At 28.6% G+C, this 144,179-nt stretch overlaps 2 protein-coding genes and 2 long non-coding RNA genes across 6 annotated transcripts; 2 read left to right on the plus strand and 2 right to left on the minus strand.

The window, feature by feature from the left end:
- Positions 1-3,069: 3,069 nt before the first annotated feature.
- On the minus strand, positions 3,070-71,380 carry LOC142330996 (1-acyl-sn-glycerol-3-phosphate acyltransferase gamma-like). Of its 3 annotated transcripts, XM_075376525.1 has the most exons (9): positions 71,228-71,380; positions 50,216-50,342; positions 32,366-32,620; positions 30,228-30,400; positions 20,696-20,857; positions 15,541-15,731; positions 13,334-13,478; positions 10,318-10,537; positions 3,070-6,230 (listed from the first exon to the last, which is right to left on the minus strand). In XM_075376525.1, the coding sequence occupies exons 3-9, from the start codon at positions 32,547-32,549 to the stop codon at positions 6,097-6,099; spliced, it is 1,209 nt and encodes a 402-aa protein (XP_075232640.1). In that variant the 5' UTR covers positions 32,550-32,620; positions 50,216-50,342; positions 71,228-71,380; the 3' UTR covers positions 3,070-6,096. The 3 variants fall into 3 exon arrangements, with proteins under 3 accessions (XP_075232640.1, XP_075232639.1, XP_075232638.1); XM_075376524.1 differs by lacking the exon at positions 50,216-50,342 and having other exon boundaries at positions 71,228-71,379; XM_075376523.1 differs by lacking the exons at positions 50,216-50,342; positions 71,228-71,380 and adding an exon at positions 36,593-37,384.
- Positions 71,381-87,906: 16,526 nt separating this feature from the next.
- Positions 87,907-89,857, plus strand: LOC142331270 (uncharacterized). The gene is made up of 2 exons (XR_012757949.1): positions 87,907-88,223; positions 89,546-89,857. It is a non-coding gene; the product is annotated as an uncharacterized LOC142331270 (long non-coding RNA).
- A 21,399-nt stretch (positions 89,858-111,256) lies between these two features.
- On the plus strand, positions 111,257-118,336 carry LOC142331187 (uncharacterized). Its single transcript, XR_012757915.1, has 2 exons — positions 111,257-111,620; positions 118,126-118,336. It is a non-coding gene; the product is annotated as an uncharacterized LOC142331187 (long non-coding RNA).
- A 2,786-nt stretch (positions 118,337-121,122) lies between these two features.
- Positions 121,123-137,085, minus strand: LOC142331186 (dynein heavy chain, cytoplasmic-like). The gene is made up of 5 exons (XM_075376915.1): positions 136,917-137,085; positions 135,065-135,256; positions 133,952-134,163; positions 130,291-130,451; positions 121,123-121,266 (listed from the first exon to the last, which is right to left on the minus strand). The coding sequence occupies exons 2-4, from the start codon at positions 135,092-135,094 to the stop codon at positions 130,433-130,435; spliced, it is 261 nt and encodes an 86-aa protein (XP_075233030.1). The 5' UTR covers positions 135,095-135,256; positions 136,917-137,085; the 3' UTR covers positions 121,123-121,266; positions 130,291-130,432.
- Between the last annotated feature and the right edge of the window lie 7,094 nt (positions 137,086-144,179).

A 144,179-nucleotide genomic window follows, 5' to 3' on the forward strand; every position in this document is an offset into this window, starting at 1 on the left:
AATATACAGCGAACCTTTCACCCACTTTAATAATACACTACTACTTTTAAAGAATATCATTTCACTTAACTGAATTATTTATTAAAACAACACAGTTTCATTTTTATCAAGCTCTTTTGAAAAGTTAATCATATCAATAAAAAATCGGGATAAGCGACAAAATAACACTTTAAATAGATTTAAACCCCATATATCACCTACATTGTTTATGTTAATGCTTAAATTAAAATGTCATTAATAGAATTTCTATCCTTGAAGAAGATTCAATACATCCATTATGATATTAGTGGTACAATGTTCTGCCAAGTAACAACATATTGTTACTCATGTTAGAAACCATAATTCAGAATTTTTCAAATAGTTCATCACATTATCTTATCAGAACTTTTTTTAAACCTCTGGGACCACCAGGTATTTCATCAGAGGATGAGACGAATGACAATTTTTGTAGCACGATTAATATAATTCTTTCATAGACATGTGCTGCACTCTATTGGCTTTAAAATGAACTATTTGCACTATCACTAGGTTGCAGCTAACAGTCGGTAATAGAGAGAATAAAATCATGTTACCAGCATTCTAAAACTAGGTTTTATTGAACTCTGTTTGTAAACATGGCCAATTTGTGTCCAGGATTTATTTCTTTTTATTATGTGGACAAATCACGTAAATAATTGAAATTTTGCTGAACAAAGAGTCAGGTGATAAATGTGAAATCGAATGCTCTAGTTAACTTTTGATGATCAAAACATGTCTGTGAATGAGATTTGTTTTAGTGTGTTTAATGGTAATGAAACTACATAGACTTCTAATAATAATAATAAACAACAAACAGAAATTGAATTTGAACCCCAATTACAATTTCAAGTGAAACAAATCCACCAAATATGACAAAAATTAACACATGTGTCTCAAGATAACCTAATAGGCCTAGGCTAGGCATACCTGATAGTATAAATTGGACTAACATTAAATTCAATCCAATAATTCATAACTTTGATAAATTCTAATTTTGGCATAAAAGAAGCAATTTTTAATAATGAATCTGATTTTTTTAGTTATCTTAAAGCTCTAATAACGCCCAAAATTATTGAACATATAGTGAATGAAATAAACACATTTTACCCAAGCCTCAGAACAAACCGATCCTGTTCATACAAATTTATAACAATGGAAACCAACCACACAGATGAACTGTATACATTTTTGACCATGCTTATGCCAAGAAAGAAGGAAAATTTTATAAAAGAATACTGATCAAGAGACAGGCCCCAATATTTTCTGAAATGATGGCTAGAGACAGATATTTGAATATTCTTAGTATGCTTCAATTTTGTCAATAATAAAGATCAACCACCCTGACACATACATCTTTTCTAAATTCAAGAATTATTAGATAAATTGAAAAAAATTTCTCAAATGTGTTTTATCCTTTCCAAAAGATTGTAATTGATGAGTCCTTAGTTTTGTTCAAAGGAAGGCTTAATTTTAAGCAATATATAAAAACTAAATGTCATCGTTTCAGAATAAAACTATTTGTTTTATGCAATTGTGAAACTGGGTAAGTCCTAGAGTTTATTGTTTATACTGGTGGTGATACTCAAATAGATAATATTCCACAATTATGCATATCTGGAAGTATAGTGACTACTCTAATGAAATGACATCCTATATGAATAAACACCACACTCTTTATATTGACAATTGGTATACTAGTCCATCTCTGTCACTCTTACCTCCATAAATTAAAAACAAATTCCTGTGGAACTGTACAATGAAGATTAACATTTATTAACAAAATTTTTACATGATGATTTCTCAGGTGCTATAAAAATGATTACAGGCAATTAACACAAGATGTAATCACTTTTGAAATTAGTGCAAGTCATTTCAGTTGCCTTTTTCATTAACCTGAATATATTAATTTGTATCAGCATGCCAAGTCGCTGAAATTCAGATGATATTCAGCCTTATAAAATACATCTTCAATTTGTTCATAACAATGCCTGGCACTAAAATAATATCATTACTCTTAGAGAAAACAACTGTGGATACTGCTGTCATAAATATTTAATTCTTTAAAAAAATGTTTGAAAAGTTTTCTGTGTTATATTTTTTAACTGAAACCATTATATTTTAGAATATTGTATTATAAACTTAAATTCCAATCTCAATGAATCTATCAAGGATGAAGGGGAAAACAGATATTTTTTCCTGAGAACCAATTTAGATACACAAAAGGAAATTTAATTTGCTTAAAAAAAAAGACCATCATAAAATTTTGTTAAGGCCAGATACACACATGTCTTCACATCTAGAAAAGGCGTTTGATAAGAGTAAACAGAGAAGGGTTTGTGGTGGTCAGCAAATATCAAGAAGGTACATCAAACATGAAGTATGACAGTTCACCTGTCTTGTTCAGTAGCCAACATTAGTCGATTATTAATTTAATCCCCTTATTCCTTAAAGTAGCGTAATAAAGTGATTTTCAAATATTTCAATCTTCTTGAAAACCCTTTCTTAACACGTTAACTACATTCGTTTATTTATGTTTGCTATTAGTGTGTCTTTATAATTTTTTGTTATATTGCTTTATTTCTACCTAGTTTTAAAAATACATTAAGATAAAAATCACAGTAAACCTAAGTCTGATTAACACTTTGATTTAGAGAACATTTTTAAAACAACAAATGTAAAATCACACAAAAAAAACTTTTATAATTTTAATGAACATATTTTAAGTTTTAATTGTGTATAGAATACTTAAAAGGCAAATTCTCATGGTTCATTTGTAAGTAATTTATGAACTATAATAATAAGCCTCAGGACAGCGAGGATAGTCAAAAACCATTAAATCATAAAACACTTCTTTTATTTATGACTAACAGACTAATAAAATTAATGAGAAAACTTATTAACACCATCTTTTTGTACATCAAATCTGGTGAATTTCAAAGAGGTTCCACTGTATATATTTATAAACTAATTTTTCCTAATGTGCTAACTAAAATGGAGTTTTTTTTTATTTTTCATCAATAGATAATGATAAAATAAATAACAACATTAGAATTCACTCATGAAAATATACAATTATATTTATGATTAACATAAACAAGATTTACAAAAAAGTTAAAATATCATAAAAAATTATCACCATATTCCTATATTTCTTAAACACTATATAAAAGTAATTTGTAACAAGTGACAGGAAATAAGATAATGATGTTTATACAAAATGGCTGATATCTAGGAATGCATTTAACTGTACCAAAAGTATTGTACGTACTTTATGTAAAATCACTGCAATTGAGGTAGGTCAGCTAAGGGAAGACACAATATGTTTAACAAATTAATGTATGTTTATTCATAGATTCATATGATCTACAATCAAGTGAACTATTATTACACTAAATGTCAGAGAAGTTAACACCAGAAAATACCAATAGAAAACTTAATACCAAGCAGTCCAAAAATGATACAAAAAGCAGTGATACAAAAAAAATATTTTTCCTTATTGCTTAACATTTATAAGTTTGATATATACCACTGAATGCTTTTAAAATATGCAAATTTTATATTATATAATATTATATTAATAAGCAATATGACAATTTTAAGTAATTACATAATGTAGACACACTTAAGGTGGCTCTCTTCATTCCATAATCATATAAAAATGTGATTAATATTACTTCTACACCATAAAAACAAACATATTTATACAACTTATATATAAATTAATAATAATCAAATTTAACACAAAAATGAAAAATATTTAAATTATTTGAATTTTCAATTCAATTTTTTATTAATTTACATTCATTAATCTAAAAAATGCAAAAGTAATCAAAATTATATCATTTAGTAACTTATTTTAAGGTCAGACTATTGTATTCTATTGTTTCAAAAAATTTATTTGATAGATGAATTTTCTTATTCATGTATTTTAAATAATCAGCATTACATAAATGGATAAAAATAATGAACCTTTTATTACTTCTATTCTAGGGAAGTAAAACCAAAACGGTCCTTTTTTTCATTAATATGAAAAAATTAATAATTCTAAAATTTGTTTACTTAAATATTTTTTTCTTCTTAAAATAACCACAAACTACTTCACCAGTCTCTGGAATGAAAACTGTATGATTAAAAAGTATAGAATTAGGAAAAAATGTTTATAGTATTTAATTAACTTAACAATAATTTGAATAAATGAAAAAAATAATAACAAACAACCTAAATGAAAAAACTTCAATCCAAACTAGCTAAAGCACAAAAATTAACCTGGTACAACTACAGTAAAAAATGTCGATCCATAAATGCAAAAATAAGACACTACAACACAGTTATACGACTGGAAACCACATATGCAGCACTTTTCCACTGAATCAACAATCTAAGACCGACAGATTCCAGAAAATCGAAAGAAGAATTGGAAGAAACTGGATAAACAAAAAGTACCAGAAAGATAGATAGTGGTGGATCGTGCCCAACAAAGTCGTGTACAAAGGGTTTAGAATCTATCACTGATATCACGGGAAGAGGAGACTAGGATTCTTTGGACACATCATGAGGATCCAAGACTCAAGATTTCTGAAACAGCTGGTACAGTACAATCTCTACTTGAAAAACACCAAGACAGAATGCAGATGGATCAGAGAAATAAGATACGATCTGAAGAAATTGGCCTGCCTTACACAAGAATACACCATAGACAAGATAGAATTAAATGAAAAAAATCAAGGACAAAAATACTTGCTTCACACTCACAACACAAACATTTTCAACATCAGAAAGGGCTTGAAGATCGGAATGTACGAAAACGTACTGGGAAGACTAGGCTTAAACAGTCCCTTCGAAGAGACTTTAATAATGAACTGACTAAAGTGATCCTGTGGTAAAAAAAAAAATTTAATAAAAAAATAAAAAAAAATAAAAAAAAATGAAAAAAAAATAAAAAATTCAACTGAAGTGAACAATAGGAGAGATTAATTTTATTTAATTATTTTCAATCATCATTCAATTTTTTACAATGTTTTGTAAAAATTTAACCCTTGAAAGATAAAAATTAAATTTGTTTTTATTTCTATAATTTTTAATTAACTAATTATTACTGGCTTTAACATTTATACTTTTTACAAATTAAAAAACGTTATTTTGTAAATTTTAATATATTTGTATATTTTATTTGCATTATATATTAAACAAAGCAAATGAAATGCTGATTATGGAAAAATATTTTTACCTAATTAGGACCAAGTAATAATAGCACAACGCCACATCAATCTTTATTTTAATCAGCTTATCAATTTTCAACTTATAAAGGGACGAAAACAACAAAATAAACAAATAAAGCATTTAACAAAATTAAAAAGCTTCATGAAAGATTAAGAATGAATTATATTTAATAAAAAGAAATATTTTCCCAGCTACTGTACATTATTATATAAAACAATCTATTTTCAGCCACATCATTAAAATATTACTGACCTACCTAATTAGGAAATTTAAAAATATAGGAAGAAAAATGTTAAAATACATAAACATAACTGGTGTAGGACATAACGGTTTAATTTTTGTTACATCTTGACTATACCTCCACTTAATATCTGGTAGTGATCAGCACACCAGAAGATTCCTAAATATCAGCACTTAAAGTATTCTATGAACTTTGATATACAACACCATATTTATTAATTTATTATTTTTAAATAACAAATAATACTTATAAAAATATCTCATTTGAAATTGAAATAATGTTATGCTGTGGTAGTACAAGTATTATCATACAAGTACTGTGTAGTAGTAATAATAATAAACAATAAAATGTAATAATATGGCACTATAGAGGAGGCCAGAATATAATAGGCACACACAGCTTAAGATTTTTTAATGTTTTTTATTTACTTATTTTAATAATAACTATATCAAAAGATGTTAAATTATAAGCATTAAATAAAGATGATTTTAACATAAAAATAAATATTATCATCATTATTACTAATATATACATCACACATCACTTTACATATAAATAGTTATTCTTTCTTAAATTATTTTTTTTATACATTTAAAAATTTTTTAGTTAAAGATCTGTTAATCTGCCTTCGTTGTCTTACCATCGTATAATATATCATTTGGTTTTGTTGGTGTAGTAGGAGTTGTTTTACCATATGATGATCCTTTACTTATCTTTGTCTGGTCTATTAATTTATACAGTAACAGGAAAACTGAAAGCATAAAACAAATATAATTTAATTATATTTGAATCACCTCCACCACTTGTACATAGTGAATCCTCACCACTTTAAGCAACTGGAAAGAACTCATATCAAGAGAAAGCAAAAAAAACCCAGCAGAATAACTAAGCAATCCTAGTATATTAATAAATATATAAAAATTAAAAACCAGTGTTTGTAATTAACAAGAGGGAACAAACTTAAATAAATTATTTAAATAAATATATATATATATTGTATTTTTTTGTAATCAAAAACAAACTTGGACATCCCAAGTACAAAATTACAAAGTAAATGAAATGTCACCTTATTTTTCTTTTCTTTATTCCAATAGCATTTTTGCACAGGATCCTGCATCATCAGTTGTATATAAATTATATAAAATTACATTCAAAACAATTTTTTTTTCTTAGAAAAAAAATTTAAACATTAATATATTAAAATTAAAATTGCTATCATAAATCGAAAATATGAAGCCAAATAAAATAATTATATATCTTTAAATATGATGCCAATTTTAATTCTTAATTGATGTCATATTTAAATATATGTAATTGTTTTATTTAATTGACTTCATGTTTTCTATATATAATAGTAATTTTAATATATCAATCTTTTAATATTTTTTCTAACAAAAAAAAAATTGTTGTGTTTTGATATGTAATTTATATAAAACTGATGATGCAGGATCCTGAAAAAGTGCTGTTGGAATAAAGAAAAGAAAAATAAGGTAGGTGTCATTTCATTTACTTTGTAATTCTGTACTTGGGTTGTTCAAGCTAGTTTTTGATTATAAAAAAATATAATATACTGGTATAGAGGAATATGGGTCTTTTAAGTATTGACTTTAGAAAAATCAATATTTACATATATATATATATAATTTCTGAATAACCACAATCTATCAGAATGAGAGATGTAAAGGTTAACCTTTACACATGTAAAGGTTAGTCTTCAACCTGTAGGCTAACAAATACCCTGTTTGAATTTTGAAAATTGGATGATTGTTTGCAGAGATAAGAGCATCATCCCATTACTCCCAAAACAGCACCCGATAGGGCCATCCGTTTGTTACCAGTTGATGGTGATGATCAGTCTAACCTCACACAGGGTGCTCGCATACCTCACCACTTTAGCCTCACATGCAGTTCCCACATAGGAAGCCCATTATTGTTAAACAAACTTTTTTAAATTTATATTATATTACTTTATTTAACATAAATGTAATTCTATTGCTTTTTTAATATTATTCATTTGATTGATTCGAATCATTCAGTTCAAACCAAGCTTACACAGTGATAGAGACGCACAGTTCATTAAAGTTTATACTTCAATAGGCAAATCTCCTCTACTACATATGTATATTTTTTTAGAGATGATATATATCTAAAAATATTCTCAGTTATGCCAAGAAACATGGGTAAAAATTTGGTTGTGATTGATGGAATAAGTTTTTTTGTTTATCCCCAACAATCAAAAACCCTCTTCCTCTTTATATAACAGTACAGATAAAACAAGGCATATTCATAAAGGGCTGTCAGCTTATATTTAAATATTAGCGAGTCTGAACAGTTTCATGAATACAAGGCCATTTATAGACTAATTCAAATCTATTGCAGTTGTTTTGATTCAGTAGTCGTTTGCTTGCCAATGAATGCAGGTTGCAATGTCCACAACAATCGTTTCTCTCACCAACTGTTAAATCTATTTTTACGCGATTTTTCAACTGCGATTCGATTTTTATGGGCAAAAGGATCTTCAGCTGCTGAAATTCATCAGGGGAGTTGTACCTAGTGTATGGACAGACCTACAGTAAAGAGTGAAGAAAAGATTAGACAATGGTGTAGAGACTTTAAAAATGGCCGCACAAATGTGGAGTGACAGGCCCAGTATTCAAACCGACAAAATCGTTGAACAAGTGAACTGAAAACTGCAATGTGATCAGGGATTGATAAACAGTGCTCTGGCTGATGAATTTCCGCTTGTTGAACACATCTTTACATGACTGCAGCAGAAAAGCTCAGATATCACAAATTGTGTGCAAGGTGGGTACTGAAAATGATCACCGACCAACACTATGAGCAAAGAATGTGCAGTGGATGAGCATTTTTGGACTGTTATCAATAATATAGAGATGATTTGTTTTCCCACATTGTTGCTGGTGATGAGATGTGAATATTCTACACCAACGCAGAATTGAAAAAGAACAGTCAATTCATTGGCACCATTCAAGTCTCCAAAACTAAAAAGGTTTAAGCCATCTCTATACTTGAGTCGAAAAATGTTGGCTACGGTTTTTTTGGGAAGAAAAGGATGTCATTTTGGTCGATTTCATGGAACATGGATAAAAAAATACAGCTGATGTGTAGTGCAAAGCAATCGCCAAACAGAGATGTGCAACCCAAGATCAACGACGCAGGAAACTGTCGTTCGGCATAATCCTCCTTCACGACGTGCATCCTCACACTGCTGCCTTAACCAAAAAGAAGATTCAAGATTTCATTTGGAAACTTTTTGACCAACCTCCATATAGTCCCAACCTTGCACTAGTGACTACTACTTCTTCTTCTTCTTGCATTTGAAAAAGTGGCTCGGTGAACAATGGTTTGAAAACAAGGAACTCAAGATTGCCGTTGTCAACTGGTTCAATTCCCAGGCGGTGAACTTCTAGGCAGAGGAGTTAATAAAGAACTGGTGCAGCATTACAAAAAATATTTAGAACTGAATGGTGATAGTAAAACCTTTTCTCATGAGTTAATTTTTTTTAATGACCAAATGACCCTTACTTTATGAATATGCCTCGTAAATGTTAAAAACAAAAGTTTACATTCGACTCATAATTATAAAATAGTAATTTTTTCAAATAATCTAAGATTAAGATATTGTAATAATTTCTTAATTCAGTTAATTAATGATAGGAACAAAAAAATATATAAAAATGTACATAACTGATTATTGTACATAATAATAAACTGCAAGTAATTCAAGTAGATAGTGTAATTTTTCATGTGAAAAATCTTCAACCTTGCTTATACGAAAACTTACAGTGGGACCAACAAACAAGCTTCCTTTACAAAATAAAATATTAACCTTGAAAATTGTTCATTTGGGAAGTGACATGAAAAAAAAACAGGTGGAACAGAGAATCTCCTCCTTTTTTTGAAGTCTCCAAGGCATTGCTAAATTAAATAAAAGATTTTTAAATTTAGCAATTTTATACAAATCATAGTGATCATTTTCATTTAAAAGTCACTCCCTTGGACTTCTGTGCTGAAATTTTCATACTTAAGTTTCTATGACGATGTCGACCTTGTATACATCATGCTTTAACTGCTCTTCATTTTTCCAAATTATGGCCGCACATAATCTTATAATATGAAATTAAGGGATATGCTTCTACTAAGCTGAATACTTCCTTCATTATTCCTTCCTTATAAAAAATAAATCTTTCTATACTTATATTAATATCAAAGAAAATATAAACAGCCATGTCATTAATACCTTTATTGCTTTTAAAATCTTACTTTCTTTTTGAAGCAATCACTGGCATAACTGTAAGGGATTGATTGGATGACATTTTCCCTACCACTGAACAGTTAGCATGAATCCAATGATAGAGCTTGTTTGCAGTGTCTACAAGACCATCCGATCTGATCCCATATGATTTTATAAAGGATCTTGAATATGCACCTCCATTAACTATTAATCTACCTGATTTGATGCAAAGGAATGAAACAACTGTCACTTCCCTTACTCCTGACATACCGGTTAGATGAAAGGAGTAAAGTATGGATAAAGTATGAGATAAATGAAAGTATGAGATCAGTTAGATGAAAGGTCCAAGAAGTAGCAAGATAAAAAATGTCCAACAAGCAGCAAGTCGAAAGGTCCACCATCACGTTTAACATTTGTACAGAAAAACTGTAAGAATTACGCTTTCATTTTGTTTGTGATTCATTTGTTAAGTCAAAGTTAAGAGACATTAAATAGCTTTAAAATTTCTAATATTGTTTTTTGTACATATTGTATATAAAAACTGATATAAACATTTTGAGAAAAAAATAATAAAAATACTTACAAACACTAATTATTATAAGTCCTATACAAAAGGATAATGTAGAACCAGATAATAATAACTGCATTAAGTGATATACTAAAGGACACAGTATTACTATTGCCCATCCGACCATATTTAATAATGAATATACACGACGTGGTAATTTAAATGGTTCAACTCTACGTACACCACTTTCTACAAACCAATCACCAGTCTTTAAAAAGCTTTCCATCATACGATCCTGAACAAAGAATTAAAGAATTAAAAAATTACAAAAATTACTCCAAATTTTATTCTAAAATAATAAAAATAAATGTTGCAACTAAATTATAGAATTGCTTTGATGTTAATAACATACTATTAACATGTATTTAACATGAGCACTAAGCCAAATTCTATGTGTCTGAAGCATATGCAAACAATGGCAAACCTAATCGGCTATTAAATAACAGAGAAATTCATCCACATCCACACTATTGTATAAATTGTTGATAAAGGGCTGGTAAAGTTTTCATCAAAAAGCTTGATCCACAGCAAGTATATACAGAAATCCAAAACTGAATTTAGTGTAACATCCCATAAAATAAAATGATGCAAAAATTTTTATTTTAGCTGCTATTAGCTCAGAGCGAACCAATGGTGGTGCACCAAGCAGCTGCACGCAGTGCATGAATGATTTATACTTCTCAAACAATTCATTCACCCATTCCAACAATTTATACTTCTTGTTACAAACGATTTACCTAAAAGTATATTTATGTTTTGGGGATAAAAAAGGGAAGCACTGGGATTACAGGCTCTGTTAAAAAATCACAACTCTAGAAACATCTAAAAATGTCCAGGATTTTGAGGCTTTTTATTGTTGTTAGTATGCTAAATTCATGAACATTATTTAGTTACAATTGGCAAAAACATTTAACAAAATCATGTGTAATGAAATATAAACCATGCAACATTTTCATGACGAGGCGTAGGCCCGCCTTTTTCCTAGTTAGAATAATAATAAAACGCAATAATTAAAATGTTGAAATATTTAAATGTTTCGGTGGATTTCTAGAGACTGTGTAAAAGAAATTCTATGTTTTTTGGGTCTGAGGTCTCCAGTTGTGTTACATTTTGTATTTATTATATGGACATGAATTTTCAAAAGATGCTTTGAGTTTGCATTTCCATTGAGAGGGTCAGATCTCAACATTTTTAATTTATTTCCTAATTCTATGTCATAAAAAATACACCTATCTTTTATCTGCAAAAAGGTTTTTTTGAAGCTGTATTATGCCTTCAAGTTACTGATTCAATTTAACTCTTGATAAATTTTAAGAGGAGATGTACAAAATGGTTCATTATAATTTTTTGGCTTTTTTCATCTGTAAAACCCCTTTCTACTTGCTAAAGTAATATTATATTAAACACACATATTTTCACTAAATGTTTTTAATGTAATGCATACTTGAGTTTTGGTTATTTTTATCCTGTTTTATGTTAAAATACTATGGTGGCCCTGCATACATATTTTTATTGTCATTTGCTAATGTTGAACCTAGATATACGTTAATAATAGAGAATCTGTCTAAATAAATTTTATATTATCACTGTCAGAGTTTATTTCTACAGTGAAGGAATATATTAATACGTGTAATTTTTTTTTATTGCTTATAAAGTTTAAAGTACTGTCTGGGGAGGTTTTTTGACTTCTTTAATTTAAACATTACTTATTTACTAGTATTTAGTTTATCTTACGATTACTTGGAAAAAAAGCCTAGTACTGCTGCTACAGTACTAAGGTCTAATAAAATAGCTATAAGATAATTTTAAGAAAAAAAAGAGACACTAGTAACTGCAGTTCAAATGGCTGTGAATTTCATGATAAATTAAAGAAATAAACTCCCTTGTTATATTTTGTTCTGATGCCACCTTCTTATGCATATAAAATTAGAACTGTAAATAACACAAAGGTCGTACCAATAAAGTTTATCACCAATTTTGTGATTTGAAGGCTTTTTTTATTATATTAAATAAAAACACTGCCCTGTCTTAAAGGCTGTGAACATACCTGCATAGTATTGTCTTTTGTTTTTTACTTAGAGAATAAATGACATGTTATACTTTTTGCCAGATCCTTCTTCAAGTGATAAACTATATTTTTTTTAGAGGATCAGCCTCACAGGATGGGTTGCAGCCTGACTGTGCCAACAGTTTTAAGAATACCTGACAAAAACAACTTCTGGCATTTTTGCCAAAAAGTGTCTTATGATGATTATAATCCTGAGAAAGTCATAAAACTTAAGAATTTTATCTTTGTTTTCAGATGATGAGGGCAAAAAGAATCCTAATCAATTTTGTGCTCCCAAGTATTCCTTCTAAGTTAGAATCTGAGACAGTCAGTGAGAGATTGCATGAGAACTGTGGTTTTATACTATTTAAGATTTAACAGTCTTACACTTCAATTTCCCAAATATGTTAGCAATTAAGTAATTTGCTTACTGAATATTTGGGATTTATTGTTTATTTTATCTTCAAATCTAAATTTATAGATTTCATAGGCAAACTGAAAAATCAGACTTATTGCAATGCGCCTGGCTAATTGGAGAATGAAAAAGCCTGATTGTTTAATTCACCTATGGCATAGAAATATTTTTTGGCTTTAATTAGTATCTAAGCAGTTGCAATTCTTTTTCTTGTCTTTCTACATTAAATATTATTGTTTATACGTACTAAAATTCCCATTTTATTCTTCACAGATATTTATTTTATTATAACAAGGTTTCTATAATGAAACCCACATTAATAATGTGTATGAATTTTTCATACAAAAAAAAGATTCTATAATTTTAAATATACATTACATTTTAATTTTTTATTAAAAGAATTTACTTTATTTAATATTTATAAGTTTTTATAATTAGTGCGCTTTAGATAAATACTAGAATACCATCAACATACAAAATCCAAAAAAAAAACTTTAAACTTTCAATCCTATAAATAAAAATATTTTTTCAAAGGTTTAAGTAAAAGATAAAATATAACAATCAATCACCTTTTTATTATAAAGTTCTCTTAACCACTGTGCAGCTCCTTCTTCATCATCAGGCACCTCTTTTATATCAATACGCTCTATAAACATATGAGCCTCAAACGGAGTACCATGTAACATTGCAGTGACTGTTGGTTCAACTTTCTTTCTAAAAATACAAAAAGATAAATAGATAAAAATAATTCTAAGGCTATAATCAAATATAATAAAGATACAAAATGTCACAAACATATAAAACCTAAAACATTTCAGATGCGGCCGATTACCTAAAATCTGAACATCTATAATAGAGAGCTTCTTGCATTAGTAACTGCAATATTATTCATTTTGCAAGAGGAGAATACAGCAAAACAAAACAAAAAATTAGCCAAATAACTACTATAGTAAATAGCCACCTTAAAATGCTAAAAAAAGAAAAAAATTAAGTTATATTTGTAATTTTATCTCCACTTCTGTGAAACCGGAAACATCTACATTTTTTTAAATTTATTTTTTGATGGAGATTTAGTAAGTTGCATTACGAATTAAAATATTAAAAAAAAACATCTTTAGAAACAATATAGCATTAAGTGAAACAATGAAGCATATAAGGAATATTGGTGCAACAAAGTCTGACATAATGTCCCACTCTAGAAATAAAATTAAAACAAAATTGAGTGAGAAGAAATGGGTTTATTTATAGGTTAATTAAAAGTATTCCACTCTGTTGAAGTTGTATATTTAATTAATTGGTTCTGACAGTAAATTGTGTTAATTTATACTGTCTATTCTACTCTTTCCTGTAATAGTGATCCATGTAAAGCTTCTCAGGTGTAAGCATCAAAGAGTTGCTTTCTCTGAAAGTAATAATACTAATTATTCAGCCAGATCCTGCAGTGAATGGAGGCAAAAATATCATTTGTAGGGGCTGAATATCACCTCCATTTTGGTCAGCTTGGTCTGATATTCAATAATACATACAGTTCAGAAAAGAAGGTAGTGGAAAAAACCACTTCCACTCATCACTTTCCTTTGTAAACCTGGAAAAAATGCATGTTATTCTTGAAAGCAACTTTATTGTTCCTGAGAGTGACTGAACTCAAATCTGGTAATCTGGGATCATTTGGTAATAAAATTTTATATTATATGATATACAAACAACCAAAACATAGCAATCAGATAAGTTAAACATATCTTATTAATTTCCAATAATTGATTTTCATAGGACCCTTCATCTTCAGTCGGTATTGAATTGAATACATAAAAATATATTCAATATATAATTCTTGAATTTGTCAAAATTGTTAAAACAGAAAACATTTTCGACAAACTGACAAAATAAAATTTATATATTTCAATGTAGTGATAGAATTCAATACGAACTCAACAAAACAATCACACTTATCAGAGTTTTTAAATAAGAGTAAGAAATATAGACAATTGGAATTTTAAGCACTCGTAGAAAGCAACATCTAGGTTAAAACATGACACCTCACTTCAGTCTGCCTACTAGACTTAATACATGGCTCTTATATAGGTTTAACTCTGTATTTTTTTATAGTTATACTTCTTATATTACAAAGCAGAATTATAAGTCAAATGGCATGACAAATAAAACTGTATCTGAGTAATCAATACATACTTCTTAAATTTTCTGTTATGGACATAGTAACTCCTAAAAAAACATGCATTATTGCTAATTGTCACTTAACAATGATCTAAAAGAGATGTTAGCAGAAGATAATGATGATTCTTTAGTTAAAGAGAAGACAAAAAACACTCATGTTGTTAAATTACTGAAAATACAAAGATGTCTATGATAAATGATAGATATAGAGGGACTGATTTTATGCTAATTGATATGATGTTTCTACATTAACATATTACTTAATCACAAGGAAATTAGAAATTACCATAAATTACAGCTTAAATGTAGAACCAGATTGATCTGATTACAGTTTTTAAATATAACTTTGGATTCTACTCGTAGTAACTGCATATGACAAAGTTCTTTGAAAGTAGAATTTTATTTTATTAAATATACCACATGGCTTTTCATGATTTTTGGGATACAGACCAGGTCAGGTGGAGGCTCATTGTAGATCCTTTCTTGTAAAAAGTAGTTCTGAATTAGAAAGGTTTTATTTACCTGGTAAGTTACGTTTTTACTTTCTTTCCAAATTACAAGAAAAAAATTATAATGAAAATCAATAATATAGAAAAATATTTACTCTCTAAACGCCAACTGAACATTATATACGCCATGAACATTTTCTCTCAGGTGTGGTATGCTACATGTAAATCCTTTAGTTCGAGGTGTTAAATGTTGACGTAGTTCAGGTAATCCTTTTTCTCTAGCAAACATTAGACTGGCTTCATGTTTTTCTTTTGTAAATCTAGTACCTTCAGCAAACAATAACAACTGTAACAAACAATAGAAATATTTTAATACTAGATTAGATTTTCCTTAGAACAAAGTGAATTCACGTTTTATTAAAAGAAAACATCAAATATGATCTTCACTGGCTGTTTACCTATAGAACCTTCTAAACTTGTATACTATAATTATCAATTTTTTTAAATGAAAACTTAAATGCCCCAAACATAACAGTTATAACACAAAGTCATACAAAGTATGTCATTTTTAATTAAAAAAGAATGGGACCAAACAGAAACTCCACTAACTCATATCTGTGTCCATCTCGATCCATTGTAATGTTCAAGTATATAGCACAGTTTAAGATGGTGTGGAAACATGTCAGATTGTTAACTTGACCAAAATCAGTCTACACCAAGTTTGTCGCAACAGTGAAGTGAAAGAATTTTTATTTACTGTTGCTTATAATTTGCTTATTAAATATAAAATTATTTCTGTCTTCAACTCTTTGAATAATGTGCTTGTAAATTTATGATTTCAACTTTACCTTTATCCACTTTATATTCATTATTTTATGGTTTCTGTTATGTTAATGCAGTAATTTTTTATCAAAAAATTTAATTAACTTTAAACTTTACAGCTGTAAGATATAAATAATGACATGAAATACCAAAGGATGTTATGTCTAGCTTGTCATCTGTATTGATCTAATGATTATAAGTAAATATGGTACTCCAGGTTTCATATGTTATTTAGATAATTGTATATATTTTAATTTTATTACTGCAATATTTCAAAATCTTTCTGACGATTAAATGCAGAAGTAAATTACAAACAATGAATCTAATTTTGATAAAACAGTTGCTGAGAGTGGAATTTATAGGTTATACATGTATTTATTTCTTTGATAGTTTTTTTTTTACAGCTAAGTCTGAGAATGTGCTCTTGGTCACATGATGGTGTTCTACTAATTGGCCTGACTGCTTGTTTTTATATCCATGAATCATACTTAAATATTTATTTACATCGAACATACTATATGGATGATTCTAACGAGTAAATTGGCTAGTATAACCTTCTCTCTTCATTATGTAACAAATAGTACTAGAGATGACATGCCAAATTTTTGGCTAGAAGCATACACACATGTACCTCTGCTTTGGGTCTACCTTGAAAATTTTTAGATAAAAGTAGATAAGGTTACAATGTGTGTTTTGAAAATTAACTTTCCTTTTGGAGTTGACAGAACTTGTTTGAATTTATCATTTTTCTTTTTCATCTAATTTATCATCAAATTAGTTTTCAGAACTAAAAATAATGTTACCAGAGACACATTTAATGATTACTATTAAAAAAAACTTAACTGTTGATAAACTGAAGAATAAAAATTATATGCTAATACTTTTATTTTACGAGGGATGTTCAGTAATTAATAAAGAAAAAAACAATTCACTCAATGACAATAAATCTTTTCAAGGACCAAGTTGGCGACCTTGGGAATTTAATCATTTAATCAGCCATCAGCCAGTCTATCATAATTAATCTAAACTCTTTTGTAAATTTCAGAATGTCAGCTCTATGCCAGAAAAGCAAACGTTTATGCCAGAAGAGCAACATTTAGTGATAAGATTTTTGCTATCAGAAGGTGTAAAAACGGGCAAAAATTTACTCAAGAATGTTGAAGTGTTTAAACTGCAGTAACGTGTATAAGTGGGTGGAACAGTTTAATTCAGAACAAGTGTGACTAATTTCCATCGCTCTGGAAGACTAGTTTCAACAATTGCACTACAATATCACATAAATAATCTCACGTGTGAAGACAGGAGAATCAAAATTTCTCAAATTGCTGGTTTGTGTAATATTAGTGTTGGAATTGCGCATTCAATTATTCATGTCATGCTGAATTATCGAAAAACATATTCAAGATGGGTTCCAAGATAGTTGATTCAAGCCCATAAAGACACCTGGATTCACATTTATTCTGAGCTCAAATAACAGCTTAAAACAGAAGATAATAACTTTCTAGATTGTATAATAACCTGTGATGAAACATGGATATACCACTTCGAGCTTGAATCCAAACTGCAAAGTCTTGAGTGGAAACATACAGATTTGCCCACAAAAAAAAAATTCATAATTCACGCATTGGCTGGTAAAGTGTTGATGACAGTCTTTTGGAACTCGCAAGGCCCAATTTTATTGAATAATTAAAAAAAAAATCTACCGTGAACACAGTGAGTACTATTCTAACATGCTCCAAGAGAAAGTGAGACCCAGGATAAGGTGAAAACATCAGGGTGCTCCCCTTGAGAAATTCTCTTGCATGACAAGACACACCCCCACATCATTCAGAGAATGGAAGAAACACTTGAGAAGTTGGGTTGAGAGGTGTTGCCACATCCTCCTTACAGCCCAGATCTTGCCCCAACCGATTTTCATTTGTTCGGCTTCCTCAAAAACTTTTTACACAGCAAGAAATTTGACGACAATCAAGCGATCAAAAAGGCGGTACACAAATCATTTAAACAGCAAGGTAAAGACTTCTGTGCTCTGGGAATCAGAAAACTCACACAACAGTGGGACAAGTGTCTAAATGTTGTTGAAAAGTAGTGTGTTTCATCATCAGCGAAAAAAAGTTTTTTCTCTTCGTCAATTTGTCTATTAATTATTGAATACATCATGAAGTTTTTACAACTATTAAGACATAATTTTTATGTTTGGTGTGTCTATGAATTGACTTCTGCCATTACAAGCTATAAGCTATAAATTTTTTATAACCTGTTTTGAATTATAAATTAAGAATTCACCATGAGAAAAGTTGGTGGATAACTTTTATGATATTCTTATTGAATAATTAATGTTGCTAATCTAATATGATTAAACACTTCTAATCTTAGCAATAATAAACACAGTCCAATACAGTCAAAGATGAAAAATGAAATTGTAAAGTGCTGAGAACTAATGTGTACTAAACTAAAAAATTCACCTACTGGAGACACATAAGTATAATATGTTGTTTTCTACAAAAAGGAAATATTAATAAGATACATTACACTATCAAGTCTTAAGTCTTTCTTCTGGCAGTGATGCAGTAAAACTGAGAAACAAGTGACTTCACTCAGTAGACTAACATTCATATACTGTTAGTCCCTGTAGTAAATGTATCAGTTACATAGTTGAATATTACACTTACTAGTATGGCAATTCTCTAGTTTCTCTAAAAAAAAAAATTTGGCAAGAAAACTTATAATTCTAAGGTATGGCTAAGCCATTTTTCTAAGTGATTTTTGTCTTGTAGCACAGATTGCAAATAATCAAAATGTATAAGCCCAATATTTATCATAAAATTTCAAATTTATATAAAAATATTCACAAAGCATAGATCAAATCAAAATTCCAAGAATTGCTTTGTGTAAAAACTTATATATAATTAATAATTAAAATATTACCCAGAAACAGAAAAACTTCACTATTTGATTTTCTAGAAATGTACATTAATCTTAGAAAGAAAAATTTATATTGAATCTTGAAACATATTATAAATACTTGTTTAAAAAAATACAGTAACATTTAAATAATTGTTTTATGAATGAAGGAACATACGGGAAAATTGAAAGAATGAATAATCTAAAAAATTGATTGTTGCAGTTTGAGTACTGGGCAATTCTTCTTGCTGATCTATTCCATTTGAAGGAGGAAATAAACTGTAAATTTGTAGAATAATATTTAAAAATTAACAATAAATTATGAAAACATTATAACTCCCTACACATGAATGCTCTATTTTCTACTTTTCTCAAGGTATTTTCTCTACTCTTATTACTTACTTCCTTGTATGAAGTGAAGGAAGTATTGTGGTCGTGAAAAATTTCGGTTTTCAGATTTCAACAGAAATATCCATTTCACCATCCCTGAATCCATTTTGACTAGTTTCAGTGTGACATCTGAATGTACATATGTATCTCGCGCACCTCAAAAATGATTAGCCTTAGGATGTTGAAATTTTCGATTTAAGTCTGTTGTAACATCTAGTTGTGTATCTCCACTTTTGATTACAATCGACTGAACTAAAAATGTCCAAAAAAGCTCAAAATCTCCAAAAATTAGGTTTTGAACTTTTTCTTAACTGCAGTAATAAGCCCTCATTGAAAGCTTTTCAATGTATATCATATGTGGTACTTATTTTCATTGGTTCCACAAATATAGGCAAATAACATTTTAATTAATGAGATATTTGGATCTTACAAGGGGAAAACACATCGATTTGAATCAGACTTCATCTACTTTTTTTAATTTAAATATATTGATTTATTAATAATTATTAACCTCTGATTGTAAAAAAAAATTATGATAGATAATAATTCAATAAAAAAATATCAAAGGTATTAATGAAATAAAAACTTTTATGTACATTTAATTTTAAAAAAATGTGTAATGTAATTTAACAGGTGTACAAGGAAGTCATATGGTTCATGCATTAATGAACCATAATGTATTGGTCATGCATTAATGTTCATAAATTATAATACTACCTAATGCAAAAGAGAAAAAAAATTCCAGCTCTGGTCTTTCTCGTGAGAGTTTTATGAGCAACTAATAATGTTCTAGCTTCTAATTAATTATAATGTACAGTAGGAATAATCTGCATTCAGAATTAAAACAGTTATAATCATCATTGCTGATATTCTACATAAAAAATTTAAGCAGCTAGCAACCTTACAACTGAAATTAATCTGAAGAAGAAGAATGCTACCTTTAGCAATCAAACAAAGCCTAAGTAATAATACTAAGACATCAATTATGAGGCAGTTTTTCCCTTCAGTAGACACATGTACAAGTGTTCAATAAACTTAATAAGTCTTCAGCACACACTAACTGACAATTTCTGAAACAAAGCCAAGGACAAAGTGAAATTCTAAATGTTTTTAAGCAAGAAAACACAAACAAACATAATGCAACATAAATTACAAAAAATAATTTCTAAAACAAGCAATGACTGATATATTTACCCATATTGGATCTGGATATTGTACGAGTTCACGGACTTGAATGCCGATTGCTTCTTTATCTTTATCCCAACTTCGTTCCAGGAAAACACTTTCCGCAAATTTCCATGCATAGCCCATTGTAGGTAAATATTGAATAGATTTTTTTGCATACGCTTTGCAATTCTAAAAAAAAAGTTAAAATACATAAAATTAGCATTTAACAATTAACCACTAAAGAAATAACAATGAGGTTTTCTGAAGCGTTAGAAAATACAACATAAATCTTTTTCTAACAAAAACACTTTTTTTTTAGGAGGTAGCACATAACACAATGAATGTGCGGACAGCATGAATATTAAAAATCAATCTAAATGTTTTCACATGCTACTGTTAATCAATTTCTAACACAATACTTAGTAACATTTTTAAGTTATTAGTTCATACTACATTTAAGTATATTTTTCAAAAATAATTATTTTCAGTATACAAAGAAGAATTCTGCATTATCTGTAAAACAAATCATGAAAATGTTAAGTAAAAAATTCCTAAAACAAACAAAAGTTTTAAACGCATAACTCTCTATGTATTGTTAATTATCAACACACCACAAGTGAATAATTAATTTTAAGATCAATTAAAAGAGTTTAAAGTTCATTCATTAACCTTTTTTTGACAATGATATTTAAAAATAAAATCTTACACGCAAAATAACTTACACTTAACTGTTTTTCATTTTATTCATAAATCTGCAAGAAGCAAATCTTAATGAATTTCAGAATAATTCAAACTACTTCTGAAGATGATTTGTGATTTTCAAAAATTTGTATTTGTGCATATACTAACAAGACTCATCAATATAATATTTTTACTCTATGCAATCTTCATTAAGAGTAATCTATGACCTTCATGAATAAACCTTCATGAATAAACCTTCATGAATATAAATACTAATACATACATAAGGGCCTATATAGTAAGTAGTGCGTTTAAAAATCATCTCCACACTGGAACTATAGTATGTATACAATAGAAAAAAGCTAGACACTGGACATATAAGCAAAAAATACTACAACTTTATACTTATCTGTAGAACTGTTTTCCAGTACTGTCAACTGATAGTACCAACAGTTGTGATTCTAAGTGACTAATATAATAATGCCTCTTTCCTCCATAAATCCTTTCTCAATCATGTTAATTTAAATTATATTACAACATATGTACTGAAATAATGTAATTAAAACACACTATTCATTGTAAAGAAAAATGCAATTTTTTGCAGAGAACTAAACTGCAATTTAAAAAAAAAATGGCCACCACATTGAAGTCAACTTCCATAATTTTTACTTGAAATACTTAAAAGAGCATATAAAACTGTTGTTAAATTTAATTTTTATTAAACACTGTTTTCATTAAATAGTTATATAATCTTCACAAAGTTAAGAATCTTCAATCTGTATTAGTGGGAAGATTAAAAAAAAAAAAAGAGGTCCGTAAAAACAAAATTGAGTAAATTTACCTGTTGAAATAAATTCCTCAAATATGTATAAATAAAAAATCAGATACTGAAATTTATGTTCATAAAAAATTAGGCCTATTTGTTCCAAGGGAATTCTTTTACCTTTCTAATTTTTGTTTGTTTTTATTTTTAACAAACGAAGCAAACACCTGTCAAACCATATCTAGCGCCTGAAATTAGCAATTTTTAAAATCATATACATTTTTAGAGGAAAATGGTCACATTTAAGTGAACTCTACCTAGAATAAAGTGATTAGAGAAAACGTTAATACCTTAACCTTAAAAATAACTGCAGATATTTTTTGAGATATATGGCAAATCCTGATTACCAATCCAGCATTGTAAAAGATGACTAAGATTATCAAATAAAATTATTGAGTCAAAAATAGATTAAATTTCAAACATTTATTATAGTTATAGATAGACCATGTAAAATTCAAAAACCACTTGAACATGATAATGAATATATAAACAAGAAGGAGGTTTTCACAGTAAATGTACAATTTACTTGTAATTTACGAAAAATATTTACAAGCATTGATATAAGCTGGTTGAACACTGAACATGATGAGTGAAGTGAATAAAAATCAGTCAGTACTTATTAAGTAAGATCTGAAACGAAAAAGTAAGTACTGATTTTGATGAGAATAAACGTTTACTATTACTGACAAGTTAACATTTAGTGGATGAAGTGATTACTGGTAATAATCAGTAATTACTTGTTGCAACATAAGTAAACACTGATTGAATGACATCATCTACACACGTATTTGTTATCGAACAAGTTGAATCATGCCTGTTACAATTTTTTTATATTTTAAACAATTGTTAAACATTCATACGGTTACAGATCTTGGTAGCGTTTTGTGTGTAACATCTAGCCATGGAAGCGTGCAGTGATGACATTTTTGAGCATGATGATAATGAAACTCAGTCTGAGGAGACTATTTCTGGTATAAAAAATAAACACAGTAGAAAATGTTTAATTAATCTTCTCAAAAACAGTAGAATTTTAAGGAGATCAATGACGCCGAAAATAATATCAACTAAAGAAAAAGCATAGAATTTAAATTATTGTTAGAATATGAGAAAAAACTGGACAAAAAGCAACTTCAGAGAACTTAAGAAAATCGTTACTAATATAAAAACAGAGCTGAAAAAAGAACTTATAAAACTACTATAGGCAACAGAAAAATCAGTTTGCATGACTGGGAAAATGAATTTATTGAAATTATGAAGTTCCAAAACAACCCACTAACCCTTAAAGTTCCTGGTGAAGTATGTATTGATACATCAAAAGATGTAGATTTTGATGTCTCTGTTGGATCAAATAGCAACGATTCTTCCACTTCTGGACAGGACTCTTCAAGAAATCTGGCATAGTTAACTTCAAATTTATTCAGTCTCAAAGTCTTGAGTTTTTCTCTTTCAAGAAATATCAGAAAGAGAAAAACTCAAGACTTTGAGACTGAATAAATTTGAAGTTAACTATGCCAGAGCAGCAGAGGATGGTGCTACTAAAACAATTTAAGTTGATGAAACTGTAGATGAAAAAAGAAGAGCGTATAATGACATTTTTGAACGAGTAGGAAAAACGCAAGAGCCATCAGTAGAACAGGAACTCCTTCAATATCTTATTCTATAGTTTATCGACCAAATGAAATTTGTAATTTTTCAATAAATAAATAGACTAATAAAACTTTTGTATACCTTCCCTACTCTTTCCTTTTAAAATTATAAGTAAAATAGATAAAAAATAAGAAAGAAAAAATAAACAAAAACATGTTAAAAAAAGAAAAAAAGAATGCGTGTGACCTTCGGGGCTGAGCAATTGTTAGAACCATCAAAAAATTATGTGCTTGCAAACCGTACTAACAGGTAGCGTGCACTTTCAAAGTTGTAAGGTGAGGGGTTCATGTATAGTCCCCCAACAATTGACTTAACCCTCCCGGGTTAGTTCAAGCAAGTGCCAAAATCCTGTTGTAACCACAACTTGATTTTGTGTGTGCATTTGTTCACCACAAAAATTATGAATTGGTATTTTTTTTTTTTTTTTTTTTTTTTTTTTTTAATTGAAATCAATTATTTTATTACTGTCATTTTTTTTCCTTTTTTTAGGGGGTAAAGATTTAAGGAATAGAATAAGGTTTATTAGTTATCTTTACATTTTAATAATCAGCTGCAAGTGCAAGTATGTCAGCAATTTCTTTTCGTTTTTCCTGCCCTCTCCGTCTCAAGAATTACGGAGAGAGAATTTTACGGACTGAGCTTCTTCTCCATATTCTACTGTCATGTGTACTTCCAGGCCATGATGCATTTTTGATGCATTGATGATGCATGATCTACATTTGTGAATCTTTCTGTAGCATCACAGGTTGCCTGTGCATTAATGCTTGCATAACCTTTCCTATTTATATAGGAATCTCCTAATTTCGATGGTTTTGTAATTTGTAAGCGAATGCAATTCAAAACGCCTATATCAGTAGGAATTTTAAAGAGCAATAACCACTTTTCTTGCGCTTCAATTACTTCTCCCATAGTTTCAGGAAAATGAATCCACTCCGAAGCTCGTTTATTAACTTTATTTAGGACGTAATTAAAAGTTTTTCCAACAGTCATCCTGTTAACCTCGAAGTCTTCAGCAATACCTGACTGACAGCCAGGATCATTGAGATATCGCAAGAATATTTCAATCTTCAGATCCGATCTCAAAGCACCACCTCTTGTTTCATTACTTTCGCCTAAAAAAAATCTGCGCTAAAACCACTAGATTGTTTTTCAAAGCAAAGTAACTGTTTGTATTTACTTGGACTAATTTCTCGTCGCTTCTTGTACACATTGCACTCACGCATTTTCATAAAAGCTGCCATATTTGTATAAAAAAGAGTTTTAAGTCAGTACAGAACCAACCTGAAATATGAGGAAGTAAATACTGAAAAATATCGATAAGTATTCCATTTTATTCTCACAATTTCAAGTAACTACTGAATACCACAAGTATCCACTGGTAATTATAAGTGAACACTGGAGTTGCAAGTAAGTACTGGCGTTAGTCAAGTACAATCAACACTAATCAGTAAATACTTACTTTTTATTCTCATTTGCTTCAGTGATTACTTGAAAAACTAAAAATAAAAGGTTTTACTTATTTTTATTCGATGTAAGAATTTTGAGAAATCAAATGTAAATTTGATAAATTTAAAAAAATTAATAACAGGATTGGGGATTTTTCTAGGTAGTTCTTTAAATTAGTGACAAGGAATACTATAATTTCTTTATTTAATGTATTTTCAATTAACCCTTTGAGAACCAGACCTGTTTTGGAGATGATTAATAAGAAATTGCATGTTTATATTTCTGTTGGTAAAAAACTATAGTGCTTTATGGTGATTATTCAACAGCTTATTATAAAATCTTTATTACCAATATTTTTTAGCTTTTTTTTTAAATTATAGGAAAACCAATGCATTATATCTAGAAACGTTTTTTATGGTCATATTTTATTCAAAAAGTTTTTTTTGTGATTAAAGATTAAAAAAAAAAATTAAAAAAACAAAAAAAATGAATTATACAGTAGAAAAAAAAAATTCTCCTAAGAATGAGAAGAAAACAGTTGTATAGAGTAAATCGCGAAGAGAAAAACCCCGTTTGAAAAAAGATTTTATCGGATCTCGTTAATTAGTTATTAACGATTAAAGTTAAAAATTTTTTGACTGTCAACCATATAATTTTTTGATGTATGTATTGGAAATTTTATACAGAATATGAATTTCTGAAAATTATATCAAAAAAAAAGAAAACAAGACGAATATTTATGTCTGAAAAATAAATCGACAAAAGGTGAAATCTGGAAATACAGTCAAACAAGTGTTAACGATAAGCTATAAGGGTAATAAACAGCGGTTTGCCGTAGCATTGTTGTTACCTTTTATTGTAGGGATTACGGTGGCCCAACACGTTTTATGTTAAACCTGAAAATTCCATGATTTTTGGCAAGAAAATGGTAAATTTTAGTCAAATTTGTAAAATTAAGTTTTTTAGAACTGTCAGTACACATATCACTCACTATCAGGTTGAACATTCCTAAGTTCCTGATCAATTTCACTCTGTGTTCGAATTAAAACACATATTTTGTATATTATACAAACTCTAATAAATATTACCAGACAAACGAAAACAAAACACTATGATGAAATAAGTAAAATATTATGATCCGAGCATCACAAACAACTAAAAATAATGATAAAACGCACAATGTTTTTGGTTCATCTATGCACTATGCAACACACCAATAAATACAGTATTATTAAAAAAAACTAAATAAATAAAATAAAGCATTCTTTTTCACTCTGAACAAACTGTGATTTCACGGCCAACTAAAAACAATAACAAACAAACTATATTCATGTAGGGTGTTCAAATAAGAAAGAGACTAAATGGCAAAGTTCGGAATGGCACACAAAATGTTCTCCTTGTCCAAAGAAAGCATGCATAAGCAGATCCAAGGTGAAAACAATGATTTTTTTTTGACAGCTGTGGCATTGTGCACAAAGAATTTGTACCTCCAGGACAAAGAGTTAATATAGTGCCTTTTACAAAGAAGTTTTGAAAAGACTTCGAAAACAAGTCCAGTGAATCTGAACGGACAATGTACATGATTGGGTGCTACCTTTTTTCCTGTTTAGCCTCCAGGAATTACCATCAGGTATTACTTCAGAGGATGAATGAGAATGCATGAGTGTAAGTGAAATGCAGTCTTTACAGTCTCAGGTTGACCATTCGAGAGATGTGTGGTTAATTGAAACCCAACCACCAAGAACACCGGCATCGATTATCTAGTATTCAAATCCATATAAAAATACATGATTGGGTGCTGCACCACAATAACGCGCCAGCTCACACTTTGCTTTCAATTCAAAAATTTCTGGCAGAAAAGACATTCCCCTACTTCCACAGCCTCCCTTCATGTGATTTCTACCTCTTTCCGACGTTGAAATTGAAGTTGAAAGGTTATCATTTCAGGATGACGAAAAACAAAAAAAAAAAAAAAAACTCTTACTGATGAGCTAAACACACTTAAAGAAAATGACTTCTGGTACTACTATGAACAGTGGAATAAACATTGGAACCGCTGTGTAACTTCCCAAGAGTGATACTTCAAAAGAGATAACTTGTAATTTCAGGTAAGTCCAATAGTAATTACATAAAAAATCAGTACACTTACTTTTCGGCCAAAACTCTTATTATAAATACTGTAATTCCAACAACAATTGTGAAAGAAAAAATCTGTAGAGAAAATCCTTTAAACATGTTATACTATTTTTAACAAAAAAAAGTTAATACTTATTCTCCAACCTTCAGCTCAAGATCAATACTTTTTTACATCACTCACATTCACAAAGTTGTGCTTCAGTTTTATTTGTGTGTCCCATATGATGATTTGCACGGACAATTTTCAATGATCCCATTGAACTTTCTTCAAATAAATTGAAATACAAGTTTTGTACAAACTTCCCCTAAACCTAATTTTCTCTTTTTATCTATAAACTTGAATCGTCAAATTATACATTTTACAAACAGATCAACAAATCTTTTTATTTGTATTTGGATTTTCCCATAAAAATATGGATTTTTAAATAAGAATATATGAATACAGATTCTATATATTTATATATAAATACATAGAATAAACTAAAATTTTTAGTGGATTTTAAATTTCATTTTATAATAATTTTAATTTGTCTTACTATAATTATATATGATGATATAAATTATCATATAAATAAAGTTACAATGTTTCTCATTACATAACTAAATGTATAAAACATAGATTTTTCTATTTACTACTTTTTTTTTTAATATCATACGCTTTAAAAAATAATTACTTTCAGTAAAAAAAGAAACTAACATAAATTCAAATGCAACAACACCATTAAATCTGTGTAAATTAAATGCCGAATTATTCAGTGCCTCAGTATTTTACAATACTTATACAAAAACTTTTGTGCCATCATTCTTGAACCAGCTAGCTACAACTACTGAATACTTTTCATTTGACTAACAGTGCTAACATATTGGTCACGAAGAAATGTTTTTAATACCACACTTATTAACTTATTTAAAGATTAATGTTCTTACCGTTCAAGGTCATATCTAATACTCAGATTTTTATCTTGTTCAATTTTTATACCTGCTTTGAGCAAGTGTATTTTACACATTTAAAAAAAAATTACAGTAGATTCCTGGTTATCTGTAACCAACTTAACTGAAACTCTTGTTATCTGAAACTGAATAAATATTTAAAACTTTTCAATATTGAAGAAAATGATTTTAAACCTCCTAATTCTCGTGAAAGGGAAGGAACAAATACAATATTTACCAAATATAGTATCACCGATATAAAAAAAAATAAAATAGTGTATTCAGTATCATAAATACCTAAACTACGTAGGGTATTTTATAATACTCCACTGCAGCTTATGGAAAGTAAGCATGTTTAATTTCTTTTGCCAATAATGGGGGTGTGTATTTCATTATCCATAAGTCTTCCCATTACACTATAAGTAATCATCTTTCTAATCTTAGTAAGTGATAAAATCATATCAACTTTGATATACATTAATTAAGCAATGACATGATATAATAGGAAGACAACGAGCAGAGTAAAAATTCAAAAGAAAGAGAGACTGATAAAAAAAAAAGCAGAATAATGACAATAATTATTTATATATACTAATTAGAATAGGCCTAATTTTAATTATTTTTAAGCCAGTACTGTACTCTTTATAGATTTTTTTCCTGGATAAAAAATATTGTTTCTTAATGAATTAATCTTCTATTAATTAAATTTGGGTTATTTAAGATCAATCTTGCCCATGTTATTTCTGAAGACTGGGACTCTACTAAACTGGTATCTTGTCTTTCATTTAGTTCCACTCTCAATTTTATATTAATAATTAAATAAAAATACATTATATGAAAATAGTAAAAGTTTTCAATTGTTATAATCTGTTGTATTACATAAAAAGAGTTTGCATTATATAGAGTATTATTATTATAAAAAGTTTATTTGTAATGATTCTATTGTTTTAACTGGTTAAATGAGTGCATGTGAATGTACTCTACAAACGTTTTGTTTAATTTAGGAGATTTCATTGAGGCTCTGTTATAAAATAAAAGGAAAATAATAATCAAACGTACAGTATGAATATATAGCCATTTTTTTTTTTTTTTTTTTTTTTTTTTTATTACAATTTGAAACTGTCTTTAATTTGTGTGAGCAATGTTAGATCATTAATTTTTATTTTTTTAATTTTCAATATTTTCACCACGTTAGATATGTCAATTTGTATAAAAAAATTTGATAAAAAAGTTATCCTTCACTATAAAGTATCTCAACTGAACAAAAAAATTAAAAAATTATATTAACTTAGTAATTTTAGCACTTACTTTCTACTTAATGAGCTTCAGACTCCAACACAACACACTGCTTCATCATTTTTATAATGAAAAAATAATGTCATTAATTAAGCCAATTTTAATTAAACAATTTAGACATTTTTTAAAATTAAGTTTTATTTTCTACCTGTCACTATACATTTCACATTTTTATTATAGTTCTACGTTGTAAAACTATTTAATTCCATCACTCATGATTTAAAAAAAGCAAAGGTTTCATAAAAAAATATACTGATGTCAGAAGAAATTTTTTTTCTTTGCTTTATTATACTACTGAAAGATGCAGTTCAGTTATTATATGACATTAATGATAACTTTACTAATATCAAAATTATCATCTGATGATGATGATGCATTAATAACGTGGAATTATTATTATTATTATAAATAATAACCTATTTATTATTTTTTAAATATGTTTACTAGGATATAATTTTTAAATAAAAATTTATTAGTCAGTAAATGTACAAACTAAAATTGTTAGTGTATACTCAATAAAATGTTACTGCTATTACACCAGTAAAAAAGATCTATAATAAAATATAATAAATAATGACACATCAAACATTATATACATACACCAAGAACTTTAATTCTGTCGCAGAATATCCATCCGACAAGCCAATCGACATCATACCTGTGATTCATTACTAAGTAAGCATGTTCTTTACCATAATATTTATCAAAATCATCTTTATCAATATATATATGAACGTCTGTACCAGACCACCACTCTGCCATAAAAACCAATTCTGGAATGACAATAAAAACAAATTATTGCACATAAATATTTTGTTTTTCAATATTTTCAGCTTTGAAAAAAAGATTAAAAAAAAAATCATCATCTGAATACCCCGGACTGAATCAGTATTGTATTCAAATACAGATAATAGCTAATTAATTTATTCATTAATACCACAACCTAACAAGTCAGTGTTATCCTAGAAAATCCTACTTAATCTGCAGTTACTGTAAAAAAGTGATTAATCCAATTTTAAGCTTTGTCTTACCTTTTCTTCAAGTAATGGTTTCTGCTGCCGAATAGGTAAAGTATCGATTACCCAATCTGAAATTGCATTCTAATTAAAGAATTGGAATTTTAATCTGAAATAGTATACTTTGTATCAATGAATTAATTTTAATTCATTGATAAATTAAATAAATTAATTCAAAGATTAATGATAAATTATAATTCACTGCAAGATAGATTGAAACCAAACATAAACATATGAGGTCTGCCCAGAAAATAACTGAATTTTATTTTTTTAATCTTTATTATTAACTTTACAGATTATTTGGCCCTTCAAAGTACTCCCATCCCCTTTTCACACACTTTAAATTGACAGACACAAGTGTGCAGTTGTGGAGAAGGATGAGTTGTCTCGCCACAACTCTGGTCTCTTTTTGCAGATTTTTCCACATAACCCTTGTAAAATGCCTTGATAATACGCAAGGTTAACCGTTTCAACTTGAGGCAAGAATTCAAAATACACAGTTCAATTAAAATTGAAAAAACAACAGAGCATCACTTTGCCACTGGATTAAGAAAGATGTGCTTTCTTGGGGTGTAGAGATCCTTTGCCAATCAATTGTATTGACTGAACTTTTGTCTCAATGTCGTAGCCGTAAACCCAGCTTTCATCTCCTGTTATGATCCTTTGCATGAACATTTAGTTATCATTGGCTTACTCAAGAAATTGCCAACAAATGTACACATGATGTTCTTTCTTTTGTTCGGTCATCAAATGAGGAACAAACTTTGCTGCAACTCTGTGCATGTTCAATTTTTCAGTTAAAATGACATGGTATGATCTGATTGAGATGCTAACCTCTTCTGTAAGTTCTTTGACAGTCAATCAATGAATTGCATGCACCAAACCGTTGATTTTCTAAATGCAGGTGTCGTCAATTAAAGTCAAAGGCTTTCCGGTCGACGATCATCTTCAATTGACTGATGACCCCTTTTAAATTGTGAAAACCATTTGTAATATTGCATACAACCTACAGCATCATCTCTGTAAGCTTGTTTCAAAAGTTGAAATATTTCTGCGAGTTTTCCCAGATTCACGCAAAATTTTATGCTGTATCGTTACTTCCAAAAATCACACATTAAAAAATAACTGCTAACACTTACACATTAAAAAAAAAAATCAATAACACGTTACATTCAAATAACACAAAAACTAAACAAGATATGAACAATCCAAGAACAAGTGGTTTCAGGAGGTTATGCGGAATACAATGCTGCCAACTGCACCTCATTAAATATCTCCATTGACATGTAATTAAAAATGTTCAATTACTTATTGAACAGTCCTCAAACTACTAATTTTTTAAGCAGATTTGTAGAGAGCTTTTACACTTAATTGTAATGTATTTTTTCACCACTGTGTCCTCAAAAACGAGCTTTTGTTCATTATCAAATCACCTTCAAAACCTCATTATTATTGCTATATTCTAAACAGTGATTCATGAAACCAAATTACATCTGTAAGATAGACGAAAAACAATATCCTTCCATTTCAATTGATCTTAAAAATAATCTTCAAAGCAGCTGAATACTACTTTGTTCCAATACAGAACCCTAGGTCCAGGCAAATAACATCCTTGAAATCTCATAAAAATGATAGCTGTGATCTTTCCAACTGAGTAGATACTTTAAACAAAACTTATAAACTACTTATCAACTAATTACAAAAAATAACAATAATACTTACGGGAATATAATGAGTAAGCCAAATAATAGTTTATTTTACGATACAAATATTTACTGAATGGACGTAATCCATAATATAATAAACCTTGTATTATGTTAATAACTACACCGGATATAAAAAATGTAACAGACATAAAAAATGCCAATACAAGAATAACTGGTGACTTTTTAATTATACTCCACATGTTGTTTACAACTTTAATAATTTTGTTTTACAAGCACTTCTCTTTTATTTTACATATAATTTATATGATACCTGCTCAAACAGAAAAAAACATAATTAAAATTAATACAATAACAAACTTAATGAAACAAAATTATATACAAATTAGAGTAATTTCAAATTAATTAAAGAATTCCTTAATAAATTTAATTAGTCCTGTTAGTAATTCAATAAAATGCATAAAAAATTTCTCGTAATTATTGCTAACCTTAGTTACTATTATCAATTAGGTGTAAATTAAAAAACTAGTTATTAAATGGTTGAATGATTTGAAAATTATTAATAATTTAACAGTTTTATTTATATTCATTATTTACACTAGTTATATTTCAATATTAATTATTACTTATAATATCACAAAATGCATGAATCAATCTTATCAAAAATTCTTATCTTCTACTCTGTAGAGCAGTTGCCTCATAGCATAACAACTGTTACGAACATGTAGTAACAATATATAATTGTTAATTTGTTCTGTTGAATTAATTAGATATTTTAGTGTAGTTCCAATTAACAAAAATTATATATATATATATATATATATATATATATATATATAATTTTTTATTTTTATTAAACTTAGTATTTAAAAAGAGAAAAATGAAACTTTACCCCCTCCAGACATCTTCTATTGGATGGCTGCCACTTCCAAAACTATATTATTCTTATATAAAAAATATCCAAATAAGCATTTATTTCAACAAATGTGAGGACAATAGGCTAATCTTCCAACAAATTTTTAAACATATACGCTTGAACCAAAGATAATTATAAACACAATTATATCGTTCTTTTACTGTATTTATTAATTTCAAGAGGCATCATTTGCAATTAATTTAAACTACTAATAATAAATCCAACAGCATGTAATGAAACTGATAATTATTAACTTAAGTGAATTACAAGAATTGGTTAGTGAAAGTTCATATTTTATCCTATATGAATCTTCTTTAATCTCCAGGAAACTACTTTTTTTTACTTTTTTTTTTAACCTTTTTTAAACACCCCCAAGATAACCACCCCATGCTAAAAAGCGTAACACAGTCGCCTCAGGGTGTCGTAGCAGCGCATTCTGCCCTCCCTAGCTTGTTTGAACTTGGACATCCCATCGGGGTCTCCCACGCCTCCTTGAAAAAACACTAATCACCTCTTCTGATGATCAAAATGTTTCTCCACAAGGGAGCTACCCTTCCTATCTCTATCCTACCTGATCCAGACACGCATTTCGCGTGCCCTTCACAGTTACTCGTCCCCCCATGCACACCTCAAGGGTCCCTTATGTCATCATCGGGGAGCTCCGACCCACCCACTCTTGCGCATGAGTAGGCTCAAACACCCTAGGCATAGAGGCTGCCTCCCTGGCCCTACACGGCGACTACGTTTCGTTTTTTTTTCCAGGTTACTACTGATCAGTTATTACAGAACTATAATTTTAATGAAAGCAACTTATTATTTTGTTCAGGATCCTATCTTACCATCAAATTTGGTATTTATGGTTAAAAAAAAGGCTGACAATAAACTTGTTATACTTTCTTGGCATTGATTTACATAGTGGAAAAATGATACATGAAAAAAGTTTTAAAATTCCAAAAATTTATATTTTTTTACTTTGGGGAAGGTAGAGAATTTAGGGGCAAATTTTTTTTTAAATAGTTAAACATGTATGCAAGTACGCATGTACTAAGTTTAATATAAAGTGGAGTTAAGTTTGTCAAATTTTAAGAAAATTAACCCCAAAGAAACTATTTATCCCACCCCACCGGAAATGTTGACCCCAAACTTCATCAACAAATTTCCCCACATACATGAGTCTCTTGCAAAATTTCATAAGCTTTTAATACTCCAACATATGTATGTATGAACATTACCCTCCTCTTATTTGAGGGGAGGGTCCCTGGGTCATGCATGAAACGTCAAGAAATGTAAAAAAAAGCCATACCCCATTTTTTGACTGATTACCATAGCATAGCTCTAGAGCTGTGATAAAAGGAAAGTAATAAAAAATAAGGTGATGATTATACAGAAATATTGTAAAAAATTCAACATTAAAACTTACATGTATTGTTTAAGTGTACATTTGCACAAATAATCATGTACAGGATTGCTAGATATGAATTAATAAAAAAATAAAATGATGTCATATATTTAAAGATTAATTTAATTTTCAGTTTTCAGAATAAATATGAAATAAGCTATTGAAAATAATATAGGTTATAGGTTATAGGTTATAGGTTACTCATGTTATAATTTAGTATTTAAAATTTAAAAAATAGTAATAGACTTAAGCCAAAACAACAAAATCTTTTCTACTGATATTAGTGAAACGTACTCATATAATGCATTCCCACCTTCAACATTTTATTAAAAAGTAGTTTTTAATTAAAAATAAATTAAATAAAAACTTCAAATTTACAAAACTTTATTTGATATCAACTTAAAATTTTTTTTAAATAATAAACCGAAAAGTATTAAGTTTTATTTTTACAATAGTTTTTTTACATTTTTTATTTTTTTACTTAAAACTTAGCTGTATGTAAAAAATATATGCCTTTATTAAAAAAAGGTTGTGAAAAATTCATATGAGAGAAGGTATAATAATAATAATAATAATAATAATAATAATAATAAATGTAAAGAAACTAAATAAAAGACTGCTAATGACTAACTGCTACGGGTCAAAAAATAGAATGCTAAAAAACATATATTATTTTTAGTATAGAACATATTTTCTTGAATTTTTGTGTAAAAATACTTTCAACAACAGAATGAACCCAAATATGTAACAATCAAATATTAAGCAATGATGGTGGAAAATATTTAAAAATTTAGTATATAGATAATATATGTTTCAGTTAAAAAAATGTTCAACTTAAGCAAAAGACTTACAAGGGAATAATCAAAGAAACTACAAAAAAAGAAAAAAGAATCGACAAAATCAATTCAACTGATAAATCATAAGCCTTGTACATAATAATAGAAAAAAAAAGATAATGGGTAAAATTTAAAAAATGGTCCCTTTTTTGAAATTGGTTAATAAATATGTGAAAAACAAAAACACCTTTTATTAGATTTAATTCATACATAAGCTGGAAACTTAACATGCAGAAGAATGCTATGGAAATTTAATAGCAGGTTAAGACTTCCGTGCCTGACTAGGAATTGAAACCAGAAATTATTTTGCTAAATGGAAATACATAAATTTATTTCAAAAGAAAATATTTTGTCCTTAGAGAATGAATTAAATTTTAATTTACTGTTGCAACCAATAGGCACACTTCTTTTTTCTTCTATGAAAGAGCAGGCTTCAACAGGTATGGTCATTAGCCCAATGGAAATTGGTAGGTTATGAAAAGACACCATGCCTGAGCGGGATTCAAACCTGGGACCTTCACACAAAATGCTCAATGCCTGAGCGGGATTCAAACCTGGGACCTTCACACAAAATGCTCAGATGCTACATGATATAAAGGAAAACAATCTGGAAGTAAAAGAACTGAAAAGAAAAACATGTAATTTAATACAATGAAATCAAAAGAACGAAAGAATAATCTAATAAAACTCAGAAAGATTTCATTATAAAGTGAAAATTATTTTATTTTATTCTAAAATTTTACAAACACAATATTATTGTATTAAATGTAAACTTAAAATAAATAAATATCTTACAATGTATGTTTATGAAAATAAATAATTTAATTTTATACTTTCATATTTTATTCTACTACACATTCATTTAATAATAGATGATAAAACAACCAACCACAATTGGCTTTTTAACAAACAAAAAAAACACAAATTAAAACTAAAAACTACCTATAAAAAATAAATCAAATCAAGTAAGGTGTTTTGAAAATGTAAAACACTGAATGAAACATTCACAAATGTACAACACAGTATTATAAATACATAAGAAGAAAAAGTAAAACATGCATACAAACAGAAAACCAGTTACTAACTACTACTATACTTCTTAAACTAAAAAAACAAAATCAAAACCAGTTGTACCTGTATAACTAATGCAGAGTCTACACTTTATTATATCAAGCTATTATTACTTCACTCTTACAGCCCACTAGAATAGAAACTAAAAATTTTATAAAAAGAAAAAAGTAACTGATGAAAAGATCAATTCAGAACAGAGTGATTACATAAAAAAGAAGTTAAAGACATGAATTAGTACATACATGTGCTTGTGCACATGTGCATACAAACATATATATATTTGAAGGTCAGCCAGGAATGAATAATAATAACAAATAAATGAATTAAAATTTAGTTTATTGTTATGGCTGACAAACAATATGATATTAAAAAAAAAAACAATCTGGAAATAAAAAAACAGAAAAGTAAACTGAAAACAATGAAATAAAAAAAAGAAAGAATAATTCAACTAAACTCAGTCGACATTTAATAACGGACCAGTTTTAGAAACTATGTTCAAGAAACCTATCATTCTGATAGGCACATATTTGGCTAAGATTTATAAGTTAATAATAACCAGTATTAAACAATAATGTAACAAAATACAAAATAAGAAAAACTGAACAATAGACTTTTGAGTTATAAAACAAAAAAAAGGAAAAGCAAACAAATGAATCCCAAAAAGATAATGGCAAAGTTAGCTGACCAATTTGAAAACAATTCATACATGCATAACCAAAAGAGTATGGCCAATTAATCAAGCATAGGCCTTGGAAGTAGTGAAAATGTTCAGAAAAAAAATTAATTCAAAGCATCAAATCACTGAATAAGACTCCAAAAAAATAGCACTGTTTTTGTATCAATCTATGCAAGGTCAACACTGATGGTGACATGAACACAACAGTGGATTGGAAGTGTGAACTATTATCATATAATTTGCTGAACATACAATACAAAGAAATTGCAACACTAATAAAACCACGTTATTTTTATATTACTACCATCAACATTTTTGAATAAATGTGGCTATAAATATATTGCATATTTTGCAATTAATATTATTCTTTAATTCATTATAGTTTTTTAAAAGATACTATAATTTGAATTAATTAGTTCTCTAATAATTCTTCTAACAGACTGATTAAACTATAAAAATGTTTATTTAATTCTGTTTTACAATCCTATACATATGCAATCTATTTTTCAAGTGGAAATCAACAAAAGTGTAAATTTCTTTAACAATTCAATGGTGTGTGTGTGTGTATGTATATATATATATATTATATATACAGAGAGAGAGAGAGAGAGAAAGAGAGAAAGACATATACATAAAGAATTCTCCTTCTTTAATTATTAAAATTTATAAGGCATAAAAAATTCTAAAATACTAAAAGTTTTATGACAGATAAATGTTTATACGACTGCATAACTCACAAACAACATATGCAAATCACTAAATAATTTAAGTAATAATCATTTAACATACATGACAGAACATTTTTAATTAATTCATATAACTACTAGGTTTTCATGTTATGTTTACATTTACATGCTTCATATAAATGTATATTTATAATTAGCAGATTGATTGATTATAGAATAGTAATACTATTCCTTTTAGTCTGTATACAACTGAAAAAACTCTGGGTTTCACAGCTTAATAAAACAAAAAAATAAATAAATAGCAATTAAAATATGAACAGAATGGAAATCTCATAAAAAAACTTAAACACAATTACTGTTAATAATAAAAAAAAAGCATTTAAGACAAACATACTTATTATTAGTATTAAATACAAAAGAGGAAAAAAATGGCGACATGGAAAGTGGGAGAATACATAAATTAATATGTAGCATCAATTGAGAAGAAGTAGAAGGGAATAATAAAAATCAAAAGCAAAGATATGAAGTGGAGGAAGGGAAAGAAAAACTATATAGAGGTATTAAAGATTAATGAGTCTCGTATTAAGGATTAATGACACAACTACATAACAAATCTAGAGTAGATATAATAATGGGAGGAAAGAATAATTACACTAACAGTAGAAAAGTAAGAAGAATAATGAGAAAAGCAAAATCCAATAAATTTCAATGAACTGAATATGAGATTATTTAATAATTACGATACATGGAATTATACTCAACCTAATAAATATTAGAAATTCTGATTCAATAAAACACAATCATGCATTGCTTATTAGATATTATTACACTTAGTTCATCTTATGAACTATAATAAATAAGGTGCAATAAATTTCAAAACAAAATAGTGTGTATGTGCACACGTACACGCACGCCCACACATACACACAAAACTATATTTGACATACAAATAAAAGATAAGAAGGGTTTAATCAACACAACATTAGCAATAATTTGGAATAAATTATATATCAGTGTAACTCTGATTAACATGTTATATCCTCTTCAACTTTTAATATTATTAGAGTTGTTTTCTATGAACATCTCTTATTACCTCTTCCTAGTTACACTGAGGGTAAAATACCATCTAAATTAAAAAAAAAAATTACATAAAAACTGTTTAAACATTTTATCTTGCTTAATTCTTGTGTGAAATCTTTTACTAAAATGTCTGTACAGCACAAAATAAAACTGTTATTGCCAGGATAAGTAGGAACTCTACTTGAAATTTCAATCCAGTTCCTGTAAAATTTATAGATGATTCTATTTGTTTTAATTTTCACTGATTTAACAACAAACAAATTATGTTATTCATCCTCAATCTTGTATGAATAATAAAACAAACTAAAAATCAAGATAATGGGCACAAAGCCAATGAAATAAAAGCTGTTTAACTTTTTTTCCTTAATGTAAAGATGATACAAAAATGAAATATATTTTAGCTATAACTTTCTAAAATAAGTTCTGAAATACTAATAAAGTTATTTCTGTAACTAAATTATACATGCAGTAATTAACAATTGCAATTAACATTCAATCCCAAAAATCCATCAGTATAATAAATTTTACAATTAAAAAAAAATTCACTAGCAAATACATCAAATGTTTTAAAACCCACTGATCAAAGGATCAGTATACTGTGTGTGATCTGTAGATTATACAAGTACTCATTTCTCTGAAGTTTTTACTTTCTTTGCTGCACTGATATAAGCTGCTACAACAATTATGGGGAAGAATATAAATCGGTCAAAAAAAAATTCACAAAACTGGTATTTTTTTTGCCTTGAGACATTTTTAAACAAAAAACTAGATTTGGATATATTGTAAATAAATCTGCAAAAAATTTTTTATTTTGTCATTCCCAAATCCAGAAAAATTTATTTACAGTCAGATGTACTATATACATATACGTGTTGACCTGTATTTGGTCTTATAACTCTGGACCCCGTTGACCGATTTCATTCAAACTTGACAGACAGGTACTACCTTTAGAGGGAAAGAATATATTAAATTTTTTGCAAATATTTGTAAACCAGGTGAAAGTGATTTGGCCGAAATAAAATTTCAAATTTTTATTGGTGCACTTTAGAAAAACATTTTTCTTAAAACAGTTGAGTTTTTTTAACAAGATCACAAATAACCAAAACGATTTATTTAATATCCCTCCCCATAAAATGACTTAAATATTTTTCTTTCATTCTGCTATATCTTACTTCAGAAGAGGAGGAAAAAGTTTTTTGCATCTATATTTTTTACTTAAACAGGTTTTTAAACTACTAAAAAAAAATGATTGCTGATTCCACTCCAATGTTCTGTAGTAACAAAAAAACATTTTATTTATTTTAAACTTAAATCCTCTCACAAGTTACTCATTTTATTTAAAATATAAAAATCTTTTCTTATTTGTTTAGCTCTTACTCTTTAGTATTTCTTGAAAAAAAAATTGCTAAAAACATTCACACCCTTCCCAGAAAATTATAACTTGTTTATTTAGAATTATGGATATGCCTTTGTATTTTTTAAACAATTTAAAGAGTTTATTTTAAATTTACTTTTCATTTTAAATCTAACTTAGGAATTATTTTCTTAAAAATTAATTTTACCTGAGTCCTTCCCCTTGAGTATGGGAACCCCCAAAATAAATAATTTTATTTCATGTTTCAAAACACAAAAGATATTTCCATCGTCCAACTTTCATTAAGACCTCCACAAGTATAGAAATAATGCATTTTTAATATTTATTTATTTAACTCCATAATATAAAATTAGAAATAAATATTTTTAAATAAGAATGTGATATATAAATTGCATAATTTTGGATATTATTTTTACTTCCTTATATAAAGTAAAGGAAGTATTGTGATTGTGATATATTTCAGATTTCAACAGAAATATCCATTTTGACTAGTTTCGACATGACATCTGTACGTACATATGTATCTTGCACACCTCAAAAATTATTAGCCATAGGATGTTAAATTTTTAGATTTAGGACTGTTGTAACATTTAGTTGAGCTAAATATTGATATTTATAATATTATAAGTATTTGATTAATAAAAACTAATATTTTAGAAATTGTGTAATTGTCCACTTTATTAAAGAATTGGAGAATCGTATCTCACTTTCAAATGAAATACATTTAGATGAAGTGCAGCAAAAAATGTGTATATGTAATTTTATAGACGTACAAGAAAGTCATGTGGTGGGAGTCCACATCAGATTTTTTAAGAAAAAGAATTATTTTATCATAAACATACAAACAATGTTTAAAAATATTGAAAAATGAATTGCTTGGCTAGACCGGCATAGTCAGGATAGTTATGAAATTCATTACTAGCTTTTTTTTAAATTAATTTTTTTGTAAAGCACAAACAATTTCTTGACACCACACTTCCATTTCACAACTGTTTTTGTATTTGTCATATATTTTACAATACTCACTCTTGAAATAAGGACACCAATTCAATAATATAATATGAATGATATCAAATGAAAAAATAAAATTACATAGTTCACAAATACTAACACACTATTTCACATAATTGTTATTTACAATAGTTTAAAAATGCTGACCATGATAATACACACTCTCTCTCTAAATATATATATATTTGTGTATGTGTGTGCACGCGCATGCATGAGTGCAAAAGCTTGTAAGCAGAATAATCTACTGCATGTGTTGTTGCTATCATAACCTTTAGCCTTCAAGCAGATAAACACTTGTATTTATCAGTACTACAATCAGAATAATTAAAATTGACTTGACTTTACTATTCAGCAAACTTTCTTTAATCTTACAAAATAAAGTTTCACTCATAAAGTAGGATTATATACAATACAAACATATCTTTGAAACTCTTGCAAGAACCTTTGATACTTAATAAGTTTTGAACAATTTTTTTTAGTATGGAAAAAAACTTTATCAACAACCTGCTGTTAATATTTTACTATTCTTTATAAAGATAATTTTCAAATGGAAAATTGGGATGAACTGTTTGATACATATTTTGAGAAATTCTGTGAAAACATTCTAGAGTAATAGTGTATATCATATATATATATGTGATCAAAATTCATTACTATACTTCTATATACAGATCAACATTAAAAAACTTCTTTAATATAGTGCTTTAACTAACCTTGTTTTCTATTAATTAATGCTATCATCCATAAACATCCTATCATCTAATAAAATTATTCTTTCACTACCTTCCCCTGGAACCACTATTGTTCTCAATTCTCCATTGTATATATATTTATAGCAGGGAAACGTTTCTTTTAATTTTTCTTACTATGGAAAACCAGGAGTATTATTACCTACTGCCCAAAAACAACACGACTGTGGTACATATTAAGTAACAAAAAATTTAATAGAAAAATAAAACACAAATTTTATCAACATTTAAAATCGATTTTAAAGCAATGGCAGCAAGAATAACCAAACAGGTTTAGTGCTTGTAAACATAAAAGCGCTAAACATTCTGTCTTTTGTGACAACCCACAAAAAAAGCAAAAAATAAATCAAATAAAAATAGTACTAAACTATATACCACTCGACATGCATGCAATTAAAAAAGACATTTTTCATACCAAATATAAAAAAAACAAAAGTATAAATAAAATTATTTAAAAAATTGAACATATAAAACAAAGTCAAGAGTGCAATGTAAAAAGCATCCTAAAAGTAAACCAAAATTTTTGACAACACTCAAATAACTTTTAAAAATCTGAATAATATCTATAAACACAAGTCAATTCTAGCTGCTACTTTAACTTTCAAAATAATGCACACAACCAATTAGAATATGATGAACTGTAGCATGACAATTTATAAATAGATTAATTGAAGGATCACCAGACATCATAAGAAATTCATATATCTGGTATACCCCAAACACAACAGACATGAGACAACTGTTTCACAGTACAACTCTCCCACACTGGTAACCTCCAAAGCAATAGAGTATATTTAATGTGCTGTAGTTTATTTCCAACAATATTTAATCATTCACTTTGCCATACATCTCTCAATCAATGTTTTACAAGGCATACAAAATTAGAACTGGTCATAAGCTCCATGAAGGTTGTTGAAGTACAAGCTTCCTTTTTGGCAACATCGATTTATTCATTAACTTGAATTTCTATATAGCAAGGAAACCAACAAAAATTGAAATGTGGTCGCCAAGAGGAAATATATATGGGTACGAACAAAATATATGGATAAGAAATAAAAGCTATCGGATATTCCTTGCGATCTACTTTAAGGGTCAGAGCAAATAAGATGACATATCTCTCCATGATCTGAAGGTGAATATGGCAAAACGTCCAGCATAAAAAACTGGTTCCATGAGGAAATTCAAACATCTAACTTCCTGATCAACAATGAATGTGTATCCAACAAAATCTTCCTGATTAGAAATGTACCACGAGACTCATCTGATATGAAAAATTAGAAAACCAAACAATTTTGGGGAGATAAAGACTAAGAACTATTCTTTTAACAGTTGATTTGTAAATGTTTACATATCTTATATTTATCCGTAGTCACTAAGCATGACATACCTCTTTACACCGAACTTTGTTTGCTCTTTCTTTATTTGCTACAAACTATAATGAATTCAAACTGAGTTTTTCACACACTGTTAAATGAGTTAAAAATTTTACTTATACTGATTTTATTTGCCAGAGAAAATTTTACTTAACATTTAGGTAAAATTAAGAACATTTTTCTTTTCTTTTCTGTTTGTCATAATTTAAAATTTGTTTATAGCCAAGAGATTTTACTTGGTATTTTGATAAAACTCTTAAACTAACCAAGTTAATAGCATACATTTTTTATACTTCATCCAATTTTGGAAATTAAGTTATACCCTTTCAATAGCTTTTAAACTGCAGGGGTAATTTATTCTTTGTTATGTCCCAATTTTTTCTGTTGGTTTTAACTCCATAATTCTGGTTAACTAAAACTTCTTAATTGTCTAATAAACAGGTGATTTCATGCACCATTTTTTTATTTGAAACATTTTACTATCAAAAATAATAAATGTAAAATAATTAAAAATAATAGTAAAATGTAAATTAAAAAAATCTAATGTGGACAACCTTGTACGCCTATTAAATTACATTTACACATTTTTTTAAAAAATGAAACTTACATCAAATTTTATTTCATTAAAAACTTCTGATATTTTTTCTTTTTTTTATTGTTAAATTATTATTCATCATAAAAAGTTTTTTACAATGAGAGGTTAATAATTATTAAAAATCAATATATTTAAATTGATATGTTTAAATTAAGAAAGAGAAAAGAGATGAAGTCTAATTTAAACCGATGTGCCTTCTAAGTTCCAAATGTTTCACTGATTAAAATTTTATTTGGCTATAACTCTGGAACCAATGAAAATAATTACCACTTATGATATATTGTTGAAAAGCTCTGAATGAGAGCTTATTATAGCAGTTAAGAAAAAGTCCAAAATACAAATTTTTTGGCTTTTGGGCTTTTTTGGACACTTTTGGTTCAGTCGATTGCAATCAAAAGGGGCAGTGCACAACTAGATGTTACAACAGTCCTAAATCCAAAATTTCAACATCGTACGGCTAATCATTTTGAGTTATGTGAGATACATACATATGTACAGACGTCACACCAAAACTAGTCAAAATGGATTCAGGGATGGTCAAAATGGATAAATGGAAACAGAAACTATTTGTGATCACAATATTTCCTTTACTTCTTACAAGGAAGTAGTAACTAATTTATAATAACTAATTACTAATATAAACAATTAAAATAATGATTTGTTACTTTATGTATCACATTTATCTAAATTAATAAATGTCGATATTATTCAGAGATGTAACAAAAGATGTAACCTAGATTTCAAAATCTAGAAATGTCAAAATGAACAAAGAAATGTATGGCAATTTCTCCTTAGTTTTTTCTCCCATTTTTTTAAAGAGAAGTTTATACCACAAGATCAGATTGAAGAATCATTATAACGTTTTGTATATAAGTTTACACAAACTTTCTTTAATAAAAGATTGTGATGGAAATGTCAAAAGCACAGCCACTACAATCTTTTTATATTTTACACCTTGATAATAGTTATTTAATGTTATTTCCAACATTAATAAAAAATTATTAAACTTAAATTAATAAAGTTAAATTAATTAAGTTTGGCTATTATTGAGAAAATTAATAAATTCATAAATACACTAATTAACAACTGTTAATAAGTAATAAAATAAATTAAAATTAACAACTACTCACTCGTACATTAGTAGTCATATATCTGTAAAAATGTTTTTAAATTATTTTACTCATGTTAGTACAGTATAGCAGTAGTATTAATAACAATAATCTTCTTTGTTTTTTATTCCATCATACTCTTTATATATTTTCTTTTTTTTAATCGATTAGTTAAATTTATTTTAATGGTTATTTTTACTTGTTTTACTTTATAAAAACGTAAGTTTAATCACATATTGAAATGGTACACTGCAATCGAGCTCTAACCATCATTGGCCAAGTAAAAGGTTTTTGTAATTCTGCTTTTAAGGTTAAGAGAAATCAGAAACTTTTCTCCTAGGCCTTATGATCGAGGATACAAGAATGCTGAAGTTACAAGAACTAGTACAGTAACATACTGAGAAAAATCTACAGGATAGAACAAGAAGAATTGAATGGAGTAAATAAGTTGATCAATGCAACTGTTTGGAGAATTCTGTGAAGCCATTAGTTGTTCTGCATCATATACAAAGAGGGCAAGTGATTAATAAAAATGATTTGCTGAGAGAAACATTTCATGAGATTTGTGAATGTGTTATATTGTAATTTTTTATCATAAAAGAAAAGTTGGTTCAAACATGAACACTAAATTTTTAAACTATTCTTCAACTAATCTTGAAATATAGATTTTATTTTAAAAACACAAAATAAACAAAAGGAAAATGAGGGGAAATCACCATTTTTTTATACAATTTTTGTTCATTTTGATACACTGAATCTGAAAATGAATAGCCAGCCAGATACAATATTTTGTTACATCCTGGTGTATTGTAGAAATTACACAAGTTATACAGGTTAAAAAAACCTGTATAACATGTGTACATTTTTATTTTATGTATAAAATAAAAAATAATAATAAAATAAAAATAATTAAAAAATCTTACTTATATATGTATTTTTTCCATATAAAAATATATTTCATAAATTTTTGAATGGGCAATTATAAAGGAAATGGACACAGAGAGTCTCAAAGACATGACAGGAGAAAATTAAGATTTTTTTGTTAAATAAAATTTTTATCAGCTGAACCTAAACTCAATTATTACTTTATTCTATTATATTTCAGGAGAATAGAGCAGCCAAAGCTTTGTTTAGATTTTCTTGTTTTGGTTTTAGAATTTTTCTTGTATGCAACAAATGATGTAATAGTTTTTCTCCTGTTTAATGATAAAATAAACATTTATATTAAACTAAATTTTTGTGGTACTGCTAAATGATCACCTTCACAATTTAAGTGTTTAATCAAATCATACATTTTTTTTCATATTGTACTGCTTTTTTTGTTTATCCTCTTTTTCTCAACTAGACAATCCTGGTAATTCTCTACAATTAAAATCAGTCTTTTGTTAATTATAAAATGAGGAAGAGTTACTATCTTAAATAATTTCCTCAAAACTTTTTCCTTTTTTTTGGTAGTTACACAAAGATTACAGGACCATTTAATTTATTCATGGATGCTGGGTTTGGCACTAATGTTTTGTACATTCAATACTTTGGACTTAAAGATGAACCTTTTCCTGAGCTGCTAACAAATAGGAATGGGCAGTTTAGTTGTGTTGCCAGCTTTCATTACAGTTTTACTGACATTACAATGATATAAATAAGAAGTAATTAGGCTGTAATATAACTTAAAATTTTAAATTGAATCAGAAAATCTCTATTAGTTAAAAAAAAATTAATTTAAGCACATTAAAAATGTTTATTTTGACTATTCAGATTTTCGTTTGAAATCTTACAAAATTTATCAATTACTGTATTAGCAAATAAGTTATTTTAATATCATCACACTTAATTAATATTTTGTTCAAAATATGAAAACAGGTAATTATATTAACTAAGAAATATTCTAAATTAATGCACTATAATAACACTAAATGACAAATGGATAAGCAAATATAATTTTATCTCTTTCTTAATGTGACAGATTTAGTTAATGCGTTTAAAAAATAATGCATTGGATGATTATAAACAATAAGAAAAATCACAGCAATAATAAATATTTGTAATTGTTTCAAATTGTAAATATAATTGTTAGGTTTAATTAATGTTAAAATAAAAAAGCTGAATAAGTTTGTATAATTGCATATAATCACAGTGTATATAATAAAAAGGAAATGCATATGTAAAGAGGAAAGACAAATTGCATTTTTAATATGAAAAATAGCAATTCAATTTAATGCAATTTACTTTAGTTTTAAAAATCAATCTGAGAATTGTTTTCAACAGAGTATGCATGTTTTAAATGCTAATAATTACGACTACAATCTTCTTTATAGCCTTTATACAAAATTTCCACTTGGCCTAGACTATATCAAACATTATGGCAATGAATACGTGTACCAGCTGTCAAAACTACACTGCTGGTGATCAATCAAAGCATTTTATTTTTTTAAAAGGGTGTGAATATAAAACAGACAATTCTACTAAAACAACAACCATATAAATACAAAAAAAAATCTTTTAAGAACATATAACACAAATAAAGAAATAAAACTAGAAAGCAGTAAAGGAATCTCAATAAAACAATGTAAAAAAAAACCATCATAAAATACAAATATGAAGAAAAGGCAATCACAAGACAAAGATAAAATTATAAATACATAAACACATTTATTTGGAATTGGTAAAACAATGGTCTTCTTCATTTCATAAATAATGATTCATTATAACAAATTTTTGATTATTTGGAATAACACTTTGAATAAAACGTAATATATTTAAAAACCTAACATTAATAATAAATAACTGAAAATTATTGTAAACATGAATTTAAAAAACATAGGTCACATTTTTTGGTAAACCATACATCATCAACAATATCAAAATTTACAAATTGGATGTAAAACATAATTTTTCAAACTTTAAAAAAGATTTAGAAAACAAGGATATTTACAATTTGCATTACTGTAACTCTAAAATTTTCATTATTTTTATTAAAAAAATTATCTTTGGCAAAAATGTTAGTGTGGCGAAAAAGTATTAATAAAATTATTTTTACAAATGCCTTCCTATAATGAAAAAGTTGCACATTATCCACATTATCACTCAGAATACATTTTAACAAAGAAAAGTCTCAGATAAAAAAAGCCCAAACCACATTATATTTTCCAAAAAATTCTGAATAAAACTATACTAATTTTGGGTGATTCCATGTGAAATCATCAAGTCATCCTGCTGTCTCGGATTTTGATGAAATTTGGATGTTTGTTGTTATTAATATCCTAAGAATATCATATTAAAATTTTCCCTGTGGCAAAATTTTTTTCAATGAATTTTTTAATTTTCAATTTTTGAGACTGGTTGCTCAAGAATGTTTGTAGAAAATGATGTCACATAACAAAATAATTTATTTCTTAAAAATTTAAACTTACATCTATCTAGTAATGTATACAGATTCCAGGAAAAAACTAACCAAGGAATTAAAAGTCACATAAAAAACAAACTATTTTTTGCTTAGTTGAAATTTGAATTATTGTGAAAAATTATGCTTTTGAAAAAAGAACAATAACTAAAGTACCCAATCTGCTGGGAAGTTAATTTTTCAAATTATTTGTAAAACTTTGGGCATTTTATTGAAATAACCAAAACAGTGCTTTCCAAATTCCATAACTCTTTGAGGAAAATAACAAGTGTTCAACTGTACTTTCTTTACAGTATATTGTCTTTGAATTATCTAAGGTAAAAACATGAAAAGCTCAAGTAAACATGTAGAATTAGGTGCTTTGAACATGATAGAAGCTTGGCAAAAACACGCTGCGGAAATATAGGGAAACATTTATTCAATATACTGTACACTATGTAAAAGCTGAAAATACTTGTATAAAGATGCAATTAAATTGTCAAATTATGGTTTCCAAACATAGTGAGAAAATTAAAAAAAACAATTTTGTATTACTGAAAAATATAAACATTTAAAAAAACGGATATAACTAAAACAGATGTTGCTACACCATTTTTGTTACAAATAAATCAAGGGACTGCATGCTTCCCAATTAAATAGAAAAGAAATTCTTTTGAGGTTTGTAGTGACTAAGAAAAGTTTTTACAATTGCTCTTGAAATAAAATATTGTACACCTATTCACATACTTACATCACACAATGCATAGTGTAATGTTGCTATTTACAATTTTTAAACCTCTTCTAACATTTTAGAAATTTTAATCATTTTATTATGATCAATCCACTTTGACAGAGAAATAAACTAGCTCCTTTTAAATACCAACTTTTAATTATAAAACTGGTTAAATTAACATTTTAAAAATATTTGAAATAATAATTCATATAATAAATAAATAATTATTACATTCCACAAATTGAATTACTGTAAAAGTAGAATAATGTATTTGAAAGTTGTTTTCACAGTTCATATTTTGATAACAATTAAGAACTATTTTTCCACTTTAACCAACTAATATCCGTAGTCTTAATATCAGCAGATTCAAAATGCTCTTCCTGTACTGTTTGTTTGGGGACATTGTACTGTTCAAAGGTTGAGTTTAAAAAATAAATCTATGACACATTTCCAGCTTTATTTAAATGCAATAAAATCATAAATGATCAATGTTTGAATGGCAGGAACCAATTGAGGGAATACATTAAAGTGAACTCAGTGGCTAAAGTTTTCATCTTATTGCAGTTATTTTTAAAAACCTTTCTATTTTTTTAATTTTTTTTTTTTTTTACTTGATTTAACCACATAAGCTTGAAGCTTGACCATGAGACACAGAAATGGAATTTTCTAATGTATGAAAAATACCATGCCTAACTGGGATTCAAATCCGGGACCTCCGAGTGAAAGGCTGAGATGCTACCAATCCTCCATCGAGACTGGCAATATTACTTCTTATCTTCAATTTAGTTTTACAAACAAATTTGAGAATTTTTTCAACACAGTATGTTGAAAATATTCTATTTTTGCAAATATTTTGTTTCAATCTTCTATAGAAACTTTTCCACACATTTTTTAAATGTTCATTTAACCAGATAACTTACATTTGTTGAAAAGCCTTGTACTGTTTACTTCTCCAGCCTATGTATTGAAAAATGTATTGGAAAAAGGTAATTAAAAACTACCTTTTCAATAGGTTTGTTAATCTAATTTTCACTATTTCAGTAAACCCTGCAATCATTAAATAAAAAAAATTAGTTATAGAGAAATTATTTTTCTAAATTTTTTAATAAATATTACGGACAAAATTATGTATTTTTCTAGTTTCTAGGGCTTACTTAACAGATGAACACAATTTCAAATTAAAATCTTGAGTAATTATGAAGAATACATTTTTTAATTAAAAAAACCATTGAGCACTGCCATTTCTGAGCTGTTAAATAAATAATACCAGTATCACAAAAATTTTTATGAAAAAAATTTAATTCATACTACAAATATAATTTACAGGTGGGATTTTGGTCCTTGGATTAATTTTTTGGGCAAAGTTTTATCAAAATCTAAGATGAGTACATGACCAGGATGATATGATATGATATGCAATAACCCACTGTAATGTTACATTTACAGCTTGTATGATATACGATATAAAAAACATTTCCTCTCTGCCGTTTCCCCAACAGTTTTTGCCAAGCTTCTAGGATGTCTAAAGCACCTAATTTTACATGTTTACTTGAATTTTCTCGATTTTATCTTGAATAATTCATGAGGCAATACAGTGCAAAGAAAGGACAGAGAGACAACAACTGACACTCATTACTTTCCTCAAAGATTACAGAAATTGGAAATCCAATCATCTGTTTATTTAAATAAATAAAAAAACCATAATTTTACAAAACGGTTGAAAAAAAAGATTAATTCCCCAGCAGGTCAGGTACTTTAGTTACTGAATGCTTTCCAAAAGCATACATTTTTCACAAAATTTTTAACTACACAAAAAATTGTTTGGTTTTTTATGTGAATTCTAGTTCCTTGTCACATTTTTTTCTGGAATCTGCATGCATTACTGGATATAAAACTAAATTTTAAAAAAAATCTTCATCAGCATTTGAGAAATAAATTATTTTGAAATGTAACAGTATTTTACACAAATATTCTCTAGTAACCGATCTCAAAATCTAAAAATTTTAAATTCATAAAAAAAGGTATGCCACAGGAGAAAAAATTAGAGATATTCTTGGGATATTAATAATAGCAAACACAGAGCTTTATCAAAATTCGAGATGTTGGGTTACATTTTGACCTTTTTTTTTAACGATCTGACATGGAATGACTTGTTTATCAATTAGTAAAACAATTTTAACAAATACATAAAGAATTGTTTAGGCTTATTTATTTAATGCTGAAAGTTAATAAATAAGGAATAATTTTGTACTTAATAATGGACTAGCCTTTCATTAAACAACAGTTTCCTGGATGATTTTTCAATAACCTGAAAACAATGCATAATAATGTGATGCAGAATAAAAATAAATAAAATTAATTAACAAAGTAAAGCTTTGAGAGGAAACACTCACAAAAAAATTGGTGTGATATTAAAACTGCAAAATTAAAGGATAAAATATATATATTAATTTTATAAAAAAGAATACTCAGTCTAAATATATAACACATAAAAACTGTAGAAAGTAAATAAAACATTAGTACAATGTAAACCTAAAATTAATATATTTAGGTAAAAATATTTAACTATGGCTGTGTAAGAATAAATATTCCATGCTCATGTAGTTATGATATCATAAAATAAAATGACTTAACATTTGTGTGAAAACCAGTTTATATTATACCATTAAAAAATTAAATATATTCTAAAAAGTAAATAATAAAAGAGAAAGAATTTAAATATAATTTAAACACATCCGTGAGTACAAACCAAAAATAAATTATGTTAAATAAACAAATAAAAATAATGACTACTCAGATATGTATAAATGTACCCACAATAAAGTGATAAGACATAGCACTACACAATGACACCGTAAAAAAAAAATTATTTTGGTTCCCATTTATTTTTGTTTGTTTGTTAAATATAACATATAAATTATTATATTAATAACGATTAAATAGAAGCGCACAAACACATATTTATAAAACTATAAAACAACTTAAGGAAAAAAAATGCTTTGACAACATGAAAATGTATATTTGTAAGGTAATATAATCATAAAAATAATGCAAAAAATATTTTTTTTTCTTTCACATAAATTTTACCTCTTCTAATTTTATGGGCGACTAAACTTTAATAATGTCCTCTTAAAATTTAAACTGATTGAAAATTGTCTAATATATGTTATTAAACAAAAGTGAATGTTATCACAAACAATCAATTCACATTCTTTAATCTCATAAAACAGAGCATACAGAGAGTAAAATTTAAAGAATAAAGATCTCATAAAACCTTCAATAATATTTAAAAAAGAATAGCTAGCACTCATATACATTGAAAAATCCAAATCACACATAAAAACACCCCACAGCAAAACACAGTTAACATTTAACTACTGCGTAGAAAAAATCTTAACACATAATTAACAGCAACTTAAATATTCTACACATATCCAAAGAGGGGAAATTTAATCAATCAGAATATTTCAAGATAAACAAATAGTTGGGAAACCTACGTGGTAACCTCTTTGTGGAAAGTTTAGCAAACAGGGTAGATTTCTGGGCAAATCAAAAGTATGGTGAATAAATGATGAATGAATGAATCTGTATCGATTACATGGAACTTTTAACATGTTGCTTACTTAGTGCTAACTAGATTACCATAATCAGCTGCTCCAAATGAGTGCCTTCACCCTGATGAATCCAAGCCACTGGAAATATTTTACATCGGGCAGAGTGCTGTCTACATTGTGAAGGAGGTAATTTCGGTACAAAAAAAAAAAGAATAGAAAGAAAAAATAATACGATTTTTTGTCTATTTTTGGCCTGTTTACTTAATAAAAAAACCGTCTTTGTATTTTATGTATTTTATGTAATTTTGTATTTTATGTCGGATATCAAAATCTACTGGAGTTACAGTTTTGGGACCTGTTTTATCCTATTTCCCAGCTCAAATCATATAAGAAACCACCAAATTTACTCCTTAATTTGTATCCCAAAAATTACAGTAGGACTTTTTATTAGAAGAGCTGGAATCCAAGTGAAATCTTTCACTAGCCTAACCCATAATGTGTTTTCAGACCTATGTTTACATGAAATGTTTTCATTATTTTCACTGAACATGTCCTGAAAGTTTCTCTGTTTCTTCATGGGGCACCCTGAATATATTTATGCACATTACTGTAAAACACAATTATTTTTTGCCAATGAAAATAATTAATTTTCTCTTATATTTGTTTACTTTTTCATATCAATTTTATTCCTATTACTTATACTTTCTACTGAAAATTTTAGGGAACCTCTTTTTGACTATTCAAAATAATTGTTTGACTTCATACAGGAGAATACTGCAAATTCACTCAAATACATCTCGTAATAAGTAATTATTCATTTACCCTTTTTTTTGGTACTGTAAATAATGGTATTTGATTATGAACCACCTCTGTCTGAATGCAGTGAGTAGCTGTCATAAGAGTGAATAACCTTTTATTTTCATTTTCTGAGTATAAAAGAAATTTAAAAAAAAATCTTTATGATATGTATTTATTAGTTCAAAAACGCAAAAATGTAATGTGGCCACAGAGAAAGAATTATTCACAAACAACTGCAACTGTTGTGGCATAAAAAAAAGAAATGGGAGGAAAATGTTACTTTTATTTTTATTTTTTCTAAACCAATTTAAACTAGATAGTATGATTTATTTTTTAATAACTATTAATTTTACATTTGGCCACATAGGGTAGACATGATAAAATATTTTGCACTGAATGGGTTAATGAAGAAAAATTTTAGCACTTAAGTGATAATAACCAACGGATGTAAGTAATTTGGTCATTAGTCACCAAACAATAGGGCTTTTTATTTTGGAAGAAAATTTTAAAAGAATTGCTTATTATGAGAATTTATAAATTAGGACACCAGCAGCAATCCAGGAAAACTGCACGATATGCCGTAGATTTTGACAATGTCACTATGCTATAAGAGTACAAGAAATTTTAAATTATCATTTCCAAATCAGTCGATAGGTCATAGAGGAGCCAACAAAATTGCTTATTACAACCACAAAATTTATCAATTACTGTATTAGCAAATTAGATATTTTAATATCAATCACACTTGTTCAATATCACTAACATTTTGTTCAAAATATGAAAACTGAATTTTACGAGAGCATATCAGACTTTCACAAACTCTAATAAGATGAAGTCAGTCAGATGTAGTTATTTAATAAGTATTATAAGTCTTCATTTTTTTTCAAAATAAGTATTACATCATGTAGGAGTAAAAATAATTGTTTAAAACATTACTACTTAATAGGCTTGTGTAATCCTTATATATCAAATTCTGATTTTTTTTTACTGATATATTTATTCACCACAGAAACTTGTACGTGGGAATATGAAAATGGAAATTTGTAGCATATGAAAAATGACATGCCTGAGAGGGATTCAAACCAGAGACCTCTGGATGAAAGTCCTAAAATCTACCATTCCACCATTGATTTTACCATAATAAACTAGAAAATGACTAGTTACTACTTGTAATTTCAGCATTCATAATGATAAATAAATAGCTGATTTAATAATTTTAAATAAATTTTAAAAAAATTACATTTTTAAGATTTTTTTTTTAAAGAAAATTGATTTAAAAGAAGCATATATACCTTTTTATGCACAAATAAAGAATAATGTGAGCTAATATAAAATTTTAGGGCTTATGAGATATGTATAGATGAGACTTTCTGTCAACAGAGTTTACCACAATCGAATCATTCACAAATGACATTGTCAATTAATTACACCACTTTTACCGTATGGTACTGCATCTGAGTACAGTTATTTTCTTTTACACTTAAGGGTGTCCTGACAGATTTTTCCATTCATAATTTCCAATCACATATACTTTTAACAAAATACGAGCCATGATTGAATAATCATTGCTATTATTTCATGAGATCTGGTAACTGAATGAAAACATATTAGAATAATTAACATACAGAAGTAGGTAGTTCATTTTAATTGGCTCTACCAATAAAAATATATAACAATATGTATGTAAACTGGTATTATTCATAATTTTGTATTTCATTTAATAGTTTAATAAATAATACATTTAAAATAGTTATGTTAAGTGAAATATTAAAATAAAAAGGATCTTAAAATCGTAGATGATGTTTACATTTTTTTAAATTATGTCAAGGTAAACAAAATAAACTAAAATAGATCTGTTTAAATATTTTTTTTTGGTATAGATTTTTACATTAACATGCGTAAGCTTTGCAGATGTTTTAGTGTGGCGTTCATTCATTGTTATTATTCCGTTTGTTTAAACGAAATATTGCTTTGTAAATAAATTTTCTTTTAATTTTTGGGCTTAGAACTTTTTTTTTATAGCAACAGCTGCTTACATTATCTTATCTGTGAATTGTTTCATTATAGCGATAGAAATAGGACAATTTAATTTTACAGTTTTGTCATTAGAAAGAAAATTGTATTTTTAAGTAAAATTTCTGCTAATTGTACATGTCAATTTGCTCTAATGGATATCAACTATCATTATTACATACATGTAAACACATTTTGAACCAGACTAATTTTCTGTAGAAATTAAATCTATTTTAAATAAAACAGTCAATATGTAAAAATAGAAAAATAAATTCCTCAAAAAATCAGTGATACAGTAAATTTCAATAATCAATAGACGCCGAAACAGAAAAAGACTGGAAACAAAAATAAAATTGCAAAGATAATTTATAATCCCGAGAAAAACTGTAAACAAACCTAATGGGTTGAATATTCTTTTGCATCATCCACCTATTTCCTTATTTTTGATATGTTCTTCACCAATATCAAAGCTGTGGATGCACATTTAATCCTACTATTAAAAAATTTTATAACATAATTTAATAGGAAAATACATCAAAGAAGGAGTCTTTTTTCTTTTCATGTCAGTAATAACCTTTACTTGTTATATACTATGTTCACAAAGTTGTAATGATATGATAGTACTCGTGAACCACATTAGATATTCTCAAGAGTAATATACATCCTTTTGTAGGTTTACCTACAAAAGTGAATAATGGAATGTTTTCCTGTTGCCTTCAAAGCTGAAGGTATTATTTAATCTATCGTATTACTTGATCTAAATGTTCATTTGTTCAAAATCCTAACTCTCCAAAAGTTCTTCACCAATTGCTTTGAAATTTTGACACAACGTTGCATTCGAATACACGCATGTTTTTATAAACCTACTATTTATATACCTAAGATGTCACACCTGTGACAGGTAAAAACATGCTTCTTTTTTTTTTAAAAGCAGTGCTATCTGTTGGATATAAAAGCAATACATGCTATACTAAATATTTTACGATTCTATTTTAATGTTTTCGATATGTGTATTCACTATAGACTAAAAAACTACTGGACTGATTTATGCATGGGGAAAAAGGGAGAAAGGGAAAAATCGGAAAAGGGAAAATACAAGAGAATATCAGACTGTCATAAAGTCTAATAGATGAACTCAGAGGTATACCTCATATTTATTTAATATTCAGAGGTAATTTTTTTTTTCAAATTAATTTTTTTTTTTGTTTTTTTTAATTTTTGGTTGTAATTACAATATTTATGTTTGTATTCATTAATTGTCACTTATCATTATTGTTATTATTATTATTAATTTGTCTGGTTGTAATTATGATCTTTTTAAAACAAAAAACTGTAATTATATAAAATTCTAAATTATCAACCTCAATATCCTGATCGAGCCGAAACCACACAACAATATCATTCATTTAAAAAAAAAGTAACTTTGATTGATACCCTCTTTTACCCCAGATGCATAATTTGTATACAGCCATAATAAAAACTACAACAGCTACTTAAAGCAACAAATTAATCACTACTTGTTTATTTTATGCAACATATAACAGTGAAAATTGATATTCATCACAACAGAATTACAAGTACAATTTCAGCACACAAGTTTATTTCCAAATACAATTTTAATTCTAACAAAGCTGCAAAATTAAATACAATCTTACTTCACTACAATGAAATAATTCATAGAAAATGATTATGTGCAGGCATTGAAATTCCCATTGCTTTTCAGTCAAAGGTAAATGATTAAATAAGGTAGTAAAGTAATACACTGTTAAAAAATATTACAAACAGCCATATCATTTGTACCCGGCCATTAACTATTGTAACAGCTTATTTACTAATACAAGAACTTTTACAATTAATGAAGAATAATTCAATTCAATTTTATATTATATTATTAACAATATAGCTGAGAGGGAAGGTTGAAAAGTATTACAACAATAATCCCGTAAACTTTATGTTACACACAATAAAATTATTTTGTAAAATTAAGGGTTGCTTAGCTTTTTTATTTTATTCTATTTCAAGTAACTATAGGTTTTTGACTAATAACAGTTACCTTACAATTCTTTTTTTGGATAATAAATTAATCTTGAAACGAAAAAATGACAAGCCTGACCTTAATTCAAACACACAAATTTTCAGATGAAAGACTAACACTTCCCGCCATGGAGGTTGGCAGAATGGTTTTTGGTGTTTTGATAATAAAACATATACACTAAGTGTAAAAATTTGGGAACGGTATAAAAAATAGGATAAAAAAGATACAAGTACCATTAGAATAGGTAGTAATAATAATAGTACTAATAGTAGTGATAGTGGTAGAAGACAGTGAATATTGAACATTATCAAAAACGTTTATTTTAATAATAATGAGGCATCTGGGGTAAAGTTGGTATGTAATATGAATGAAATTGATTCTTTATGACAAAGAGTTTATTAACATATTTTTTTTATTACAATGTTTTCATATGTAATTAAATTCACTATCATAATTAATTTCATTGTTTATAATTTGTACTTTTGTTAATTAATAGTAGTATAATTCAATTCAACATATAAACTTGAATCTTGTGCAGGATTTTTTCTTGCTTATGAAAACTCCCATCCTTGAATATAAGTCCAAGACCTTTAAGGTGAAAGATCATATAAAAGTCACCATTTAAAATATAACAATTTTTCTTTATAATAAAATTTTGTAAAAGCAATGAAGATGAATAGTACTGGATTTTTGTACATAAAGCAGAAATTTCTGAATGTAAACAAAGGAAAAATTAAAGAAGGAATATTTGTTAGTCCTCAAATAAGAGAGTTGGTCAAAGATGATGAATTTAACTCAATGTTAAATAATGTAGAAAGTGCAGTTTGGGCTTTATTTAAAGATGTTTGCAAAATAATTCTCGGCAAACAAAAATCCAATAATTACCACAATATTATCAATCAACTTCTTACTTCATACAGAGCTATGGGATGTAATATATATTTGAAAATATAATTCCTCCACTCACATCTGGATTTTTTCCAGTGCAAATCAGGTTATTTCAAAGTGGAGAGTTCTAAGGTTCAAATCCTAGTAAAGACAGTTACTTTTCTGCGGGATTTGAATACTAGATCATGGATACTGGTGTTCTTTGGTGGTTGGGTTTCAGTTAACCACACATCTCAGGAACGGTCGACGTGAGACAGTACAAGACTACACTTCATTTACATTCATACATATCATCCTCAATCATCTCTGAAGTAAATACCTTACGGTGGTTCCAGAGGCTAAACAGAAAAAGAAACATCGGCTAGAGTACATGTGGTTTCTACAGGACAATGCTGCAGCTCATACAGCCTACAACATTATAACAACTTTCTTGGATGAGTGTTTTCATGGGCAAGTGATTTCAAAGGGGTTGTGGCTCCGTCGATCTCCAGATGTATCCATTCCTGACTTTTTCTTGTGGGGATATCTTAAGGATGCTGCTTACAAAAATCATCTTCAGACCATTCCCAAATTGCAGAGAAAAATTGAACAATGGGTCACTGCAATTCCTCAACAAACTTTACAATTACTCAAACACTAGTATTACTTTACTAAAAAAAAAATAAAGTAATACTAAAAAAGTAAAGTAAAGTAATACTAGTACTCAAGTACTAGTATTACTTTACTCAGTTATGTGAACTGCATAATGGAAGCCACTTTCAACAACTAGTGTAACTTACTCACTTTCTCATAAGGTTGCATTACTTTTGAACACCTGTATTAATTGTTAATAATAAATAATTAAATGAACAAAAAAGATGTGGCAAAAAAAGTTAGTTCAATTCATTTCAAACATTATGTGTTAACACTGCTAAATTTCAACATTTATTTAAGATGCAATTGTCAAAAATTTATCCTAAAATTAAAAGGGTCAAAAAGTCAAAATCTATTGTCAATATTAAATATTTGCAATTTTTTACAGATTTTTTTTATTAAATGCACTGTATAAATTATATTATTTATAAATTAACATTTTTCAATTTGTTCTGTACTTATTCAAAAATTCTGAGTAATATCTCAGAATAATATGCTCTTAGTGTGTGTATGTGTATTATATACATAGAGGGGATGGATGTATCTCAAAGTTCTCCCGGGACTTTCATAACCTATTCTACTTGTGAAAATAATGGAAAAAGTTCATAAACATGAACAATATTAACATAAAAAAGACTGAACAAATAAAAATCAAACTAAAATGGTTCATTTGCGAATTATGGCTAGAGAAAGATTTTGTTCGGATTTCAACTTCATAAAACTTTTTAACAAAATTTGTGGAGAATTTAATTCTGAACAAAATTGTGTAAGATAAGTCAAATAAAACAAAGAAAAGTTAGAAAAAAATTAGAATTTTATATAGAAAAGTACACCAGACCAAAGTGCATTATAGGTACCAGTTTATAATAAATGCTCAAAAATGAGCCCTGCAATTTCAATACATTTCTTGGCACGCTTCTGTATTGCTTTTGTTCACACGTTTAATTCTTCAGGGCTGTCCATTTGCTCAGCCACATTCATTTGTAAACAATTATTCCTCAATTAGTTTGTAAATTAGTTTATAAATGTAATTTGTTTGTAAACAATTATTTCTCATCAGGCAATATTGGTGGCCAGGAATGTGGATCTCCACAACCGATCCTTTTCTCAAGGAAATGATTTAGATGAGTGGAAATGGCACAAGAGAAGTGGGAGGCACGCCATTGTGCTGAAAATATACTTTGTGTCTCGGCGCTAGAGGAATATCTTTAAGTAACTGCGGCAATTCTTGAAGAAACAGCAAGTAGACCTCACCATTTAAGCGGCCAGGTAATATGAACGATCCAAACAGCTGATTATGATGAAGGCCGCACCACACATTGACTCTAAATCAGTGTTGAAAACTGCCTTCCACCATTTCATGGGGATTTACTTCTGTCCATGTATGCTAATTGCATAAGTTGATGATGCCATGTCAAGTGAAATTTGCCTCATCGGCAAACAAAACGTACTTGTAGAGTTGTTGATTTGTATTCCACCAGTTGCAGAACTCCAAGCGAAGTGACCGTCTCCTTGGGTGTAGATGTTGAACCAACTATTAATGATAAGGATAAAACTTGTTTTGTTTAAGTGTCGTGTCAGCCATCGGACCGTTTCCCTGCGTGATGGCGGCTCCAAGGTTTGTAAAACCTTAACTAAAGGATGACCTCAGGGCATTGTTCCAAGTCCCTTTCTTTGGATTATATAATTAGATTCGATGTTGCGTTTACGGTTGCCACGTGGTTGTCGTGTCATCGCTTATGCTGGCGACGCGCTGCTACTGACTGAAGGGGATTCAAGTAACGAGGCAGAATTCCGAGCTGCTCGTGCTTGTGAGACACTCCAACTGTGGAGTCTCCAACATAAGATGATTTTCAGCCCGAGATGATGTTGCTTAAGTGCCGATTGGCTGCTTCCCGACGAATCCGGGTTCGGATGACTAATCTTCCCATTCGGTACGTTACGACTCAAAAATACCTGGGTGTTATCCTTGATGAGAATTTTCAGTTCAAGGAACATCTACAGTATGTAGCAAAAAAGGCCGCTGATACTTTTTATGGAATCCATCAAGTCATTCATCCCGATTGGAGGTTGAATTACCGTACCATGCGTATCCTTTACAAAAGTGTCAGTGAAGCTATTATGTTGTATGCTGCGCCTGTCTGGGCTCACCGCAAGACCTTTCGGTATTGCGCGGAGATTTTGCTGCGGGCCCAGCGATTCCTCTTGCTGGCTGTTATAAGCGGTTACAGAACAGTCTCACGGGACGCAGTCTGTGTTATAGCCAGAGTCAAACCAATAGATATCTTGGCTAATGAGCGTAAGGAACGCTACACTTCCAACGTAAATAACCTATTGACGTCAGAACAAAAGCAGAGGATTGAAGACCGGGCCTTGCGTTTTGACAAGTCAGGTGGGATGAATCCCTCACAGGTCGCTACACGCATGGTACATTTCCTATAGTGTCTAATTTAGGTGCGATTAGATGGGTCTCCCGCAATCTGTATATCACACAGTTTCCAGGCATGGTGCCTTTCGGGTGAGTTTGGCTAGGTTTCGTTTGGTGGATTCGAGTCAATGTCCGCATTGCGGGACTGATGACACAGTGGACCACGTCCTCTACGTCTGTCCCCGATACGAGGTCGAACTGTTAGGGAACTAACAGTTCACCTCGAAGTAGCTGAGGCCTTCACGAGCTGTTAGGGAACTTGAGAGAATACATTCCTTTCTGGATCTCCGTACCAGCTGGATGATCCGGGAGGAATGGTCTATAGTGGCTGTTTTTCTTGCGATGTGTATGTCTGCAGAGGGAATTTAATCGATGTACTCGATCATGGTAGGATTCCGGGTGGCTATTATTCCGGTTTAGGCATTGAATTTGTTGGAGGTAGGCGCACTGGCATCGTGCCACGGTTATATTTTTATTGTTTGTGATTCGCTTTGGGATTTCCGCTGGTGGGGGTGGCCGCGCTGCCGGGGTATGTTAACCCGTGCGACCGGTGGCGTAGCTTCCCTCCGCCGGTGGCGGTCGTGATCGTGACTTTGTAATGCCACCCCAGACATCATAATGGGACCGGGTGGTGGTGCGGGGTTTGTCCCCGGCTCCTGCGTGGACCGTTATGAGGTTGCGTTCCCCTTCTTAGGTGACTTATTTGGGTGTAGGTCTGAATCTTTATGTTGCGTAAAACAAATTTTGATTGGTACGAGTGTAGCACTGATTTAACTTTAAACTCGTTCGTCTTCTGAGAGATTCAGTCACGAATGGTGTCATCAAATTTGTACTAGGCGCAGGTTTCGCGCTTCCGCGGTTTCGGTTAGTTAGTATGAGGTAATCATGTTCGGCTGGATGTGAAGATGTCCGTTTGAGGCCTACGTGAAGGCGAAATTTGATATGTATTTACTGATGCAAATGTCTGCAGAGGCATTTACATCGGTGGTATCCCAACCGAGGCCTGGCTGATGACTGTGAGATATAATCAGTTAAAGGGTCTAAAGACGACCTCCGGTAAAGCCCCTCAGGGCTTAGAACGGAGGGGGTAGTGTGGGGAAACGTCAGAAGGTGGGTGTCTTCCCACTACAGGGTTGGAGTGTCCTCCAAACTATCGAAAGAGAAACTCTGATCCGCTTAGAAAGACGTCGTGTACTGACGCCTGGACTGCGCTGAACTGCATCGGTAATAATTTCATCAATAACAATGTCGAGTAGGACACATCACTCATGTGTTTTCAACACATTTCTTGGCACGCTTCTGTACTGTTTTTATTGCTCTTTTTAGTTCTTCAGGGCTGTCTTAAGTTTAATTTCATCAATAACAGCGTCCTGTTCTGTTGGATAGATCGTTTGTAGATGGTACAAATCTGTACTGACGGCAGTGAATCTGTTTCTCGAAGAATGTGAAAAGTCAAGCTTATTGTTTTGGGATTGGGATCCTTTTTGTTTTTTTTCCAGTTTAGCCGCCGGGAATTACCGTTCAGATATTACTTCAGAAATAATTCTAAGTGTTGAGGCAGTTTATAAGAGGATTCCTTTTTTCTATGCTAGCTCCCTTCCCATAACTCCTAACTCAAAACCCCCTGGGATCTTTGCGTCCTGTATCCTTCCTGAAGCCCCCCCAAATTCGACCCCGGATTTGGGTGGATACATTTTCGTGACTCCCAAAAAAGCCTCCCCACGATTTTGGCGAGTGGCTAAGCGGAATTTGGCGCTGAAGACAGTCCGCTCATTAGTTTTTCGATTAGACGTTTGGTTCAACAATGGAAAGATCACTTCCGCTGGCTGATTCAGCGGAACGTGATAGTTCGCTGAACTATCACGTTCAAAGGCACTCTCAAAGGTGAAGAAAGAGTATGCTAAAGGCAAAAACAGGTGCAGACAGATGTCATCGGAAGAGAAGGAATCTGTTGTGGGGACAATGGATGAACTAATTACTAAGTTAGGACTTCTAGTGTTTAATCTGAAATAAAATTCAGAAGCAGGCCTGTAGAAATATATAACAATATATGAATAGGAGCTTTGTCGAATATACAAAGGGTTTAAAGGACTGATGGAATTTGTCACCATCCCTGACAACGATTACGCAGGCGACACAAACTGAGGGGTCTCACGATCTCAGAATAAAAGAACAGTTGGACACAGACTTATCTGATGAGGACTTGGTAGCGTTATCCGTTAGAAGATGGCTGGCGGAAATAATTTCAAAAGTTTCTCAAGTTGAGGAAATAACCCATGGGGGAGACCATAATTAGATTTTATGACCTACAAGGCCAATCCGGACGAAAATCACCCTGTTCGTGGTGTCGTGCGAGTGATCTCTGGAGTCATTGTCAAAAACGATACAGTTATCATACGACATGAGCAAGCTGAGGGGTCAGCTTATTGTATCTTATGTATGTATCGTATGTGTATCTTATGCCAGTAAATACAATATTTATTATGAAACAGTTAAAGGAGAGGCAAATTCAGTAATGATAATATTAAAAGCCACGAAGAAAATACTAGAAACCATAAGGCAGCGACTTTTATACTATCAGGAGGTAGACTTGGGAACCTCATTAGGAAAGTACTGGTATATTTAACAAAAGGATAGAGAAGACAAAGTGAGAGTTTTGATTCCAAAGTCAGAAGTTGTAAATCAGGAAAGCAAAAGTCGGTGGATCAAGCGTGTTACTCCACCTGTACAAGACAACCGAACTATAATAGTCAAAGCAGGGGGCATAGTCCTCTGCTTTGACTAAGGAGTATGAAACAAAACGTTACCCGGGAACAGGCTGGAGAAGTGTGGTCCCTTAGGAAAGGGAATAATGAAGAATTATGTATACGATTTAACGGGAAAGAGAAGGCTGAGGCACTTACTACTACGTTACGAGCTAAGACGGTAGAATTACAGGTCGATATGAGGCCCAGAGGCGGACGTAGAACAATAGTACATCTAACAGATACTGACACTGAGACCAGTGAGCAAGAAATTAAGGATGCAATAGCTCAGGTAATCGGAGGTGAAGATGAGTTAAGATCTCGTCGATAAGACCTGCTTATGGTGAAACCAAAAATGCAACTGTGATCACGACATATCGCGCAGCGATGAAGTTAACAGAGGCTCGCGTACGGATAGGCTGGATACATTGTCGAGCCTTTATCCGAGTACATGAAGACAGATGTTATCGTTGTTGGGCTTCGGGCCATGTCTCAGCGGATTGCAAAGGAGTAGATAGAAGTCAGTTATGCTTTAACTGTGGGAAAGCGGGCCATAAGAGCGCTCAATGCAAAGGCCCAACGACATGCGCGATATGTAGTTCGGAGGGCCACTAGACCGGAAGGTGTAAGCCCCAGAAATGAAGATACTACAATTAAAATATAAATCGTAGCAGATGGGCACATGACAACTGCTGGACATTGGCTATGCAAAATAGAGTACGCATTATAATTGCTGCGGAGCCTAATGTATCAGTGAATTCTAGGCCTAAATGGATAAGACGAGAATTTGACAGTGGCAATTGGCTTTCCTTCAGTAGGGCCTCCAGTAGGAATATGTAGAGCTGGAGAAGGTTATGTCTGGACAGACTTGAGGGACACTGTGATTTTCGCTGTGTACCATTCCCCAAATGAGGGAGTTGTCAGTTTTGTGGCTCTCCTTGATGAATTAGTGCATGAAATTCTAACGTTCAGAGGCAGAAAAATAATTCTGGCTGGCGACTTTAACGCTAAATCTCCAAAGTTTGCGGGGACTGTGCGAAACTTGTAGGGACAACGTTTGGGGGAAAAAATCAATACTCTAAGGTTGATTTGTATGAACAATGATGAACCCCACTTTTTGTCGCGGGGAAGCCAGCTCGACACTTGACGACTTTCATCTCTGAAGATCATGTAACTACTCTAATTAATTGGAGAATATTAGATGAAGAGAGTCTGTCGGACCATTACATAATAGCGAATGAGGTAACGATACTAAAAATAATTAAGCCTGGTAGAACCATCACCTCTAGGCGCGGGTGTGTTCGTTTTTTGGAGGTGATTGGTGAGAAAGTGGCTGAATTAACAGACCCTGAAAAACTGACAGAAATTGTTACTGTAGAATGTGACAAGACGGGAGTCCTGGTACAAGTGCCCGAAAAAAGACATACGTATTGGTGGGGACCTGAGCTAGAGGTCTTACGTAAAAGAGCTTGGGTAGCTAGAAGGAAACTACAAAGAGTTAATAGACGTGGGTGTCAACTTCGCAAAGATGAGGCCAAAAAAAAATACGAGGAGGCTAGATCCAAATACACAGCAGCCATCAAGAAAGCCAAGAACAAGTGTTGGAAAGACCTTTGCGAAGATATCGACAGAGATCCCTGGGGAAGAGGGTACCAGTTAGTTTTCGGAAGACTAGGTAGACGATTGCCAGTGATACCAGAAGACAAGGTGCTTGAATATGTAGATAGATGTACTCCTTCAGAAACAAGTAGATCCATGTAGAGGAACTAGTGGCCGATGAAATACCGGTGTTCACTAAACAGGAATTAGACTGCAGGCAGGTAAATGAAACTGCATAAGACGTCATTCTGGTAAAAGTCGTCCGGATACTGGTGGAAGAAGCGCGTGTTACACTGTTGGTAATGAACAATATGCTGAAAGGCGATTTTATAGCGACTTCGTGGAAATGATCAAGACTGGTTTTAATAAACAAACCAGGTAGGTCAGGAGCTAGCCACAATTCCTTATAGAACAATTTGTGTTATAAATAATTTTTGTAGATTACTAGAAAAGATGAACGAGGCGAGGTTGGAGGCCTATATTGGAGAGAGGAAGATATTAGCCAGTGGCAATTTGGATTTCGATCAGGGAAATCAGCGACGGATGCAATGAAAGAGGTGATGAAATTGGTTGATAACGCGGCAAAGGGCATGTGGCGCACGCGCCGAATTTCTGTAGTCACATTAGTGGATGTATACAATGCCCTGAGGTGGGAACCAATATGAAGTGATGAAGAACGTCAATATACCGCCATATCTCAGACGAATGATATAGAGATATTTATAAGAAAGATTTTTGGCATACCAAATATGCAATAGTGAGATTAAATTTAACGTGTCAAGTGGGATGCATCAGGGCAGTTTTGGGACCCATTCTATGAAATCTTACGTTCGATGGGATTTTGCAATTAGAATACACAGGAGTGCAAGCAATAGCTTTCGCTGAAGACCTTGCGCTAGTGGTCACTGCAAAGAAGGAGGAGGACGTAGCAAATGGTAAATAGATGGTCGAGAACTAGAGGACTCCGGCTCTCGCACAAAAAAACGGTGGCGATCTCGATGACGGGGGGACGAATTATAAGGCATACTCAGATTGTGACGAATTATAAGGCATACTCCGATTGTGACTGAGGAAGGCCCGGCCCAGTTCGTCAGAAATACAAAATGTCTGGGGATGTGGCTAGACCACAGAAGTTCCTTTACTTTTCATGTACAGGAGGTTTGTTCTAGAGCTAAACAAGTGGTACAAAGTCTAAACTACTGGACCGCGAGCCTCAATTAGGAAACTGTACTCACATGTGAATTCTATACTGTTGAACGGTATGACAGTGTGGCACAGGACTCTGAGAAGTAACAGAAATAGGACGTACGTAGAGAGAGTACAACGAAAAATAGCGTTACGAATAGCATGTGCCGAATATCGTCGGTGAGATGAATGTATCTCACACACACCATTTTGTTCAGCATTAAAGTTTTGTTTAATAGTTTTATGTGTTAATATACATTTAACAAAGTTACGGTACATCAAACATAATTAAGGGTGTTTTACCCAAGTTTATTGGTTTTTACCAGATCTCTCAAAAAATACTGCAGATACGGTTCTGCGACCTATTTAATTTTTTATTTTCGGGTCAAAAACCAAAATAAATCACTAATTCTACCTCTTATTTAATTTCCTAAAAATTTCAGTCCGACCTCATTTCACCGGAATAGCTGAAATCCGAGCGAATCTTTCACTAACCGTAACTCATAAACGAAGCACTTTAGGAACCTTTTCCATCTCAGGGTAGAATAGGTTATGAAAGTCCCGGAAGAAGTTCGTGATACATTTGTATAATATAAATATAATAATATAAAAAAGAGAATTTTAATAACGTTAATTTTTTTTGGATAAGTGTTCATCTGATAACTGATCACCTACATAGTTTTCATCAAGTATAATAAAAGAAATGAAATTAGATATCACTTCTTCACAAAAAAAATCAGATGCCTGAAAAGCGGTAATTGCATTTAAAATGGTCAGTTCGCATATAATATTCAAAATACTAATCTTACTGCACACTGCATAGTAAATAATAATGTAATTAACAGCAGCATCACCGACAACCAAGCTTGGCTGCTATTTTAGTAAATGGCAATTTTTGTTTTTTTTTTTTGTACACTTCAAATGGATAGACCCAAATACAAGTGTTTATGTTCTGATAAATGTAAACAATATCATAATTAAGTAATCTTTTTAAATACAGAAATATATGAATATATATATATATACCAGGTATACCTGAGTTACAACACAGGTTTTAATTTAGAAGTTTAGTACATGTATTTATGGAAATAAATTTTTCATTCAAATAAAAAAGAAAAGGACTATGTACAACTTTATTTATTAAAAGATATATTATAACAATCGCGTAACATGACCGTAATTAGATTACAAAATAGACCAAACTTTTCAATTTTCCAGGCCTCAGACCTCTCAACTTTATTGGTCAATCTCCCAGACATTCGGGGTGCTGCTCTAAATTGCAATCAGTTCTATTTTAGGTATATTTCATAAGAAAGCTACCTATTGTAATGGGTACAATGATTCAACTGACGGAAAATTTTGACATATCTTCGCATTTCACATCTCCCAGACTCCAAAACCACTGTCAGTTCAAAAGTTTATATATATTTCACTTTCTTGTGGACACGATAACTGCCATAATTTTGCGCCAATTACTTTCAAATTGATACATAAAATATAACAATCCAAAATCTTGGTCGAGTTCGTTAATGAGCAAAGTTGGACCATGAGGGTGGAAATGGGGGCCTTTTTTGAAAAAACAAATAATCGCTATAACTTTCTTATTAAGAAAAATATTGAATTCGTTTAAGTTTGTAATATTCTTTAGATAACGGCCTAAAACTTATCTAAGTAAAATTTTTTGATATCAACAACCATTGGCCCAGGCGGTTGAAAAAATGAGGTTTCAAAGATAAAAAAAATACCTCCCTTAATAGGCATGGTATCGAATCTGTTTAAAGTAGTCATTAGTCCTGTAAACATTACCTAAAATTCTTGTCTGAAATAATTTTTGATATGACCAACCCTTACAGTAAGGGATGACCAAAATTTTGTTGAAATTGTAAGAAGATAGGGCTTGTCGTAAACATATGAAACATTTTTCACATTTAACCAATTGTCATATTGAGTAAATTTGAAGTATTTCTTAACTTTAAAGTAGAAATCTTTTTTATCCCCTACTTAGCACTGGTGAAATCTACCTCTGCCTTGCGGCATGCCAAAAGGGATTTTTTTATTAATAAATAAATAAATATTATGATAACACTGTTTTACTACACTGACATCTTTTTTTGTCACATAAAGCTTATTTTACTTTGGTGGGCTTCATCAGCCCAAAATAACCTTACTACAAAGCAATTAGCTGTAAGGCAAGAATTAAAAGAAATGACATTTATAATGATTTTTTTTTTTTGAGTTAAATTTAAATGAGTTGAATTTTTTATTTCCATTTTTTGAGAGTAGATAGTGCAAAACAACCTCACAGTTCAGAGTCAAAATCACAATTATCAGCCACCAAAACCAAACTTGTTTTTAAAGTTACTTTTTAAAACAAGCTGTACAGCAGCTTCTTAATAAGATCTATCATATGATCCCTACATTTAAAAATGTAAGCCAAATAAAAGCAATAATTTTGCTTACTAGAATAACTCATTGCCATATTTTCTTCCTACTACTCGATGGTAAGTTGTGATTGAATGTTTGTATTTTGAGTGTACGTATATCAAATCTGATGCACCTTCTCATCTCATCTGATATTATTACCTTATTAGGGTCTGTGCAAACCAACATTAAAACAAAACATAAAGATATACAAATATACTAGGATCAGAAAACACAACCTGGTAAATTTTTATCATTTGTTTTAAGGCTATGATAATATCTGCTAGGTTAAGAAAGCATGATCCCCCAGGTTGGTCTAGTGGTGAATGCGTCTTCCCAAATCAGCTGATTTGGAAGTCAAGATTTCCAGCGTTCAAGTCCTAGTAAAGGCAGTTACTTTTATACGGATTTGAATTCTAGATTGTGGATACCAGATACCAGTGTTCTTTGGTGGTTGGGTTTCAATTAACCACAGATCTCACGAATGGCCGAACTGAAACTGTACAAGACTACACTTCATTTACACTAATACATATCATCCTCTTAAATAATACCCGAACGGTAATTCCCGGAAGCTAAGCAGGAAAAAGAAAGGTTAAGAAAGCATATATGTTTGCTGTATCAAGCTGCTTTGTGTAAGCTAATTCTTAAACATTAGAAAAAATTTAACAAATAATATCTTAGGAAAATGATTTTTTTATTTATCTAAACTTGTTAAATATTAGAGCCAAACTGTCGACTTTACACTTAGCCAAGGAAAGCATACTTCGAGAGATGACACTACAATAAAAATAGCAATCAGAATGAACAGAAAGACCAAACCTTCACCACATAACTAGTGAAAATAATGTGTTATAATAATGAAAATATTGTCTTACAATACAAAAATATCTTCCAATACATGCACTAAAACTGATTAAATTCTTGACATTTATGCCAAATATAAAATATAATCACGAGCAACAACGTATAAAACTAAGGTAATTCTAAAACAAAAAATCAATCAATCACAGAATTAAACCATAAAGCAGCATTCAAATACGTATATGAATACTAACACAAAATAATGGTAACATTTTTTGATGCAGATATGCATAGTCTTCAATGACATGTATATTCACAAAAAGAATTGCACAAGCTTGATGTTGGAGGCAACATACGAATGCTTCCAATACTGTTCAAATAAATCAGATAACCTAATGGTAAATAAAATGAATTGGGCAATTTCAATACAAAAACCATTTAATTAGATTACTAATTATAATATTTGACGACAAAAAAAACACGTTAAAAATAATAAATGCAACTTAACCTCAAATTTATACAAAAATTTTTAAAAACAAGTTGTTATATATATACAAAACAAATTTAAGAAACGATGTTATTTTGAGAGAGAAATAAAAATTAATGTAACAGTAAATAACAATTTAAGAAAACCGCTTATCCTAAATACGTAGATACATGGTCTAGGTCACAGCAAATGAGACTTCGATTGGTAAAAAATATATTCTAGATTAATTAATTATTTTAGAACAGGATAATAACTACACAGACTATATATCAGCAATATTATCTAAATTGAAATTTTAATCACTAAACGTATATTTCAATTATTTTCATAAAGTAAATCTCACCTCGGAACAAGTACTAGGTTCCCATTACAATACGCAACAAAAACTGAGACCATTGATGTTGCCAATTATTTGCAAATGATTAATAATTCACAAAAGACAATAAGCAGATAAAAAATAACGTGTCTGAATTGAAATGTAAGATTACATTCTAAAAAATGCCGCAATAAATTATAAACTACAATTTCTTCAATAGTATATTAGCACATAACTCTTACAAACGATATTTTTGAGATTGGCATACCTGATAACGAAAATAAAAATTAGTATAGTCAAATTGTTTACATTATAAAATCCAGAATAAAATTAAAATGTAGGTTAACATTTAAAGCAGTAGCATATTTCTTTATCCGTTGTATATTTTGGAATTTAAGTGTAAAAAATTTGCACATTATGCAAAAGAAATGAAAATTTTGTTGTAATGGCACAAAGTGAGGAAGTAAAATTAAATAGTACAAGAAATTTTAGCGATATTAAGGAATCTTCCAAACGAACTTCGTTTTGGTCCTATTTTACGAGTGTAGCAAAATGGTCAGAGATTATAAAACCGCAAAGTAAATCAAGCAAAGAAAATACTAGTGTTAATTATGATAAGAAAAACACTATACGTCCAAAAGATAAAAAATCCGAATCTGAAGAAAGTAAATCTGTGCATTTTGAAATGGATCCAAAACCTGAAAAAGAAATAAACGAATATTCTGTTGGAAAATTCCCTATCAACTTAGGAAATAAAAACTCCGTTCATTTAATTTCCCATAAATTGCAGATGAAGAACTCCCAATTATTAGGAACAGGTAAAAGAAAAACATACAAATCTAGCACTGAAGAAAGTAACCAATGTAATGGGAGCAGTGAAAAACAGAGTTCAGATTCATCAAGAAAAACAAGGAATAATGAAAAACGAAGTTCAAATTCATTAAGAAAAACAAATAGATCTAATCATGGTAAAGTTAATAAATTAAACAAATATGTAGAAGGTGCAAATGATGAAAAATCAAAAATTTCCGCTATCTTATCTCAAAAAATAAAAACATTAGAAACCCAAATATCAGAATTGCAATACATAAACCCAGCAAAACAAGATTCACTTACTGGGTGTGGAACAAATAATAAACTGGGTCAAGTATGCAGTTTTAACAAATTAAAGGTAATGAAACCTGAATTACATAGAGCAACAGTTATGGAAGCAATGGATATTTCACCTGAACTGCATCAAAAAACAGAAAAAGTTAAAAAAAGAAAATCAAAAAGACAAAGTGTAGTTAATGAATTTAGTTTTCAAACAAAAAATAACTTTTTGCAGGCTGAAGACATTTTTAATCACAATAATGAAAATGAGCAAGAGAGCGAAACAGGAAAATGTGTTACTAATTTGAAACAGAGAAAGAGAAAGATACATAATGAATTTAAAAAATCCAAAGCCAGCGAAGATGAATTTCAGTATGATATGCTCAATTCTAACAGTATAACACTCAACATTAATCAGTACTTATCATCTGGGATTAACACTGCAGAGCAAAGAACAGTACTACTCTTATTAAACAGAATTAAATATTTAGAGAAACAATTAGAAATGCAAGCAAAGTTAAAAGGTACAAATAGATTTGAAAAACAAATTGTGACAATGGATGATTATTACCTATACTCTAATAATATTGTGGAAAAGGATAACTGTTCATCACCAATAAATACAGATTTTAATAAAAATAATTATAAACAAGAAAATGAGAACATCTCATGTAACCCAAGGTATCCCATTTCTATAATTGAGGATACGCAAATAAGTATTAGTAATAAAAAACTTAATGATGAGGGCCTTTTAAAGACAGATAACAGTGAAAATGAAAATAGGAATAAATCTAAAAAACAGAAACTTAAAGTTAATTCTAAAATTTCAGACAAAACTGAAAAAATAGAACAATCAACAGATGAGTTCGTTTCAGAAGTTTCAAATACTGAAACTGCTAATAGTGAACTTAATAATGACTACAACATTAAAAAATATGAACCTAAATATATTTCTTATGAATTACCTTCAAGAGATATTAATGAATGCCCCCTATGCGTTAATCAAATGGATTCTAGTTCAGTGGAGGAAAAACCATCTAAGACCCACCAAAGGATTAAATCTGAACCTTCCTTCTCTAATATTGTTTTCACTATAGGTATATAACCTGTTTACTCTATATCTAGTCACTTATTAAGATATCTTAATACATAACTAAATAAGGTAGAATAATGTTGTACTTGACTTTGCTGACATCCTTGACCTGAATATTTATTTAATTATTACTTAAATAGATTAAGACTAAATTAGAAGAAATATTTTTCAGTTCAAACTGAAAATATGTAAAATGTAAGGTAAGGTTTTTTTTATTAAGAAATACTACCTTGGTTTAAGTAATTATTAGCAAAGTAATATTACTGATATTCCTCCTGAAGCAGATAAAAAATATATACAGAATCGTTCTTTATCTGCTTATGTATAAACTTGCATATTATGTAATATACCTAAGATAAAATAATACTAACATCAAAACAAAATAATAAAAAATTAAAAAAAAATATATTCTTTCCCAATTTGTCCATAATGTTTTGTGTTTTAAAGTCAGTGCCAAATTAAACAATTTTAAACTGTTAATTTGGCACAAAGTCCCAGCTATCAAACTTTAGAGAAAAAGGATTATTAGTTTCTTTTTCTTGCAGTGTTTTTATATTATTTTATATAATCTTTTTTCTTTGATTACAAGAAATACAAAGATCACAACAAATCTATAGATTAAATTTGTGGAAGAAACTTGGAGCTTAATTACCAAACTACTCTATAAAACAAAAAATGAATCTTCAGATTGTGTTGATTTGGTTAAGAATAACACTTGAACATAAATTGATTAAACAAAAAAATACAAATTGATTGAATAGATAAGGCTCTTTTTTAAGGTTAGACACAGCTCATATATTTTCAAATAAAAAAACTACATCAGAGATTTTTTTATATTATATTTACTGGACCAAGAAACAACCATGGAAATAGTAATCTGTATAATGCAAGAATATAGAATGAACGATGAAAGAGATAAATAACACCTGTTATAAACAAAAGGTCTAGATATAAGCTGTATAATATTTGTCATAAACCAAAGGTGCTATGTAATAAATGTGTGGTTGATTGTAATACAATAGCAGTAGTATCCATCATCAGCCAAGTGGTCAAGAGTCATTATCAATCATAAGTTGTGGTGAATATTACTGTTATAAAAAAATTCTATATTACCAAATCGATTAAAAAAAAAAACCATTTTTTTATTACCTTGTATGTAGGAATGATCGATCATTTGGGCAGAATTTAAAAAATGTAATAAAACAAGAAATATTGTTTAAAATTTCAAAATTTAGGGAATACAGAATGCATCAGTTTTTTAAAACATTGATTTTTTTTACATGACGTTTTAGTAAAATATCAAGGGATATCTGAGGTATAATTAAAGAAAAAGTTATTGGAAATACAAAAAAACATCCACCAATATTACTGCAGATATTTATTATGTTTTATGCAGTTTTGATTTGTTTAAACATATTTTGAATAATTTAAAACAAAGTGGGGGAACATAAACATTTAAACACAATCTAAAGACATTTACTCTTGCAAGTATTATACATTAAAAGATACAATATAATTCATTTATAACTTGTAGTTAAAGTTAACTTCCCAAATAATTTTCATTTTAAAATTTTAGTTGTTGCAGTGAGCAAACCAATTTAATGACAGGAATAGTAAAATGGATTACAAATGCAACAGTTGTTTTTAAAACTTTAAGAAATGAAAATACCATATTTTGAGGAGTATGCACACAAATGTTTACTTTTATATTTTAATGATTATATAATTTTCTCAGATATTATTATTGTAATTATGAGACACTTTTAATAAGAAAAGAAGACTTATGATGCCAAGTAGAGTTCAGACTTCTTAAGATCACTAAATTAACACCATTGATTTTATATGCCTCCAGAATTCTAAGTTTTGAAAAAGTTAGAATTCTGACTTGAATTGTGATGTAATTACAGCACAGTATTTCAATATTAATTAAACTGAGTTAGAGGAGGGCTTCATCCCTTCAGCATCATTTATTGTGATAAACAATCATCATTATAGGTTCTAAATAAATAAATGTTTATTCTGATCGGTAGATAATAATACATTATATAGATTACATTAAGAATGAATAGATATGCTACTCCATCGATAAAAAATTAAACTGCTCCTGGATATGCTTGGATGAATGAAGGGAAACTATGGTAAAATTTTAGTCTGAGCAAAATCACAAAATTAACAATTAGTTATAAAATAAAAAATCTGATATGGACACCACATGACTTAATTGTATGTCTATTAAATTACATACACACATTTTTTTAAAATGAAACGTTCATAAAATTTTATTTCATTACTAACATCTGATATTTTTTCATAATTTTTTTATTGTTATTATTGAATTATTAATTGTAAGTTTTTTTATCAATCAGAGGTTAATAATTATAAATCAATATATTTAAATTTAAAAAAAAGATGAAGTCTGATTTGAACTGATGTGCCTTCCATTGTAAGATCCAAATATTTCATTAATTAAAATTTCATTTGGCTATAACTTTGGAACCAATGCAAATAAGTACCACTTATGATATATTGTTAAAAAGCTCTCATTGAGGGCTTAATCATGCAGTTAAGAAAAAGTCAAAAATCCAAATTGTTTTTGGATATGAAATGTATAAAATAATCACAATTCAGGTGTTTATAGATTATTTGAACACATACTTAGGTACTCATTGAATGGCAGAGAACTTAAGATTTAAACAACTTTTTAATGGTATTATTTAAAAATTGACAAAGTAATATTGTTACTATAAAAGAAAATCTTTTAATTGTATTTTAAATAAATTGGTAGGAAAAAATCTTTTTAAATGGTTTGATAATTTAAAATCAATTTATCTGAAATGGAAGTATAAGATCTTTCCTTGAAAGAAAAAAAATAGTAATTGGAGTTACATAAAAACAGTTTTGTTATTTGTTTTGATAGAGGTAAATATTGTTATTTTTTATGAATAAGTGGTTATTCATTTCAGTAAAGATTTTACATTCATAAATGTAAACACAAGAACAAGTTAACATGTTTTATTTTCTTAATACTAGCTGGGTATATAAATAAATTAAAAGATAATAATAATATTATTCAGCAAATAAACATTACTTACAAAACACTATAAAATGAATATTTCTGAGTTTATAGAATAGAAGTAAAAAATACAAACAAATATTGTTATTTTGCCTTTCATGATCTAATGCATGACTTACGTTGGAGAAGACAAAAATTCTCAAAAAAAATACAGATATAACGTGAACCTTAAACTAATGAAACAGACCTTTCTTCTCATGGACAAAATTTGAGGGAAGGGAGAAGCATTTAATGTTCTAATAATAGAAAGCTTTCTCAAAAAGATAAAATATAGATTACAATTTGATATTCACGTCCTAACATTGTATAACATGAAGGTTTTGCATTATTATTCACAAAATAATTTTCCCAAATAATTAGTTTTAATAAAAGATATTTTTTTAGTTTCTAATAAACCAATTTTGTGATCAGTTTCTGGAGAATATAAGTTAACCAATTTAAGTTACAATTTGCCAATCTCCATAGCAGAATGGTAGCATCTCTGCCTTTCATCTGGGGGTCTCAGGTAAAATTTAATGAAGAAACCTATATAGATAGTTTTATCAACTTACCAAAAGATAGTTTTTAAAGAATTAGAAGTAAAGAAAAGAAATCAAACATGTTTTGGGGTTATAAAGGAATATCACAGAAAGCAGAAAAAAACATTGTTACTAAAGCATCTGTCACTTCTCATAGAAGTAATTTAAAAAAATGTTTTTCACTCCAACCATTAGTGATATAGTAAAAAGAAAGAGTACAACTAAAATGATAACAAATAAAGTAACCACTCTGCTGATCTCCATGATGGAGAGTGGTCGTCTCGACATTTCATCCAAAAAGTTCACATGTTTCATATGCTACAAATGCCATTTCAATATCCCATGGACAAGCTTTAAGATTATGTAGTGAGAGCAAAAAAAAATAATAAAAAAATAAATAAATAAACATAAACTAAAATCACACAAGCTGATAATGTAATCACTCATCCATAAAAAGTTTCTCAAACTAAAATTCTTTCAGCAAACAAACAGCTTTAAAAAACAAAATCTTAATATTTTATCTATTTCTGTCATGCCATCACTTAGATCATCATAAATGCAGGGTGCTAAAAATAGCATTCACCATAATACGACATTATGATTGGTAATGATCAGAAGCCATGAGAAATCCATCCATAGTAGTGTGCCCAAAGACCCACTTGTAGTTTGGTATTTGTTTGTTGGATCCTATATAAGTTCTACAATGTAAATAAATTAAATAAATGAATATTAGTATATTACTTTAAATATAATTAGAATTTCAAGTAATTAATTTAAATTCTAGTTTAAATGTTAAAGATGTTAATTAAATAAGATGCAATATGAAATAACTTTTAATTATAACATGGAAACATTTAAAACAGGTGCTAATAATTATGTGCATTAATAACATTATGCACAGTTGTACCATAAATACAATGATAAACAATTCTTATCAATGATAATGTTCACACAGAATTAAAATTAATTGTTAGATATTATCACTAATTAGTTAATATTCTGTAAATGTTTAATCTTTTTGTGTTAATTTTTAATACAGATCAATTTTTACTAAATGCTTCAATCTCACCTTTTAAAACTTGTAAGTTTTTTTTAGCACTTGCATATACTACAACATGATGAATTATTTACTTACCATTTAAAAGAGACCTGTTTATGTCAGTGTACTATATCTTCAGTGGAAAATATGCTAAAATAATGAGGAATTAACAATGTTGTCTATAGTAAATTACTGATTAGTCTTAGCTTTTATTTATGTTATGATTAATACTGGATTATTATATAATAGTAATTAATATTGTGAAAGATTTTACTACACTGTTTTCTATTCACATATATATATATTTTTTAATTGAAATAGTCTTGTATTCCAATCTCGTTCTTTTCTAGAAGATCTGCTTCTGAGATTCAGTAAGAAACATAGAGGTGTCATATTTTATATTCCCTTGCCTCTTTCTTCTCCTCACTATTGAAATTCTTTCATATTCAAATTTTATTTTCAAAATACAGAAGTTACATAGGAAGAGCAATTAATTAACTATTAATATTAATTGGAAAATAAGGAACTGCTCATCTAGAGGAAGCCCGGTCAGACCTCATCTAGAGGAAGCCTGGTCAGACCTCATCTAGAGGAAGCCTGGTCAGACTTTGCATTTTTCATAAGCTACAACATATCATTTCCATATCCCATGCAAAGCTTCAAAAGGTGATATCCCACCTTGATGATATCCCACACACACAAAAGTGTGTGTGGTGATATCATCAAGCAAAAAAAAAAAAGTAACACACTTGACAACATGCTCAATATATAACAAAAAATTATATATTACTTTTATACATATATATTATGAATTTCTTACTTATTACTGTACAGAGTGACCCAGGAGGTGTTTGCTAAACAAAAATGTTTAGGTAAACAAATTTCCTATTTCACTTCATTTTCTCTCTGTTGTCCACAATTTTATTTTTTATAGATAAAAATAGTTATTATAAAAATGGATTTAAATAATAATATTTGGTGTACCATCTACCCGCAACATTTTATACAAAATAAATAAGATGAGACTTTTACCTTCAAAAATTCAAAAATATCTTTCAGAATCTCTATTATGTTTTTTTATTATTTTGAATTAAGGGGATCTTGACAAGTTGAAATTTTCAAAAACTCTGATACCCAGAATTTTGGGCAATTGTTATATTTCCTTTTATAAAAATGTTGCGTAGAAGTAATAGAGCTACAGCTGCAAAAATAAAAATTTAAATATATGAAGCTACATTTACCAAGGTTATAATTCATATTAATTTTAATATCAGTGACTGTAAATTTTATAACAGTAAACAAGTTTGTTTACATTTTAATTTTTTAGCACTATTTTTAATTGAATAATTTATTAAAATTTAACAGTACATTTTATTTTAGATACTTTCTCAAACCTATGCAATGCAATCAGATCAGTCATATAAACATGAATGTCATTTAAAGGTTGTACATATTTACATTATTTAATTGTTTACAAATTTTTATTAATATATATTTTGAGATCCTATGTGACCTATAATTAGCATCCTTTTACATTTTTCGTGGATGAGTTTAAAGATTATTAAAAGTTTACAGCAAACCTATCCCGATTTCCATTTGAAAAGTGATGTTCCCATATTTTATATAATTAAATTCTAGCAAGTTCTTTATCAATTTCGCATACAAATTTATTCCTATTTTCCTGTATATTATAATTTTTTAACATAAATTAATGCAAATTTTATATGGCACATTTTAATTATGATAAAAGAATTATGTTTTATAGAGAACAATAATTCTAATCTAGAAGAAATAGAACGACAAAAAGAATATGACGAAGAAGAAAAAATTACAAAAAAACTTGATACTGTTGATTATTTTGTGGAAAACTGCAAAGAGGCAAAAGAAGAAGTTGAAGAGGAATGCAGTGAAGAAAATTGTACTCAACATGAAAAAATTATTAATAATATTTCAGGTTCTACTGAAAACAATAAACGATCAATGTATTCAAGTATACTTGGAGGTAAAGACTATATAACAGCAGAAGAGAGAAGAGCAAGAGATTATATGATTAAAAAAAATATTTTAAGGGATAGTAAAATGAGACATTCTTATTCTTTTAACAGTAATAATATAGGTTATTATAAGTATCCTTATAAAACAAATAACAGTGATATTACTGACAAAAATAGAAACTGGATACCGATGATGACAGTAACACCATCAACTGTAATAGATAACAACATGGCTTATAAAACATCATCATTATTGTATCTAAATGGGACAAATGCACCAAATTATTCAAGTAATGTACAATATAATTATTCAACTTTTCCTTTACCAAATCAATACAGTATCGCCAGTAATCAAAATCGCAACTACAATAATACAAATTCTTCTGTTGATAATATTATTAACAATTTTGATAATAAATTCAACCCTAAAAAAAATAACAATATTAATAGTAATAAATATGATCATACCTATATCACCAGTTGCAGTAAAAGTTATATTTATGGTAACTGTACCAATAATTATGATAACAGCATACTTGACAACAATAACAATTATTATAACAATAGCACTCATAGCAACAATAACAATAATGGAAATAATAACAAGTGTTCTAATAGTGACAGTAAACCAATAGAACAACAAATGATTAATCCAGTTACAACAAAAGAAAAATTACATGATTCTTTAAGAAAATGCTCATCAAATTATTCATCTGTCAAAAAAGAGAAACCAAACCCAATATTAAAATTAAAAATGAAATGCAAATCTTTAACAGATATTAACTCTGTAACTAATAATTTTTTAAAAGAATTAAGAATCGAAATGACAAAAAGTGAAGAAAATAGCAATAATAATAATAATAATAATAATAATAAGAAAAATAATATTGTTATTAATAATAAAGAAGTTACATTAAGAAAACTTTTAAGCAATGGCATTCTTGTAGTTAATGATGATGGTAATCGTATTAATAATTATAGTAACAATGGTGATAATAATAATAGCTGTAATGAAGAAAAAAAATTTGAAAAAGGTGATACTGATGTAAATTTATTAACAAACATAATAAAATTATCTCCGATTAAAACTGCTATTGATAATAAATATAGTATTTACATAGTATTAGTAAATGATGATAGTAAAAAAGGAAATAAAGAAAAAAGACATACTGCTGTTAATAAAGCGATCGATGAAACTCGTGTAAAACAAATGATTATTGATCTTAAAAATAGTATTAATTCTTTTATTTGCAATGAAAAAGAAAAAAATACTGAAAAAAATAAAAATGAGATCTCGAATACTAGTAATAATAATGAAAAAAATAAGAGTAATTATAATGTAAAAATTTCTGAAAAGAATAAAAAACTTGGCGGTAATAAAAGTAAAAGCCATGAAATTAATAATGAAAAGAGAAAAAATATAAGTAATAAAGAGATTTTTAATGAATGTCAAAGTTCTTATTCTATAACAAATTATGGAAACTTAGACAAAGAAAGTATCAAAAAGGTAACAGAACCGGTGTATGAATTAATGAACAAATTAGTAACAGTAACAAACATCGAACTAAAAGAAAAACTCAAACATAACCCAAAATACAATGAAATGTTTGATATCAATGAGAAAATTGAAAATATTGAAAACTTAGAAGTAAATGAGAAAACTGAAAACTTAGAAATAAATGAGAAAACGGAAAACTTAGAAGTAAATGAGAAAACTGAAAACTTAGAAGTAAATGAGAAAACTGAAAACTTAGAAGTAAATGAGAAAACTGAAAACTTAGAAGTAAATGAGAAAATTAAAAATGCTGAAAACACTGAAAACTTAGAAGTAAATAAAATTGAAAATAATGTCCCAATAAATGCTGAAAATTGCCAGTGCACAATAACAGGTACTAATGTCTGTTTTCCACCCATTAATTTAATCGAATACAATATCTCTGATTCCAATTTCACAGATGTAGCTTGCAAAGAAAAACAAACCAAGTTAAAAATTACTAATAAACAGAGTCCTGAAGTGAAGAATTACAGTCAAGTTATTGATAAACTTAAAAAAGATTTAGAAGTCCAGAAAAAAGAAGTTAGAGAATTAAAAACTATCTGGTTAAGATGTTCAAGCCGTTTAGATGATATCTGGCAATCTTCTTCAACACAGACTAATCCTTTGTCAATCTATCCACCTAAAAATTACAATATGTTTTATTCAAGAATAGAAAATGATGACCAACATTGTTATTTAATGAAAAATGATATTAATCTGGATGGAAATATAAGTAAGCCAAACATTATTCAAGCATTTCAAACAATAGCAGAATCAAGTCTCATATTGTCTAATATTTTTTCAGATGTTAAAAGTAACTGCACTTCAAAATCACAACAAAACTATATGTATGAACAAAAACTTGATCCGGTATTGCAAAGTACTTTAAAAAGTGAAACTAATAACAAAATGGAAATAAATATGTTAAATGATAAATATCAATCTGAAGTACCTTCATCAGCTAGCAGTTGTATCGATTATGACTATGATGATGAGTACGAAACAAATTCAGAATTTACAAATGGCAGAAAGTCATTTGCAATAAGTACATGTACAGATTGTACATCCAAAAGCAAGATTTAAAATTACAACATTTAAAAATTATTATTGTAATGATTCTAACAAAGCAACTCCTCCTTTCAAAGGAAAAAATAATTTTCTTCAAATTTTCAAAATGATCAATCAAGGGAAAAACATTAATGTGTTAATTTTGAACTAATCCAAACAAATGGAATTTATATTAATGTTAAAATTAGATTAAAAAATCTTTATTGTATTATATATCTATTTTGTAACATAAAAAATATTATTCTATTATTTTCAATTTGATATACTTTTTATTAAAGTAATATAAGTTTCAATGAATAAAACTTTTAAAATTTATACATTGTACTATAAAAATATACGTTACAATCTATCAAAAATATGTAAATACTCTTAGAAGTCTAATCAATAACAATGCTGATGAAATTTTATTTCCCTTGTAGAAAAAAATCTTTTAGAATGACACAGTAAGTAGAAAATGAAACTGTAAAATTTACTGATTCAGCATTAAATTAGTGTACCATTGCTAATTAATTGTAATGAAATGATAAGTTTTTATCAATGTTTAGGCAAGTTCAAAGTTTTCATTTACTTTTGATACATAGTAATCATTCATTTGATGAAGGGTCATACTTCTTTTGTATTTTATCTAACTTAACAATCCTGGTTATTGTATAATTTAAGTAACGAGATAAATATTTCATTCTGTCAATTAGATAAATGTGTTAAGATTGGGTTAAGTATACTACTTTGTAGATAAAAAAATGAAACTGTTCCAGCATTTGTCTGGGTGGATCAAGGGAAACAAGATAAAATCTTATACGAGTAACATCACAAAGCATACAATTAATTTCAAAATAAAAAAGTAGTTGTGGTTCAAGTCTAGCAATAATAGTTTAAAGCATAAACATACAAAATAATGTTTAATATGTAAAGATAAAACATATATAACATAATACAAAATCACAGTTCAAAAGACATTAATGAAAATTATCTTTTCCTTTTTTTTCTATTTCTGTTTAGCCTCCGGAACCACCAGAAGGTATTACTTCAGAGGATAAATGAGGATGATATGTATGAATATAAATGAAGTGTAGTCTTGTACAGTCTCAGGTCAACCATTCCTGAGGTGTGTAGTTAATTGAAACCCAATGACCAAAAAACAAAAAACACAAATATCCACGATTTAGTATTCAAATCCATATAAAAGTAGCTGCCTTTAATAAGATTTGAACCTTAGAACTTTCAAGGTTGAAATCAGCTGATTTGCAATGACAAGTTCACCACAAGACCAACCTGTTGGGTTTAATGAAAATTATTTGAGCAAAATTTTATGCAGCCATTAAACGAGATACAGAAAATTAATTTACTTTTTGTTTAAAGATTCATCTACAGAGTAATTTTTTCTGCAAAAGTAAATCTTTAATTTTTATTTTAAGTAGAAAAATCTTTTAGATGGGATATTAATTTATCAAAAATGACAAAAACATAATAAAGCCTTTTCTTATAAACTGAAATATTGTCACATCATATGAAAACAATTTTGTTGTCAGTTTTGTTGTAGGTTTTTGTAATTTTTTAACAAAAAAGTGAGTATTGTTTTTAGTAGAGATAGGAAATTCATAAACTGATATATATTATCAATTCTTATTACTTTACTTTTTGTACTCCAGAAATTTCTTCAATCCATACAAATAAATTATGTATAATTTTACCATTAATGTTTAATGAAGAGACTTAATTCAGATTTTTGAATTTTTTTTATTTCAATTTCATTAATTTTTAAGATTCATATAATTGAATGATATAAATATTTCTTATTAATAAATCTATAAAAGATGTTAATTTTTTTTACATCTGCAATTTAAATTAATTGTTTGTTAGATTTGTTTTAATATATAAAAATATTAAGTTATTGTTTCTGTTTGTTACTCTATTTGTGTTAGACGATATTACTTTTAATTAGAAATTAACAGTCATTAAAATGTTTTAAATATTCAGTATTAAAGGTTTTACAATATCATTTTAAATTCCTTATTAACTGATTAGACAGAGCTCTTTTGGACAAATTTCTTATTTACTATTTCATTGACAATGCATATAAATATTTGTGTTTTTTAAATTAAATTAATAGCGGTTTTTATTCATGTATCTCTGTTCTGTAATTTTTTCATTACAGTTTAAGAAAAATATTTATATAGGCATACAAATGTTTAAAAAGTAGTGTTTTCTTTATAATCCTTTGAATAGTTAAACTATTTCAAGTATTTTCAAATATCTGGGTGCTGATTTTAAATATGGTATAGAAATTATACTTTATTTTAATAAATGTATACATACTTTAATAAATAATTTTATAAAATATAGATCTAAACAGTAGAAGGTATTATGTTTTTGGGAGAAGCAGATTATAAATTTGCACTACTAGACATGACAAGATATATATATATATATATATATATATATATATATATGTATGTGTGTGTGTGTATGTGTGTGTGTGTGTATGTGTGTGTATGTGTGTGTATGTGTGTGTATGTGTGTGTGTATGTGTGTGTATGTGTGTGTGTATGTGTGTGTGTATGTGTGTGTGTGTGTGTGTGTGTGTGTGTGTGTGTATGTGTGTGTGTGTGTGTATGTGTATGTGTATGTGTATGTTTAGTAAAGCTTTACTTGTCTTGCTATATATTCATCACAATAAGCATGCTGCTATATTTTAATCATTTCATTCATAAAAAAAAGTGATTGTCAGTTTTTATATTTTCTACAAACTTTATAATAGATTGTGGATGTGAAAATCACACAGAAAATTTTGTTATGCCTGTGGTAAATTCTCGAACTCGAAGAAATCAATTTCTAATTTCATAAATTGATATATAAATTTATTCAGATTGTCCACTTGGGATTCAAGATAAAAACTGATTATCTTAATATATTTATATATTAAAGTAAAGTTCAGCAGAATGGTTGAAGGAGAAACAAAAAGCCATGCCATTCTCAATGGTAGCAATTGTATGGCATTAACATGAGGACTGCTATTTTTGTCTGACAAAATTTGGATATTCATTCCTTAAGCAGATGTATCCTTATCTAAGTCAGTGATGCATACAGAGGGGTTACCTGTATCTGTAGCACTATTTAATCTAGAAGAACAAAAAGCATCAGATAGCAAAACCGATTATACCAGGTGATTCAAAAAGGACTTCACAAATTTAAAAGCATATAAGAATTTATTTAAAACACTTACAAATTCAGTTAGTCTCATTTCATAGCAAAACACATCAAGTTTTGACCCGTGTAATTCATTAGTACCGAACTTGGCCACCAGCATTATTAAAAATGGATACATTTACTTGTGTGGAATTTGCTCACTTGGTGATAGGTTTCACAATTTGCAATCAGTAACTGCTGTTCAATGTAATTTTCATAGAGAGTATGGTAGGGAGGCCCTTCTAGTAGGCATAAAATTTACTCTTGCCTCAACCTTCATTGAGACAGGTGTTTCAGTATGTTTAGCAAAATATACAAAATCACCTGGACACCCACACATCTATGAATCTCCTGTGGAATAATTCAGATAAAACTTTGCACTTCAAAGAAATCAACTCAGTGTGCGTCATGTGAGACTGGCATTCCATAAACAACTGTTTGGTGCTTATTAAACAATTGCTCTTCTAACTGCACAAACTAATCAAGGTTCAACACATTACAGATGACAATAAAGTTGCTCAGCTGCAGTTTTATATAGAAATTATATACAGAATTGCAGACAACAATACATTTTTAGTGATGAGTCAACATTTCAAATCAATAGCAAGGTGAACACCCATTACTGCCAAATATGAGGTAGTGAAAACCCTCATGAAACTTTGCAGCCCATTCGTAATAGCTCTAAGGTCAATGTTTTTTTTATCCTAAGCAAACAAAGACTGTATTCTTCTTCTTCCAGGAAGCAGCTGTAAATGATATTGTTTATCTTGACATGCTTCAAAATTTTCCGATTCCTCAGTTAGATGATGATGACCGAGATGGATGCCATTACTATTAGCAAGATGGAGCTCCATTTCACTACTGCCTAGAAGTCTGAGGTTTTCTTGATACTCTATTCTCAGGTTGGTAGATTGGTTGTGAAGGTCCAATTGCATGGCCACCTTGCTCCCCAGATTTCACCAGGCTAGATTTTTTCTTGTGAGGTTTCATTAAAGATTGGGTTTATGGTTTACCTTTGCCTGCTGATCTTGTTGAGTTAAGTCTTTGAATTATCGCTGCAAAATGAATGTTGGGTGACAAACTTGATGCGTTTTTCTATGAAATGAGTCCTCAACCAAATCTGTAAGTTGTCTAAATAAATCTTTGTATGATTTTAAAGTAGTGTGAAGTCCTTTTTGAATCACCCAAAAGGATATTCAAAAATGTAATCCTTATCTGTCTGATGAGAAATCACCACATGTAATTCAACACAATAAACTTAATGCTTTAGTCTGAAATCTGAAGTTAATTATCAAATCAGCAAGTTTTAATTCTGAGGTATTTGTTGAAATTCCAACAAAGATCTCAGAATCTAAACAATCAGAAACTTGTTTTAACAAGTTTTAACTAAAAATAAACATCACAATCTTTAAAAGTTTTAAAAAAATCAATCTTCTTAATTTTATTTTTATTTTTCCATTACATAAAAAAAACACAATACTCAAAATTTGTCAACTTTCAATATATCTTCCTATACTTTAAAATGTCTAAATCATGGAAAACCTCTAATAAATAAACCATTTATTCTGATCACTAACATAATATATAGATTACATGAAGAATGGGTTGGTATGGAACTCCGTAGAATAAAATTGAACTTTCTGTAGAATTTTACTGGTTGGATGAAGGGAAACTGTAGTAAAATTTTGAATTAGAAAATTAGGCTTTACAAAATAAACAATTATAAAATAAAAAAGTCATGTGATTAAAATCCAGTATTAATTATTTAAAAATACAAACACATGAAACAATATTAAATATAATTACAAAGTAATTATCACAAAGTAATAATCACAATTTTGAAGATATAAATAAAAATAATATGCCACATATTCATGTACACATTAAACAGCTGAAAATTTAAGTTTATTTGTTTTTTTTTAAATTAATCGACAGAGTTTTATTATTTAAAATTTTTTATATGATTATTAATTTATTGTTTAAATCGATTACAAGGTAGAGGTTTTTAAACTTTACATCAGATAGTATAATCTGAAACAATCTGACCACAATTTCCTTAATTTAAATGAGGAATTATTTTTTTTTTTTTTTTTTGTGGTAACTATTGTATATGAAATATTAACTTTAAAATCATATCAAGGTTTAAATCTTTGTAAATTATTTATTTATTTATACTAATCCAGTGAAATTGTAATAGTAATCTCACGCCATTAACTTGCGTTGTATTTTTTATATCAGTAAATGAACAATAAATCAGAAAATATATGAAAACCTGTATTGCACAGTATTTGATAAACTTCGCAGGATGGAGTTTTATACTGTACGTCTAGTAAATATAATTTTATTTGTCTCTTTTTTTTATATAATTCATGTAACCAACAGTCAACATTTAAGAAACAACAAATTTGATCAACTGAATCAAGGTATTTTAATATAATTAATCACTTTATACCTAAAAATATATACATAAGTAACTTGTTAACTAATTTTAAATAAATATTTTATTCTGATTATCACATAGTTATGAATTAATTAAATTATAACACAAATGATAGGTATGCTACAACTCATAGAAAAAAGAAAATTTAATCAAACATTTTGCAGATAATTTGAAAACTCAAATAACTGTGTAAAACAAAACTAAAAGAAAAAAAAATCTGGTGATAGAAAATACATAATGCAAACTTACTTCAACCAGAAATCATAAAAATTACAAACATTTTCAGAAAAAATTTTATTGGATATTCTACAGAATGTATTTGTAATAATATATGTTCTCTCATGAACACAGATAAATTGAAATTGAAGATTTATAGTATATTTGTTATTTTACTTTGAACACAACACTACATCAATATAAACTCTCTCTGTGGTTTAGGGAGTTAAAATTATAATAACAACTGATTAAAGTGCTGTAAAATGAAAACAGTAAATTTCTATCAATAATTTTATTAAAAAAAAATGCTCACAAGTGCAGAAAAAATATGAGCAAAATTAAATTTCCCATGCAACAATAACCATGGTAAAAATTTATTTATTTGTCTTTCTATAATTATTTTTAATAGTGAACTGATTTTAATGTAGTTGTTAATTAATAATTGAACAAATGAAATAAGTTTAATTCTCAGATATTGAACTTCTTTGAATTGAATAAAACTAAAAAAGAATGTCTTTTTAATTTTAAAAAATCACACAATTTCATTGCTGAATAACTTTAACTTACATTTCGCCTAATTCTTATTGTATACATATATATACAAAACAAACAATATATAAAAAATAGCATAACCTGGGTTTTTTACCATACCCAGGTAATGTAAACCACCCGCCAGGTTGGTCTAGTGGTTAACTCATCATCATAAATTAGCTGATTTCAAAGTCAAGAGTTACTATATTCAAATCCTAGTAAAGGCAGTTAATTTTATACAGTTTTGAATACTAGATTGTGGATACCGTTGTTCTTTAGTGGTTGGTTTTCAATTAACCACACACTTCAGGAGTGGTTGACCTGAGACTGTACAAGACTACAATTCACTTACATTCATACACATCTCCTCATATATCCTCTAAAGTAATAATACCTTACTGTGGTTCCAGAGACTAAACAGAAAAAGAGAGGTTATGTAAATCAGATTATCTATTCTATTTTGAATAGAATATGTCTAAAATATATTCACAGTGCCTATAACATTACATGAATTTCCTTATGTCATTTCTAATATGAGTTTCTGTAATTAATTTTCAGATTCCGTAAGTGATCAATTACGTTGCTTAATCCAAGAAAAGCAATATCATACCAGGTATTGTAAAAACGTCATTTCTGGAATTTCTAAAATAACTCTCAAAGACTATTGTATGCAAAGGTGTAGATTGAAAAACTACAAAACTGGAGCCTGGACTGAACATGAAAGAAAATGTATATGTAATGGTCTTAGGGCTGGCAATAAGTACAGAAAATCTAAATATTAATACGAAAAAAACAATAAATTATAAAATATGAGCTTGATACTCTTAAATAATGAAAAAATAAATAAATAAAAAACTCATTAAATTGTTATTTAAACTCTTTTATTCATTCATTTTCAAAAGAAATTTATCCCTTTTTTATCTGACTCTGGTAAAATTAAAAGGTAATCCTTATACTAATAATTTATACAATTTATTGGTTCTAGTAACCAAACCAGTGACTCCCAAATGATGGTAATCCTACTTCTACAGCAGATTAAATAATATTCTTCACATTGATAAATTTTTTATGATTAATATAGTTGTGGTTACTTCAAAATGTATAAATTATATATATATATATAATAAAAATTGAAAAATAGAATAATCAAGTGAAAATAATAGTACACAAACTTTTAAATTCAAATTGAAAAATATACAAGACGTGTCAGAAAATAAGAACCATCTGACTATTAAGAAAGTAAAAAAAAAAAAAACAATATATTGCGTACATAGTTTAATACAACATAATTCCACCATAAAAATTGAGGCATTCATTATATCTTGCACAAATAAAAAGATTATTGTTGTATAAAGCACTCCCTTGTCATCCAACAATTGTGTTCAACCGTATTCATACAATTTCACTGACTATCACTTGATTCATTTCTGGATATTCTCCTTTGTTTTATCATCACTGTCAAGCTTGTGACTGTCTGAAATTTTTTAAGATGGATAACAGTTAGAAATTGTTCATTGATACTAGATCTGTACAATAAGAGAAGACGGTATTGTTCTCAACAAAGTAAGTGAGTGACACCTTGTCTTGCAGTCATGCAGCAACATAATGCTGGGATTCAGTAGTATATCTACAGTCACACACCACTTTCAGTCAGTCTTTTTAGTGGTTATGCGTTAGATACTTCACTCTTTCACATTTGACAACACAGTTGTAGGACTTTCCCATCATGCAGCTATTTATAAATAAAATATAATTAATATATTAATGACATTTTAAGCCTAATGTTTATCTCCAAGACTACTCTTCTATTGTAATACAGCAGTGTGTCTTTCTTAGTAAAATATTAAATCTAATCATAATTGGTTTTAAAAAAAATTATGTTTTATTGTTTTCCCCTTAGGGTACATTATTTATAAACAATTTAAAATGTATAAAATAAATCACAAAAAAATACTTGAGGACTTAGTTGAAATAATACCATTGATACACCAAATATTACTAATGATACTAATAATGACTGGTGTGTCTGGAAACCATGTTTCTAATAATGCTAGTATAGTAATTATTTTAAGATTATTTTTACGTTGACTAAACCTTCCAAAATCACTTAAAATACACAACTATATTCTTTACTTTATAATAATCTTCAATAATTAATTTAATTGTAGAACTCAATTTGTTAACTTCATTATAAAATGAGTGAAATCTAGCATTTACAAGAAGTATTAAGTCATTAAATAATATAATTTCATAATCATCTGGTACAGAAGTTGGTATACAAGCTTTTAAATCAAATCATTGGTTTAATAGCTAACATTTTTTTCCATTAAAAAAAAAACTTTTTCATCTACTACTTCATCTCACCAAATTCTTCCTTGTTAAAATATATTCAAAACCACATCTAAGATTGTTTTATATTGAAATAAAATTAAATTAAAAGTCATATTTTTAATAACCTGAGTATGGAAAAATATCATCTAAAGAAATGTTAAAAGAGGCATTCAACTATAACTTATTGCTCTTTTGTTTGAATAGGATATTAAAATTAGAAATCAGGAGTTGGCAGCCAGAAACATTACTAACCTCTGGTTTCAAACTATACATTTTTTAATACAAAAATAATACTGGCTTGAGGTTAAAACCACAAATTCAAATCTGATATTACTAAAAAAACACTTCTATTTCAACAATGTTAAATATTAAAATTGTTTTCAGTGCCCTTGAAAATGTATAAATTGATACCTCACACGAGCATGTTTGTTACTTTTTGCACGAACCCCAAAGTGGAATCAAAGTTAAATTTTATACAAAATCTTTTTTTTAAAGCAGTCCTGATTACAATAAAAAGGGAAAGAAGACAGTTTTTTAAAAATGCATGACTTTTGGTCAGGTCCAGCTCCTTGGTGGGGTTTGGCAGTCCCAATTTAGTAAAGATTATTTGTATAATTAGACAACAATAGAAGAAACCACAACGAAAAACAACCAACCATCATATCGATCACAACAAAGCATCTAAGTTTAGAGCATTATTTGAGGTGAGGGTGCAATTTCGCAAAAACTTTTTTTCAAGTTTTGTTATTTTTTAATTGTTAACGTATGCGCATACTAAAAATATGGCATTAATTAGGAAAAATATTGAGATACTGAGACCTTGCTCTACAGCCTCACTCCCTTGACCTTTTAAGTTGAAAATTTAATGGCAACATTGCCCCATATATAGAAGTAATGTGACCAAGTTTGGTCAAAATCAGTCCAGTAATTCTGGAGATATAAGGTGATTTAGAGATCAATACCAAACACACACATACATACAAGCATTAACAGCTGGAAAATTTCCATCTGGTTTTTTGGGTTCCTTAGGTGTCAAAACATCAAGATCCAGTGAAAACTGCACATGCCCAAATTGGACCGATTATAATACTTTCCCTTCCAAAAGGAAATATATGAGAAATAAAAAAAGTACAGGGATATTGAATTTTTAAATGTACGTATTTATAAGAACAATTAACAGAACAACATCAATAAACAAATGAGAGCATTTCTAAATTGACAAGTATCATCCAACTTATAAGTTGAACTAAAAAGTTTTTATGAAAACACGTATCCTGATAAATGATGAACCACTGCAGAATTCTGACTCAGATTGGGATAAGACAAGGATAACTGTTAATATCTCTCTCTCTCTCTCTCTCTCTCTCTATATATATATATATATATATATATATATATATATATATGTGTGTGTGTGTGTGTATGTGTGTGTGTATTTGTGCATGTCCATGTATGCATATGTGTGAACAATTTGCACGAGGATTAATTTTGGATATTTTGTAGAGTACTTTGATGTGTAAATTATGATTGGTGGCAACTAAGCAAGTAACATTACCACCTTTTGGTTTCAAAAAATACATTTTTTTATTACCAATATTTCTCAGATTTTTCCTTAGGTTTAAATAGGTTGGGTTTGGGAAGACCTTTACAGTTCGATGTTCTTCATAATGCCAATCTACTTGAAAGAATGAAATTTGGAATTTTGCAGAAAATAACTGATAGTTCAAAGCAATATCATGCTAAATCGAATGTGATCATTATTTTAGTAAATTTAAAATTATGATTTTTCAACAGGTGAAAGAATAGTAAGAAATAAAGTATGAAACATACTCAAGCATAATCAAGGGAGAGAATGTCAGCGACAAAATTTGTTTTAAATAAAGTTTGGGATAATCTTTATAAAGACAACAAAATTCTATACTCAATAAAATAGCAGATATTTAAAATAATTTTATGCCGTTTGATGGTTGTTTATGAGGTTATGAAGGTATGGATTATTTAGGTATTTAGAAGACAAAACACTTTGAAGATTTACAATAAAAACTACACTTGGGTTATCTTCAAATACAGAAAATTATTTTTTGGATGTAGAAACAAATATATTTTTGAATTCTTTTATTTAAGGTTTAATTTTAAGTTTACAATACATGTAAATTTTAAGATTACCTTGACAAACAGCTTGAGCAGAAGTTACCAAAATTAGTAATAACTAAAAAATAAGGTTGTTTAATGCTTGTAAATTACCTTACTAAACATTAATGTTGTTTACAGAATACTTTTATGTGGGAGAATCAAATGATAAGGTCACGCACATACATGGAATTAAAATGAGAAATGATTCAGAAAAAACTGATTGTATAGGTTGGATGAGCAAAATTTAACTCTGCACAAATATTTTGACTAGGAGCTAAGATATAATATATACATGTCAGATGAAACTGATAAATGTTTTAATGTAGGTGTAATTAGGAGTAGAGCCATCCAGCTAAGAAAAACTGGCTAGAGAAAGATATACTTGAACAGAATGAAAAAATATTTTAACTGAATGGACTTCTTAAGTAATAATTTAAAAGGATGCAAAAACATATCAAGATTTTTTGGTAACAAGAATTTAATTTTTGAGAAAGAATATTTATTGTTGAATAGGGTTAATTGTAGTTATTTTCTGTAACTCATCATAAATTAGTATGAATTATTTATTTCATTAAATATTTAGATCTTTTTTCACACCCTACTCTCTCCCTGGCCGGATCCACAACAAAGCAAAGCACAGCCCAGGAGGTTGTCTACTCAAATGGGCCTCCCTGTCTACTGGTCATAAGTCTAGTCCGACAGGTCAGCCCACTGGTTAGATCTTTTCATTGACTGCCTCTAACTCCTAGGGCAGGGTATCCAAGCCCGACTATGTTGTTCCTGGACTCCACCCCAGAAGCTGGGACTTGGCCTTGATGCCAATGCCATTAGTGAGAGCACCCTTTGCAGGGCACTCACATCGGGTCTTGATCTTTTTCTTGAAGGGATGAGAGAGTCCCAGAGCCTCATCACTGCCGCTCATCCGTGCAAGCAAAGATGAACGACAGCTCTGCAGGGAGCTGTCCCTCAACCCCTCGCCGTCCCAACCTCTCTGGCTTTACCAAACATTTAGATTGGTTATTTTTATCATAACATTGTCATTTGCAACAGTAGGAGTAAAAAATATTTATTTACATACAGATGTAAGTGCAAATTAACTTATATTTTTTATGTGACATACCATATTGTAAAATATAGCTAGTAATATTCATGTGAGTGATTTGTACTGAGTGTCATTCAATTTCTAATGAATTCAGTTAAAAAAAAGAAATCATTATGTGTGCTTTATTTGAGTTATTAAATAATTTCTGAACTTTTACCATCACAAATCATTTTATTATATCATTAAACATTGTAATTGTATTATAACTATGATATTTTAATTTTTTGCTATTGGTTTTATTAAGACCAACTACAAACAATCTACATTAACAAATAGACAGCCTTACTTTTTATGTTTGTTTGATTACTATAATTTAAAAAAAAAGGTTAGTTTTAGTTGTACGTGATAGTTTTTCTCATTATTCCTTTACTTATTTTAAAAAAGGTGCTGGTTTCTCTGCTTTTATATTTTTAATAAGTTTTTTTTAAGTACTAATTTAGTTAAAAAATATCAAAAGGTAAAAATATGTAAATTTAAAAAATAACTGAACAGTATTATGTTTTTATAGGTTCTCTAAGGTAGTTTTGTTACACACACATATATATATATATATATATGTGTGTGTGTGTGTGTGTGTGTGTGTGTGTGTGTGTGTGTGTGTATACACACATATACATTTTTAATTTATTTGATTTAATCTTCATATTATTCATCATCCATATACGTACATAATACATGTTTATGTCTATCAATATACTTGTAACATTAGGGAATTATTATCTTGACTACATCACTGTAATAGTATTAAAAGGATGATGTGTCTTATACCCACACACATATTTATATGTAATGATGGTAATAAACTTAATTTTATGAAATCATATTACGTATTTCTTTCATTTTTCCTATCTCAAACAACGATGACGCTTTTCTCTTATCAGTTGTTTTTTTATCCTTAATGAATAAATGAATTAGTAAATATACTATGAATTTATATCATATAAAAATAAATAAATTCACAATCTCATTGTTATTACTGAATGATTCACACTTCCTGTATTAAAGTATATCAATGAATTATTTTTTCATTTTTCTACACTATTTCTTAATTTTTGGGAATTTATTGTAATTAAGCATTAATTATCTAATACTTATCTTTGAGAAAATTTATATTTTTATAAACAACTTACTTAAGTAAATGAAACTTAATTTTTGTAATACATAAGCTCAGAAAAGCATTTACTCTAAATTAAAGAACATTATTCTATTAATATAGTATTCAAGAAATATTATTTATTAACAATCAAAACTAAAGGTAATGATTAATTACAACTGCATTTACTTTTTTTTTTGAAAAAGATAAATTTTACAGGTATGAAAAATTCACAGCAAGACTGGAGTTTGAATAAAGCACCTGATAAAACATTTAGATAAAGTAATCCGTTGGGATTTAGATTTTTTTTAATTTTAGGGTTCTTTTATAATACTATCAAGTATTGTAAGTATATAAAATCCCTAATCTTTGCTTCTTAGCTAGGTTTAATACCTGAAATTCTAGCTCTAACCAAGACATCTTGAGAATCCCTAGTAAGTAATACATGAGTTAGTTGATATGTGAAAAAAACAAAAAAATTTAATTATAGAAGTTAAGATCAATGTTTAATAACATATAACACAAGGTAGAGATAATGAATCATCACTAATGGGGTCCTCTGTGTCTTCACAGAGGAAATGTACAGAGGTAGGTTGAGAAAATAGAAGATGGGTCAAAATGTAGAATGTACATTAATCGCCGGGTACGACACAAATTGGTTTTATGTTATATGGATAGTTTTTATACTGTTGAAAATGAGGGTTTGCGAGGACTACTTCAAGAACCGGGTGATTTGGTTGTCCTTTAAGATGCTAGTAGTTGGTTCTGCCTATCCCAAAGTGATGGCTCACCGCAATTAACAAGTATGCTTGCTACAGGGCTTGATCTAAATGCACCATTGGCAAGACGAATAAAAGAGTGGTGTACACACTGTCTGTATAACAATAAAGTTCTGAAAGGCCTCTCAATCGGAAGGACAACCCAATAGTTTTTCCACCATGTACCAACATAGTTCAGATAAATCAACTGCATCAGTTAGTTTAGAATTACTAATTCCAGGATAGATAATTTAGAAAATAGGTTGAAAATGAAGTCTTATAAATTAAAGTTAGTGCAAAGGTTAAATGACAACGATATTGTAAAGATTTCTGTTTGGACATGCAGAAACATGTTGTCAAAAAAGATAATTTCTTCCATCACCTCATTTTAGGTGACGAATATATTATTCGCATTATTGAAAAAATTATCGTCATAATGTGCGAGAATGGAGAACAGGAAACTCAAAATCAAGGCGATTTTCCTAAAGTCAACCTATTTTGTGCTATTTCCCTCGAAATTGTGTGTGAATTATTCTTTTTTTTACAAACATACAGTACCGAATCTCTTTCTTTTTCTGTTTAGCCTCTGGAACCATCGTAAGGTCTTACTTCAGAGGATGATATATATGAATGTAGTCTTGTACAGTCTCAGGTTGACCATTCCTGAGATATGTGGTTAATTGAAACCCAACCACCAAAGAACACCGGTATCCACGATGTAGTATTGAAATCCGTATAAAAGTAACTGCCTTTACTAGGATTTGAACCTTCGAACTCTGGACTTCTAAATCAGCTGATTTGGAATGACGAGTTAACCACTAGACCAGCCCGGTTGGCTATACAGTATCGAAACTAAAGAATTTATTTCGACATCATAAGTGAATTGCCAATGTCTCAACTTGAGAAAGACATGAGAACTTTATTCACGTATCAGAAGGAGCTCCTCTCACTTACACAGAAGTTTGAAATTATCTGGATGAACACTTTCGAAGACGTTAGATTAGCTGTGTCACTGACAAAAACATGGCATTGATACTTTGGTCACTAAAAAGATACGTTACCACTAAAAAGGCGTAAGAATCTTAACGCCTAAGACTACTCTTAAAGTAGTCTTACGACTACTTTAGTGAGGTTTTTAAAAGATAAAATATTTGTCCTTCTGTCGACCATTTCGAGTTTTTAAAGAAAAATTTATATCACAAGATCCAGTTGTGAAGTCGTTACACATATTTAAAACAATTTCTCTAATAAATAAAAAAATATGGTGTAAATGTGTTTATAAATTTCAAAATGGCGGTTACATCAATTTTTGAAGTGAAAACTTCTTTAGGAGAGTTGTGTCAGAATTTTTTGTACATACAAATTACATAAGAAAGAACCCATAATAAGAAAGGGAGTCCGACAAGGATGTTCCCTATCTCCGTTACTTTTTAATCTTTACATGGAACTAGCAGTTAATGATGTTAAAGAACAATTTAGATTCGGAGTAACAGTACAAGGTGAAAAGATAAAGATGCTACGATTTGCTGATGATATAGTAATTCTAGCCGAGAGTAAAAAGGATTTAGAAGAATCAATGAAGGGCATAGATGAAGTCCTACGCAAGAACTATCGCATGAAAATAAACAAGAACAAAACAAAAGTAATGAAATGTAGTAGAAATAACAAAGATGGACCGCTGAATGTGAAAATAGGAGGAGAAAAGATTATGGAGATAGAAGAATTTTGTTATTTGGGAAGTAGAATTACTAAAGATGGACGAAGCAGGAGCGATATAAAATGCCGAATAGCACAAGCGAAACGAGCCTTCAGTAAGAAATACAATTTGTTTACATCAAAAATTAATTTAAATGTCAGGAAAAGATTTTTGAAAGAGTCGCTTTATATGGAAGTGAAACTTGGACAATCGGAGTATCTGAGAAGAAAAGGTTAGAAGCTTTTGAAATGTGGTGCTATATGAGAATGTTCAAAATCAGATGAGTGGATAAAGACAAATGAAGAGGTGTTGCGGCAAATAGATGAAGATAGAAGCATTTGGAAAAATATAGTTAAAAGAAGAGACAGACTTATAGGCCACATATTAAGGCATCCTGGAATAGTCGCTTTAATATTGGAGGGACAGGTAGAAGGAAAAAATTGTGTAGGCAGCAACGTTTGCAATATGTAAAACAAATTGTTAGGGATGTAGGATGTAGAGGGTATATTGAAATGAAACGACTAGCACTAGATAGGGAATCTTGGAGAGCTGCATCGAACCAATCAAATGACTGAAGACAAAAAAACAAATTACATGGGAACGTGGGAAAAAAAATCGCTGACTCGTAATCAAAATCTGTAACGTAACGCAAGACGCTATAAATGGGTTAGTTCTCACAAAATATAACAGATGGCGCTGATGTGTGACCGCGAACTTTAAAATAGTTTAATACATGTTTTTTTTTAAATTGTGGTTTTAGCTAAGTTAGAGATGAAATAATTTTTAACAATTAAAAATTTATTTGAATTGATAAAATATTTATTTTTAGCAGTAATAATTTATTTTAATTAAATAAATACCTACTTAATCATTTTTAACTTTCTTTCTTTTTCCTGTTTAGCCTCCGGTAACTACCGTTTAGATAATTCTTCAGAGGATGAATGAGGATGATATGTATGAGTGTAAATGAAGCGTTAGTCTTGTACATTCTCAGTTCGACCATTCCTGAGATGTGTGGTTAATTGAAACCCAACCACCAAAGAACACCGGTATCCACGATCTAGTATTCAAATCCATGTAAAAATATCTGGCTTTACTAGGACTTGAACGCTGTAACTCTCGACTTCCAAATCAGCTGATTTGGGAAGACGTGTTAACCACTAGACCAACCCGGTGGGTTTAATCATTTTTAACTGTATTCAAATAATCTCACATCAATCAACGCCATCTTTAGCATTTTAAGAGAACTAACCAAAAAAAAAAAAATGTATATTGTACATTCTAAAATTCAGCAGATTCAAACATTTTATTTTATACTCCGCGTATTTTTAAATTTAACAATTTAATACGAATAAACATTTTCTTTGTATACATTTAATTCATGTATAACTGCGCATGTAAAATATAATAATAGGTTATAGTATATACATTCTGACCGAGCTTTATAATAATTTAAATAAATATTTTATTAGGATGAGATATGGACGAAAATGAAGATAGATATTATAGTTCAATAAACAGCCGCAAAAAAGGTACTGACGATGAAAGCGAAGATGAAAATTTGACTTATAAAATATTCAAAAAAGGAAAATATGAAGAGAATGACAGTAATAATGACGAAAATTATGAAAAAAATAGTGAAGAAGTAATGGTTAAAAATGAAAATTCAAAATAATGAAGAAGATTACGTAACCAGCGGTATAGAGAAAGGCATGACAGTACATTTTCTAAAAAAAATGAACATTCTAATGAATTAGCAAGATTGCGTGTTCAGCGATATACAGAAAGATAAAAGAGCAATTCTTCACAATCAGAAATGTCTGATGAAAAAAAAACACGAAAAAGAATTAACAAAATTACGTGTACGAAAACAGAGAGATAAAAAAATTGAAAATTTCTAACGAAAAACAAAGTAGAAAAGAGTAATAGCAAAAAAAATTTACAGAGATTTAGAGATAAGCACAGGATGGAACAATTGCATATAATTCATACATCACAAATTGCAGGACAATCAACCGTAGATGTTCCATTTATTTCTGAAAATACTAATAAAATTAACGTTCACGAATTCCCAAAAGTCAATTCAAATTCAAAAGTTTCAATAGACCACAAGTTTCAGCTGCCGGAGTAGCTAGCTATTTATCACAATGCGCAAAATACAACGCATATCATGAGTTCTAATATGGACATTCATGTAAGACATACGTCAAATTTTGGTATCAATTTTTCTGAAATTGGGGAAATATGCGTAGCTGGATTGCAAGGATTTAAATGGACAAACAATTTTCATGATAGCCGTTTATATTTCACCAAGAAATAAAAATAATATTCTAGAAATTATAAAGGGGTTTTCATAAAAATTTACTAAAATTTTTATTTTAGAATCAGAAGAATCAAAATTACTTAATGAAAATTTCCACGAAATGCCTATTATTTTAAGTGGAGACTTCAACATTAATTGAAAAAAGAATCATCCCAGCCATTAATAGACTTTTTAAAAGAAAAATTAAACTTAACAATGTCAAACGATAAAAATAAGTACTACAAGATATGGCACAACAATAGACGCAGTATTTACAAGATATTTGGATAAATTTCATTCGAGAGAATTTATTTCATATTTCAGTTAACACAAACCAATTGTTTAATTTTTACAACATGATGATAATACAAATAATGTAAACATTTCAGAAATAGAGCAAAATTTATCATTGTTAACTATAATACTCTCATTATTAACATGTAAATATTTTGTTATGGTTACCAATAATTAATAAATAAAATTAATAAAAATTTTTTTGTTAATATTTTTCAATTCATTACACAATCATTTAAATATATGTTTAATAAAATTAACAGAAGTTAGTAATAGTAATATAACCAAATATAATTATAAACTAATAATTATAATAATAAATAATTCATTATTTTCAAATAATGAATTATTTATTCATGAATAATAATGAATTAATAATAATGAAAATAATGAATGTTTTCACTTCCGTCGACCAGTCCCGCGACTGCTGTTCTTTTTTATAACTCTGTAATCGCTGTCTTACCAAAATTTTACGCCTCTGATTGTAAATAAAATTACATCTTATTTTTATAAATTAGGTTAATAAATACATAAGTTATTGCAGAAAAATAATAAAATAATTTTCAGCTTGATTTTATTCCCGTAATTACTATCGTAATTTAAATGAACTTGAATTTTTTTTATACTTTTGATAATAAATAATAGATAATAAAATTTACTATAAATAAACTTTACTTGTAAAACGTTATCTACATTGCTAAAAGGACAGCCTTTTTATTTAATTAAAAATAATTAAATTAAAATTCTAATTATTATCAGCTATTTCCGCCACTTCACGATACTCTATTAAAAATGATCGAGTGAATATTTATCATTGAAAAAAAAAGTAGGATTTAATAAATTCTTCGGAAATACATTAAGTAACAGATTTATTTAAATTACTACAGCATTTAACTAAAAATAAATAAATAAACAACAGAAAAACATTAAACAGACACAAATAATTACATAACAGTTTTATTTTTATTCCAAAGAACAGATGTTTGAAGGGACACTACAGTATAATAACTGACTATTTAATGATTGTCTCATAATATGAAAACTCTTTGGTATAAGTGATTATGTAAATCTTCTTTGATTTTCTTCAATATTAAAAGTCTTCATAGGTGTACAGTATACCATACTTTTTGGTGTCCTCAAAAGTAGAAATCTAATAATAGGTTTTAGGTTAGATGATCTTACAACTCAAGCTATAGGTCATGCATGACTAATTCATTTTACAATGACGTAATTTCCCAAGTGACACTGATAATGGATCATTGTTCATGAATCATAAATTATTCTTTATAACTAGAGAAACTTCATCCAAATAATTTAGTTGAAAATTTTCTAGGAAATGGTAGTAATCCTCATCATTCAATCGTACTGCCAGGTAACATTGACCAACCAATGATACAAGACCAAACATTTATTGAAAATTATTACTTAAACTTTGACTGCATAATAGCTTAAGTATGATTACTGCAAAAATTAGTGATTTCATTTCAGTTGAATCCAGCTTCATCAAAGAATATTATTGCGGGGAGAAATTGTGCATTAGTTCTGTAAAATTACTTCACAAAATATACTTTTTTTTTAACTGATGATCATTTTTAGTAATCAATTTTGATATTTGTACACAATATGGGTTCTGATTTTGTAAAATTTTCCAAGCAGTGATATGATTGACTTGTTTACGTAATGCAATTCTTCTTGTCCACAGGTTTTTTTCAATATGTTCCACTACCCTTTCTTTCAACCCCAGTATTCTTCCTCAATCATGACTAGTTGACAATTTTTGAGTTTTTTTAATCTTTCATTCAAAATTACAAAAAAATTTCTGATGGCAAATGGCAATTAGGAAAAATGATTTTTTCATACAGACGGTATGCTTAAGCTGAATATCTGCCATTTCACAGGATGTTAATGAAGTATGGACACCCTTTTCAACAGTTAAGCATAGAAAAATTAAATTTAGTAAGTGCTAACAATTTAATTTTTGTTGTGAGACCATGGTGGCTGATTTAAAATATTTGAATTGCTCTTCCATAGGGGCCACTTTGAAACCCCAATGAAAGAGCATTCAAATATTTTAGATGGAATAGGGGGTATTGTGATACAACATTTTTCCTATTCATATTTATATGAGACTGTTTATTTCATCATTAGATAAGTTATCTTTCTTACTTAACAGTCTGTTGTAAAAATATCTGGAGTTTATTCAAATATTGTGATAGATTCAGTAGTAATGAGAATATTCATAATTGTTTTTTCTAAATACTTTTAATTTAAATTCTATTACTTAAACTGTTAAGTTTTTATTTAATTTATCAATAGTAAATATCATTCTTTTATCTTCATTAATTATTAATAAGATAATCATCTTCAATCCTAGTATAATAATTTTCAACATTTTAATAAAAATTTTCATCTAGATTTTGTAAAAATATTTCAGAAGTAGATGAGGAATAGAACCCGTTGTATGGAAAAATATAATACTGTTGAAAACTGTTGTTGGCCATTGCTTTCGTTAAAATGTAAAACACAAAAGCATTTGTAGATTACAATTTTTCGGATTTTTCTCAGAGTTTTTCTTTTTCCCACACCTGAAGAAATGGCTCATCAGATGAAGATTCATTTCAAATGATGAGATTAAAGCTGAGACAATCTTAACAACAACTTATTTTGCAGAGCTGATTGGATTACATTATACTGAGAGTATTAAAAGCTTAGAAGGTTGTTGGACTAAATGTGCTGAATTGCAAGGTGACTAATTTGAAAAATAAAAATTCAAAAAAATCTTGTTTTTTTTGTTGAAGAACTTTCTAAGACTTATACCCTATGTACTCAGGTTCGATCATCAGCATTGATAACTATTATTATATCAGATAATCTAGTTAACTTAAATATTTATTCAAAGTAAAAAAAAAGTAATATGTATATAATAAACATAAAACAATTTAGATACCCCTGGATATACTAACATCCAAGTTATTTATAGCAATTATTAATAAAAAATTGGGATAAATTTGTAATTCATAACAAGTATTACACAAGAAACACAACTAATCTATGATTAATTATCACAGCACATTTTAAGCAGGTAATCTGGTTACTAACTTGGCTGTACATACAGGAGAATATATAAGAAATTTTCTCTTGCCTTAAAATATATCAACTAGTTCAGGGAAGGCATTTAAAAAAAAAAATACATATATATAAAAGAACATTGCCTGACTGACTGATTCATCAACGTCCAGCAAAAACTACAGCAGAATATTGATGAAAATTTGTATACAAGTTCTTCTTACATTGTATGTGCAGAAAGGAAAGATTTTTTGAAAATCTGAGTTTAGATGTTTAAATAGGAGTAACAATAAAATGTACTATTTTTTTTAATTTCTTGGTAACAAATGCAGATATTAACTTGATTTTTGGTGTGTGTAATCTTCATATGAATATGTATAAAATGATTTTTAGGTTTATTGAAATTCTGGTTTTAAAGGGTTAAAATGGATTTTGAATTTTTTCTGAAACTTGGCTGTTTTTTTTTTAATTTCTTGTTAACTAATAAAGATATACTTTATTTTAGGTATTTATAGTTTTCATGTAATGGCAGCTCAACCAACACACCCACTGTTACTGTATGTGCAAGATGACTGACTGCATCTGCCTTCAGTTACTTGACTAAAAAAATATAAAATAAAAATAATTAAAAGATTTTAAAAATAATGAGAAATGAAATGTGATCACCTCCTAGTGGTGTTCGTCAAGTAACACTAAGAACTGGCAAAATACATTTTTATCTGTACCAAGTACAGATAATCACTTATAACAAATATTTTAAACATGGAGGCTGACCCCGCTGGCTAGACAGGAAAGGCAAGCAAAACAAGCCATGATTTTTAAAAATTTTTTAGATAGAATTTTTTTAAATTCTGAATTTAATAGGTTAAATAGAGTAAAAATGAAATTTACTATTTTTTAATTTCTCAATAACAAATGTAGAAATATCAACTTGGATTTTGGTGGGTGTAATCTTCATGTGAATATTTAAAAACCAATTTCTAGATTCTCTGAAATATGACCTTGAAAGGAATGAAAAAATGTACAAATTTTTGAACAATTATTGCAAATCTTTTACATTTTCAACTATAATAAATGAGATATTCATTCAAATATCTCAATTGGCTTGAAAATACTTTTCAGATAAATATCCAAAAACCATTTTCAGTTTTCTGAATTTGATTTTTTAAGGGGTGCGATGGTGTACAATGTAGCTCAACCAACACAGTCACTGCTACTGTTTCTGTATATGCAATGTGACTGACTGCACCTTCCTCTGGTTACTTGACTAAAAAACATAAAATAAAAAAAATTGTCTGTGATGGGAAATTGATGCATTTGTATATTGCATTGCACACATATATATTGCATTGATGCCTTGTATATTGATGCACCACTTTATAATTTGTAAAAATATATATAAATGAAAGGAATCAATCATGAAAATGTAAAAGAAATAATACAAAATAAACTTGAAGATCATTTAATATGAGGACTTAAATTATATGGTGGGATATTACTTATAAAAGAAAAAACAGTTTGAAATATTACTGTAAAAATTAGAATTAAATTATTATCAGCCCACTGGGTTTGTCTAGTGGTTAACTCATCGCATATAATTTGTTTAACAGCCAATTTTAGGAGTCGAAGGTTCTGAGGTTCAAATCCTAGTAACAGTTAGTTGCTTTCATATGTCATATAGATATCATCATCATCTCATTGGATCACGGAGGGTTGCTTATTGGTCACTAGTTGAACAGATTGCAATGTACACATTAGGAGAATAAAAAATTGTTATCATTCAGTGTTACAAAATTTAAAAATATTTAAATACGGTGTAAGATAATATAATCTTATATTTTCATAAGATAATATTTTACAAAATTTAGGAATTTAAATTTGTATGAATAAGATATGAAACTTTTCTCTTATCACTATCATTGAAACTAGATATATGCAGGATACAAAAAAGGGTTTAGCATTTTGTGAAGCCTCCCTATGATAATTTATGTTCTAGAAAATTCCTTATTAGAAATTATTTGTATTTCTAATTCCTCTTCTTTTGCAGTAAATTTTTTATTTGTGGTTTCCATAGCTAAGCTGATGCAGTTATGTAAAGATCAACATTGTGGGATCCTTTGTACGATTTTTTAAATAATTATAAATCCAACTTCAAAATTTTTTTCTCAGTATTCTTATTAAATATAATTGTGGTCTGTGGGTTTCCTGAATGTAAATAAAAAGTTGTGTAGATTATTTAATTACAACATAAGGAAATAATTACAACAGGAAATTTATTTTTAAAAACCCACAGAAGCTAAACCAATAGCGGAAAACATGGAAAAAATTAACAAACATAAAACAAAGAAGTAAAATAAACATTTTAAAATAAAATATATGTTATAATAAAAAAACCTGATGTGGACACCACATGACTTCCTTGTACACCTATTAAATTACATACACACATTTTTTGCTGCACTTCATTTAAATTTATTTCATTTGAAAGTGAGATACAATCCTCCAATTCTTTAATAAACTGGACAGTTACACAATTGCATTGTGGTGGACATCACATTTTTTGGTGGTGTCCGTATCAGCATTTTATATTAGTTTTATTTCATGTTGCTCAAGTAGTTTTGTGGTGCAAGTAAGAACCTGTTGGATCCGTAACCATGGACACATTGGTTCGAATCCGACTTGATATACATATATTTTTTTAACTTTTTTTTTTTAAATTTAAATATATTGACTTATTAATAATTATTAACATCTGTAAAGATTTTTGAATTAAAATTAAAACTACATAAAATTTTATTTCTCTAATAACTTCTGATTTTTTTCATTTTTTTTCTAATTGTAATTTTAATAAAACCCACAAGCATAAAACATTGAACGGTTATGGGAAAATACAAAATTATAAAATAAGCCACACCATGAATAGTGAATGAATTGTATTTAGCAGAATTCTAAAATTGAAAGCATGTCACCAAGTTGACATAAAGATTTTCAGTAACAAAAGACTTCTGGGTACTGTCAATCAGCACCCAGAAGTCTTTTGAGCCTACCAGGCTGGTCTAGTGGTTAACTCGTCATTGAAAATCAGCTGATTTCGAAGCCTAGAGTTCTAAAGGTTCAAATTCTAGCAAACGCAGTTACTTTTATACGGATTTGAATACTTGATTGTGGATGCCAGTGTTCTTTGGTGATTGGGTTTCAATTATTCACATTTCTAAGGAATGGTCGACCTGAGACTGAACAAGACTACACTTCAATCATATTCATAAATATCATCCTCTGAAGTAATACCTTACAGTGGTTCCAGAGGCTAAACAGAAAAAGAGAGGGTGCTGTCAATCAACTTATATGAGATCTGTAAATAAAGTAATGAGACTGGTTCAGAAAACCTTTTTATTTACAATCCAATTATACATGGACTCTATCAACTTCGAAATAGTTCCATCGGGAAGCCACACAATGCTTCAAACAGTTTTCCCACTCTTCATAGCAGTGTTGGAACTCAACATTTAAAAAAATTTTTTTTAATGTTTTCTACTGTTCCAAAATGGTGTTCTTTGAGGTGTTCTTTTAAAGTCGGGAACAGAAAAATGTTGCAGGGACTCAAGTCAGGTAATAAGGTGGTTGACCACCGGGTTGGTCTAATGGTGCACGCGTCTTCCCAAATCAGCTGATTTGGAAGTCGAGAGTTCCAGCGTTCAAGTCCTAGTAAAGCCAGTTATTTTTACACAGATTTGAATACTAGATCGTGGATACCGGTGTTCTTTGGTGGTTGGGTTTCAATTAACCACACATCTCAGGAATGGTCGAACTGAGAATGTACAAGACTACAACACTTCATTTACACTAATACATATCATCCTCTGAAGAATTATCTAAACGGTAGTTACCGGAGGCTAAACAGGAAAAAGAAAGAAAGAATAAGGTGGTTGAGGAACTGCAGGAATGTTTTTCTTTGCCAAAAACTCATTAACTGAGAGTGCAGTGTGACAAGGTGCATTGTCATGATGCAGCATGCAGTTGTCTTTGATGACTGATCTCACACAGGCAACTCTTTTCCACAGTCTTTCAAGAATTTCTCGGTAAACATAATGATTTACAGTCTGTTCTGTAGGCAAAAAGTCCTCATGAACAATGTCATTACTATCAAAAAAACAAATTTGCATGGTTCTGAATTTTGATTTGCTCATTTTTTCTTTTTTGGGATGGGGTGAATTTGAAGCCACCCTTGCTCTGGCGTTTGTTTCTGGTCCATACTCAAATATAGAAGATTCATCACTAGTAATAACATTTGTTTCTGGGCCATACTCAAATATAGAAGATTCATCACTAGTAATAACATTTTTTTAGAAAATCAAGATCAGTTTCAATTTGGCCTAGAAGATTGCAGCACACTTCCACCCTGTTGTTTTTCTGTTCAACACTAAAGTTTTTTGGTACCAATTTTGCCTAAACATGTCTGATTCGTTAGTCAAAATTTGATTGACTGTGGTGTGGTTCAAATTCAATTGTTCTGCAATCATTCTGATAGTTAATCACCGGTTGTACCATATCAAGTCTCTAATTTGCTCAACATTGTCATCACTTTTTGACATTTTGGATGATCCATGGTCTTCCAGACAGTGGATCGTTCGCTACTGATTCCCAGCTATCTGAAAATGCTTTAAACCACCTAAAAACTTGGAATTATGACAGAGCATCATCTCCATATGCCCTTTTCAATTTTGAAAAAAATTCAGTAGCATTCTCACAGAGTTTAACACAAAACTTGATTGCATAATGTTGATCATAATTAGTAACACTCATTTTTGTAATGCACAACAAAAACTCATTTCATGAAAATTTTGTTTACATCTCACGTGGCAATAATAGACTAAAAATATTAATATCTAATATAAATCGGCTGTTCATATAATCATATTCTTACTAGTAACTTTACAGTGTTGCCACTTTGGCTGCCAAAAAACTAGTCTCATTACTTTATTTATAGACCTTGTATATGTTACACATATAATAGAAAATGATTCAGTCATACATATATCTTATAGAAACAGTCATCTAATATGCTTTATAAAAAAAATGAGCAACCTCTTATTAATTCATAAGTATTAAATTGTAACAATAATGTGCAAGTAATAAAATATGTAGTCTACAATTAAAATTGCAATACAAATTTAATTTTCACAACACATAATTTATCACGAACACTTTGTTGATTTATTTACCTCTTTTTACCATTTTTTCAAATTCATCTTAGCTACTGTACCAATTTGCTGTCCACTTCATCTCATGCAACAGAGATGAAAACCAACTCCTTAACTCTTGGTATTCTGATACCACGCGACTTCTTCTTTTGGAAGTTTGTAAAATTTTGGGTTTATATAGACAAATGACAAACAATGTCTATCTAGGCTCAAGAAGAAAATCTAAAATATTATGGGTGAAATTGAGTCGCAATTATGTGAGATGATCAATAATTTTGTTGAAAGAGAAAGGGTATGCTAGCAGCTTCATGGAGAGCATATTTTTTTCACAATTAACTATAATATGTGCACTTTCTATTCATATCTGTAATTTTTTAATAAATTATGATTTTTGTTAAAGTATTAAATCTTGCATTCTATATGGGACCCTTTTTAATAATGTTTAAATCACTTTTTTCTTTATTTCAGAACTTGTTTACCTTTACAACATGTATAAAAATAAGATGTCATTGAAGAAATTGAAGCCCCTTGACCTTTCAAATAAGCACAAACTAAAATAGTACGATATTCAAACCGATCTTTTATTAAATTTTCTGCAAGTGGATGCCAGTAAGTAATGTAATAGGTTCTGGTCCCCTAAATTTTGACAAACACTTAAATACTACATATATTGGCCAGTTCTATTTTAAAAATATTCTAACTTCAGGGAAATACAAAACTATGGCTTGTCAGCATGGTAAACATGCTGACATCTAGATTAGTAATCTGCAGGGTTCTATTCATGGCAAGGGTGTACCCTTTCTGTTTTTACAAACATTCCATCCATTCCATATTCCTCGTAAAAACGTGTGTGTAATCATGTTCTTGGTAGTAATGAAAGGAAATGTTTAACAACTTAAAAGAAATTCAAGAAGTCAATGTTTCAAGTTCAGTTGCCCTCCAGATCTTCTCTAGCTTTTTGTTGTCCCAGTCAACCTAAACTATAAAATAAATCTGTGATATTCAAAGCTTTATTTTTTAAAACATTTTCATCTTCTAAAAACTAGTAAAAAGCTCAATAGTGGTGTAGAATTTGGGCCTCCTGTGCTTCTTAGACATATCCCCTAGTTCCCTCAAGTATGAAAAAAATTGAATATTGATTTTTTTTTTTTTTCAAAAAGACTTTTTATCTTTTGTTTTGGTTTACTGCTACAAATTTGCAACATTATTACAACTATGAACTGTTTTTAAAAAATATTTTTGTTAATAAAGGCCAGAAAAATAGTTATTGGTATTCATGTTACTCATTTCATGTATTTACATATTGAATCTGTCAACCCATTGTTACCAAATAACTTAACAAACTGCATCCTAGCACCAGAGTACAATTTATGTAATTAAAATTTGTTTTTGTCACTACCACTTTTTTTTTTGTTACCTCCATTGCATAATTTCACAGAGATATTTATATATATGTTTCTTCAGAACTAATTTTTATAAAAATGATTAAAAACATTAAAACTTAAGTAAAATGAACTATTCTGCTGTTATAATCTGAAGGTATATAATGAATTTACTGTTTTATAACAGAGTATATTTTTTATTATTAATTATAATTTTTTTAATACTTTAAATTAAATGTATTATTTTTCTACAAAGGTCATTATACTCCTTTTTCATTAGTTTACTAATTTTTCATTTTCTGTTTAAACTCTGGAACCACTGTAAGGTATTATTTCAGATGATGAATGAGGATGATATGTATGATTGTAAATGAATTGTTGTCTTGAATAGTCTCAGATCGACCGTTCCTGAGATGTGTGGTTAATTAAAACCCAACCACCAAAGAACACCGGTATCCACAATCTAGTATTCAAATCCCTATAAAATTAACTGACTAGTTTTTATTAATTACATTTCTGTAGATTTTTTTTTATTATGTAGATTTTTCTAGTGTGAAGGGATTTAAATTTGTTGCTAATATTTTTGTTTAAAAATAAAATAGTTATATTCTAATTATATTGGTTGAATGAGTTAAAAATTCTTAAAACAATTTTTATTTGAACAACAAAAATAAATTTATTGCAACAGACTTCAGGATAAAGGCTGCATTGCTGTATGAAATAACCTTTAAATTTATATTTACTATTATATTTAAAATTAGATTACTGTTAAATTAAAATTATCTTAAAATAATATTACACAACAGATATTACTATACATAGTGTAGTGTTCACAAAATTACAATTATTTTTCTGTGATTCATTTACAATAAGGTTTTACAGCTTGTGGTATACATAATACTTAGAATTTCTCCTAGAGTATGCGTGAATTAAACAATCTCTTCCAGATAACACATATGCGTAAATTTACGGAATATGGGAATTATGTCAATTTGTGGTTTCAGATGAATAATGAGTGTAATTACATAAAACTGTGGTAATAACAACATCATTACTTTATCTTGTAGTCAGTATCATTTCCTATTTCCTGTTATAAAACATATTATATATGCACACCAATTCATTGTTACTGTACCATTAGAGGCAGACACCAAGGTGTGTAACTGATTAACATGAAGTGTTACATAATGAATGTTATCTACTTGTTTATTTTAATTTCTTTATTTATTACAACAAATGCTGAAGATCTCGAAGATGAAATGTATCACCTTACCGGTAAGACATAAATGCATGAATGTATAAATTAATGATAAAAGTATTAATATAAAAAATAATGATATAAAAGTTACAATTAAATATGGTTAACACCTCTTATTTAGTAGTTAAGTAAGAGGTTAATTAGTAAGTTAAGTAAGTCTGGATGGTCACATTGTTCATCAACCAATAGGTCAATAAATTTTAATAATTTTATGTCCATTCTAAATTGTACACTTATATATTATAAATGTTGGGCTGAAAACCTATTACCAGTCTGTCTGGGCATTCTACTGAAAAGATCAGGTTAATTATTCTTTTTTATTCTCTTTGGTGACCAACAGATATGTAATCAAGGGTCTGATGACCCTTGATTACATATCTGTTGGATTTCTCAGAGGAGAAGAGGAGACTCAAGTTTGGGGTCATCAGACCCCAAACTTGAGTCTCCTCTTCTCCTCTGAGAAATCCTTGTTTATTCCTTAACTGAATAAATTTTGAAGGTTATTATTACTCACAGGAAAATCACTTTAAAGGTCTGTTGATGCTTGATGACATATCTGCAGGTCATTTCAAGCAGAATAGAAAAGAATCGGCCCAATCTGTGCAGTAGAACATCTGGACACACTAGAAGTAGGTTTTGAACATGCATCTTATCTGTGGCAGGAAAAGAAAGAGAAAAACAAGGGAGTAGGAGGTGAGAAGTGTTGTATATGGAATAAGTTTTTAGCCAATTTGTTTTTTAAATATATAACATTTCTTTGTAATAATAACATTGCATAACAGCAAGAGGCCACTAGTGTTTTGTAAAAAAGTAAAACAACATAAAAAGAAATAATACTTATAAGGTCTCAATTCAAAACAGTTTATCCAATTTTTACAGCTTCTCTTGCATCAAAACTGCATTAGAGTGTATTTTTACACTAAAGATTAAAAAAGGCGTAAATAATTTTCGAAATATTTATTTTATCAAAACATTTTATCACTAATCACTAGGATTTAAGATACTAGTATGTGCTTCGATATTGCTCATTATAACAAAATCTGATATTATATTTAAAATTATTCTTACCAGGTATCAATTTAAAAGATTAAAATTTGCTATTTTTTCAATGTCTGTCACCCAATTGAATAAATAATATTAATGAAACAACCTAAAGGAAAATCCTACAGAGATAAAGTTAACTTCATTTTAAACATGAAAGAAAGATATAACCTTTGCATAGCCGATCCATTTTATTTTATTTCAATTTTTTAAATTCTAATTAAGGTTTATCTTGAAGTTTTTAATACATGTTTATCCATACTATTGTTTTAGTAGTAGATTTTGTCTTTATCTTTAATTTGTTTATATTTTTTGTCATAACTAAATTTTTATAAGGATGAAATTATTCAATTTTATAATGATGGCATTATAACAGTTGAATAAAGTGGTTCTTTCATCTCCAAAAACAGTTTAAACCCTATTTTTAGTATTCAGTATATCTCTCAATAAATGAAAAGACCTTGCAATTCAGTTTTTTTACTACCTAAATTGAAAAAATTTAATAATATAAAGCAACCTACACTATAATTATTGCAGTTCAATGGATTGTACTTAATATCCTTTTTCTGTGGTATAAGTATGAGTAGTTCTGATTAGGTTTGAAAAGAATTGTTTATAATGCATGCTTGTAAGCACACGTATATATTTGTGTATTTGTACATCATAAGTAAGTTAATTTGCATAAATTAGAAGGAATTAGACTACAATAAAGAAATAAATATTCATTGAATATGGTAATAGTTAATTAAAATAAATCTATATTAAATATATTTATTTTATATAAATTTAATAACAGCCAATAAGCTCATCAAATTTATAGTTTCTGTATTTACTCAAAACAAAATTCAATGTTGATTAAATTACGGTTTAGATTCTGAGGTTTCTTTACAAAGACCACATGTAAAGTTAACAAACTTTTAAAAAAATAATAAATAAATATAGTATATAACATCAAACATTTATCCGCATCGCTGTTATATCATTATTTATGCTCTTAAATGTAGTCAAATGGTGAATTCATTGCTGACAAAATTTATTTTCTTGCAGGAAAACAAGCTAATGCTCAATTAAGACTTCCTAACAAAGCATAGTTTTTTAAAAGTACTGAGCATTTCCCAATATTTCCTTAGTAAAAATTTATAAACACTTTATTTCACTAAATTTAGTGTATTTTCAACAAAAAATTTTCTTATGTAACACTTATAAGATCACATCATATACATGAAAATTTAGATTTTCTTTTAATTATTATTACAATACGTTTTTCTAAAAATTTTTGTATCGCAAAGATCTTAAAACAAATGAATTATATAACAAACACGTTAATGAAAATTTTTTATGGGATTAAAAATTTGTATTTCTCCCTTTGTTTCATCCAAATACTACTTTTTAGTCTTAATGAACAATAAACTTTTTACATCCAAAAAAAAATTCTTAATAATATTTATATCTGAATATTATTGTTTGTTCAAGTTTATTTGTTTATTAAGACTAAAAAGTAAAAATATTTATTTTTACACATCGAAATTACATACGTGTACCATATTTCAATCATTTTCATATGATAGTTTATGAGAAATTAAAATTTTCAACTAAATGCATGAATTTAGCATAAGGGTAGCAGCACGTGGTGGTGTGGGGAGTGGGTCATATCAAATTCCGACACTGTAATGCTGTATTGTCATCGAAGTTACATGCGTGTATCAAATTTCATTGATTTTCATACGATAGATCAAAAGATATAGCAGTTGCAAGATTTTATTATTCCTAAAGCGAGTTAAATAAAAGCTTTTAGAAATGTTTACATGTTGAAAAAATTGTTAAGAAAATTATTTAATTATAAGAAAAACAACTGAATTCACAATGCTACATTTTTTTGAACATGTTACAGCTTTTGAGACAGTTTTATATAAATAATACACTCATGTAACCTTTATTACTCTCATACAATAACAGTTGAAAATTAATTGTGTGTAATGATAATTTTATTTGTCTCTTATCTGTTAGATTTATTTAATTGTCATGCAATTAAATATTCAGAATTAGATATGAAAAAAAGTTAAATATAAAAAACTGATAAAAAAAATCATGTAATTTTATATAATCAGTATTAATCTAGAAAACAAGGATGATAACCTAGTGAATTTATTTACCTATAAATTTTAGGTAATATGTGAACAAAGTTAATTATTTTTAACTTTAATAATACAACATTTGCTCATTGTCAGATTCTCTTTATAATTTCTGCTACAGTAAGAAAAGTAAGCTGTTTTTATCCTATATTTATTTAAAACCAAATATTTAAGAAATCAGGAGAAAATAAACTTTTAAGAAAATTCACACTGTAATTTAACTTATTGAACTGATACATTCCAGTAACGATAATGAAGCCTTATCTTTACCTCCTTATCTTTACTACAAGCTTCAAGCATTTAACTTATTTTCATGTTTTTCTGAGATGAAATATATTTACGTACTACACAATTTAAAACTCATTTCTTCAATTTGAAATTTCACCTGCTCATACAGAATACTTTAATAGATAAGCAAATAACAATTTTGAGCCTTTTCTATATTTTCCTCAAAATGGTATTTTTGTTACATATTAGTAATTGTTCATGTTTAAACTATACGGTCATGTTTAAACATGTCTGGTTAATTAGTACAACATAGAACAATATTACTAAACATTGGTGTCACTGCCTGTAATCAGTCTGTGTCTAGTTATTGTGCTGTGAAGATGTTTCGTTTAGTTAGGGAAATTGATTTAAAGGAGAAAGGCACTGAATTTTTGCTACTGAAAAGGATTCTTCATAATCCTTGGCATTGCAATGAGGGGCATGAGATATTACATTTTTCTGATAAAAATGATAGATGAAGGTGTGGCAAAATTGGCTGCAGGACTGAAATCGGTCTCAGGAAGAACACTAGGTTACAGACTAGTAATTTACCATTTGACACTATCATTTTACCTATTTATTCATGGACTAAACAACAGACAACCACCACTTATTGTATAGAAGAATTACGGATGAGTTCAATGCTATGACTTACTGGAAGAACTACCTGCAGTACATAGGTATCTGTGTGAAGACAGTTTGATATGGAATCCAGAAATAATAGGCGGCCCAAACATAACAGTTGAAATAAATGAATCCTGTTTCTCAAGACGCAAGTACAATGTTGGACGGATTTTTCTACAGCAATGGGTGTTCAGTGGGATTTGTCAAGAAACTGAAGAGTGTTTTTTGTACGCAGTCCCCGATTGTATAGCAGAAACACTGTTGAAAATCATTCATGAATGTATTAGACCGGGCACAAAGATCATATTGGATATGTGGGCATCTTATAAAGGATTCCAAATATTCCAAAGGTGAATTTTCAGTACGTTAAGTAAACCATGCAGAAAATTTAGCAAATCCACAGACGGGGGCTCACACCCAGTGAGTGGAATCAATGTGGTCTTCAGCCAAAATACAGAACAGAAATGAGTGTGGCACTAATAGAAAACTGTTAGATTCTTATCTGTATGAGTTTATGTGAAGACAACGTCATCAGGCAAATCATTTGCTTGAGCAATTACTACAAGATATAAATGCTTTTTGGCCTCCCAAAAAATAATAAGTGTAATATACTTTTTTAATTACAGTGTGTTAATGACAGTATTGTTATAAATTTCTTACATGTACTATATCTTATTTTAAAATGTCAATACGTAATGAAATGAAATTGTGTAGAACAATAGCTTTGTTAAAAACCTATTATATCTAATTTTTAATGTCAATATATAGGTTAAGTTACTAAAAATTAACAATTATTATTTTCTTAACGAGTTTAAATAGTTATTCTTAAAAAAAATACAGTATGGGGAAGAAACGGAAAAGACCCAAAATTTCTACATTCACTGAAATTTCTAAAAATTATCTTCCATTTAAAATAGCAGTAATTAGTAAATAAATAATGATAAACAAAAGTAAATTTATTTATTTTATCTGAAATAACAGCATATTTCAATATATTTTATTAAAAACAAAAAAAAAAAATTTGTAATAAAGATAACTGTTAAATGAATCCATGATTAGCTAAATCCGACACTACTCATTGTATTAACTGAATGACTCATTAATTAAACAAATTTTTTACGTCATTCTTTAGATACATATGATAGAAAAAAAGTGCATAAATACTTTTATGAGCAATACTATTAATTTTAAGATTAATTTATAAGGTATTGACATTCATAGTTATGACACAACATATGGAACAAGTAGAACTATGTACATCAATTATACAACATACTAGAGCATCTTATGTAGTGCCAAAGTTTACAGAGAATTACGTAAGTATAAAAGAGTTTGTCTAACATGAAGCTTCAGTGAAAAATATATATCGTTACCCTCTGAATAATAAGCAAGACTGTAATAGTAGATTTACGATTAAAGGTGATCAAGTAAAACTTTTGACTCATCTATTACTGATAATAATCACTAATGAATCACTACAGAATAGTTTAAAAAAAATACCTCTGATGAAACTAGCAAATTAACATACCTTATTTTTCTTGTAGCAAAATTCATATCTGTGCAGTCATTTAATATGGATGTCATCAATCAGTTGATTGGTTTGACACCATTCGTTTCTGTTCTGTGGTATTCTTTTAATGGAAATATATTTTATATCTAGTTCTCCAGTTTCTAGTTTTTTATATATTATAATCTTAATCTCCCAATAGTACTAAATTAACAAAATCAGATGTTGTAATCTGATTAGTACATGATCTACTAATCTAATTCATCTTTATTTTATTCTTCCATAAATTTTCTCTTCTACTATTTGTATTCTTTTTGAATTTTACTGACCCACCTAATTTTCAAAATATTCATCTAACAGCATATTTCAGAAGTCTCTACTCTTCCTTTTTGTTTCTAATTCCCGCACTTCACTGCCGTAAGATATTATACTCTTCACATAGACATTTTCAAGAATTTCTTTTTAATTCTAAGATTTATTTTTAATAATAACTGATTTCTAATTTGTATTAGTAATCTATCCTTGCTTGTACTTGCCTACATTTGATCTTAAGTAATTAAAAAGTATATTAGATTTAAATTGTATCTGATCACCTAGTAAGAGTTTATCCATTTACTTACATATGTGTGTGTGTGTGTGCATTTAGAATACAAAGTATTTGGTATGTTACTACATAGTATTTCTATGAGCTCATTGTATCGTTCAAATAATTTGTATAGAAAAATAAATTAGTTTGTTGCTAAAAAATTAGTTATCTGATTACAATTGAAAACATGAGTCTGTTCTTTGGAGTTGAAACCTATTTTTATTTGTAGCGTAAGGTAATAAAAATTTATATAATCCTTCCTTATGTATAGCTAAGGTGTTAAAATTTGGCTGACTTCAACATTATTTATCATTTTTTTTATAGTTGGATTCTTAATATTAAGAACAGTAAGTTTTTTTTTTTAGATGACGGGAATGCATTTCTTCCCCGTAATGTTCGGAAGTCAATGAGGAGGGAGATCATCAGTTTGAGACCAAACTGTAAATCAAAATGTCAAGCAGCACAATTTAGTGATGGTTCCTATAAAAACCACAGATGTCGATGCATATCTCAAACTGGTCGAGTTGAATGGCTTCGTTGATAAGTGTTAAAAAAATAAAACTTATTTAAAAATAATTCACATATTTATTTTATTAAAAAAATACATCATAAATAACTAAATCTCATTTTATAAATATTTATTTAATTTTTCCATCACTCCGTATTACTATACAGATTGCTACTGGTGAGTGTCAATGCATTGTCATGATATACAACTCAGTAAAATTACAAGTATGAAAGATAATTATTATAAATATGTCAAAAACATTAATGTTTACCATCATTTCTCCACAGTTATACTAATATTAAAACTATATGAAATAAAGAAATGCACATGTGCATAATAAATGGTAGTTGAGTATCCAATTTGGTCTTATAAGATGTAATTGAAAATGCAAAACTTGATTGATCTTAGTAAATATCGATGTACAAATCCAGATTAAAATTTTTGTCTACTTTTATTATTGAAAATCATTTGCATTGGTCAATTCACAGTATCTATCAGATGGCAGTTGGCATTCTTTTTTTTACTCTAGAGAGCATAAAATAAATTATTTGAATCTATAATTCACTACAATCTAATAGTGGGAGATGCATGAAATTGTATTTCTGAACATTTGAAGGTTTAGAAATACAATTTCAGCAAAAAAAGTTTGTATTTGAAAACAAACTTTTTTGCTGTACTTATGTTAAGAACATCCAGGCAAAATACTTAATTAGCTTTTTAAACACCTATATATTCCAATATGATTAATAGGGTTACAGCTTCTAGAGAAAAAAATATAATTTTTTATATGATATTTATAAGAAACTAATACAAGTAACACCAATCCTCATAATAAAAATTTAAAATGATTACTCATTAATGGTTTAAAAAAAAATTAAGTTACAAATACACTAACAAAACTGAAGAAAACATAAAAGATCAAAATAGAAACATATACTGGACACATAAACAAAGAAATTTTATAATTAATAAAAAAATCATGATGAAACACAATACTCTTACTGCATTTCTGTGATAAATGGGGTAATCAATACCTTATTTATCACAAATAGGGTATTGTGATACCCTATTTGTATAAATATATGCTAAATATCTAAACTTGCTATTTAGATATTTAGCATACCATTTTCTTGTTTTCTATCTTTTCCAAATTTGTTTCAAGAATGATTTTCTGTACCACAGATTAATCAAACATTTTATTACAGTGTTAAAACATGAATGAAAACAAACATGGTCACAAAAAAAACAAACTAATACAGTATCGTAATAGCAATATAGACATATTCAATCAAAAACAATTAAAAATTGCCAGTATTGAAAATCATATTCTCTTAATCATGATTTGATCTCACTGACACCAAGCAACTACAATACCCTAATACGTATGGGACAATGCATTCTGTAACAGTCAGTGAGTTACTGGTTTAGCTTAACAACACAGACATCACTTGCTTATCAGCAAGTGGACTATCTAATTCCTGTATAAGAAAAGAATGTTTATTATTAATAAACATAATAAACATTAATGTTTATTACTTTAATAAACATCATTAATAAACAGAAGAATCTACAAACAATAAAGAAATAGGTAATTATATGCAATTATGGACTCACTTCTAAATTTGATGAAATTTGGAATATACCTTATTCACAAAATATACACAGTACTCTCACAAAAAGTTTTGTAATTCAGCTCTATTCAAGTGTAATATACATTATTTTCAGATTAAATAATTGATTTAAATGAAATTACGTTAAGAATGAGATTAGATTAAATTTAAGATTAAATTAAGTTAAGCTTAAGGTACGGGCTTTGGTAAATATGCAATATATATTATTAATGGAGAAAATAACCTGGATTAAGTGAAATTTAATAGAGTTTAGTTACGTTTAGGTCAAGGTTAAGGTTAGGTTAGGTAAGTTAAGGTAATGATTACTTGTACTGTCGGTCTTCATGACACAAATGGTAGTGTCTCGGCTTTTCATCTGTGGGTCCAAGGTTCGAATCCCAGTCAGGCATGGCATCTTCACATGCTACAAAATTGTCATTTCATCTCATCCTCTGAAGCAATACTTAATGGTGGTTTTGGAGGCTTAAAAAAATAAATAAATAAAAAATTATTATATCAGCAAACAATCTAATGCTCACTTCAAAGTTAACCTTGAATATTTAATTGTCTAATTGTCAGACTGAGTTCATAACTGTAAACGGTAACCAATTATTTAATCTGAAAATAATGTATAATACTTTCAACAGTACTGAATTTTTTTTGAGGTACTGAGTAACCTTTATACAAGAGACATTAACTCATGTGAAAGGCGATTCTGATGAATAATTTAGTTCCAAAATGGGATATATTCCATCCAAATTTTATCAACATCAGAGGCGAGTTCATAATTGTATTATTTATCAAGAAATATCTTGTAATATTACCTTCAATGTGTAATTAGGCCAGTTCACAAATCAATTTTGTTACTGAATGAGATCTTCTATCAAATATATTATCTCTATAACAAAAATAACTGGAACCTTGATCCACTGATCCTTTTGGGTTGATTTTACAATACTTTATTTAAGTTAACTAAAAAAAAAAGGTTTACACTAAACTAATGCGCATATATTAGCAGCAAATACACATAACTAAACAGAAACAATTAAAAACCTACTACTTTAAACACAGAACAATCTTTAAAGATAATAGTACATGTTACTCATAAAAATGTAAGTTTGGATCTGTTATAAGAAAATACGTAATAAAGATTTCTAAGAAAAAACTATAAAATTAAATCCAATAAAAAGAATAATAAATAAATAAAAAATAATATCTTTATTAATGGGATATATATACAACAAATTAAATTCAATAATTAATCACAGTAATTTTTTAACGTTAATCTTGGTACAATATTCATAGACTCTAATTCTTGAAATAATAATTTACAAGCATATGGAATTCTTACTGTAGATATAGAAGCACTACTACTGCATCCATGACACCTATTAAAAAATGAAAAGAATAATAAGATATCTAGAAATTCTTAAGATTTTTAGGTTAACTAAGGTAAGCAAATAGTTTGGTAACTGTAGAGAAGAAGCAGAAAGAAATCATGATGATGTGTAAATCTGGTTCCCTACTGTGGACAGAGTAAAAGATCAAAGTTCAAATCTACGAGATGATATGGTCTGTTACTTATTTACAAGAAAAAATTAAGTGTGTATGTATGTATGAATGTAAGAGAATATAAACTATATACTGAACGCATATTAATGTAAGCAAAAAAATTTAATCACATTTACACTAAATTAATGCACATATTATTAAATACATATAACAAATTGAAAATAGTACCTGTAACTTTAACAAATGTAAGTTTGAGTGTGTTACAGGTAAATAAGTTAGAGTTCAAAGAAAAAAAAGATTAACTGTAAAACAAAATCCAATAATAATAAAAAAATATTTTTTTTATTAATAGTATATCATATACCAAAAATTCAATTCAATAATCAATCACAGTAATTTTTTAATGTCAACCTTGGTACAATATTCATAAACTGTATTTTATTTATCAGCAATTTAATATCACCAAAATCATTCATAGAACCTTATAGTAGTGCCAAAAATATCATTAGAAAAAAATTAAACAATGTTACTGACGTTTGAAAGTATACAAATGTAATGTCACATCTACTTTTCAATACTATTCATAAAACGTAAATTTTTAAAACTCAATTCATTAACTCACAATTACGTTTATTCCTTACAATCAATATTAATGAAATTAGATCATTTCTGACCTTAATAATCATACACCACTTTTGAAACCATCATATGGAAAATATGAGTAAAAGTCCTGTTTTTAATATAGAAAAAATTGTTCCATATAAATGTTATAATCATGGTAAAATACTTAAACAATAAACAAATCAATTTTTTCTGAATAAATTATTCTTCTTTGCACAGAGTTCTACATTAATTAAATATTTCCTTTTTCATACCACCATATATATCACCAGTATACATTTCATTTTTACACTTGAATTTTATGTGAATTTTTAATTTTATATTTTACCTAGGAAATTTATAAATTATGAAAAACTTTTTTTTCCTACTTTATTATTATTTTTAATCGTATTTTTGTATTAGTAGATATTATTGATTTTTTTTTGTTAAATTATTAAAACATACACCTATAAAATTTTTAAGTATTTTAACTTAAATATTTATTTATCAAAACATTAAATTTGCTAGACAAGCATCATAATCTTAAAACTATTTGTTTAAAATGTTTTTATAAAAATGTAACAATTCACATTAATAAACTTTACTAACTTCTTTATTTACATTAAAAAAAGTAACTTGGATTTTAAAAAATTAAAAAACAGAAGGATTTCAATGATATCAGTTTTCTATAATATTTTAATAAACAACTTGAGTGATCAATGATGGTTTCTAATACAATGATAAACTAATCCTGTTGTATGTATTTTTATTTGATAATAACAATTATTTTTAAACTTCTGAGCATGAAAAGTGATAGGAGATTAACAAAAGATATTTACAGTATCTAAAAACTGTTATTATTGGGATCAGTAACTAACCAAATGCACAAATATGTATCTGTTACATGGGCAGCTTTCAATTATTTTTATTTAGATAATTTGTAAGAAATCCAGCAAATATTGCTAATGTACAATTTCTACAAAATGTGTACACATTCTTGTACAAGGTACATGAAAAAGTAAAGCATAGTATATACTTTCTTACACTGTGCGAAAATTTTACTTTAGCTTAGAAAACACTGTACCGGCTCTATAATTAACAGTTTGGATTCAATATTTATACAGAAATAAATATCATGCTATTCTATTATTAGACAAAGAGTAAGATTTTAGGGAGAGTGTATGTTTAATCAGTATTTAGAAGGCATAAACAAACAGATGTTCAGTAGTTCTAGCTGGGGCATATGAAGTAGTGTTGGCACAGCTAATAGTATAGTGGACTAGTAACAACAGGATGTTGTAGATAACTTGAAGCCAGTCACTGGTACAGCAATCCTTCCCAACTGTCATGTCAATTGAATTTTCAAAACTATGCGCACATACAAGGTCTGTTCAGAAAATAACTGTTAACTACGTGCCAACAAAGATATTTAGTCATGTGCGGTTGGCAGCACTGTTCACATAATCTCCTCTGTAACATATTCTTGGATTGTTGATATCTCATTTAGTTTTCAAGTTATTTGAGAGCAATATGTTTAAGTGTTAGTAGCGACTTTCATAATGTGTGATTTTTGGGAATAACAATACCCATAAAATTTTTTATGAAACTGGGGAAAACCTTCACAGAAACATTTCAACTTTTGAAACAAACTTACACAGATAATGCTCCGGATCGTATGTAATATTACAAATGTTTTCATGATTTAAAAGTGGTCGTCAGTCAATTGAAGATGACCCTTAACAAGGAAGGCCTTCAACTTCAACCGATCACACCCACAAATCTTGATCATGCATTGAATTGCAGCAAAGTTTGTTCCTCGCTTGATGATCGAACAGCAGAAAGAACGTCAAGTGGATGTTTGTTGGCAACTTCTTGAACAAGCCAATGAATATGAAATTCATGCAAAGGATCATAACAGGAGACGAAAGTTGAATTTATGGCTATGACATCAAAACAAATGTTGAATCATCACAATGGATTGGCAAAGATCTCCACGCCCTATATAAGCATGTCAGTCTTGATCCAATGTCAAAGTGATGGATGCTCTCTGTTTTTTTTTTAAATTTTAATAAAATTGTGTATTTTGAAATCTTGCTTCAAGGTGAAACAGTAAACCGTGCGTATTATCAAGGCTTTTTACAATGGTTACATGAAAAAAATCCACAAAAAGAAACCACAATTGTAGTGAGACAACTCTAAAGTATTTGTCTCTGCCATCAATGGGGTTTTTTTTAGCAATAACACACAGAATGTAAAAAAAGCTTCTATAAATTCATTTAATAAAAAGCTGAGTACAAAAATCAGATGACTGCCTTCCCTCAGCCTTCCTACTTGCCAGACCTGGCTTCTTGCAATTTTTTCTTATATCTGATATTAAACCACCGTTTTGGGACTATTGATGACATTAAAGCAATTTTGTCACGAACCTTAAAGGACATGCTATCCAGGACTGCTAAATACAACTGGGAAAAGTGTATGAATATAGGAGGGGAGAACTTTGGAGGGTCAAGGACCAATAATCTGTAAAATTAATAATAAAGATTAAAAATAAAAAGTTTGGTTATCTTCTGAATAAACCTTACATCTAAACACTGTATATAATTTGTAACATTGTTTAATTTGTAAAGTGATGAGCTCAGTTCTTATTATTCTGCAGTTTACTAGTTAACTGTTTTTTTTTATTTTTAACTGTTGTTTATTTTATGTTCTTCTATTAAGTAATGTCACAGCTAATCTGATAGATGAGGAAATCACTTATCTAAATTTTGTGTTTCTAGATTATATATTCAATAATTTAATAAAGTCGGTCAGTCACAGTTGTGAAGTTTCAGAATCCCTGTACATCTTCTAACTTTTGTCTGTGAAATCTTATTGGAATGAAGTATTTGTCTCTGCCATGAAAGGTTTTTTTTTAGCAATAACACACAGAATGTAAAAAAAGCTTCTATAAATTCATTTAATATAAAGCTGGGTACTAAACATGATGTGATAATGTATTAAAACCACCAACAACTGACACTAAACAGTGTAAAGATATCATATATACACTATTTCATTATAAAGTAATGAAATTATAGATAGAATATTTTGATAAAATATATCCATATGGAAATCATGCTTAAGAAAATTTTATACTTTATCTGAAGGCCCCTATTGCGTTAAATAAGTATATAAAAAAAAATAAAGAGAACATTAATTTGTCACATTACATTATCTGTCATAGTCTTTCTTCTGACTGATGCAGTTAAAGCTTCTAAAGTACAAGTGATATTAGTCAGTTACTTTCTATTAGAATAATAATGTTCACTATATAATCCCTTTATACTGCAGAGTATAGTCCCTGATACAAACTGTGTAAAGTCATTTGTAGTGCTGAATATCACTTTAAATTTATCCTTGTCATAAACTTTGATTATACTTTCAACAATACTGTATGAGTGTATGAATATTTTAAGTAAATATTATCAATTTTCTGTGCGCTATGTATTGGTTTTAAACTTTTTGTACTATTAATTTTTGATATTTGTTTTTTATATATATTATCAATAAACAAAGTACCATATTCATTTTGAATTGCAATCTATTTTTATATTTATTTCTGTATTTAATTTCTCTTTATTATTTTGTGTATAATGGATACCTCTAGCTCTATTATTCATATGTATATATATGTTAATTTTATGAGACCAAGGATGATTTGATTTTCTATGAATTGTTACTTTATTGGCTATAGATTTCCTTTAAACCAAAGTTACAATTTGATTATTTTTGTTAATATCAATGCTAACATCTAGAAAGTTTATTGTTCTGTTTATATCTATAGTATAAATAAATTTTAAATCGTTATTAATATGAGTTAAGTTTATTTAAAATTATGAGGTGTTCATTGTTTATAATTGGATCATAAACGACAAAAACATCATCAACATTACTAGTCCATAATAAAACTTTATGTGTGTGAATAATGCCATATACAATTTTATTCTCAAACTCTTGCAAATATATCTTTGCCATAATGGCAGACAAAGTAAACCCCACAGGCAGGGCATTTTCCTGCGTATAACACTTATTAAATTCAAAATAATTTTATTGCATATATTTCTTATAATAGTGATGATGTTATTAATAAATCTAGGGTCTTTGTGATTATTTATTAATTTGTTTTCTATTATATAAATTGTTTTATCAATAGGTATGCTAGGATACATGTTACTTATTCCATAACTTACCATCTTAGTGTCTTTGCAAAAGTTTTTTAATTTACTTACAAATTCATAATCCATTTTTTATGTTATAAGTATAAAGTAAATTCATTTTTATCCTAAGGATTTTAACTATTATTCTGGAAATGTATAAGATGGAGCAGTTGTAAAATCAATCAAAGGTCACATTGGGATGCCGGGTTTATGTATTTTTGAGAGTCCTGTTAATTTTGAAGCGACTGGTTCAAAAGGGTATAACCTAGTATGGAACCTTAAATTATTGGTATAATTTAAAACAATTTGATGTTTTGCTATTAAACTTTGTTATTTAAAAAAATGTATTAGTAGGGTCTTTTATTTCTTTAAACTTATTTTTGATTATTTATTGTTTCATTAGAATATTATATTTTTCAGTGTGCATAACAGGTCAATTAGTTTTATCAGATTTCAATAAAATACAATTATTTTCATTTAATTTATTCTTTAAGTTATAAATTGTATTTTTATTAAAAGGTGGTTTATTATTAAAATTTGCACCTTTAATTCTACAGCTACTGCTACTAATAATATTACATAACTGTTTTTCAGAAGTATTTATTTTATAAATATTTATTTCAAAATCAACTATAATATTTTTCATAATATTACTCTTGTTGTTATCAAATAGATTAAATTTAAAAGCATTAGCAACAGACTGTTCATTATCACTAAAGTTAACATTTGTCAAATTTAAAACTCATTAAAACTCATTTGATTGATTTTTACAACTGTTCCATCTTTCAATCTATAAATTGATTTACAAAATTTATGTGAGGTTTATAAGATAAAGTGTAATGATTGTGAGCATATTTACATACAGGTAAAACCAATAGATCATTTTAATGCCAAATTCTATGAACATTTTAGGCATTATAAAAATAAAAAATTGGGCTTTTCTAATGTTGTGGATCACCTTATGAACAATAAATAAGTATTACATTACTGATGTTAATAATAATTTAGATATTAAAAAAGAAAACATAAATAAAAATCTAGTTATCTTGAAAAAATATTATATATATAAATATAAACAAAGATTCAACTTGATCAACTTACAGATTTTGAAGGAGGCACACTCATAAAAACTGCAATGGATAGCAACACTGATAAATATTTCATATGATATTTATTTAAACAGTTCAGTACTGCAGTATTTGGCGACACATGTTTAAATGTTAGTTTTTATTTTGTTTTTTAATATATTTTATTATGACTTCATATACTCTTGTATATGATTGCAATTTTATTCGTTTAATATGTAATTTTATCAAATTTATAAATATCACATATTCAAATAATTCATTAACATTAACAAACGTGTTAATAAAACTTTAATATTACTTGAAATATAAACCACTAAAACACAGTAATTAGATAAAATAAACTTCCCATATTAATTTTCAAAATCTAGTTTTCATGGTATCCTGCATCCTTACTTGGTATTAAATTCTGTATCTATTCCATTAAAATATATTCTTTTAATTGTTTGTCATTTTATTTCAAAATATGTTTTATATTTTGAATAATACTAGACTGTACGAGATCTGTTCAGAAAATAACCAAACTTTAATTTTTTAATCTTTATTATTAATTTTACAGATTATTGGTTCTTGCCCCCTTCAAAGTACTGCCATCACCCCATATTCACACACTTTTCTCAGTTGTGTTTCCACTTTATACTTTTAACCAGGACGAAGCAGTTCTGGATAGCTTCATTTGAAATGGCCTTTAAGGTCTGTGACTAATTTGCTTTAATGTCATTAATAGTCTCAAAACGATGTCCTCCCATCACTGATTTTAATTTCAAAAATAAGAAAAAATTGCAAAGAGCCAGGTCTGGCCAGTAGGAAGGCTGAAGGAGAACAGTCATCGGATTTTTGGCATTGATTTTTCAGAGCATCACTTCAGCACTGGATCAAGACTGACATACATGCTTTCTTGGAGCGTGGAGATCCTTTGCCAATCCATTGTGATAATTGAACATTTGTCTTGATGTAGAGACATAAACCAAGCTTTTGTCTCCTATTATGATCCTTTGCATGAATGTTTCATCGTCATCGGCTTGTTCAAGAAGTGGCCAACAAATATCCACTCTATGTTCTTTCTGCTGTTCGGTCATCAAACGAGGAACAAACTTTGCTGCAATCCAATGCATGTTCAATTTTTCAGACAAAATGTCACAGCATGATCCAATCGAGATGCTAACCTCTTCTGCAAGTTCTCTGACAGTTAACTGTTGATTTTCACTCACCAGATCATTGATTTTCTGAACGCTGGTGTCATCAATTGGTCGAAAGCCTTCCTAATCGAGGGTCACCTACGATTGACTAACAACTACTTTTAAATCATGTAAACCATTCATAAAATTGTGTACAATCCAAAGCATCATTTCCATAAGCTTGTTTCAGAAGTTGAAACATTTCTGTGAAAACTTTCCTCAGTTTCACATAAAATTTTATGTTGTATCATTGCTCCTGAAAATCATATTACATCACATTGTAATCACATACACATTGTATCACATTACAAAAATTACTACAAACACTTAAACACATTGCACTCAAATAACAACAACATGAAAACTAAAAGAGATATAAAAAAATCTAAGAACGTGTAATTATAGAGGAGATTATGCGGAACACAATGCTGCCAAGTGCAAATCACAAAATATCTCTGATGGTACGTAATTAAAGATGTTCAGTTTATGTTTTGAACAGACATTTAAAAGATTAAATCATTCCAATACTGGACTGCAAAATATACATGTACACTCATAACATGATTTAAAATTTTAAAATATAAAACATATTTTTGAATAAAATGACAATCAATTAAAAAACGTTTTATTGTAATATAGAATTTAATAAAAACTGAAAATGTGAGATATATGTATATTCATTTAAATATAACAAATATGATCACTACGTATTTATTTAAATATTATACATTTAATTAAGTGTGGAAATAGGTATTAATATAAAAATATGAAATTATTAAGTAAGGAGGTAAAACTTTATTATCTAATTTTTAAAAAAAAAGACTAGATTTGTTGAAAGTATTTTAATTTTATTCATTCATACAAACACTATTCTAGATTACGAGATGTAGTATAGAACTTTAGGAATATTTTATTCTAAAGCATATTCTACAATGTTTTCCAAAGTATAATATGTATAAAAATAATGGGACTTTATCAATATTATATAAGAAAATGAATCAAGATTTTATTTCTTGTATATTTTTTTTTGTAAATTTCTAACTTTTATTTGCATGTTGTTTACTCATTGCAGAAGATGTAAAATACTATATTCTATATTATGTAAACTTTATACTGTATCTGGAACCACTACAAACTGTATTATAATAGGTTTATATTGCAATAGGTAAGCAGCATATTATAGCAGGTAAGATACAGTTTTATTCTGAAAATTACAATTTTGAGAGGTTATAAATAAATTCTATTTATTGAAAATGGTTGAATGTATGTGCATAAGTTATGCTATTTGCATGTAGATATAATTTACTGGCTATTTTATAAATAAATAAGAATAAAGTGTAAAAATACTTTTTATATAAAGTAAATGTTATAAAAATACTAAGTGCTGTATGATAGAACACGTTTATAAATGAAACTTTGTTTAATTACCTGAATTCAAAAATTATATATTTAACAAAATAACATGAAAAAAATTTTGTGGAAAAAGCAATAATATTTTTAAAGCAGTATTTGATATTTGAAACCATTATAAAATATAAAGTTAATAACTTTTTTTTTTTTTTAATAACTCAATTTATGTCCAAGAAAAAGAATAATTACCAAAATTAACCATATAAAAATAAATTAACAAATTATATGTAATTATACAAACGGGTTATAGAAATAAACAAGAATAACCATAAGTAAACCAATATTGCACAGTATATGATTTCATATTATAATATCCTTTTTTATAAAAGAAGAGAAACATTCAGAGTATTCTTTCAGATTAAAAATAATAAAATCAAACAAAATAACCTTAGTAAAAATATAAAAATATTCACATATAAATCTAAAGTTACCTGGCTCCATACTTATCAGACAATCTTGTTCCATCTCACCCAAACGAAGACCACCGTCTCGACTACGACCTTCAGCTGGCTGGCGTGTTAATACAGCTCGTGGACCTCTTGATCTAGCATGCATTTTATCTTGAACCATGTTTTAATTTTTGATAGTAAACCTATAATTAAAAAAATAATAATTTCTATATGAATACATTAAAAAAAAACACATTCTTCAACCTTTCCTTACCAAGTTATAATCTCAGGTTTAATCTTTCCTTATTGGGTTATTGTTAGTTCACACCCCTTGAATATATGAAATTTTTGAAACAAAATTAGCTATAGCAAACAACTTATAGTTATTACCATAACAATAACGACCACCAGGTTGTAGTTAATACAGTAAGGACTACAATAACCTGGCAGAGAGTCAAGAGATCTTTCATGAACTGCTCTTTAACTCATAATGAAAAATATAAAAATATCTTAACAGGCTATATGTTATAATTCCAAAGGTATGATCACTACACACAAGAATCCATAAAACCCACAAGAAAAAAACAGCCATAACTTTTCCTGCAGATGAAATAATTTTTGCTTTCTTTGGAACACTTTCACCTACTCCCTCTCACTGTTTGGTCCCTCGTGTGTAATGGTTATAAAAGTTTGAAGAACTGAGCTGAATCATGTTTAAATATGTCTAAATACCCCTGAGAAATCTTCAGCCAAAAAAGTCTCTTTGATCGACTGTTAACAAATGCACCTCTGAAATAGAAAGCTTATTCATACCTGAAACAGCATATAAAGTGCAGTGGATACTACCTAACAAAATTTTGGAACATCAACAATGTTGCACACCTTCAGTTGACAATCAATTAATTGTACATTTTTATGACAATTTGGTTGGTCGTAGCAGTTTTTTAATATCCTTATTTCCCATTATTTTGAATGTATTTATGACCACTTTTAAATTCAGCAGACCACTTTTTACAATCATAAAGAAAGGGGAAATCCTCTAAAATGCATCTAATTCTTTTTGTATGTCCATCAGGGTTAAACCATTAAAAAAAAGTTGTTTATAACACCTTGAACTTCCATTTTATCCATTTTTCAGAAAATATCAAAACGTGATTGCTTTAGTCGAATGCAACAAACAAGCAACTAAACACACATGTCTGAAACTTCTCAACAGTGATCTAAACGATCATATTTGACAAATATCATAATCATTTGACCACACCTGCACCATCTCTATGTCAAGCTGAGAGTTTCCAAACGCCTCTTATAGAATAAAACATTAATTAAATAAAATAAATGTTACAGCCAAAATAAAATGAGTGAATGTTTGAAAAAATTATATACTTGAAATTAGTTTATTACATAATACTATATTATAATAGAGAAAACCAATACAAACTATAATAGAAATATTTTGGGTAAAAAAAAATGAACCCACAATTGAAAAACTGAAATTCTTTCTTTGTGAGACACCTGTATTATCTAATATTTCTAAATTTTACAAAATGATTTATAAAGTCCAAATAATAGCTGAAGACAAAAATAAAATTTAATTTTTACTCTGTAAACACAAAAATATATGATACCAAACTTAACCTTGAAAGCCAAAAAATTTATAGTAAATGAATAAATATTACCACAGTAGTTTGTCAAAGAACCCTGGTATCATAAACTGAAATAATACAATTTTTAAACAAGACACCAAAATAATTTGCATTTCTTTTGAGAGGCTATGCTTTACGTATGATAAAGAAACTTTACGAAAATTCATATGAAGTAGGATTTTTATTATTATTTTCTGTTATGATATCCACATAGTCACTTAGAAGCCAATCACTTAGTCAGTCAATTATCCAAGTCTCTTTGATGGGACTGTTTGGGCCTTGCAGTTCTTCCAGTACTTTTTCATATGTACCTATCTTTGTGCTCTTTCTGGTGTTGAAAATGTTCACATTATGAGTTCCTTTCTTGTGAGTGTGAAGCGAGTGTTTTTGTCCTTGATTTTTTCATTCAATCTTGTCTTTGTCTAATTTTATCTTGTCTTATTTTGTCTGGTAGTAAGTATGTGATCTTTTTGTCTTCAGATCCTCTCTTATTTCTCTGAACTGTCTGCATCCTGTCTTGGTGTTTTTTGAAACAAGATTGAACTGTACCAGCTGTTTCAGAAGTCTTGAATCTTACATCCTAATAATACTTTCAAAGAATCCTGGTTTCTTCTTACACACGATATCTGTGATAGATTTTAACTCTTTGCACATGACTTAGTTGGACATAATCCACCAATGCTTGTCTTTCTGGTACTTTTTATTGATGCAGGTTCTTCCAATTCTTCTTTTGATTTTTGGGAGTCTGTTTGTTTTTGATTGTTCATTCAGGTGGAAGAATGTTTCTGCTGCATAAGTAGGGTTTAAAATGAATTAAATACAAAAAATATTTTGTTGCAGGAATCATTATTAAATTACAATTCATTAAGACTATGCTTAAGATCGTTAGTCCTTATTTACATCATAAAAATTAAATTATTTTTATTTATTCAATTCTATACAAAATAAAATTTTGCAGATTTAAACAGATCATTAAAAAATGCATGCATATAATAATTTATTGTCATTTTAGACAAAATCATTTTTTTTTTAATTTGGTAATTTAATTTCTAATAAGTAAATTGCTAATTAAAAGAAATAACTTTTTTCAACTCTAACTATAGCTTTCTTCTAATAATAATTTTGTAAAACTGGTGGCTCCTGCTTATTATAAACTACTCGTTTACAAATTTTATCGTATCCATTATGAGACACATAGTACAAATATATTAGAAAAATTTTTTTACTTAATGATTTTAATATACATCAGCAGGATTGTTCAAATTATTGATATTTGTAGATGACAATGGTCTTAGGGTAAGTTGAATTGGAACAGTGGAAAATACAAAAATACAATTGCAGAAGTTTAGTATGTATATTGGTACAGAAAATAGTGGGGTATTGACAGTTGGATGAAAAGAGTAAGTGTAAGAAGAGCCTAAGGAGATAAATCTTTAAACATTTGTGTGTTACAACACACGCGAACACTATGTATCACAGACAAAATAAACTATGATGTAAAAGTACTTTCAAAAGCAAAATTAAAAGTGCTTTCAGCAAAATTCAAGCTGGTGAAAAAAAAATTCTGCAAATTTCACACAATGAGTATATGTGAAGAAGGAACAAAATAATAAATTTGAAAATAAGATAGAAACTAAAAATGAACATTTTGAGAAACAGAAAGAATTTTAAAAAGTTTACTGTAGTGATACAGTCATTAAAATATTGGAGAGTTTTTTATTTTACTTTCACTTTATAACATGTCCTGAAATTCTTTCTTTGTGAGACACCTGTATTATCTAATATTTCTAAATTTTAATATTATCTAATTATCTAATATTATATTATATTATCTATTTCTCATATTATCTAATATTTCTGTTAAAATACATATATGAAACATAGAAAACAATAAAAATATAACTGGTTTTAGAGTAACAGGGTGTAAAGAAAATCTATATAATCGTCAAACCATGCTTTTCAATAAATATATTTATCATGAAAAATTTATTTACAAGATTAAAAAGAAACACTGTACATTTACTAAAACCATTAATTAAAATAGAATAATAATTTACCGTGGTGTGATAGCCATTGTACGTCCATCCCGTTTAGGAAGACGAGCATTAGCTTTATGTAATGTCTGATCATCATAAATGCAAGCATTGATAACAGCATCACGATGAGTCGGTGTTGAAGGTAAACCAACATAAGCAGCTGGAAAGAAATCGGGAGCTTTCCAATTTGGAGGACCATCGAGATCCAATTTGTTTGTAAATTCACTTCCAACCTGTAAATATTATAAAAATTAGTACAAATTAGTAAACTAAATTCAATAAAGCTAAATAGAAGACTAATTGTTTGAAATGTAGATACAATTGCTGCTTGCAGCACAAAATTTCTTGCAAAAAATATATCTGTTGCATCACTGTACTTATCAATACATTACTAATATTTAATTTTTTAAAAAACATATTTGATTAATAGTACACTTAAAAGATTAAAAATAAACACACCTGATACAAAGCACCATCAGACCAATCGCCAAACCAATTAAGTATGTATGGATGATATGGCTGAATGTAAATGAAGTGTAGCCTTGTACAGTCTCAGGTCAACCATTCCTGTTATGTGTGATAAACTGAAACGCAACCACCAAAGAACACCAGTATCCACGATGTAATATTCAAATCCGTATAAAAGTAACTGCCTTTACTAGGATTTGAACCTTAGAACTTTCGACTTCCAAATCAGCTGATTTGTTCCTTGCATCATCAGTTCTTTCATAGAAAAGAACTTTTAAGTCCATGAGTCAATAAATAAGGTACTTAAAAAAATAGAATAGCCACATTACTCTATCAAAAGTTCACATACAACTATGTTAAACTATTGGAATTTATTACAAACAGTGTAACCAGATCTTTTATCATGGTCATAGATTTTACAGTCTTCCCCTTATAGTCTGCCTGTAAATTCAACACTCAAATTAAGATTTATTTTTAAATCCACAAATATAATACTCATCTAACAGTTCTAATTTATTAATAATATTACAATTTCTTTTCCTCTACACTCATTATATATGGAAAATTTACAGACAAAAAAAATTCTGAAACATTGTGTAAGCTGTAATGAATAACATATATACCATTAATAAAAAAAATTCATCTGTTACTAGAAAAAAAACTTACCCTAATTTGAAATACAGATAATCCATTCATAAATGCAACAAATCTTGACAATGTTGTTTTACCAGCACCAGATACTCCAATAAGCAACAAATGCCCCTGAGGCTGTCGGAAAATACGATCAATACGCAAAACATGATCAAGCACCTCATCAAATAGAACTAATGGTACATCAAGTTCTTCATCATAAAACACCTATTAACAATTAGCAAATTATTAATCAAAATTATCTCTCTCTAAAATAAAAAGTTTAAGAATAGGTGAAGGGATATCAGTTTTGCAAATGGTTTAAATAATATAATAAGCAAAGAAAATAAAATAATTGAAATTGAATAAAATTTTGGTATGAGGGTTTCTTATAAATTAACCTCCGGTTAAGTAATAAAAATAACAAAATAAACTGAAAAAAGAATTTACTATAAGTTAGGTACACACTTATATTATGTCTTTATATCCAAATTCAAGCACTTTTATCATGACACCAGCTTGTCTATTCCTTTTTAAAAAAATGGTGCTGCCAAAGTACCCATCCATTCAAGAGTTCATCACTGTGTTGAGTTGCCAGCCAATTCTTCAATTTTGTAAAAAGATATAAATCAGATGGTGTCAAATCAGGGTTGTAAGGGGGATGGTCAAAAATTTGCCACTTAAACTTGTTAGTACATCCTTAGTGCTAGTGGCGGTATGAAGTTGTGCAATGTCATGCAAAAAAATGAACCCCTTTGCTAGCTTCTCCAGTTGTTTATTCGGTACCACTCTATAGCTTTATCAGCATTTCATAATAATTATTTGTGGTTATTGATATATCCACCATTGTATATTATTCTAACAAAATCACTTTACAATCAAAAAACAGTAGCCAATCACTTTTTTGGTTTGAATTTTTTGGGCTTGTTCAATGTGTGTGCATGTTTGGATGGCTCTTTAAGCCTCAACATTAATGAACCAAATCCACGTCTTGTCCCAAGAACCAATTCTATCTCTTTATTCTGGTATTGTTAAAAAATAAATCCCCCCCCTTTTTTTTGTGGACATCTGTAAGTTGTTCTGATAACCATCATGCACAGTACTTACAAAAACCCAATCTGTCTTTAATAATTTCAAAAAAGAGTGGATCATGAAATTTGAAAAAAATTCTCACAATGTTCAGTATTTATGCAGTGACATTTATCACAAATGCTGTGTTTAATTTTTTAAACAATTCATAAAGCAATGGAATGTACAGCATTCTTTCACAGAACCATCACTCATATCTATCAACTACACACAGCCAATGGTGGATCTTGATTGCAAATGTTCCTTCTGCTTGCAAAAAGATGAATGACACTAAGTTCCTCGCAACTGAAGGGAAATTCAATAATGGCCTCCATATTTCACATGTATTACTCAAGCATATGCATGTAATATGTACATGCATATTTTAGCATGTACAAAACGGAATGGTGACTGACTGTGTTTAACAATAAGCATAGGTGATTGATGTCTACTGCACATGCACTATGTTGCTATGAAAAGGCTAATCTATTAACAGTCTAAGTAAATAAACTACATTAATTCTGAATTTTATACAACTTGTTATTGGAGGAGGGAGAGATGTAATTTAAATGTATCAACGTATTAAAAATAACAGGAGGAATCAATCCATAACTGATACAGATTTCAGTTTTCAATCCTAAAAAGAACAGTGACAAAATCAATGTGAACTCAAAAACCATAATATAAACAAAATATGCACATTAAGTCTTAAACAATAACCTTTTTCACCTGCCATAAATTAATACAGGTCATGTCTTCAAAAATAACATTATTTTTTTGATTAAAAAAAAATATGTAAAAAATAAAAAAATACACATACCTTGAGTCTTGCTTAAACATAGTCTCTTAGTTCATTACGATCCACTGGAACATAATCTTTTGATAACCAATGGCTATATAATATAGGTCTAGATAAAGCAGATTGTTTATCTACAGTATGGAAATATTTCATTGCAACCAAATCAATGTTTTCATTTCTTCATCTTCTTTCAGATTCCTCAACCAACCTGTCTTGAAATAATCTAAGAGCTTCATGAGCCCACAAACGAACCAAACCTTCTACTGTAAGTGTTTCCAATTGCCTAAAACAAACAAAATAATTATACTAACAAGTTATAAATATATAAAATTGTACATATAAATACATAACTCATCATAATAGCTGACTAAATGAACTGACTAAGTTTAGTAAAAAGATTACTTTTTACTAGGATTTGAACCTCAGAACCTTCAATTTCCAAAAATCAGCTGTTAAACAACTGATTTGTGATATTGAGATAACCACTAATCCAGCCCAATGGGACTGTGATCTTGATAAATAAAAAGTTCTTTTTTTTTTAAAAACTATTTAAAAAAATAACCAAGGAAGCATAATTGTAACTACAGAAGTGAAGCAAATATCCAACTTTTTAGCTGGATTACCATAAATAATGTACAACACAAATGATAATGTAATAAACTATGAAAGATTTACCAAAAAAATACAGCCAAAGGTATTCATTTTATGCAGTTTTTATGAAAAATCATAACATTATATCAAACATAGTATTATGTAATTTTTATGCTCAAAAAGAAGAAGTATTTTTTATACGATTACACACAAACCATAATTTTTTCTAGAGATTATACAAGAAATCATTTAAGAAATAAAAATTAATAAGTTACTAATAGCCTCACAGATGCCGCGTACCCAACGTGTCATATATAAAGGCACCATACCAGATCCAGTTCTTTTTGGTATCTTCTGGTGTTGAGATAAAAATCAATTTCAGGAACAATACACATATATACATGCATTCCAAATATGTGGGATTTTTCAAAAAAAAAATTTTAAAGCCCTCATTTTGATTCCTAGAGCTCCAAATATAAATACCTGAAACGGGTTTTCTTTTTTTTACCAAAAGCAATACATTTTTTCTTGTAATACAATCTGTGTTTGAAATGTGTTTCGGTATAATTTTATACACCTGTACAAACAATTATATATTGTGAATTTGTATTCCGTGGGCTACAATTAATGGTTCTGCAAATGTTGGTGGTAATCCTGCAATGTATGCATGCAGTTTGCTTCCATGAACCAGTCAGGCTGGTGATATTGACAAATCAAGATAAGTCTGCCTCTATGTTGTTCACTGTTATGTTCGACACCTTAAATGATCGACACCATGTCTTAGTGTGTGTGCTCAGAAAGGTGGTAACTTTAGAATATTGTATATTTCTTGTTGAATAATTCTTCTTGAGGATACTGAGTACACATGTGTACAGTATCCTGTATCAGTGAAGTATCCTGGACAGTGAAAGACCAGTTTTCTGTTGGTTTACCAACAGAAAACTGCCAACAGAGAACACCAGTTCTCTGTCCATTGACATAATGTAAAAGGGGTACTAAAAAAATTTAAGGAGACAGAATCAGTAATGGATTGTAAGTAAAGTGGTAGACCATCAATACTTGATGAAGAAAAACTTCAAGACATATGAGCTGCTGTGCAACTTAGTCCCAACAAGTCCACGTGAATGAGCTGGCCTGACAGAAAAACATTGGTGTTGTAACTGCAAACAAGACAGTTCATAAGAAGCTATCAACATACTAATTTTAATAAAAAAAAAATAGATTTTATTTCCCTGCAACATTTAATGATGAGATTTACAGTAGCATATGTAAACAAAGATGGGTAAATTCTTCTTACTGGTGTTTTTACTTATAATGGTCAAGAAATAGCTGTAACAGGATGAGATGTGAGAAAAGACAAAAGAAAGAAAGATGTATGATAATGCATCTCAAGTTGAATTGGCTGTTTCTTTACATTTATTTAACTGTCAATTTATGCTAAATTCAATAAACACACAGAATAATATAATTTATTGATTCTTTAATTCAATAAATATTATTATTGTTTAACTGTTCTAATGATGTCTCTCCAGGATAATCAATATAAATGTCAAATGTCATACATGTCAAAGAAAACGATGTGAAAGAGGTTTTCTTCCAGGGTCAGTCGGCGGATTACTTGCTCCAATGAACATTCTAATGTAACCCAGGCTTGATCTGATGTACGATAGAAGCCACGATGTTCAACTAATTGACGTAGAAATGATATAACTCTCTGAGTACCGTACTGATCCATATCAGGTAAATTAATCTCATTACAGAATAGGACTAACCACTTTCCAAGCTATATAGATTAAATTAAAAAAAATCATAAGACATACATTAATTATTAACTAATCAATTATGATTATGCAAAAAAATTGATTTAACAATAATGAATGTTTTTTTTAAAATGTTTCAATTTTCTTTGGTAACATCATGATCATAATTAGCCAGCCATCACATTGGCTATATTATATAAAAAATATATTTCTGGGGCTATACTCTTAAATCATATAAGGATATAGTGTTCATGAACACTAAATTATTTTTTCTAGTTTAGTAATTCTTTTTTTTTTCAATTTTGCATATATCAAAACGGTAGGCCCCAAAATATGTATGTGAATCCCAAAAAAAGTTTATTTTGGTAGTAAGCCCATCCTTAGGCAGGCATGCTGGACTTCGATTGGAAAATGGGAATGTCAGTGTGTGAAAAGTGCTAAATCTAGTTACACAGTTCACAGCAATAATGGGTAGATAAATTTAATTGCCTCTTTATATATATACATATATATCCAACGCCTCCGTGTGGGTGCTGGAGGCCTTCAGAGGGCGTTACAAAAGGCCCACCAAAAATTACAGGTGTTCAGGCGGTCTAGGAAGACAATGGCTGATTAAAAAAAGGCAAAAATTATATTTTCCTGATATCTGAAACTAAGATGTAAAATAAAATGTACGTTCAACCCAGAAATAGGACATGCTATGTTTAAAAACAGTAATTGCAATTTTATTTTTAATAGATGGTAAATTTAAAAATTTTGGGGTGCTTGAAAATTTGTAATTCTCAATGTGGGCGATGGGTGAAAAAGTTTAAGAATCAATGGTTTAAACAAATAAGGTAACTATGTAGAAAAATAGCATAAAGTGTAAAGAGTAAAATAAAACAATTTTTTTTACAATATCTTTACTAGTTTTGTTTATATATAAAATGGATCTTATTTAAAAAAAAAAAAAATAGCCCTTGTAGCATGATTAATTCAGAAAATAAGAAAATTGAGAAATGCACCAACTAGTCAGATATATGATGACAAAATTAAATTGTACAAAAATTAATAACATGACATATCGTAATATATTCTTAATAGCACATAATGATTACCTGAACAGGAGCCAACATGACACCATTAGGTGTTTTCCTGTATTCACAGTAGTGATAAAATGTTTTAAGTAGAAGTTCAGGTGTAGTAGCCGATGAGAAATTTAGACCAACAACTTCCATATCCGGTAATGCACGCAATGCATTGAATAATGTCAACATTTTTCCAGAACCAGGTGGTCCACAAAGAACTGTACAAATAAATACAAAAATAATTATTTTAACTAATTTTAAGTACTGAATTTAAAAAATAAAATTCTTGTTTTATTCTTTAACCACCCTTATATTCACAGAGTAAAAACTTCTATCCTGTATTTGTATTTTCTTTCCCTTACCACTTGATGGTTCTGTTCACAACAAATAATGATAATAAAATTCAATTATATGAAAGAATTTGACAAATATGTATCTTTCTTTTTTTAAAATTATAATGAATTTCAATTTCATGGCACATGTGTAATTTTTTAAAACAATCAGGTTATTTAAAAATTAACTGATTATCCAAGGACAACTGATTTATCTAAAAATAATGAGTCAAGAAGGTAAGAATATATTCCTAGTATTAAACTTCTTATGTGGATTTCAAAATTATTAAACAAAAAGGGGAGATTTTCAAAATCATAAAAAATATGCAAATAAAACTCTTCATGAGATGAGGTTTTATTTCAAATCATCCATTATTTTTAATGATTATATACAGATCATACAAAAAACATTATTCTACTTTCAGTAATTATATAGAAATTATCCTTTAACGATAATACACAGTTATTTTATTTTCTCCCATACAGCAAATAGGCTCCTAATTACACTTATTTAATGAAGGATAAAATTTGTAGCATATTAAAATATGCCAGGATTTGACCTGGAACGTTTGGGGGTGAATGACAGTGATGCTACCACTATACCAGGAAGAATGTTAGTGTCAGTGTCATTCGTCTGTTTAAATTTTCAGCAGATAATTTATTTGTACATATTAAATTTTAAATTATTACCTATACTTTGTAAAGGCTACTTAATGAAATATTACCAAAATTAGTAATAACTAAAAAATAAGGTTGTTTAAATGCTTGTTAACTTACCTTACTAAATATTAATGCTATTTACAGAATAGTTTTATGTTGGAGAATCAAATGATAAGGTCATGCATATACATAGAATTAAAATGAGAAATGATTCAGAAAAAACTGGTTGTATAGGTTGGATGAGCAAAATTTAACACTGTACAAATATTTTGACTAGGAGCTAAGAGATAATACATGCATGTCAGATGAAACTGATAAATGTTTTAATGTAGGTGTAATTAGGACTAGAGTCATCCAGCTAACAAAAACTGGCTAGAGAAAGATGTACTTGAACAGAATGAAAGAATATTTTAACTGAATGGACCTCTTAAGTAATAATTTAAAAGGATGCAAAAGCATATCAAGATTTTTTGGTAACAAGCATTTAATTTTTGAGAAAGAATTTTTATTGTTGAATAGGTTTAATTGTAGTTATTTTCTTGCTAACTTGATTGCACAACGTTGCTCATAATTAGTAACACTCATTTTTGTAATGCACAACAAAAACTCATTTCATGAGAACTTTGTTTACATCTCACGTGGCAACAATAGACTAAAAATTAATACCTAATATAAATCGGCTGTTCATATAATCATATGCTTACTAGTAACTTTACAGTGTTGCCACTTTGGCTGCCAGAAAAACTAGTCTCATTACTTTATTTATAGACCTTGTATATGTTACACATATAATAGAAAATAATTCAATCATACATATATCTTACAGAAACAGTCATCTAATGTACTTTATTAAAAAAATGAGCAACCTCTTATTAATTCATAAGTATTAAATTGTGACAATAATGTGCAAGTAATAAAATATGTAGTCTACAATTAAAATTGCAATACAAATTTACTTTTCACAAGACATAATTTATCACGAACACTTAGTTGATTTTCAAATTTATTTACCTCTTTTTACCATTTTTTCAAATTCATCTTAGTTACTGTACCGGTTTGCTGTCCACTTCATCTCATGCAACAGAGATGAAAACCAACTCCTTAACTCTTGGTATTTTGATACCACACGACTTCTTTTGGGGGTTTGTAAAATTTTGGGTTTATATAGACAAATGACAAACAATCTCTATTTAAGCTCAAGAAGAAAATCTAAAATATAATGGGTGAAATTGAGCTGCAATTATGTGAGATTATCAATAATTTTGTTGTAAGAGAAAGGGTGTGCTAATAATAATGCAAATAAGCACAAACTAAAATAGTACGATATTCAAACCGGTTTTTATTTAAATTTTCTGCAAGTGGATGCCAGTAAGTAATGTAATAGGTTCTGGTCCCCCAAATTTTAACAAACACTTAAATACTACATATATTGGCCAGTTCTATTTTAAAAATATTCTAACTTCAGGGAAATACAAAACTATGGCTTGTCAGTGTGGTGGTAAACATGCTGATGTCTAGATTAGTAATCTGTAGGGTTCTATTCTTGGCAAGAGTGTGCCCTTTCTGTTTTAACAAACATTCCATCCATTCCATATTCCTCGTAAAAACATGTGTGTAATCATGTTCTTGGTAGTAATGAAAGGAAATGTTTAACAACTTAAAAGAAATGCAAGAAGTCAATGTTTCAAGTTCAGTTGCCCTCCAGATCTTCTCTAGCTTTTTATTGTCCAAGTCAACCTAAACTATAAAATAAATCTGTGATATTCAAAGCTTTATTTTTTTAAATATTTTCATCTTCTAAAAACTAGTAAAAAGCTCAATAGTGGTGTAGAATTTGGGCCTCCTGCGCTTCTTGGACATATCCCCTAGTTCCCTCAAGTATGAAAAAATTGAATATTGATGTTTTTTTTCAAAAAGAGCTTTTATCTTTTGTTTTGGTTTACTGCTACAAATTTACAACATTATTACAACTATGAACCGTTTTTAAAAAATATTTTTTTTAATAAAGATAACTGAAATTTGGAATCAAATTATTTATCTAAGTAAATTTTACATTAAAATGATTTATTTTTATACTTTAAACTCATTTCATGTATTTACATATTGAATTTATCAACCCATTGTTACCAAATAACTTACCAATTGCATCCTAGCACCAGAGTATAATTTATTTAATTAAAATTTATTTTTGTCACTACCACTTTTTTTTTGTTTCTTCAGAACTAATTTTTACAAAAATGATTAAAAACATTAAAACTTAAGTAAAATGAACTATTCTGCTGTTATAATCTGAAGGTATATAATGAATTTACTGTTTTATAACAGAGTATATTTTTTATTATTAATTATAGTTTTTTTAATACTTTAAATTAAATGTATTATTTTTCTACACAGGTCATTATACTCTTTTTTCATTAGTTTACTAATTTTTCTTTTTCTGTTTAAACTCTGGAACCACTGTAAGGTATTATTTCAGAGGATGATATGTATGATTGTTGTCTTGAATAGTCTCGCTGACCATTCCTGAGGCGTGTGGTTAGTAAAAACCCAACCAGCAAAGAACACCGGCATCCACAATCTAGTATTTAAATCCCTATAAAATTAACTGACTAGTTTTTATTAATTACATTTCTGTAGATTTTTCTAGTGTGAAGGGATTTAAATTTGTTGCTAATATTTTTGTTTAAAGATAAAATAGTTATATTCTAATTATATCGGTTGAAAGAGTTAAAAATTCTAAAACAATTTTTATTTGAACAACAAAAATAAATTTATTGTAACAGACTTCAGGATAAAGGCTGCATTGCTGTATGAAATAACAATAATCCAAGACTTTTAAAATTATATTTTTTGTGAAAATCTATAATTGACTGT

This window comes from Lycorma delicatula, chromosome 10 (assembly GCF_047948215.1).
Source record: "Lycorma delicatula isolate Av1 chromosome 10, ASM4794821v1, whole genome shotgun sequence".
In the NCBI taxonomy this organism is placed as follows: domain Eukaryota; kingdom Metazoa; phylum Arthropoda; class Insecta; order Hemiptera; family Fulgoridae; genus Lycorma; species Lycorma delicatula.

Bases quoted from the DNA above. Each gene is read 5' to 3' on its own strand.
- LOC142331186 (XM_075376915.1), bottom strand. From the start codon at position 135,094: ATGAATGGATTATCTGTATTTCAAATTAGG. The intron at 134,164-135,064 runs GTAAGTTTTTTT...TAATATTTACAG, and splicing joins TATCTGTATTTCAAATTAGG to GTTGGAAGTGAATTTACAAA.
- LOC142330996 (XM_075376525.1), bottom strand. From the start codon at position 32,549: ATGTGGAGTATAATTAAAAAGTCACCAGTTATTCTTGTATTGGCATTT. The intron at 20,858-30,227 runs GTATGTATATAA...CTTTTTTTTTAG, and splicing joins ACAGAATTAAAGTTCTTGGT to AATTGCAAAGCGTATGCAAA. The intron at 10,538-13,333 runs GTGATTGATTGT...TTCTTTGTTCAG, and splicing joins GAGAACTTTATAATAAAAAG to GATCGTATGATGGAAAGCTT.